Source organism: Cyprinus carpio, chromosome A15 (genome assembly GCF_018340385.1).
Source record: "Cyprinus carpio isolate SPL01 chromosome A15, ASM1834038v1, whole genome shotgun sequence".
In the NCBI taxonomy this organism is placed as follows: Eukaryota; Metazoa; Chordata; class Actinopteri; order Cypriniformes; family Cyprinidae; genus Cyprinus; species Cyprinus carpio.
The window spans coordinates 7,934,558-8,078,736 of record NC_056586.1 but is presented as its reverse complement, the minus strand read 5'-3'; the positions used below and the strand labels follow the sequence as shown (position 1 = coordinate 8,078,736).

General features: G+C 38.8%; 6 protein-coding genes across 23 annotated transcripts in view; 2 read left to right on the top strand and 4 right to left on the bottom strand.

Moving 5' to 3' along the window:
- LOC109103453 (calmodulin regulator protein PCP4-like) overlaps positions 1-21,207 on the bottom strand; it is a 32,770-nt gene extending 11,563 nt beyond the window's left edge. Inside the window, exon 1 of the mRNA XM_042770905.1 lies at positions 20,962-21,207. Within this exon, the coding sequence (XP_042626839.1) occupies positions 20,962-20,970 (9 nt within the window). The 5' untranslated portion in view covers positions 20,971-21,207. The remainder of the gene's footprint in view (positions 1-20,961) is intronic.
- A 9,809-nt stretch (positions 21,208-31,016) lies between these two features.
- LOC109056631 (immunoglobulin superfamily member 5-like) lies at positions 31,017-74,178 on the bottom strand. Of its 2 annotated transcripts, none has more exons than XM_042770882.1 (9): positions 73,893-74,178; positions 71,287-71,352; positions 70,525-70,845; positions 39,460-39,759; positions 38,106-38,222; positions 37,464-37,488; positions 36,426-36,526; positions 32,286-32,350; positions 31,017-31,691 (listed from the first exon to the last, which is right to left on the bottom strand). In XM_042770882.1, the coding sequence occupies exons 2-9, from the start codon at positions 71,321-71,323 to the stop codon at positions 31,587-31,589; spliced, it is 1,071 nt and encodes a 356-aa protein (XP_042626816.1). In that variant the 5' UTR covers positions 71,324-71,352; positions 73,893-74,178; the 3' UTR covers positions 31,017-31,586. The 2 variants fall into 2 exon arrangements, with proteins under 2 accessions (XP_042626816.1, XP_042626817.1); XM_042770883.1 differs by having other exon boundaries at positions 39,466-39,759.
- A 132-nt stretch (positions 74,179-74,310) lies between these two features.
- Positions 74,311-90,437, bottom strand: LOC109089655 (SH3 domain-binding glutamic acid-rich protein-like). Of its 17 annotated transcripts, XM_042770886.1 has the most exons (13): positions 90,262-90,435; positions 87,272-87,457; positions 86,060-86,140; positions 85,343-85,420; positions 83,894-84,037; positions 83,515-83,541; positions 83,117-83,137; positions 82,481-82,505; positions 80,435-80,460; positions 80,148-80,177; positions 78,976-78,999; positions 76,683-76,734; positions 74,311-75,064 (listed from the first exon to the last, which is right to left on the bottom strand). In XM_042770886.1, the coding sequence occupies exons 1-12, from the start codon at positions 90,304-90,306 to the stop codon at positions 76,726-76,728; spliced, it is 696 nt and encodes a 231-aa protein (XP_042626820.1). In that variant the 5' UTR covers positions 90,307-90,435; the 3' UTR covers positions 74,311-75,064; positions 76,683-76,725. The 17 variants fall into 17 exon arrangements, with proteins under 17 accessions (XP_042626820.1, XP_042626826.1, XP_042626824.1 ...); XM_042770892.1 differs by lacking the exon at positions 85,343-85,420 and having other exon boundaries at positions 90,262-90,437; XM_042770890.1 differs by lacking the exon at positions 80,148-80,177.
- A 3,029-nt stretch (positions 90,438-93,466) lies between these two features.
- On the bottom strand, positions 93,467-103,264 carry LOC109097775 (guided entry of tail-anchored proteins factor 1-like). Its single transcript, XM_019111398.2, has 5 exons — positions 102,854-103,264; positions 102,016-102,181; positions 94,252-94,319; positions 94,025-94,139; positions 93,467-93,845 (listed from the first exon to the last, which is right to left on the bottom strand). Exons 1-5 carry the CDS (start codon positions 102,941-102,943, stop codon positions 93,772-93,774), a joined length of 513 nt encoding a protein of 170 aa, XP_018966943.1. The 5' UTR covers positions 102,944-103,264; the 3' UTR covers positions 93,467-93,771.
- A 111-nt stretch (positions 103,265-103,375) lies between these two features.
- LOC109097779 (non-histone chromosomal protein HMG-17-like) lies at positions 103,376-106,597 on the top strand. The gene is made up of 6 exons (XM_019111405.2): positions 103,376-103,575; positions 104,834-104,860; positions 104,980-105,009; positions 105,100-105,141; positions 105,229-105,354; positions 105,548-106,597. The coding sequence occupies exons 1-6, from the start codon at positions 103,558-103,560 to the stop codon at positions 105,611-105,613; spliced, it is 309 nt and encodes a 102-aa protein (XP_018966950.1). The 5' UTR covers positions 103,376-103,557; the 3' UTR covers positions 105,614-106,597.
- A 1,381-nt stretch (positions 106,598-107,978) lies between these two features.
- Positions 107,979-140,045, top strand: LOC122147672 (bromodomain and WD repeat-containing protein 3-like). Its single transcript, XM_042770870.1, has 42 exons — positions 107,979-108,362; positions 108,466-108,524; positions 108,628-108,657; positions 108,880-108,939; positions 109,620-109,770; positions 109,860-109,955; positions 110,460-110,620; positions 110,712-110,933; positions 118,101-118,201; positions 118,299-118,369; positions 118,469-118,569; positions 118,672-118,712; positions 119,333-119,434; positions 119,523-119,676; positions 119,923-120,057; positions 120,183-120,311; positions 120,435-120,660; positions 125,699-125,884; positions 126,000-126,183; positions 127,395-127,485; positions 127,563-127,703; positions 127,788-127,861; positions 128,090-128,312; positions 128,475-128,591; positions 128,696-128,803; positions 129,181-129,305; positions 129,417-129,499; positions 129,641-129,752; positions 129,833-129,894; positions 130,120-130,275; positions 132,078-132,198; positions 132,957-133,082; positions 133,178-133,247; positions 133,325-133,378; positions 133,585-133,710; positions 133,952-134,104; positions 134,218-134,387; positions 134,503-134,645; positions 134,926-135,063; positions 135,569-135,883; positions 135,995-136,129; positions 137,509-140,045. Exons 1-42 carry the CDS (start codon positions 108,314-108,316, stop codon positions 138,939-138,941), a joined length of 6,534 nt encoding a protein of 2,177 aa, XP_042626804.1. The 5' UTR covers positions 107,979-108,313; the 3' UTR covers positions 138,942-140,045.
- The last annotated feature ends 4,134 nt before the right edge of the window (positions 140,046-144,179 follow it).

Genomic DNA, 144,179 nt, shown 5'->3' with positions numbered 1-144,179 from the left:
GATATTCTGTCATGATTCCAGTTCGAAGTGAACGTATATGTTCCATTCATAGTGCATTGACTTGCGCAGCTGGGGTCTGTTGCATCAGCAGCCAATGAGCTTGCTGCTCAGCATTTAAATATTTGACCATTGTTTTGTGAAAGCATGGATTGCGTTTTGAAATAATAATCATGTTTTAAACTAAGTTTAATTTTTGAGTTTTGTGTTTGATTGAGTGTTTAATGTTTTTTACACAACTGGGTTTATACAGCTGCAGCAACAATCAATCTATTGTTTTTCCAGAATATGTAATTGTTGTAACAATTTGCCGACTAAGCTATGGATATGAGAACAGGCTAAAGTGAAATAAGCATTCACTCTGGATATACCTGTATATATATATATAGTGAAATAAGCATTCACTCTGAAGTTGGGTTTGCCATACAACTGGGTGTGGACTCAAATATATATATATATATATATATATATTATATTATATATATATATATATATATATATATATACTTGTCTTGGTGGTAGATCTGCTTGTTTGGGGGTGTTTTGTCCTATCCCGTCATGATTACATTCATTGGCTTGTTTTGTCCATTTCTTTTGTCTCCTGCTTTATTGGGGGTTATTTCATATGTTATATTTGCAGCAGCTAGGGATGCAAGATGTTGAATTTTTGCCGATATCCGATATGCTGATATTTTTTCCCATCATTTTGGCCGATAGCCGATGTCGATACCGATATATATTTCCATTTGTTTTGAAACAACAACAAATCTCTCCTTTGCAGAAATTATTAACAAATCATTTATAATTTTGGATAGTTTTAGCAAAAACCTATTTGTTAGAACTAATAAATATTCTTAAAGTTATTTTTTAAAGAGAGTACATTGCATTTTGAAATGTCTCTCTTATTGGCTTATAATAATGTTCTATTCATAACGTAAGTGCCCTGCTGTTGGACATCACAGGATATTCTGTCATGATCATGTATTCATTCCAAATGGAAAAGTTCATCCACATTTTTGAAAATTCACGAGAAAGTAAACTATACAAACTTAAATTATTATAATTTATGAATCCTTTTGAATACAGACCTAAGGTTGGTCTCTTTTTAAAGAAAAAAATTAGCATTTCAGAATATTACAGAAGTGAAATCATTTAATAAATTGAAAGTATGCGCAATGCTGACCCCATACGTCTTGCTCCCAGAACTGCTTCTGTGTAAAAATGTTGGTGCAAGCTAGATTCAAGTGATAATTACGTTTTGAATATGGAATATATATATTTTTTTTTTAACAAAAATGTATCGATGCGCTATTAAAGGCCTATGCTGCAATAGCCATGTGAGACACTTTTTTACTTTTTTTTTTTTTTATGAAAGGGTGCTTTTTATTTCACGTCTTTTGGACTGAAGCAATGCAACTCCTGCTGACTGCAACGATAGAGCTTGAAAGATCAAAGATTATTTTTACTATAACTCCGACTGGATTTGTCTGAAAGAAGAAAGTCATATACACCTAGGATGTCTCGGGGGTAAAACGCACCCAAAAATAATGCAGTTAGATTTGTATTAAAGAAGAGTATCATTATTACCATGTTAAACTCTCTGAGAGCTGTCATGACAGAAATACAAAGTTCTGTCATAAAACTCTAGATGGTGCAGACTGATAGGTCCTTTAGTCAATTAAGTAATCACATTGTTATCTACATGGTGCAGCTGAATGGTTTCTGTTGTATCAGCAACCAATGAGCTTGCTGCTCAACATTTAAATACTTGTCCAATGTTCAACATAGCAGTTTGCAGCACACTTCATAAACCCTCCACCTTCCCCAGCTCCACCTACATAGATCTGCTGCAGGTAATTTCATGTGTGTTATATGTGCAAATACTTGTCCAATGTTCAACATTGCAGTTTGGAACCGTTTCGGTACGGGTCTTTCGGTCGGTACGTATCCGTACCAAATTACATTCATTGGCTTTTTTTGTATTATTTTTTTTTTCTCATGAAATTCAAATTCATTGGGGGTTATTTGACAGTCTTGATGTGGCATGACAGCTCGCTGGATGCAAGCCTTGGAGAGCCACTTCTGGGACGGTTCGGAAATGTGCTGATATTTTTCCCAACACAAGCATTTTGACTAGAGGGGCCGCGATCAGCTCCCGGTTCCCGTGTCTGAGCCGTGACACCCCGCTGATTTGTGCAGAGCGGAGCCGCGAGTGAACGCGAAAATAATGCTGCGCTCAACCCCCGGAAACACGAATAGAGTAACTTTTTTTCCCCCTAATATAAAGGTACTTTTCGCTAACAAGATAATGTGTTTATTCAGAGGAAGTGTGCAGGAAAAAGTGGAAAACCCCTGAATGCTCGATCAACATCAGCCATCATGGAAACAGACAAACCGCAAAGCACTTGCCCCTCCTATAAGAAGCGATGATTTCGCCTCGGAAAGAAGAATTTCATTTCAAACTCTTGCTTTCAAACTCTTGCTTTCTATTTCACTCTAGATGTGCAAATGCATTCAAAATGTTCAAGCGGCAAACTAGACCCGGTAGACGCGAAATTTCGTTCCCATGTAAACTCTCTGTTTGTCATGACACACAATTTAAAGTTTTGTCATGAAAAACCTAGATGTTGAGACTGTCCCATAGACTGCCAAATAAATAACAGTGTCAAGAATACTGAAACTACTACTATTGAAACTATAACTGAAGGCATTTCAAGAAATAGCAACTTGTTCAGTAAACCATAAAAAAAAAAAAAAAAAATTAGTTTTCCCCTGCTGTACCGAAATCATACCGAACCGTGACGTTAAAACCGAGGTACATACCGAACCGTCATATTTGTATACCGTTACACCCCTATGTGCAACAGCAGTATGTCTGTGGATGTACTGGCAGTAGCAAGTCTTGGTACTTGCTCAGTGTAGCAGCGTAGCAGACCAAATACATTAACATTGCCATGTATATTACCATACCAATCTTTCTGAGAGTTGTCATGACAGAACTGACACTAACAAAGATTAATAAGTTAAGTATGGTAACAAATGTATTGATCATTGTTAGTTAACTAATGTTAATAATAGAATCTTCTTGTGAAGTGTAGCTTTTTGTAGGAATTAGTATTAATTTTAGTGTTATGTTTTATATTTGTTTTTCACCTCTCAGGGCGGTCTACTGTTGTTAATTTATTTATGTTTTAATGTCATATCAGCAACAATGGCTATATTCATTGCAACATTAACAACATCATTTCAATAGCCTACATAATTTACAATTATATTACATTTTCTTAAGAAACAATCATAACACAAAAATACACAAGAAACAGCAATAGTACTGATACAAATCATATACAATCTTTCAGTTAAATCTGTGATAAAAATTCTAAAATTCTTCAAGGAGAGATTTTTATAAAAAAAAAAAAAAAAGTATTTTAGTATATTTTCTGAATAATATCATTGTCTAATATCATTTCAAATTGGACATTCTATTAAAATATGTAATAATAATTACATTTATTATTAATGTACAGATTATTTTTAGTTTTAAGATCATATATTGGGGTTTATTATATTCTGTTGTTTGAATATTATGTTGTGTTTTTTTAGACTGAAGAGCTTTCTTAGCCACTTTATCTGCTTTTTCATTGCCGACCAATCCGTCTACAGTTGTCTATCAGTGTTTTCATGATTTATTCAGTTGGACTGTAAAAAGTTTCCAACTTTATGATAATTAACAATAATAATTTAGTTTAATTTAATTTATTTTATTTTATTTTATTTTTTTTGTATTTTTAATGATGCTAATAATAATATTCTAGCAATGATCTACTGTAGCAAGTCACTCGAAATCGCTTTGTACTTCATTTGGCAGAGATAAAACTCTAGAGGTAATCCTTTTAATAAAGCTGCATTTGTTTCGAGTAAAGTGAAAAATGTGTGTCCTCTCTGAAATCCCAAATGTGCACTTAAATAATTGTGATCTGCAACCTGATACAGTTGGATGCAGCAGGCAAGTGAGAACAGTAGTGACCACCAATACAGCGATTCAGTTACTGTCGGTGTAATGTACCTTTTGAGTTTCACAACCTCCAAAATCCCAAATTAACACCTTTTTACTATTCACAATCACACCCACATTCATACAACGCAGAGGTGTTTGCACTGAAGTGATAAAGTGTGGAGAAAAACACATTACAGTAACTGCAGAGAAATTCTAATTATGTTGCTTTGACAAGAAGAAGAAACGTACATGCACACAGACACACTCCCCGTGGGCTGCAGCCTCAATCAAATTGCAGTGCTGGCAGTTACAGAAGACTTCTTTAGAGAATGTCAGAAGCACATGCAATCTTGTTTCAACTCAGCACAGAGTCGGAAAAGACAATGTTCAAGGTAAACATGCTTCTTTTGTTGATTTCTCCTTGCACAAGCACAGGACACGAGCAGAGAGTGAGGCTTCTTCAGCAAAAACACAGGGCCACTGCTCAGAAAACCATTTTGCTATGGTCTGTACATTTTAGAGAAAAAATGCTTTCGTTAGTGTTTAAAACTCCAAATCAATGTTGCTGCAAAGTCTAGTTTTGCATAGTAATTAAAAAAAGCTTTTACAGTTACCTCTCTATTATATTATATTATATATTTATAAATATGTATGCATATTTTTTTTTGACTTGACATGATTAGCTAAAGCAACTTAATTTTATTACATTTAAACCACTTAAAATGAAAACTGAAAATTTTAAATGAAAATCCTTGTTTGTTGTGACTACATAAATCATATTTGTTCACTGAAAATGGACAGTGGATTTGTAGTTTCCAGCATGCTTAGCAAGAACCTGAATTGAGAGAGTTAGATTATAGTTTTAGAGTAAAGGCATTTACTTGTTACTTGTTAGAGTTTAATGATCATTTATATTGTAGAATTTCTGTTGAAGTCAGATTTTATTGTGCTTAACTTATTTATATTAATTAAATTTGTTCAATAAAACATTTATTGAGAATGGACTTATTCTAGTCTTGTTTTATGGACTTTATTTGTGTGGAAAATTTCATTTATTGTTATAATAACGTTCTGTTATAAGTCATTTATAATTATTAGTAATGATGAGCTAATCATTTACAAAACATGGCTATACATTCATAAATGATTAATAAATAACAAGTTAACATTTTAGTAATGTTTTATTAATCAGTTATAAGTCACTTATAAGTTATTGGTTAATGATGAACAAATCATTTTACAAAACATGACTTTATGTTAATAAATGATTATGCTGACGATTTACAAATGTGTTGTAAGTTATCTTAAAAAAAGTTTAAGTCATGAAATAAATCAAAGATCAATAGTAGATGGTTTATAAGTTTTTAGTTGATACAGTATATTTATCACTTATAAATTCAATGAAGTATTTATGGTCAAAATTGTTTTGGTATAATATCTCAATAAACAATTGTTAATTTACATGTTTTTAACATGAACAAATGATGAATAAACCATTAGGAAATGATCAGTATATGATTTATTGACAAATTTGTTTAGCTGGTCCGTGTTCAAAAGCGCAAACATGCAAGGTATGTTAAAGCACTATTTTTAAGAGGAGTAATTCATTTGTATTTTGAAGTTGATAAACATTTATAAATGCCTTTAGTCAGGTGATTCCAGTGGGTTTGTTAAATCCCTTCACTCATCAGCACAGACTTGTGTTCTGTTGGGTGGAGTGTGTGGATCTAGTGATGAAGTGAACCCCTTCCACTGAAGCTCACATCAGTGCACGGAGTTAAAGACTCCATGTGTGTCAGAGAAGGACAGCTGTCTACACCCTCACCAGTCAGTACTTAGTACACACTACAAAGTGTCTAAACACCTGTTATAGATGATGTGTAAACGCATGAATAAAGCATTTACAAAGCTTTCTGCATCCCCTAATCTAAAGTGTAAACTATTCATCACTTGTAAAATGTTTACAAATCATTTGTAGACCTTTCTTACCTGTTACACATTATTTGTTTATGTACACAAGTCATTTATAACACTTTCTGCATCCCCTAATCTAAAGTGTAAACTATTCATCACTTTAAAGGTTACATATCATTTGTAGACCTTTCTTACCTGTTACACATTATTTGTATATGTACCACAAGTCATTTATAACACTTTCTGCATCCCCTAATCTAAAGTGTAAACTATTCATTCACTTGTAAATGTGTTACATATCGCTTGCAGATCTTCCTGTTACATGATCCATCTCATTCCATCACTTTACCCAAGCTTGAACTTAATTTTTTTAAAATAAATAAATGAACACTCTGTCACCATTTAATCAGCACTTAATTGTTTATTTTTTATTTGTTTCCCTTGGGACAGCTGCTCACCATAACATGAAAACGCAATTTTATTCCAAGTCTTCAGAAGTCGTACGATACCACCGTGTGAGAAAAAGATTTGTTTTCCGTAATATAATCTTTATACATTAATAACAGTACATAGCTGCCGTCTCATCTGTTAAAACTTTCAAAATTGGCGCTTCTACAGAACGACACTGGTTTGCGGCATTGACTTCAAACCTCGCTCCTTATTGGGCTGTCACTTGTGATTTTGCGACCACCATATATTGTTTGCGACATGCCGAATTGTGTTGAGTGAGAGCTGCTGCGACGACGCTTTGAAGGATGGAAATTTGGTTCAGGAGAATGTTTGTAGCGGTTTAAACCTTTAATTTCATTCTTAACTCACACAAAATTGTTTTTGCTTTCGCATCACTGGTAATGTAGCACACGCGTCGTTTTATCTGTTCTGAATACTGCTTTTTGTAATGTTTAAATAAATATTGTGACAAACGTACATTTATCTGCCTGTTACACTTTGTATATTGTCAAAATGGTTATGTTTAAGATTATAGGGTGGAGTAGGGAGCTTAAAATGATATTTTTTATACAATATATATACTAAGATCAATAGTCACTGTCAATATATCTATATTGCTTTTTTATTTTTTGTGAAGTGGCTAAAACATCGTGTATAAGGGATGTGTTAGGGGCTCAAATATTATATAATATTAAAATATATTATTGCATAAAAATATTTATAATTTAAACTCAGATAAGGGGGCACTGAGAGATTTGTATATCCTGTGGACTAAAACGACATACACAACCAGTGCATATGGCAAATACATTCTAATTACAAACTGCAGTTTGTACATAATTTATAAAAGACTCTGCAAATGATATGTAACACATTTACAAGTTGATGAATAGTTTCCACTTTAGATTAGGGCTGCAGAAAGAGTGTTATAAATGACTTGTGTCATATACAAATAATGTGTAACAGGTAAGAAAGGTCTACAAGTTGATTATGTAACACATTTACAGTGATGAATGTTTTTCACTTTAGATTAGGGGATGCTGAAAGGGGTTGTAAATGATTCAATTCATGCATTTACACATCATCTATAAAGGTGTTTGAACACTTTGTAGTGTGTACTAGGTACTGACTGGCTTCTTTTATAGATTACCCGCTGTCTTCTCTGACACACATGGAGTCTATAACCACTGTGCACCTGATGTGAGCTTCAGTGGAGAGGTAAAACCGGTTCCACATCACTAGATCCCACACAGAACACAGTCTGCACTGATGAGTGAAAGGACTTAACGCTTGCATTCCCCGGACTTTAAGTCCTTTTAAAATGCTTATTCATTTGACAACTATTAATTTATTATTCTTAAAAAAAAATAGCTGTAGCATAAGTGCATTTTGCGTGGTTTTAACCAACCAACTTACAACCTTAACCTGCATCTGATATACTTATCGTTTACTAATGTTTTGATCATCATTTGTTCATGATTAACAATTGTTTACTTGAGATAATGGTACATGACATTCAGTGATTAATAAATATTAACTAGTAACTTCATAACCATTTACTAAGGATCTGTTTGATCCTTTTAAATACGCTATTTTTTTTAAATTTTAACTTAAGACAGATTTGTAAATTGTTGCAGGCTTATAACTTAATAATCATTTATAAACGTGATAGTCATGTTTTGTAAATTATTAGGATCATTATCTAATCACTTGTAAATAATTTATAACTGAATCACAAAACATTCAAAAAAGTAAAATTTATTGAACATTGATGGAGTTACGTATAGTAGATTTTTTTGTAAAGATTAGTTAATCATTATCTTATTACTCGTAAATTACGTATAAATGAATCTACAAAACATTAATAAATAATTTACATATCACTTAGGAATTCATTTATGAACACATAGTCATGTTTCATAAATGATTAGTTCATATTTACTCAGCACTTGTAAATGACTTGTAACGGCATTTACAAAATATATAAAATGTTAGCATGTCACTTAAAACATCTATATTGGTTTGTAAATGATTAGTTCATCATTAACTACCACTTATTAGGACTTACAACTGAACGTTTATTATAAAGTGATACTATTTGTGTGGAAAATTTTTCCTAAATCTAATTACATTCACTGAACAAATAATTTGAGTAAAAATAATGATTTGAACCTTATTATGCAATATGTATAAAGTTAGTTAATGCATTAGGTATCATTAACAAACAATGAAAAACATTTTACAACATTTATTAATCTAGGTTAATGGAAGTTCATAAAAAACATCAAGTTCAACTACTGTTGTTTGTTGTTGGCTCATCCAACTTGAAATGTTAAAATGTATATTTAGAAACATTAACCTATACAGAAGATTTGATTTCAGAAAGTATTGTTCATTGATAGTGCAATAACTAGGATTAACAAATTTGTTATAATAAATTGAATGCAATTATTTATTATTATTTCATATTAATACATTGAACGCAAGTGCTAATAGGATTTAAGAGTTATGGAAGAGGGCAAGATTTTTAGAAAACAACTTCCTCACACAAAGCTGTTGTATCAATTGACTCTAAAAGACTTCAAATATAGTGAACAAGTCATGTGAACTACATTTGGTACTTTAAAAGTTCATGTTTGTTTGTTTATTGTTTGTTTTAGCTCGAAATGCATCACACACGTACTATGGAAAAGGGCAGCTCAGACATCTTGCAAAACATCCTTTGGAGTTCCACAAAGGATTCAATGGCAAGGTTTTAAATAAAATATTTTAAAGTATCACCCCAACACACTCAGCATTTCTCATCTCCAATGTATTCAGTAAACACACTTCCTTCGTTCTCTGTGTTTGGTGGTGTGTTGCAGTTGTTTTGTGACCATTATCTGAGAATCAGTGTTGAAGCATCTGCGGGAACAGCAGGACCCCAGAGACAGCTTCCTCAGGCTGGCTGCTCACTCAGAACCATGGAAGACAGGCAGATTTTCCTGCCATAAATATTAAATGCTTGACATTGATGCCTGATGGTCTCTCCTAGATAGCTGACTTGACACAACAAGGTTGTGCAATTCACACGCATGATGGGTTTGTTTTGAAAGTTAGCAGCACTTTCAGTCTTGACCTCCTGTATCTTCAGAGACAAAGCAAACCTGCATCATGCAAAAGTAAAACTAGAAAAATATATTGTATAGAACCCAAAATAGGCAGTGTAAAAATAATATATCTTTACCTTAAAGCAACTTATATCAACAAGGAAATTCTACTGTGTCCAGCTTGTCTTCGGGATGCTATTAAAGAGTCTCAAATCCAGTATTGATGCTATTTTTCATGCATTATCTCTATAGACTTTAGGGTCATGACAACATTTATTCTACTTCCTTAAAGCTGAAATTTGCATTTTTGTTCAGTGTTACAATATTGTACATTCTCCTATCCTAGCTTCATGTGCAAAGACTGCTATAAGTAAACAATCTGAAACCTGATTCCCCTAAACATTTAAACACCGTGGCTCTCAAAACTACTGTTTGCACATCAAACCAGTCGACAAAGCAAAAAAACAGTAAAAACAATTGGGTGCTAGTAAATTATATGTCCTTTCTCTTTCAAGCTCTGTATGAAGTCAACTTTTATGTTGTCAGTTTAAATTCTGCTACAACTAATTATCAGAATCTATTATAAAATTTGTGATCTATGTTTCATAAAGATGAACTACCCAATCTGTGTATTTTTTCAGTTGGAAAAGATGGAAAACAAAATATGGAATTATGAGCTGAATAAATAAGTGATTCCCCACCACCACTGTAGTGCTATTTCAGGAGCTTGTAGATTGCAGACTACAGAACATCTGCATGACTTTCACTATGAATTAAAAATGCAAGGAAGACGCATGGAATTAGGCCGCAAACTCTAACTGTATTCAGATTACTCATGTTCCTTTTTATGCAAGAAGAAATTATCTTGAACTAAAGCTTCTTAAAAACAAAAAAAATATTTTTAAGAAGCATTTTTATAAGGCTTCTTAAAAAAAAATCACATTTTGAAGGTGAGAAGCTACACCTGATTGAGTTTGCAAGTCATTTTTAGGAGGGGGGTGATCCTTTTTCCAACTCAGTGATTCTGTTTTTTATTATTATTATTATTTTATGACATGTTGGTGTTATACCTTTCACTTGGATGTTATAAGTTTCACTGAGCAAATACAGATGGATAAAACAATGTCCGTCTTCATTTCAGGCTGCAAACAAAGCAACAAAATTATTTAAAAGGGGGTGATTCTTTTCGATACACACTGTAGATAAAGATGTGATCCCTTAGGAATTCTCCTCCAGTTGCATTTTGTGAATACTAAGGCTACAAAATTATTTAAAAGGGGGGTGATTCTTTTTGATACACACTGTTTTGTGAATGCACGTATAAGGACAACAGTGGGTTTCAACGATTTACGACTTACACATACAGTATCTGTGAAAATGGACGTATACACAACAAAGTTTTGAAAACTATTCGTATTTACACATATCCATTGTTAGTAAACAGCAGTACCTGTAGGGAAGTCATATGATGCTTCTCCACTTTCTCTGCCGTTGGTTGGAATATTGGTGAAGTAAATCCACACTTTGCTGAATAAGCATTAGCAAACTCTTGAGCAGCAACAACAGTACCATGTTTTTTGTATTTGTTTTTTATTTTTTTTCTTTATTGTCTTTATGCATTGCACATGTCTACATACTTAACACGTACTACGCACACGCATGACGTCAGCATTTTCAAAGATTCCCATATTGGGTGTTTACACGGAAATGATAGCGGTTTCACTTTGAAAAATACGCATTTTCAGTCCCCAAAATGCTGTTGTTGTGTAAATGAACAGGCAAAATGCACAAAAAGTTTTCCCATTTTTGGCTGAAAACGTTGTCGTGCAAATGGCCCCTAAAAGTGCAAATCACATGTTCTTTGAAGAGGACACTATTAGGAAGCTATTGATATTTACTATTACCTGGCATAAAATTAAGATTAAGGTCACCTTTATCACTGTTCTTGTCTTTCACTATTTTAAACAACAATTATAATCAATCAGCAATAACAATAAATCAATCTTACCTTTTTTTTACTCAGTGCACTATTTTTAAACTTTATAGTGCTGTCAAATGATTAATCGCATCCAAAATAAAAGTTTTAGTTTACATATGTGTGTGCTGTAAATATTTGTTATGTATATATGAATACACACACATGCATGTAAATATTTAAGAAAAAAGTTTTATTTATATATAAAATATTTATTTGTATATATATATATATATATAATATAAATTATATATGAATATAAATATGTGTAAATATTTTTAAATATATACATGTTTTTTATTTATATATACATAATAAAGATTATACACAGCACACTTTTAATTTAGATGCAATTAATCGCAAGTAATCGTTTGACAGCACTAAAAATGCATTAATGTATTTTAATTACCAGTAAAGTAATGTTTTACCAAGTTCAAGATTAAGAATGATTCCTACAAACCTTTATTTTATTCATAAGAGATAAATTCAAATTGTTAAAGGGGGTCATTTATGAGCAACTGCACCATTTGTTAAAGGGGTCATATGACGTTGCTAAAAATAACTTTGTTTTTTGTGTTTTGTGTTGTGTTTTTTGTTTTTGAGGTTTAAATTATAAATTATTTTTTATTTTCTGTGTATTATTGTTTCTCCTCTATGCCCCGCCTTTCTGAAATGTGTTGATTTTTACAAAGCTCATCGTTCTGAAAAGCGAGGTGTATGCTGATTGGCCAGCTGTCCAATGTGTTGTGATTGGCCGAATGCCTCAAGCATGTGACGGAAATGTTATGACCCCTTTCCATACTGTAATGCAGTGTCCTGGCATGACGAGACAAAACCAATAAAACCCATTGCAAATGAGGCATTTGTTGCATCCAGTGGGGGCATAATTACTGATTATAATGACTTATACTGTCTTTTTACATGTTGCTTTGTGTATCGCGCTGCGTAAACATAAAACCATGTCTGCATTTGTGATCGGAGAAACAACAAACAACAAGAACTACTCTACACTGCTCAAAACTCGTGCTTGAATCATCAGTACCAAATTCTTTAAATATGTAAACGTACTTACAGACTGTGTGTCAGAAGCACCAGATTGACCTTGCAAAGTTGGAACTGCCCCACTTTATAGAAACAGCCTTTGAGCACAGAAGCATTGTAGGCTACTGTTCCAGGAAATAGTCCTCATCCTCCGTAGAATGCGCTGCACACATCTGAATATTTGGGTTTGAACTGTTCTGGAACAGTGTTGTAAATACAACTTAACCACTGATTTCTAGTTGTGTCCTCTTTTGGAAGGCCAAACAAAGTAGTTTCGCTTTCACAATGAAACACACAGCATGAAACAAACAGTGTCTAAAACCACAACATGGTGGCTGCAGCAACAGTAAGAATAAAACTACGCCGTGTTTCTTTCTCTGCATGAACTTTTTTGGCCAGTATATGACTTTAAAATCTTCCCACATTACAGATCTGTCTTAATGCACCAAGAGGGTGTTAGCACCCTAAGGGGTGTGTTAGAATGCAGCCAAGTTGCAATACCAAACAGGACCACACGGAGATGCACAACAGACCACTTTAGGTCACACTTAACCTTGTACAGTATATTGATCAATTACCAGTCACCTTAACCTGACTGTATATATTTGTATGTGGTTAAATTATTGTATTTTTTTTCAGTTTGGAAGGTGGATAGAAAGGAAATTGTGTAGTGATTTGTTTGTCTGTGAGTTGGTTGATGCCCGTATGTATATAAACACCACTGACTGCAGCAAACTCTATAAAAAATTGCTTCTTCAGCGAGTGTTCATTATAAAACTGTAATGTGCTTGTGCAAAGAGCTATCAGAGACATACACGGTTTGTTTGTTTGACTCGTGCGTCTAATAGTGTATGATTGCTGTATGCCACTATAATCATTTTTACCTCCATTACAATCGTCATCCATCTAAACTTTACTGGTGAGATACTAGTTTGCTTTATTCAGCCCACATAGACTAGTCCTGACTTCATATTTCTTATTAATAGTGATATGTTTGTTCCCACCAATCGCAGCACAAGTTAAGGTTACGTATGATGGTGAAAGCACATTGGTGCTAGCTCTCCCGAAACTCATAGAGATTGCATTGAAGTGCCTGCAGTTTGATAAAAAGTCTTTGTATGGAAGTCTATAAGAACATTCGGAGCGATTCTCGACCAGAGTGAAATTGCCCAAAAAGGGGCGGTACTCCACAGAACGTGACTTGACTCTGATTGAAGTATATATCCAGAGGCAGAACAAACAATCTAGAACAGTGACTGCTGTGGTTGAATGTGATTGAAAAAAAAAATCCCTCCCTTTCGCATTCGCCCTAATGAAGAAACCTGTTTGATATATCAGGTTTTTATGATATAGTGAAAATATGGAGTTCACACATAAGAAGGAAAAACACCATAGTTTTATTCAGAGGCCCAAACTGAAAATATGCAGTGGGCATTGAATGAAATTCTGATTTCTTATAATGTAAATCAATGAGATATTTATAACAGTATAACGTACTACTTACATAAAATTCACAGTAAACATCACCACTGATCTACATAAATTACTAGATTGCTCATAGAATTCTAAACTGCCATCAGGCGGTGAAGCCACCAGAAGTGTTTGAGCGGCCATATTGTTATTCAACACTGACAGAGGGCATAACTGACTGACAGCCAAAACTTTAAGTCAAAATTGCCCAATTTACATCGTATCAGTGGCACAGGATATGTAAATTAATGGTTACTTCAGATGTTATCTGAAATGTTTATGGTCTTTGGAGTTTGTTACAGTGGTTTGAAACTTTCTGGAAAACTTCACAACGGCTGTTAAACGCCTTTAAACTACCACTATCAAGATGATTTCACAATAGGTGGGTGTGCTCTGTAGACAACAGGCCAAATCATCAAGGTTTTGCAACATTGCTAGACTGTTCTACAAGTACTTTAGTGATCAAAACAACAGATTGAGAGAGAAATCATCCATTGAGCTCTTGTGTTCTCAGAGCACTGAAGCAATGTTAAAGTTAAAGATGAACGAGACTGCTTGACAGATGAAGAGACAGATATCAGCTGTCACAGGTGAGGTGATATATGAGCAGTCTGTCAGGTAAGCCATAGCTGAAACCACAAGGGAACGTTTCACTTCCTCAATGCCTCATTCCTGCTGTCACCAGATCCCCTGTCTTACATTTCGGAAACTTCTTCTTTGAATAGTCAACTAACTTTAAACAGAATCGCCTCTTTTTGATTTAGTCAGTTTAACAAAAGGTAACTAATTATCAGCATTATCACATAATAGATTGACCAGGTGTCCATGTTTTCTGAGGAGAGTCCCAGTTTATGTTGTACTGTTCCCACCTGGAGTTGTCCCAATAAATGTCCCCATAAATGTGTGTGTGTGTGTAGGTGTCCATGTTTTCTGAGGAGAGTCTATATATATATATATACACACACACTAACACTCTTAGGCAGAAATGGGCTACAAATACATCACAAGGTATTTAAAATGTACATATAAAAAATAATGTGTGGAAAAATGTATTTAAATACAAATACAAAATACTTTGTGGGAATACGGTATTTGTATTTAAATACACAGAGATCTACAGTTTTCATTATTTTACTCCTAACATTACTTCACTGTCAAAAACAGCTATTACTATGTTGTTTAGACATTTATAATGGTAATATGCTGTTGTACCTTGGAGTACCATGTACAGTAAATATCTTGGTATATAATAAGTACATATATTCACTGATCAGCCATAACATTAATACCACTGACAGGTGAAGTGAATAATATTGATTATATTGTTACATTGACAGCTGTCAAGGGTGGAATATATTAGATAGCAAGTGAAGAGTCAGTTCTTAAATTTCATGTGTTGGAAGCAGGGAAAATTGAGAAGCAAAAAAAAATTGTAAACTTTGATAAGGGCCAAATAGTGATGTCTAGACCATGGCTGGCCAACGTCGGTCCTGGAGAGCCACAGTCCTGGAGAGTTCAGCTCCAACCCAAATCAAGTTAATTAAGATCTAAGGAAGTGTTAACGAGTTAGTTGGGTTGTAAGGAATTGTTAGGTGGTGGTTTTTTGTTTTTTGTTAAAGGCAGGTTTTTTTTTATTGTGTGTTTTTGTGATATATGTGTTGTGTGTGTGAGTTTTTCTCAATATCTTTTTGTTTTTTGTTTTTTAAATATAAATATGTGAACTTTTTTGCAGCAATGTTTTTTCTGATATTTTAGCTTAAAATGTGTTGTGTTGCTGAGTTTCAGAATTGATGGAGTACAGGCTCCAAATTGAAATTTTATCACATACCTGCTGCCACTGCCAGACAAAAAAAACTGACGACATCTGTGGTTAAAGGCAATAAAATGAGGGGACTGGACAGAAGCGATAATTAAAAATGCTCGTGTTTGCAGCGCACACTTCATATCAGTTAAGGTTATGTAAACTATTGTCTTTTGTTGGTATGGATTATGGTTTGGTTACAAATCTAAAGATTTCTCATGCATGCCCACCTTATCAGAAATTTGGGAACAAGTTAACTAACGACCATCGGCTAAACATAAAGGAAACTGTTTGTGTTATCTCGCTTTCTACAATTGCTGTAAGTGCCCATGTTATGTGTCAGGTGTGTGTTCAAGTAGTTGCATTTGCTTACAATTGCCACTGTTAGTACAGAGTTATAGGCATCTAAAGATTTATATGACCTCAGTTTCTATTTACTATACACGCTTGGTTTCTCTGTCTGGTAGTTGTGTCAGGCTTCTGTTCAAGTTAATATTTTCAAATAACAATCAAAATCCCGGACAGTGTGTGACATTACATAATAAGATGAAATCTAATTTTTATCCAGTTTTTGTTCAAAACAAGCAAACAAAACCTGCTAGCTAGCGTTAGTGAAGCAGTCAGGGGAATATTTCTGTCTCCACCTAAGCTCCGCCTAAAAAAGGTCACAATGTTTACTAACTGAAAAGGTTTCTATAATATACTGTTTTTTGGTGCAAATATACAGTAGGGGGAAAACAATCACACAAATTATTTATATAACTTATTTTATAATGTAGGGCACAGAGCATACCAGCAGAATAATAGCCTAAATCAATCAAGCTAGCACCAGGTCCCTGGCGAGGAGAGATTTATTTAAAATGGTTCTACCCAGTTTATTGTTCAATTGACTAAATGTTCTGCTATCACCTTTCAATTCACTCCTCACCATTAAGGGGCTTAATAAAGTTGTCAGTTTGTTTTATCGATTTAATTTACACATTTACATTGCATGTGCAAGATGCTGTACAGTCGGCTGGGAATCTTATAAACCCAGAGCCATGAGCTTATGCAATTGATGTATACTGTCTCATTAGTCAAACCAAAACTAACACATTACAGGGACAGTTTATTCGCATAACAGTACTTAGTCTGTCAGTCTGTAATGCACTCTGTAGATTGTAAAATGTGATTTATGACCAATTTATTGAAGTAAATGACCATTCAAATATTATTATTATTATTTTTTTTTAATGTACTTCCTTTCACCATGCTGTAATATGGAACAAAGCAGCATCTAATAAGCATAGCAAATATTATAGAACCAGATCTGTAAATATGCTTTGGTCCTTATTCTTTAGGCCTTCTTTTGGTTATGCAGCTATTACAGTGACAATTTGCACTTTAACTTAAAATCATATTCAAGCTAAAAATTCACAGTGAGTTCAAGTAACCTTTGTTGTACATTTGCTTGTTGTTGGTGTTAGCCTGGGTGCTGCTATATTCGGTCACTAAGGTTTTTTGAGTTGTTATTAGTATGTTGCTATGTGGTTACAATAAAGTCATAGCAAATATTTCCTCAACAAGCCACATGATTTGAAGCGTCATTCATGTGCATAGTCCAGATGGTCCAGGAATTTTAATACTTGGGGTTGAGGGTTTGCACAAATCCCTAACCCTCAGTATGGGCGATAGCTATAGTGACGCTTGCCTTCGCAAGCACCCCCAAACATGCAGAGCTATAAGAATGATACTGCAAGGTTCACATAATCCAGCTTGGATAACAAAACTGTTTGCTTAAGCTTATTAATATGCTGATGTGTTGATGCCTTCGGCCAAACTAAAAATGTACTGCGGCTTTGCCTGGCAGTTGGATTACTTCATTTGCAACTGTTCAAAGACACAGATTATGCTTTGGAGATTTACGAAGAGAGGAAATAAACTAATTAACAGTGATTTCTTAACTTGTAATTGGCAAAAAGTAAATCCTTCATGAGGTGTGACATGAGGTGAACTTCTGAAACAAAAAAAGAAAAGTCTCCTGTCTGTATTAGTCTTTTTTTAAATGTTTATTGTCATTCTCATGTTTCATTCTATTATTATTCTCATTCTTTTATTCAAGCAAGTTAAATCACAGTCATATATTTTCTTTATATAAATATAAACATTTCGATTTTCTTTTATATTGTACAAGTATACGATAATAACTAATGGATTTTTTCCAGTTATTATTTTATCTCCTTTTAGTACCATTAGTCAAACATTAGTAAACATCACAATTGTTGTGAAGTGCACAAATGCTTGTCAAATGTATTATGAAAGCTGGCTTCCATATTCACTAAAAACAGGCAGAACAGCACCTTCCATTTATGAAAATATCACAAAGAAAGTTGGTGGAAAATGCGGGGAGATTGGATGCAGCAGCACATTCTTGCTTATGGCAGCACGTCCAATCAGATTTCTGACATCCCGTTGTGCTTCTTCAAGAAATGTAGTAGGCCTTTTGAGTGTCATAAAGCAATCCAGTGTGAGAGAATTGATGTGTGGAGAGGTCAGTGATGAATTAGATGAGAGACAAGGAGACCATTTTGAAATGAGCAATGTGGGCAGTTTTTCAAGAGTTGTCAAAATCAGATTAAATGTGCTGTGCAGCTCTCGATCTATCCCCAATCTGTGCTCTCCAGCTTGGCTCATGTGATGACTAAATTCACAGGGCCCTATGATTTCCATTTTATTCTCGTATTTAAGACTAACTTATATATGTGTGCTGATAACCTGACATAATATATATAGTATCAAAAATTATATACATTATTTAAAAATGTTAAATTTTACTGTAAAAAAAAAAGTATTGTAGTAACACTGGTAGCATCATAACATACGACAATAAAATAATGCAATTTATAATATTTAACAACATAAAATGTAACATAAAACCATAATCTAGTAAGTTTGACAAAACTGTACTTAATTAAAAATGGGAATGTCAATTTATTTATAGTTATATTATTATTTTTATTTTTCATTATTATATTATTGTTTACAGTAAATTATAAGATTATTTGTTCTTTTTCACTTCCAAAACTGTGCATTACCATTATGTCTATTACAGGTTTTCATATTGTCACATTGCTGTCATTGTTGTGGTTTTTATTATATTAACATTACCTGTATTAAATACATCTGTTAACTATCGTTAAGTATTAAATAGTTATTTTAGAAAGGCAACATTAAAACAATGCCTAAAAAGCTGTGTGCTTATAGGGAACATATTTTCCTTCTTTCAACTGCTATTAAATGTTGAAAATTTTTTATAATGTTCTATTGAGAGAGTAAAAAGATTGTGTTTAGTGTTTTTATCTTCCTTTTAGAGGCAGAGGCGTTCCGTACAGTTTCGGAGAGAAATGCTATTACAAAAATATTTGGAAAATAAATAAATAAACAAACAGCTTTCTGCTACTAAATTTTCTACAAGAAAAGGCAGAATGAAAGCTAATGAGAAGAAGCCGGAGAGATGTGGCATATGGTGTTTGATCACAGCTCTCACAGTAATTGGACCTTTTCTTTAGATATTAAACGCTCTAATACTTTGAAGCAAACCGAACGCATCGTAATGATCTGACTGCTTAAATCAGGGCTGAGTTTATGCTAATTTCCTCTATCATAATTAGCATCCCTCTCTGTTACATTTGGCACATCAAGTTCAAAAGCACTGCAGGTTACAGAAAATAACATCAAGAAAACACACACACCTAGCTGATGTTGCTGGAGAAAGATGTCACAACTGCACCACTTCTAGATGGCTTTCAAGTTAATTAGCACTTCCTCTCTAGAAATGTATTAACTGTTTAGTGAGAGAGAATCATTGAGATTATTCTGTACCCAACACAATACACACACAAACTACTGCTTTCAGCCCTCTTGATGGATACAGATCTAAATAACCAAAGGCAAAAGTCTGGAAAAGGGTAACTGGACACTTTGCTCATGTCCAGCAGGTATTCTGAAATGGATGAGACATTTCCTAATGAAACAGATCAGGGTATGCCAACTAAAATTCATATATATGAAATAAAAGCTATGTATTCTGTGTAGCAATGAACTGTATCCCAACATATGGACAATTTTATTATTTGCTTTTAGCTTTATTTTTCCATGCTGTCTGCAACACAGCACAGACCAGCAATCCGCAAATTGAGATAGACTGCAATATGTAGCAAGAGAATGTAGTTCATCATCAAATTAAATCTGCTAATAGGCTATTAGTTCATGAAGACTAGTTTCAAATGTAAACATTAAAAAAAATGCAACTAAAATACCAAAATATTTATATTAAAAAACATTTACAGTATAGTCATGTTAAAAACCACACTGGCATACATTAAGGCAAAGTTTAGCAAGATTTTAACAAAAGGCTGAGTTGTGTTCTCCGGGTATTTTTATAAATGGCACATCGGGGCAAGTTGTCACATGTTTGTAAAAGTTGTGATTTTATAAATGAATCACTTGATTAATTGTGACATCTGTTGGTCAAAAAAAATGTTTTGATGTTTTTGCATGTTCCATTTTTGCTGCTGATGAATTAATTTGTGCTTCAATATTTAGGTTACTGTCCAGATTTTACAAAACTGCCAATAAAAAGCCTATAAAATATGCCATCTAAGGGAATGTTCCAATAGCTATAACTAGCCCTGCTACTCAGTGATGGTGTTGCACAAGGTCACTGTGTGTTTAATGAACTGTATCACTTTCTCCAGGGCAATAACAGTGGAAATATTCAATGCCTTTATATAGCTAAAGCTTGTATGTTTAAACAGAAATGGAGATTCCAAAACAAAAGTATGACATCTATAGCCCCAGTTTCTCTATATTTATGATAGATAGATAGATAGATAGATAGATAGATAGATAGATAGATAGATAGATAGATAGATAGATAGTGGACATTTAAGTAGCCTATAATATGATGACGTCAATAAAAAGTATATTCAGATATGTAATCATCTTCAGAAGTCATCCTCAAATGAAGTGAAATGAAAGTTATTTTATGTAAACGCAGTTGCATCGGCAATTAAAAAGATTCGTGAGTATAGAGGCTGAGTGACTCAAACACGCTAAGCGAGGACTCACAGCAACACACTGCAGCACCCAAAAGAAATGAAGATGCCGAAAGCTATCATGCATATTATATAATCAAAGATCTGCTTTAAATCTCATCTGGATTCGGTAAAACTAGAGGTGCACTTACCTCACTCATGGTTCAGTGTTATCGGTGTTATCTCACGGGTTTTCCTCAGCGCACTTCAGCTGTCAGGAGTTCACAGTGGATTCCTCACTCTCGGGGAGCTTTATAAAGTATAAAGCCGTCTCCTCAATGCCAGCACGGTTGCACTAAACCAATAGGAGAGCCGTCGGCAAATCTCCTCCCTTATTCTGTCTGAAATATTACTGTCCTCTTTTTTTTTCTACAGTAATGACGAGAGCTGCATCTCTGTCTCTCATCTTGAGCGCAGCTTCATATCAGCCTGACTCGATAAACAATTACCAGAACTATATTTGTGTTACACTCTATTTAGTACGATTTGAAAACGCCACTTTGGACATAATTTAATTCACACGAAGCCGATTTTGAATTATAAAACCGAGACTTTCTAATTGGATGAGCTTGAATAGACATCAGACACAAAACGTTTTTACAACTTTTCACAGTGTTGTATTTTGGTTGCGATTAGGTTATGCTGCTGTACAACTTTATAAAAACATTTTTAAAAAGCACACCTAAAATTAAAACATTCTGTAAATACAAATAAAATTGTATTTAAACAGTATAAATAATAAGAAAAATGTAATAGGGACAAACGTTGTAATTCGTCTATGTAATTCATGAAGCAATTTTTTTTCTTTGTGTCATCACACAAATTCATTGCATGGTGTTAGATGCCAGGTAATTCAGTTGATGTCTGTTTTGTATTGTGTTAGATGCCAGGTAATTCAGTTGATGTCTGTTTAAAAATAATATTTTGATGCAATCCACAGATATGAATAAAGCCTTTCATGTGTACAATTCAAAATTCTCTCTTCCATCTCTGAATTCCTGTTTAATCTTTAGAATAAGCATTGCATCAGAAGAAGTCTATAGCCATCCCCTTCACATTGGTGTCTGCAACATATTTTAATCACTTGAGTGTCTCTGCTGCAGAAGATCCAGCCGGGGGTGTACACAGAGGAAATGCTGCAGAGAAACTCCCACATGAGGAGAAATCCCTCCTCAACCCCAGCAGCCTTCCACAGACCAGCTAAGATTCTGCCAGACATTACTTGATATTTGACAGCCCACTCTCATGTTGTGTAGAATCCTTAAGGTGAAAACAAAGATATCTCGGGTTAAATGTATCTTAGAAAGCACCAGGGATTCTTTAAGAAGCTGTTGATTGCAGAATTGCAGAATGAGAGAAGGATCTTCTTCACTCACATCAAATCTCCACAGTGAGGGCAGGGAGACCCTTCCTGATATGATGCTGATGAGAGGAAACCATCAGCACCAGCATGGAAATTAAAGAAAAAAATCATTCACTCATAAATGTGTGCATTATTCGCACTAACACAAAGATTCACAACAGGTGCGTACACACATGAATTTGTTCTTAACCCCGTTTTATTTTTAACTCAAACTAATTTATAATGAATGGGATTGTATGAAATGTACATATCACCCCAAAATAAAATCAACAAGAAATTGCATATTTGCATATAGAATATGAAGCATACTTTCTAAACACATTCTTAATCTTAGAAATGTATTGCTGAAAACACGTTACGTGAACTATGTAGTGTTGAATTGTGGAGTATGATTGTTAAACAGTTTTTCACCATTTTTGTGTTCAGGATTATTTGGGTGGGACTGAAATCATGTCCCGATGACGCACTGAGCATGGCTCTAACATTATAAGAGATGTGTTCGACTTGAAGCAGCGTTACGCAGACCAATTGTTATGACATTAAAGTTCCGTGGGAGCTTTTGAGCAGACGGCTCATTATGCTTTCAAATCATTCTCGCAGTACTTTAAGTTTAGGCCCATGGTTATGTGTGTATAGCCCTGTCGAGGAGTCCATCACATCTGTGCCCTTCCTTGGCTCGGACATCAGCCTGCCATCTAAGCCTTGTAGATTTACATATATCTAATTTATGACCTATGCTCTCAATGTCAAATGCAGAAACATTCATTCATGCGTTCATAACCTCAAGGTTAGATTATTGTAATGCTTTATTGAGTGGTTGTTCTGCATGCTTAATAAACATACTCCAGCTGGTCCAAAAATGCAGCAGCTAGAGTTCTTAATAGAACCAGGAAGTATGACCATATTAGCCCAGTTCTGTCAACGGCTCCCTATTAAACATTGTTTATATTTTAAAATCTTGCTTATAACTTATAAAGCCCTGAGTGATTTAGCACCTCAGTATTTGAACAAGCTTCTTATTGCATTACAGTCCTCCACGTCCGCTGCGTTCTCAAAACTCTAGCAATCTGATAATACATAGAATATCAAAATCAACTGCGGGTGGCAGATCCTTTTCCTATTTAGCACCAAAACTCTGGAATAACCTACCTAACATTGTTCGGGAGGCAGACACACTCTTGCAGTTTAAATCTAGATTAAAAACCAATCTCTTTAACCTGGCTTACACAAAACACACTAACACATTTCTAATATTCAAAGCCGTTAAAGTATTTTTAGGCTGCATTAATTAGGACAACCGAAACACTTCCAATAACACCCAATGTACTTTCTACATTATTAGAAGAATGGCATCTACCCTATGTACTTGTTACATTATTCTTATTCCGAGGTAACCGTAGCCACTAGATCCAGTCTGTATCCAGATCAGATGGTTACTGCAGACACCCGGATCCAGTATGTATCCAGCCCAGATGGTGGATCAGCACCTAGAAAGGACCTCTACAGCCCTGAATGTCAGTGAAGACCCTGTCTCCTAGATGGCCAGAGACAGATCTAGATTAAAGATCTGAACAATACCACATGAACCAGTTGAGTCCTCTGCACAATGTGACTTTTTGCTGCAGCCTGGAATTGAACTGTTAGTTTCGTGTGTGGAATTGAATTGTTATTTTTTCTTGCAAGGTTTTTTATGCTGGTTTCTTCCAAGGTTTTTTCTGCATTCTGTCACCGATTGGCTTGCTTTGTTGGGGACACTTAATATCCAGCGATATAGTCTACTTGACTGCACAGATACTATTTAAACTGAACTGAGCTGGATGATGACATCACTGAATTCAATGATGAACTGCCTTTAACTGAAAATTGAGTGTTTAATATTATCATTTTGCATTATTGACACACTATTTTCCTATTTAATACTGTAAAGTGCTTTGACAATCTGTATTGTTAAAAGCACTATATAAATAAAGGTGACTTGACTTGACTACACAAGTTCCCTCCTTGCCAATGATAGTCTATAAGAGTAAGCTTGGTGTTCTGTATCAGAGAGGTTTTGTATCACTCTTAAGAGGCTTAGTTTGTGTTGACTGTACATTGTTCTAATTATTACAGTGCATGTCTATTAACTGTACTAACTAACTATCAAACTGACTAAATAAATGGAAATTAAGATTTCAGTTTACATTGTTTTATCATGTGAAAAGAATGAATGAACATAGCACAAAACGTTGGGTTTTATTTGCCTAAGACAATGGTAAATCCAGTTTAGCACTCATTCTACAAAAATAGTGCAGAACAGACCAATCAGAATTGAGCATTTCACAGCGTCAGAGAAGTGTTGTATCATCTAGTATGTATACAGTAGTTTCTGAATTATGTAAATTCAATCTTTTTTTAACTTTGCTAATAATAATAATCATCATCTAATATTTTTTTAAGCTTATAGACATATTATTGATCATTATTATTGAAGTGATGTTTTTTTTTTCTCTACACAAAGCCATTTATTAGATCTCATGTAGCTGTTAAATAGTTAATTTGATAGCTTTTTTCTTCTTCTTCTTCACATCAAGTACTGTGATAGTAACTGTCAGGTTAATGTTTGTTGACTGCAACAAGGTCTGAAATATAAGTCTTGAAATATATGTGCTATAAAAAGGAAATTCATCCTTTGGTGATTTGTCTCACAGCTCTTCAGTTCTTCATACCTTGTGTAAGCAGCAGCGAATGTAAATGACCTATGTTCATGCAGGTGATCAGGGGCCCTGGGCATTTTTCTTCAGCAGAAAGGTCTCTTTGCTGTCCTAAGTTATTAAAACGCTGACCTTCATTGCTTCTGGCCGGGAAACTGTTAGTGTCTTAAGGACTGTTCCACAGGTACATGTGCAATAATTGTTTATGGTTCATTGAACAAGTATGAAAATAATGTTTAAACTCTCTCCAAAGATTTGTAAAGTGTATTTGGATTTTACAAAATTATCTTCAAAATGCAGTGTCCTGACTTTAAATGTAATATCTAACACATACAGATACTATGTGCATATAGGAAGTTAGTTAACACATCAAAATAAGTAATTCTTTAGAGCAGGGGTCTCCTACCCTGCTTCTGGAGATCTACTGTCCTGTAGACTTCAGTTCCAGCCCTGCTCCAGTACACCTGTCTGTAATTATTAAGTAGCCCTGAACACCTGACGGGGAAGTCGTGGCCTAATGGTTAGAGAGTACTCCCAATCGAAGGGTTGTGAGTTCGAGTCTCGGGCCGGCAGGAATTGTGGGTGGGGGGAGTGAATGTTCCACCCTCAATACCACGACTTAGGTGCCCTTGAGCAAGGCACTGAACCCCAACTGCTCCCCCGGGCGCCGCAGCATAAATGGCTGCCCAGCTCCGGGTGTGTGTTCACAGTGTGTGTGTGTTCACTGCTCTGTGTGTGTGCACTTCGGATGGGTTAAATGCAGAGCACAAATTCTGAGTATGGGTCACCATACTTGGCTGAATGTCCACGTCACTTTAACACCATGATTAGCTGGTTCAGGTGTGTTTGACTGGGGTTGGAGCTGAAATCTGTAGGACTGTAGGTCTCCAGGAGCAGGGTTGGAGACCTCTGCTTTAGATCGTGAAGGTGAGTAACTTAAAATGTTGATTATATCAATGGTGACTTGAAATGAAGAGTGTCATTCCTACAGGTGCATGGGGGATCTGCAGGCAGGATAATTCGGCCATCGGCTCAAGACTACGAAAACCAGACGAGTCCTCTGCTCAATCTGACGTGCGTTGCAGCAATTAAACCACATCATGCTGGTTTCGTCCGGCCAGAGGAGAACTGCACCAGCCCCTGCTTTAACACAATCTGTATTGTTTAAAGAGCTATATAAATGAAGGTGACTTGACTTGACATATGTAGATTGTTTCATCAAAGAAGACTATGTTTGAATTATTTAATATATATATATATATATATATATATATATATATATATATATATATATATATATATATATATTGTCATAATTGAATATGCCTGATAGAATAGTTTTCCTTTCAGTCACACAGGGGATATTTTATTGCTGACACATGCAATATGTAGTGACATTATACTCCATTATACAGACCTAAAAATGAATCAGAGATACAATCTACCCAAAATTCATCACAGAAGCTTTCGCAGCTAAATTTTATGTAGCTGCAACTTCTGCCTCTCTGCCTGCCAAAAACTAACACACTCCCATTTATCAGGACAGGGGATTTCAGGGGACGTCTAAAAGAGTTGAGAGCCTTATTTGCTGAAGTGACAGCCTGCATTTGGCCTGCCGTCTGCCTCTGTGTTTGCTATCTGAGCCAGCTCTGACAGATGGGGTGCAGCGGCACATATGGAAATGTCCCTGCTAAATTTCTCTCGGACAAGCAGGAGCCTGGCAAAGCTTTTTGGCTAAATGATCGGTCATCAGAATGGACTTTGAATTAAATTAATCTATCAGCAGTGTTGTCTATCAACAGTGTTACTTTTTTGATGACCTCACATATTTTAATGGCAATGTGAAGGTGTGGGATTGGTGGAGAGATAAAAATTTGTCCTAGATGGTAATATCATGGTACTGAATGATTACCATATTCACACACCATGGAATTTACACAGCACTGTAAGCTACTATAGAAAAAGATAGCATCACCTTTAAAGTATGTCTAAGAACTGTGGTATTATCAAAAACAGAGCAAGGAAAGTTGTTTCTCTCTTGTTTTCAGGCTTAGTTTAGTTTGGGTGTATGTTTGTCAGTTTTGCTATTATACTATACTGTTTTATATTTCTGTGAATGCTGTAACTGCTGTAACATGCTGTAAATATGAAATGGCTAGAAATCATTGCTGAGCAATTAAATCTTTTTTCTTTTTTTTTTCATGGCTGTTTATTGCCCAAAGCGATTGTATTTGAACCATTGTTCCATGATACCTCTCTTTTCCTGCATTTGTCTTGGGGGCACAATAGACTTCTCACCAGTTTAATTGTGTTTCAAAGCATTTTGCCAAAGGTGAGACATTTTACTTTAAAGTGGATTCCAGCTTCTGCTCACTCGATGGTTTTCTTGTACCGCATGTTCCGGCTGACTGCTGCATAATTGCAAGTTATTTTGCCGTTCAGAAGGTATATATTCTAGGAACATCCCAGTGGCACCCAAGAAATGAGATGTGAGTTTTGTGATGAGAGATATTAAAGTATCACAGCTGTGAAATAGCGATTTTCGATTAAGAGACGTTTGCAGCAACATTGACTCTGCAGGGAAACACAGACACACTTACGTTTACACATGCACAAATTAATAACATGTAATGTCATAATTGTGTTTTTTGTGTAATTAAATGTGCTTTTTATTTTTGCTATACAACAATCAAAACCCTTTTTTCCAATAGCAGGCAAATCAGGAAAAAATATACATATTTATTTATTTAATAGTAATTAACATTACGGACAAATTAATTGATCAAAAGTGACAGTATTGACATTTATAATGTTCAAAAGATTTCTACTTAAATAAACATTGTTTCTTTTGAACTTTCTATTTTTTCAAAGCATACTGAAAAACATGTACTGTATGAAACTATTTACTGGAGTAATGACCACTGAAAATTCAGCTTTGACAGCACAGATGTACATTTTAAAATATAGTTGAAAGAAGTTATTTTAAGATGTAATGATATTTCACAATACTACTGTTTTCACTGTATTTTTATCTAATAAATGTAGGTGAACATAAGATAATCCTTTCAAAAACATTAAAAACATCTTACCAACATCAAATTTTTGAACGGTATTTTTGATGCGTTAAAAATGTCAGAAAATCTGTCATAAAAGTGTTGAGAATTTTTGAACGGTATTTTTGATGCGTTAAAAATTTTATTTATTTCTTTCTTTCTTTCTTTCTTTCTTTCTTTCCTTTTTTTATTTTTTATATGGATGCCATAGCATGAAGTTACAACAATGAAGAGAAAAGACTGTTTGAATCTATTTTATTTGATGGTTGTTTGAGAATCCCAACCAGCCCAATTTTTAAACCCTCTATGTCACAATTATTGAAAGTGGTGAATAAATTCTACTCCTGAAGGGCCACTATTCTGGATAGATTCTGCTGCATTCACACCATTTCATAATTACTAGATGACAGTTTGGGATGATGATCTGTTCACAGACTCAGAAAAAAAATTAAAAGGGTTTTATGCCCACACTGTTAACAGCAAAATGAAATGCAATAGACAAATAAAACTTATAGTTAACTTTGCTAGTTTATTTAGCAGGGCACTAGATAATAATTCAGCTCTGTGCTTACTACATTAAACTAAATTATTCTATAACTATATTAATTATAATTAATTAGATAATTAAACAGTAGTTAATTATAGGAATTATTAAACAAACAAAAAAAATCGTAACCATATTTTACTGCTGAAGGCGCTGACATTTTGAGTGTTTCTCTGTGACGTTGCAGTGGTCAGGTTGAAAAAAAAAAAAAAAATTAAATAAATAGTTCCAGGTTTACTTTTTGTAATTACAAGTTCTATGGTGACATTAACAATTATTTTGCATTTACAGTAGTTGCCAAAACGTATTTTATTTGTTGCATGCTGACTGTACGTTTTGGAGCCTGCATGAGTAATTGGAGCAAATGTGTTGAGTTTGATACCTCAAGCTTCGAGGAAGATTTTTTTTGTCCTTTAGCAAAGTGGGTTTGGTTTTGTCAGTACACATTCTCTGTGATGAAACTCTGGGTAACTTGAAGTGTATTTAGTCAGACAGGGCTGTTCGCTTTGGGAAGCGAAACAAGGCTTCAAGGGTTCTGCTGTTAGCCTGAATTCACACGGTGGCCATTCTCTGAGTTTCTCCCATTCCTGCTGAGTTTGCACATAAAAGAAACACTAGATCTCAAATGTAAAGCTTTTATGCATTACTCACTCACTTCATCAGTTTTTAAGAGGCATTAATCTGCTAATTACTTGGGTCTTAATTATGCTAACAGCACCATGTGAAGGACTCCTGTCTCCAATTTCCTTTAATAGCCAGTCACTTAATACAGTGGCACCTAGCTGACTTTGAAAGCACTTAAATGCCCTGTTGTAAGGATGCACTATAGAAAGGATTGCATTTCAATCACAGAGAAGACATGTTAAGTTATTCATCAGTGTTGCAGTGAATCGCGCTGTGTAAAGTAGACTGCAATTGTTTCAAAGTACCGTGACTGATTCCAAAAGGGTTCATTCAGCTGAGGTCAATTACATAAAGACTGAATCATTGTTTGGAGGCGGAAACCTTTATGTGTTGGCTGGGTTCTAATATGCATGAATAAATATTTATGCTGATGATTAGATGTTTTCATTCACATGATTACAGCTAGTGCCTGCATCTCATATGTGCCTGATATAACACAAATGCATTACTGAGTTACACTAAACCAATCATTGTACAGTAGTATTTGGAATAATTGTATGCAGTTGTGATATAGAGTGTTTAGGACAAAAAAAGAATATTAAATGTCTTCAAAGATTTAAACATTAATTTTTTTCTGTTTTTATTTATTTATTTATTTATTTTGTAAGCAGGATTACTGTTATTAGCTAAAACTACATTAAACATATTGTAACATTTTTTATAACAAAAAATGTATTCAATTAAAATGAAATTGAAAATAAAAAATAAAATCTAATTCAAACTATTAATGAAACTAGATTTTTTTTCCACGCATTAAGCTGTGACACAATAAAAAAAAATACACAACATCATTAATTGCAAAAATAACAATTACAGACAAAAATGAAAATTTGTATAAGAATACCAAATTTATTATCTAACAGGTCTCAAATACTGCACTGCAATATTTCTGCAGAACAGACAGACATCCTGTGAGATGCAGAAGTCTTTGAAAGGCATGCAGTGGCCTCTTTTTTTTGCGGCATAGAGAGACTTCTTTTGTCACTGCAATCAATCCACCACTTGTGAATGGCAAATGAAAACCTCAGTAACACAAGCAGGTCTAGGAAAGATAACACTGGTCTGGAGAACCAAACAAAAACAAAAGGGTTATGTTATCGCCCTCTCATATCATGACAGCTTCGTGTGATCTACTGAGGGTGACCCTAATTTATTCAGCAGTTGCCATCCATGACTGACGAGCAACAGTGGGAAAACATGAAGGCACATTTCCCTTACTTGAACCCTCTGAGGAAAATATTGTTTTTTTTGGAATTATCATTCAACACACCAAGCAATACCTTACAGTACAATAGTCTATGGAAAAGATGCACTATAACACTAATTTTCTTTTTGTAAAAAAAAAAAAAAAAAAAAAAAAAAAAAAAGAACTTGCAAAGCTAAAAAAGTAATGTGGAACTGACATATTTTTGTAGGTCAAAACCCATAAATCAGCTAGTTTAGCACTTCAGGTCCCATCAACTTAAAGACAATGGGTTTTTTAAAAGTTTTAAAAACTTTGGTGAAAACAAGCTCAAGATATCCACATTGGATTCTACAACATAAAATACATTCGTATACGCATAATAACAACTTGTGAATTTTTTTTAAGTTTTTACTTGCTTGTAAAACGCGGTTTCTAATAAGTGGCTAAATGGAACTTACAGAGGTTATCAGGGTCATTAAAGTTCATCATACCAAAAAGAGTAAACTCAACCACTTACTAGGTCGCTTTCACAGGATGTTGTGTTTATTTGTTGTATAATGGCTCTCTTTTTCAGGGATAATGTTTTTTATATATATATATATATATTGGCTCTCTTTTTTATATATATAATTTGTTGTATAATGGCTCTCTTTTTCAGGGATAATGTTATATATATATGAGTCATGTGACCGTGGTGTAGTTTGTTTCTTGCCTATGTTCAGCTGCGTCTGCCGATTGTATTTAGGTTCAAGTTGTATTCATTTGTGAATATTATTATGATGAACAAGACATGTAAGAATCAAACTCTTTGTTGGTCACAGAGTTTATTTTCTGTAATAATCCAAAAGCCAATGGAAAGACCCTAGGGAGACAGGGTGATGCTGACTTCCAGGTTAGCCTACAAAAATATGTCATCACCGCAGCTCTCTATACCAATACAGATACGAATACTGTAAATAACTTAAACATTTTTCCACTTGAATAAGATGGAACACCATTACAAAATAGTGCAAAAATATTACATAACATTTTTTGAAGTAACAAAAAAAAAAACAAAAAAAAACATGCATATACAATGTTGACGTGACTGATATAACAGCAGTCATGACTGTGAATGCTGCATGTAGTTGACATTACTGAAGGTCTCATGTGATGATCCCCATCCTCTAGATATGCAAGCCATTGCATCTTCATTTTCAGCATATATGACCTTCTTTCTTACAGTGGGAGGTTTATGTGAGGTCGACCCTGAGGTCAAACAGTGGTGACCCGGCGGACTGTCTTTGCTCCCTTGCAGTAGAGGTTAGAAAAATCTTCCTCTTTCTGATTTTGAGTGCTGAAAATGACAATATCAGGAACCTGTTGAGAACAACAGAACAATATACTTTTACAATGTACTTTTAAATGCTTGGGTTTCACTGGAATATCAATTTGTGCATTTCCTTTTGAGAATTTTATTTATTTATTTATAGCTAAATTTTGCATCTATTGAAATTTTATCACCCTGTGGTGGTGATTTCCCCAGTGTCAATGATGGTTATGGCCCTGGTAGTTTAGGCATGAGGTGAGAAAATATGATTTCTTTTAAGTTCAACAGTTTCAAATGAAATACTTAAAATGAAAAGGTTGTTTCATGAAGATAACCAAGCATACGATTATCATTAATGCGAAACATTTGCATTATGAATTATTTAAACACAATATATGATCGTTTGTTATCACAGCATGATTACAGAAAGTAAACAGCATTTTCAAAAATAAAAAGGATTACATCAAAGTATCATTGTGCATCATTTACATAATGTTTAATTGTTTGACTGAATATTGTTTCACACAGTAATCAAGAGATCACCATTTTCCCCAGGTGTGAGGCAGAAGACTTTAGACTGAGGTGTCAGATATCCCACCACTAGTTTTGAATAATGCAGAGGCTGTAATTCTCTCTCCCCTTACCCGTGGAGGGCTGATGATGTTTATCGTGCTGTCAGCTCTATTCCTGAGGTCATGGTGTCCTGAACCTGTGGGGTAAAGATCAGTTGTGTGTGACTTCATGTTTCCTAAAATCCTACAAATATAACTAACACTGCAAAATGTGTTCTTCCTGCTGTACTAAGATACAAAAATCATATTTTGTATGTTTGTCTAGTTTCCCAGTTGATAAATAATAAAGCAACATTGTCTTTACTTAAGACAGTAAGCCTTGTATCTTATTTTATGATCTCTTATAAGACATCTTTTAAGAAAAATAAATATCTTTCACTTATTTCTCACAGGAGACACAGAATCAAAGAGCAACATTTCATTTTGAAAATCGTAAATAAAACAGATTACTGTGGTATGTTTTACTAGAAAATAAGATTTTAGTCTTTCTACTGTACTTCAAAAATTCACATTTAATTCAAATTTAATAGCTATTTGTGTAAGAAAAATGTTATACCCATTATTAAAAGTCAGCCTCGTGGCAAAATCTTTTTTTTACAAATACTTAACTTTTTTGTTGGTAGTGTATATTTGATTTCCCAAAAACGTGTTCCCTTTAGAACGTTCTCTCACATTGTGTATGGGGAATGTTCACGTTTGTGTAGCTACACAAGAATGGGCGGAGCCGACCTCTATATAAGTCAGCTCGGAGCGCCATTTAAACAGAATATTCTCCTCCAGCGACAAAGATCATCTCTTCACTGACACTGGACTACGAAGCTCTAGAAAAAGGAAGAAGCTCAGCCTGCAACTTGCCGCCATTGAAGAGCCCCAGCAAAGGAAAAAGCCAGAAGCCTTCCCCTGCGGCTATCCAGCGCACTAAAATAGCAAATTTCTGAGCAAATGTCCTAGCAATGTTGTTTCAAATGACACACCGCAGTGTGGCTCGTGCAGGGAAGCCCTTCACAATGCAGAAGGGCGCAGTGAAATGGAATGATCTCACTGAGAGCATGAGTCACGCTCTTTTCCACGCGCTGACTGACTACATGGAGGAAGTTTGCCCCGCCCTCATTTCTCCTCTCTCAGCGAGCTTGGAGAAAGAAACAGTGAGTCGCGGAGCTGAGCAACTGGGTTGTGTGATCTCACTCTGGCATAGAGCCCGCGTGTTCACTCTCCCCCACCACTTTGATCCTCCGGTGTGTTTTACATGTAAGGATCAGCGCCTCTCATTACATCAAGGGGCTCAATCCTTCTAGGCGGATTGGAGTAGAATGCTGTCACCAATGATTCTTTATTGCTGACAGCTTAATATTTGTGGTGCCCCACTGAGGCTATGCTCACTGTGACAGGCTGCTTTCACTGTGAAAGCATAAGTCTGTCCCCGCTTCGATCACGGACTGCTTTCTTCAATGAAGGCGACCCCGCCCCTCCTGTTTCTCCCCTCTCAGTTGCCTCAGAGGAATAAGTGGCAAACTCACAGGTTGAGCGATCTGGATTAAGTGATTCATGCCGGCACAGGTCCCACCTGCTTCACTCTCCTTGCAGCTCTTTGATCTGCTAGTGTGTTTTACAAGTAAAGATCAGCGCCCCTTGTATGCTTCGAACGGTTTGTTCTTTTTAGATGGATCAAAGGAGAATGCTATCATCAATGATTCTATATCGCTCATGCCCACGCTGGGGCTGTGCTTACTGAGACAGCTTGCTCTCACGATGAGCGGAGCTGTGGACCCTTCATGTCTGGAGCCTCGAGGGGAGTCTAAACAACTCCCAGCGAGAGTGAGCGACACCATTTTAGAGGCTAGAGCACCATCTACGAGATGCCTTAACGCCCTTAAATGGCCAGTCTTCTGTGACTGGTGTGCAGCATGAAGTCTAGACCCATTTTCTTGTAACTTGTCTCACGTGCTGACTTTTTCCGCAAAAGTTGCTGGGCAACGGGTGCACACCTTCCAAGCTCAAAGTTATGTTACAGCTATCGTAGCAAATCTTTCCCTTGAAGCTGGCCATTCAGTCAGCAGAATTGACTTGGTTATTAAGTATTTTAAGGGTGTCCGGAGAATGAATCCCCCTCGTCCTCAGACCGTTCCAACCTGGGACTTGTCCATAGTCCTGAGGGACATACAGGGCCCTTCCCTTTGAGCTTCGTGGATTTTGTCTATTTAGTCTGCCTATTTCTCCCCAAGGGTGGAAATGGTTATATCTGCAGTCCTCGGCTGCGCTTGGGACTAAGTTTGGCTCATGTACTTTAGGGGTCCTTAAGGCCGAGACACACCAAGCTGATTACAAAGAACTCGCGGCGACGAAAGCCAACTGTGTTGTCGCCTCACGTCGACAACATCGGACCAAAAAGCTGCTCTCAAACACACCGCACAGACTACAGCCGATGGCAAACTAACATGTGCATTTTGCTCATATGTGAGAGGAATTAATGGTCTATATCAACAGCTATCAATAGTATATATTCGTCATTCAAATGGAGAAACCAAAACAAAGATATACGAGATAAATGCAGATATATGCAACGTAAATACAGCAGTGCTTGCTTACCATTTTGAATATCAGTAATGTTGATAACTAATCATTTTAAGCACTCATGTTGTTATGCAAAAAACATTTAAACAGCCTTCTGTCTATACTGCTTTCATTTACGTGCTTGTTTTCATCACTTTCACTTTAATTCTCAGGCACTGACTCATTCGTTAAACTGAACATCTAATCAGAGCTCTCACTTGAGCTGACGGTCAACGGCCAACCGTCAACTTGGTGTGTCCCGGCCTTTAACCTAGTGCTCCGAGACTGGACTCTCTCCATTCGGCTGACCTGTGGCCCATGTTGCTTAAGACATCCATCCTTATGACATTAGCATCGGTCAAGTGAGTATGTGACTTGCAGGGACTGTCAATCAGTGCTCCCTGTCTTGAATTTGGGCTTAATGAGTGTAAGTTTGTCCTCAAGCCAAGGCAAGGTTATGTACCTACAGTGAAATGCTCTCAACTCCGATTAGAGGCCAGGTTATTACCCTTCTAGTACTCCCCGCTGTGGACAGTAAGGAGGTCCCTGATTCACTTTGCCTGGTTAGGGCTCTTAGAGTGTACATTGAGCGCTCTGGTCTTTTTCAGACAAAGAGAGCAGCTCTTTTTCTGCTTCGGAGGCCGCAGTAAAGGGCTGCCGGTTATGAAGCAGAGACTTTCCTATTGGATAGTAGATGCTATAGCCTAGGCTTATGCCTCAGAAGGCTTGCAATGCCTTATCAGGGTGTGGGCCCACTCCACCAGAGGAATGGCCTCCTCCTGAGTGTGGTCCAGCGGAATTTCTATAAGTGAGATTTGTGCAGTCACTGGCTGCACGTCGCTGTCCACATTTGCCAGATTCTATAATTTTGAAAGGAACAGATTTTGTCTATTAAATCTGCCTATTTCTCCCCTAGGGTGGAAATGGTTATATCTGTAGTCCTTAGCTGGGCTTGGGACTCTGTTTGACTCATGATTGTGCGGCCGCCAGCTGGTTGTTGCCGTCCTCTTTGATAGATTCTATATTTAGACGTCCCTGCCCTGCAGGCATGGATTTCTTTTTTATCTACCTATTCCTTCCTTAGGGTGGAAATAGCTATATCTGCAGTGCTTGGGATTCAGTTTGGCTCATGTTCTTTAGGAGTCCTTAACTTAAATGCTCCGAGACTCGGCTCGCAGAGCAGGTCGTTCTGCATCAGTTCATATCACGGTGTGATTGGGTTTATTTAAGATGATAAACGTGAGTGTATGTTTGAATGTTTAAATTCTGGTTTTTTAAGTAACCTCGGTTCCCTGAGATAAGGGAACTAGCATTGTGTCACTTGCCATGCTATAAGCTGCACACATATCGATGACTGTCGCTTTAGTCTAATGATTCTGATGAAATGGCGCTCTGAGCCGACTTATATAAATGTCTGCACTGCCCATTCTGTTCAACAAATTCAATTCAACGTGAACAAATCAGGCTTCAGTACCAGTGTAAACAGGAGTTTCCCCATACACAACGCTCGTTCCCTTATCTCAGGGAACCTGGGTTACGTCAGTTTTTGTTTCATTTCTGTGAAAATATTTTACATAAAGTAGGCATAATGCACCATTTATTTTTGTTTAGCACATCATTACACTGGGTGTTCTGTTCCGCAATGTATTTTGATGTTATTACTTGTTACGTCTTCGGCATGGTATCCTGGGTTAACTTTTCCTCTGGTTTCATCAGCAACAGACCTCCTCCGTCTGCTTAAATTGACAGTCCACGAGGAGGAACTGGAAAGACAAATGCAATACATTAAACTTTTTCTCAAACCACACTGCAGAAAGTGGTAACCTGTGATTATTTCCTTAAAGAGCTATTTCTACCTGATTGTTTTGTTGGTATGATCTGATGTATAGAGGTTGGTTTAGTGATGTTAAATAATATTTTTTACTAATATTCTAAGAGTCAGTGGCTATGTTCAAAATGGAACACTAGAGTACTCTTTACTGCATACTGTACAGCATACATCATATAATGATTACAACACAAAATAGTATATAAAATAATATTCACTATGCAACAATAAACAATATGGTTATTTTGCATTTTGGAACCTATTTTATATAAAAAATAAAATATTGGAAAAAATGAAAGGTGAACTCAAACGCATTGTATAGCATACAGTATGTTCTGTTGCATACTCCACATTTTGGCAAATGAAGATGGATATCAGGTTATCTTTTGCATAAATGAACTAGAAATAGCAGTAGTATGGTAGTATGCTGAACTGAGCAAAATGTAATGCAAGATTTTGTAGCAGTGTTTGGAATTTGTGAAATGCTGTATTTCTCTCCAATATTTCCATGATTTTTTCAAGGCTGCTGTTTCGGTTGCTTGAAAATGTGTAATGGTTCTGTTTTGGTACAGAAGATGTTGTAGTCATTCACTCTGTGTGTGTGCAATTGCTGTCAAAAACAAGCATTCAAACACAAAGTTATCTGTTCATAGTACAATGGTAGTGTGATTTGATTAGTGTCTCTTGTCTTTGTATGCCTGTCAGTGTTAGTGGTTTAGAACTGGGAAAACAGATAATGTGCAATGTTCAGAGAGATTAAGACTTCTGTCACATAATTTTCCTTCTTCTGGATGTTTTATGTTTAACATAGGTCCAGTTGGTGCATTCAGGAAAGCCTCAAAACAGGTATGGTATAAACAAAAATGTCTTACCTGACTTTATTTCCAGAGCTTGATTCTGTAAATGAAAAGAGAAAAACATACGTGTAACTTAAAATGTCTGGTTCTTGCCTCAGGCAGCGGTAGTCATCTGGTAGCAAGCTTAACTAATGACATCTTATTAGATGGTGCAAAAAGAGGGTATGAGACAGTAACAAATTCCAGAGCTGCACTGAGAGTGTGTGTGTGTGTGTGTGTGTGTGTGTGTGTGTGTGTGTGTTTGTGTGTGTGTGTGTGTGTGTGTGTGTGTGTGTGTGTGTGTGTGTGTGTGTTTTGTAAGGTCCCTTAGGAGCCCCTAAGGGGACATATTGATGGGAAAAAAATAAAAGATGGGAGGACAAATTATATTTCAATGCTTTTGTGTTTGCTTGGAAACAAAGACATTGTTAACAGGTTTTCTGTCTGAAACGGATTATCCATTTACCTAAATGCTGTGCAAGCCCTTTGGAAGACAGGTGAATGATGCAGTAAAATCTTTAAACTGCCTCGTTGCTGACAGCTCAACCTACAGCGTGTCCTTGCTGTTGGTATAATTTATGGCAAGCACTGCTTTAACTTCCCCCTTCATTGGTTTAATAACTTGCAGGTGAGTTTTAAAGGGAACTTTTAAGAGAAATGTAAAATGGATTTACTTACTTGACAGTTTTTTTCTATAGTACAAGATCAGGATGAGGACTGCCAGCAGAATGATCGTACACACAGACACTATCACAGCGATCACAACTGTGTAGTCCTGTGAAGCTTTCGGTGCCACTGCAAAACACATTTGTACATTTATGGCCACATTTATATGCACAAAATTGACCCAATACATATAATCAGTATTTTTATAGCTATGAAGAGGATAAATCATGTACAGCCTACTGTCAATACTGATATTTATATCACATAAACTGTTTTGTATATAATCTAACAGTAGCTCTAAATTAAAATTGAATTGAATCAAGCAACACCAAAAAAAAAGAAAATCTTTCAAACTTTTTTTTAGCTTTTTGTGAAATTAATATTGACATATTATGCATCTTTTTAATGTTTTAGAATTTAATATGATGTAAAGCTAAAAAGCTGTAATCTTGTTAGTACACATTTCTAAATACTAGTCATGCAGTTTTCCTTACAGCTTGGTACAGCAGTAATTTCACATTCAAAATGCACCAAAACTAATCAAATTAAGTCATTCTTCCATGACACTAGCAAATGTTTCACCCAGCAAGCACACTTTGTCATTCATAAAACAATCACCCAAAAAACACTGACAACAGATAAATAGCAGGTAAAGTTATACATATTTTCTTTGATCTAATATCTTTACAAAACTAGCTTTCAAAAAATTTACTTCAGTACATGTTTTCAGGGTTCTCCAAACTCGGTCCTGCAGAGTTTAGCTCCAACTTGCCTCAACACACCTGCCTGGACATTTCTAGCATGCCTGGTAAAACCTGATTAGCTGGTTCAAGTGTGTTTAATTGGGTTTGGAGCTAAACTCTGCAGGACATTGGCCCTCCAGGACCGAGTTTGAACCCCCCGTGTTACATGGTCAGTATATGTTTACATTACGGTACAAAATTATTCCTATTGTATAGTCGTTCTCTTTCGTACACCTTCTATATGTGTGTGTTCAGCTACATTTTTTTTTTTTACATTTGTAATATATTTCAATATGTAGAAATGTTGCAAATTGCTGTCTTATTCAGTTCCGTGTTATGTTTATGTTATGTTTTTTTTTTTTTAAGTGTTATGTTATGTTATGTTAAACACAACATAGTTTGTAGTAGTTAGAATTTTATTGGTGGTTGTGTCTAAGAGAGAAAAGATTGAATGTTTATGAAAGATGAAGTCATTGAAAGTATTTTTTTACCAAAGCAATGAAAATGATCTACAGTTCATTCAGAAATGGGTCCTAGCGATTGAAAAAAAAAAATAATAATAAATAAAAATCTGTCATGCTTATTATTTTATTTGCATGAGGAGCTTATTAATATCCACTCACTCTTACCTACAGTCAGCTTGACACTGCTGCTTTGGTGGGCTACAGCGGCAGACACAGATGCCCAACACTCCACTGAGCTGCTTGTCTCTGCTTTTATCTGAAGCACACTGGTGGAGTTGAAAAGGCCATTGGGGTCCTGGAGACTGCTGGTGTTGTAGTCGCCTCTGTCCACAGTGGTGCCACTGACCACCCAGGACACTGAAGGGTCCGGATACCAGCCACTCGCTTGGCAATGGAAGGTGACAAGCATCCCCTCTTGAACGGACAGATCACTCTCCAAAATCCTGACATTTCCTTTTTCTACATTTTAAATACAAAACATGAAGACTTTGTGTTATATTTTCTCAAAAAGTTAACATATTTCGAATATTATTATCTTATTATAAATTTGTATCTTATCGTAAATGTTTGTGTGTACTCTGATGGAAAATTATATGAGATGGGAAGAAGAATTACATTTAAATTCTTTCACAAAACATTTTCGTTGTCTTGCAAAACTATTGCACAAAAGCAAATTTAGTATTATTGTAATATATTACTTCAATCACAAAAGTTTTGCAAGAAACACAAAGTTTGCAACAAAAAAAAATAAAAAATCACGGGGTGCACAACTTTTGTGAGAACTTTTGCACTATGTCCCCAAAATGTGTATGGAAACTCATGCCACACTTAAAAATATATTTATATTATTGCATTAAATAACATTAACACACACACACAAAAAGCCACAGAGCACAATGTTGATATGAAAGAATTTTCAATATTGTTTTTTCCCTTTTTTTTATTAGATCTTGCATTGTGTTGTGTATTTTAAGGTTAAAGGAAATATCCAGTAGCAGAAAATTAGCAATACATTTTCCTTTTTTTCCTAAGTTGTGCCACGGTTTGACTAAAATTATGACGAAAAAGGGTCCAAAAAGGATTCAAATAACAAAAAGATATTTTTTAAACAAAACTAACTTCCACAAATGATAAGAAGGCCATGCAACAGCTTGTACTACACAACATACAAACAATATTAGAACCAGAACTGAACAAACTGAGTACAAACAATATTAGAACCCAGGTAGATCCAAAAGCAGTGTGCTTATTGTGGTGATCCAAAATCAGAAAACATCCAGGCAAAGGTCAAAATCCAGGTAATCCGTCCAAAACAAGAAACATAGACAACATCCAGAAACACGAGAAACCAGGGAACCCAGGAAAACACAGGGTGACATTCAACAAGGACTCCGTGACAATGACAGAACAACCGGGGTATTTATACACAGGGAAATGACAATGCTAACGGGGAATTGGCTGAGTGCAATGATTGATAATCACGGACAGCTGAGTGCAATGAGCAGTGATGAAACAGACAAGACTATGGGAAATGCAGTTCTAAAGTGGGGTGACGATAAGGGGAAGTGAGACCTCTAGTGGCCACCCAGGGAGACACAGAACAGACACCGTGACACTACCCCCCCTCTAAGGAGCAGCTTCCAGATGCTCCTCAGAACAAAATAACCAAAAAACAAAGAGACCAGGAGGGAGGTGGACTGGTGGAGGCAGAACAGGGGGAGGGATGGCGGGCCAGGCCCGTGTAGGGGAACTGGGACCGGCAGCGATGGCTCCACTGGTAGCCCAGGTGGCTCGGTCAGATCAGGGGGCCATGGTGGGCCCGAAAGTTCAGGGGACCACGAGGGACCAGGCAGTTCAGGTGGCCACGGTGGACCCGAAAGTTCAGGGGACCACGAGGGGCCAGGCAGTTCAGGTGGCCACGGTGGATCGGTCCATTCTCGTTGTGCAGACGGCCAGGGAGGAATTCGCCATTTGAGTGACCCGAACGGAACCAGCCAATCGGGGAGCCAGTAAGGAGCAGGCTGTGGCGATGGCCCGGTCACGGCCTTGGGAACGGCATCGGGAATGGCCTCAGACAAGGGCACCGCCTCGGGAACGGCCTTGGACACGGGTATCGCCTCCGGAACCATCTCGGGCCCCGCATCGGCCTCCGGAACAGCATCGGGCACCGCCTCGGGAATGGCCTCAGGAACGGCATCGGACAAGGACACCCGCCTCGGGAACGACCTCGGCATCGGGCACCGCCTCGGGAACGGTCTCAGGAACGGCCTCAGGAATGGCAAGGACAAGGACACCGCCTCGGGAACGACCTCGCGGCATCGGGCACCGCCTCGGGAACGGTCTCAGGAACGGCCTCGGACAAGGACACCGCCTCGGGAACGACCTCGGCATCGGGCACCGCCTCGGGAACGGTCTCAGGAACGGCCTCGGGAATGGCATCGGACAAGGACACCGCCTCGGGAACGACCTCGGCAACGACCTCGGGCTCCGCCTCGGGAACGGCATCGGGCACCGCCTCGGGAACGGCCTCGGGCTCGGCATCGGGCACCGCCTCGGGAACGGCCTCGGGCTCGGCATCGGGCACCGCCTCGGGAACGGCCTCGGGCTCGGCATCGGGCCCCGCCTCGGGAACGGCCTCGGCATCGGGCACCGCCTCGGGAACGGCCTCGGGAACGGCATTGGACAAGGACACCACCTCGGGAACGGCCTCGGGCACGACCTCGGGCTCCGCCTCGGGAACGGCCTCGGGCTCGGCATCGGGCACCGCCTCAGGAACGGCATCGGACAAGGACACCGCCTCGGGAACGACCTCGGCATCGGGCACCGCCTCGGGAACGGTCTCAGGAACGGTCTCAGGAACGGCCTCAGGAACGGCCTCAGGAACGGCATCGGTCACCGCCTCGGCATCGGGAACAACATCGGGCACCGCCTCGACCCCCGGAACAGCCCCGGTCTCGGGCACCACATCGGGAACCGTCTCTGGCACCGTCCCTGGCACGGCATCGGGCACCGCCCCGGCCTCGGGCACCGCCTCGGCCTCGGGCACCGCCTCGGCCTCGGGAAACCGCCTCGACCACCCTTCTCGGGCACCGCCTCGGTCATTGCATCGGGGACCGCCTCGGGAACCGCATCGGGCACCGCCTCGGCATCGGGCACCGCCTCGGGCATCGGGCACCGCCTTGGCATCGGCCACCGCCTCGGCATCGGGCACCGCCTCGGTCATTGCATCGGAGACCGCCTCGGGAACCGCATCGGGCACCGCCCGGCCTCGGGCACCGCCTCGGCCTCGGGCACAGCCTCGGCCTCGGGCACCGCCTCGGCATCGGGCACCGCCTCGGTCATTGCATCGGAGACCGCCTCGGGAACCGCATCGGGCACCGCCTCGGCCTCGGGCACAGCCTCGGCCTCGGGAACGGCCTCGGCATCGGGCACCGCCTCGGCAACGGGCACCGCCTCGGCAACGGGCACCGCCTCGGCTCGGGCACCGCCTCGGCATCGGGCATCGGGAACCGCCTCGGCATCGGACTTGCATCGGGAACCGCCTCGGCCACCGCATCGGGCACCGCCTCGGCATCGGGCACCGCCTCGGCATCGGGCACCGCCGCCTCGGCATCGGCACCGCCTCGGCATCGGGACATTGCATCGGAGACCGCCTCGGGAACCGCATCGGGCACCGCCTCGGCCTCGGGAACCGCCTCGGCCTCGGGCACCGCCTCGGCCACAGGCACCGCCTCGGTCATTGCATCGGGCACCGCCTCGGGCACCGCCTCGGCATCGGGCACCGCCTCGGCCACCGCCTCGGCCTCGGGCATCGGCCTCGGGCACCGCCTCGGCATCGGGCACCGCCTCGGCATCGGGCACATTGCATCGGGAACCGCCTCGGCATCGGACATTGCCTCGGGAACCGCCTCGGCCACCGCATCGGGCACCGCCTCGGCATCGGGCACCGCCTCGGCATCGGGCACCGCCTCGGCATCGGGCATTGCATCGGGAACTGCCTCGACCACCGCATCGGGCAGGCACCGCCTCGACCACCGCATCGGGCACCGCCTCGGCATCGGGCACCGCCTCGGCATCATCGGCACCGCATCGGCATGCATCGGGAACCGCCTCGGCCACCGCATCAGGCACCGCTTCGGGCACCGCCTCGGCATCAGGCACCGCCTCGGGAACCTCGGGCACGTCCACCTGGACGACAGCGGCCTGCTCGGGAACGTCCTCCTGGACGGCAGCGGCCTGCTCGGGAACCTCCTCCTGGGCGGCAGCGGCCCGCTCTGGAACGTCCTCCTGGACGGCAGCGGCCCGCTCTGGAACGTCCTCCTGGACGGCAGCGGCCCCGCTCTGGAACGTCCTCCTGGACGGCAGCGGCCCGCTCTGGAACGTCCTCCTGGACGGCAGCGGCCCGCTCTGGAACGTCCTCCTGGACGGCAGCGGCCCGCTCTGGAACGTCCTCCTGGACGGCAGCGGCCCGCTCTGGAACGTCCTCCTGGACGGCAGCGGCCTGCTCGAGACCCCCCTCCGGGCTTTGAGGAACGGCTGACGCCTGTCTCCTCCTCCTCCGCCCTCTATGATGGCGAGCCGGTGGCTCCTTGACGGAAGACTCAGGCGTTGAGTCAACCATCCTGTGCTGTGGCGCTGGGCTGGCGGCCATCTTGTGCTGTGGCGCTGGGCTGGCGGCCATCTTGTGCTGTGGCGCTGGGCTGGCGGCCATCTTGTGCTGTGGCGCTGGGCTGGCGGCCATCTTGTGCTGTGGCGCTGTGCTGGCGGCCATCTTGTGCTGTGGCGCTGGCTCAGCAGACGTGACGTGAACACTCCTGGGAACCTCTGGGATCTTGTTCAACCTGGAGAAGTAATTCAAAAATGTCTCCGTGGCCATCTTGGACAGTGGCGCTGGGCTGGCGGCCGGCTCTGGCCTCGTGGCGTGGGACTGGTGACCACCTTGTGCTGTGGCGCTGAGCTGGCGTCCATCTTGCCTCGTGGCGCTGGCCCTGGCAGTGGCATCATGGGCAGTGGCGCCACCATGGCGGACCTGCGCTTCCTCTCCCCTCTCCGTCCGCCATGGTGAGACAGTGGCTCTGATCCATCCCACACGAGCCCCGGATCGAAGGGGGGCCATGGTTGAGAGCGATGCTGAGCCTCCTCACGACCACCACTCACTCCTCTGCGACCTCCCCGGGTCCCACGAAAAATGACCAGGCGGGTTCCCTCAAACTCCATCCTTCTCTCCCGCTCGATGGCTGGGGGAGAAACCCCCAAAAAACATACCGCTGGATCTAGGCATGACGGAGTCCTTCTGTCACGACACGCACACAGACAGGTAGATCCAAAAGCAGTGTGTTTATTGGGGTGATCCAAAATCAGAAAACATCCAGGCAAAGGTCAAAATCCAGGTAATCCGTCCAAAACAAGAAACATAGACAACATCCAGAAACACGAGAAACCAGGGAACCAGGAAAACACAGGGTGACATTCAACAAGGACTCCGTGACAATGACAGAACAACCGGGGTATTTATACACAGGGAAATGACAATGCTAACGGGGAATTGGCTGAGTGCAATGATTGATAACCACGGACAGCTGAGTGCAATGAGCAGTGATGAAACAGACAAGACTATGGGAAATGCAGTTCTCAAGAAGTTAATTAAGTCCAGTAATGTTCATCTTCAAATACTCCTAATAATTTAAAAGTTTACTTTATAAAAATTAATAAAGATTTCATAGCAAAAAGCCACATGTACCAAAACCTGAAGAATTATTTTTTTTTTTTATTTTTTTTTTGTTTTTTTTTTACATTTTGTTTGTGATTTTGTTTTTAAGTGCAGCTTAGGTGTTTGAATACTTTTTTGGAGCCACTGTATGTGTGCGTTTCTTTCCACTAAAAGCAGACGTGATTGTGCTCTTTTTAAATTATTGACGGTTCATAATTGACTGGTTGATGTGTGACTGGTAAATGTGTGACAGCTAAATTGTCTCTTTTAAAAGCCTACATTATGGGCATTTTATTCACCATGAAAAAAGGCAAACAAAAGGTAAAGCAGTGGACTGTTATAGACAGCTGCATAATTAGTCAAAATTTTTGCTTTCTCTTTTTGCATGGCCACAGCAATTCATTTGTAAAGGCTTTACTGTGGGTTACTGATTGTCTTATATTGTATAGGCTACCTCATAAGTCATGTCATAGACCTTAGAGTCTTAGTTTAATTCAGACAATGCACAATGTGATAATGGTTAAAAAAGAAAGAAAGAAAGAAAGAAAAGAAAACCTGTGCAATTGCTCCTATAATGGAGAAAACGTTTGTAATTGTATTTAAACACTTGATTTTTACATATTTAAGGATGCACATTTAAAACTCACACTTAGGATGTTATGAATGCTTTATAGAGCATTGTCAAGGTTATGTAGGGCATTTACCACAATGGTAGGGTGTTTTGGGTAGTTACTACGTGGTCCAAAAAAAAAAAAAAATCCCACCTACATAGTTAAAATCTTCATTTATTTTAAAAAAAAAAGAATAGTTAAATTTTGCAGTATATGGAAATGAATTAATTAATTTATTTATTTATTTTATCCATCATGCAATAATAATAATAAAAGAATGATAATTTATACTAATAGCATCTAGTGGTGGGCAGAACGAGGCTTCATGAAACACTGAAACTGAATAGACGAATTGACGAATTATAACGTATATGTTGTGCTCATCATTCAACTATGTGGGTTGGGGGAGTAGTTAATGTCACCTTAGGTTTGAATCACAAGTCCCACCTAGGAAATTTTCGTGTTCTGGAAATGTTTTCAGCGGCAAGTTTTATTTTAGTTCCCAGAATGTTCTGCTAAAAGGTAGGATAACATTCTCTAAAAACATTCTAAAAATGTGTATTGATAACATTGTTCGAACGTTATTCTCTAACATTCTAATAAAGCTTCCCATCACACTAGATGTAGACTTACAGTGGGTACGGAAAGTATTCAGACCCCCTTAAATTTTTCACTCTTTGTTATATTGCAGGCAATTTGCTAAAAATCAGTTAAGTTGCCATTTTTTCCCTCATGTAATGTACATACACAGCACCCCCAATATTGACACGAAAAAAACACAGGAATTGTTGACATTTTTGCAGATTTATTAAAAAAGAAAAACTGAAATATCACATGATTCCTAAGTATTCAGACCCTTTCCTGTGACACTCATATATTTAACATCAGGTGCTGTCCATTTCTTCTGATCATCCTTGTGATGGTTCTACACCGGTCATTTGAGTCCGCTCGTGTTTGATTATACTGATTGGACTTGATAGGAAAGCCACACACTGTCTATATAAGACCTTACAGCTCACAGTGCATGTCAGAGCAAATGAGAATCATGAGGTCAAAGGAACTGCCTGAAGAGCTCAGAGACAGAGAAGTGTGGCAAGACACAGATCTGGCTAAGGTTACAAAAAAAATCTGCTGCACTTAAGTTTCCTAAGAGCACAGTGGCCTCAATAATCCTTAAATGGAAGACGTTTGGGACGACCAGAACCCTTCCTAGAGCAAGCCGTCCAGCCAAACTGAGCTATCGGAGGAGAAGAGCCTTGGTGAGAGAGGTAAAGAAGAACCCAAAGATCACTGTGACTGAGCTCCAGAGATGCAGTCGGGAGATGGGAGAAAGTTGTAGAAAGTCAACCATCACTGCAGCCCTCCACCAGTCGGTGGATTTATTAGGCAGAGTGGCCCGACGGAAGCCTCTCCTTCATGTGCAAGACACATGAAAGCCCGCATGGAGTTTTGCTAAAAAAAAAAACAGAGAAATAGAATTCTCTGGTCTGATGAAGACCCAAGATAGAACTTTTTGGCCTTAATTCTAAGTGGTATGTGTTGGAGAAAACCAGGCACTGGCTCATATCACCTGTCCAAATACAGTCCCCAACAGTGAAGCATGGTGGTGGCAGCATCATGTGGGTGTGGGTGTTTTCAGCTGCAGGGACAGGACGACTGGTTGTAATCGAGGGAAGATGAATGCGGCCAAGTACAGGGATATCCGGGGACGAAAACATTCTCCTCCAGAGTGCTCAGGACCTCAGACTGGGCCGAAGGGTTCACCTTCCAACAAGACAATGACCCTAAGCACACAGCTAAAATAATAAAGGAGTGGCTTCACATCAACTCCATGACTGTTCTTGAATGGCCCAGCCAGAGCCCTGACTTAAACCCAATTGAGCATCTCTGGAGAGACCTGGAAATGGCCATCCACCAACGTTTACCATCCAAACCTGACAGAACTGGAGAGGATCTGCAAGGAAGAATGGCAGAGGATCCCCAAAATGCCAGGTGTGAAAAACTTGTTGCATCTTTCCTTCCCAAAAAGACTCATGGCTGTATTAGATCAAAGGGTGCTTCTAATAATAGCTGAGCAAAGAATACTTAGGATTCATGTGATATTTCAGTTTTTGATAAATCTGCAAAAATGATCAACAATTCTGTGGTTTTTCTGTCATATGGGGGTGTTGTGTGTACATTAATGAGGAAAAAATATGAACTTAAAATGATTTTACGTAGCAAATGGCTGCATTATAACAAAGAGTGAAAAAATGTAAGGGGGTCTGAATATCTTTTCCGTCATGGTAGACCCACTGTATATTGCTCAGAAGTCAAATGTTGGTTGAAAGTGAAACCCAACCTGTCGTGTTTGCATGTCAAACCGCCAGATGTCGTAAATAACTCCAAAAACAGCATTACCAACTTCACACTTATTATAAATTACAAGATGATAGCGACTTTATTTCGCTGTCCCATAAATTTAAAAAAGTGTCTTGAGATTAAGCCATAGGTGGGTTGAGGGCTTATTGACAATAATAGTTTGGTTGATAAACGTCGGGCCTACCATGTATGGTCGAACAGTTCCTAGTTAGTTTTAACGTCACCATTATGGTGATCAGTAGTTAGGCAGTATGACTCTTTTTAATGTTAGTTTTTATTTGAGTTGTGTAGTTTAGCGTGTAAATTTTGTTGAGCAGATTCTTGTTGTGATTTCTTGATGTTTGTGTTGATGTTTGTGTTAATTTTTTGAGTTATTTGAAATTATCTGATTAAAATTCTGCTGGGTCTCAGTCTGTTGACCCATTGATTCGCTTTAATAAATAATATGCAAATAACACCATAGATCATATTGGGTGAAACTAGATAATCAGACCTCTATGTGATGATATCTTAATCATCAGCAAGCAACCAGCATCATCTAACCACATGTTCTCTTGCTGTTTTTGCCATAACAGACATCGCTACAGTAGCTAAAGAACAACATTGACAATTTAAGTGTCAAATTGCACAACTAAAGCCAACACTGACCACCATTATGATGACATCAAACCAAACTATTACTTTTAAACAGACATCAACATCAACATCAACATCTAAACCTCTGTTAATCTCAATAAGAACTTTTGTAAATGTATGACAGAAATAAAGTCAATCTGGTTTATAAGTTAAGTTGGAAATACTGTTTTGGGGGTTATTTAATGAAGTTGGCAAAGGTTGGGTTATTACTTTCAACCAAAATTTGACATCTGAGCAACATTTGAGTCCACATCCAATGTCCAGTGGAAAGTTTCCCACTTAAATCTTAATTAGAATGTTAGGGGATAATGTTCTAATAATGTTATTAATAAACATTTTTAGAATGTTTTTAGAGAATGTTATCCTATCTTTTGAGAAAACGTTCTGGGAACAAAAATAAAACTACCCGCTAAAAACATTGTTAGAACAATGCATGGTAATGTTCTTAGAAAATTTTTTGAACAAAATATTCTAGCTGGGGTGAAGCATGTATATAATAATAATAAATATTTGAAAGTTGTGTTTTTATTGTTCTGTTCTTCTAATATGTTGTAGCTGAAAACCGAATGAACTCTTTGTAATGTTATTTTGGTCATGAAAAATTAACATTAAGAAAAGACATCAAGCCACAACTCCTGGCATTTTTATTTTTATTTTTTTACATATAAAGAATTTTATTTAAATATATTAACTGTTCTGCTGCATTAACTCCACTTTTATTCTTTGCGGGAGTTAGGTTAAGACAGATGTGCGATTGTGTGGTTTGTTCGGGTCTCAAAACATTTGTGAAACGCCCCAATGCTTTGAATTGCCTTAGTCATGTGACATGGGGTTTTTGAATCACACTTCGACGCAGGGTTTCGAAATATCTGCTTTTTGGGATCTTGACGCCGTGTCGAAATGTCAGTTTTGCGTCAGCCATCCCTAATAGATTCAATAAACTATATGATTTGAGGTGTTAGTCCAACTACTTTAAAACTACACTTTATTTAAACAAATAAAATGTCTGTGATAATTTAATCATTACCCTTTTTCTTCTTCTTTTTTTGCCATAGGACACAGCAGTTATCTGAATATGATGTGAATAAAAATTAACCATAAAACAATATAAAATGATTAAAAAAATAGGCAATTTTATTCTTGCACTCTTGTGTTGTGTATGGGAACAGAATCGTTCAGAACAGAAAAGTCTCTTTAATTTATTCAGTGATCTTTGTAAACAACCTTGGTAGATACAATAACTGAAATTCCCTTAAAATCTAAAATCTGCTGAAAGAAGTATACAACAAAGGTTTCATGTCAAATATCAAATACAGCTACAGTACATCATTTTGCACTACTCTGGTACTGTTTTTTTTCCATTTATTGGGAATAAACTTGTCTGTGTGTTTTTCTTTTTAATGTGTATGTATGTTTACTATATATAATAGTATTATTTTCATTGTTTTGTATTGGTTTATGATATTTATTTTATTAAAACATTTATCAAAATATTTAAGTAGTAATTACATTTTAATATTTATTTAGAATATTTTTTTTATATTTATTTTAATATACTTTATCACTTATTTTAATATGTATTTATTTATTTATTTTTTCTGTCTGTTTTGTTTTATTTATATTGTTGATTTTGGCTTATTGTCACACTCTGTGTCGGAAGGAACGATGGAGACTTGGATCAGAGAAACAGACTTTAAAAAATCCAAAACAGGGTGGTAATCCACACTAGGAATGGCTGTAACACACGAACATTACGTTTGAGACCCGACAAACATAGACTGCACAGACTAGGGCTTAAATACATGGGGAAACGAGGCCAATTAACATGACACATCTGAACCACATGAGCACAATCAAACAACGGAGAAACTGGGTCACGGGGAGCACATGGGGAGAAAAACACACACAAACACTCCAGAGGCGTGACATATAACCCCCCTCCTGGAAGGCGTGTCTTCACGCCATAGAAACAACATAGGGAGGAACGGGTGTGAACATGGGAGGAGGCTCAGAAGGAGGACGGGCACCCCGTTGGGGACAGCAGACAGAGTCCATGGTGGAGACGACAGATGGAGGAGACAGGAGGAAACATGAGGAGTTAGGTTGGGAGTGATAGTAGACAGGAGGGGCTTGGAGCAGGTGGAGCCAGGTGGGAACCAGGCCAAAGCCATGAAGGCAACCTACGGAGGGAAGAGCCATGGTGGAGGAAGGGCTGATGACTCCAGGGGGGTGACCAATGGCAGCCGAGCAGGTGTTGGAGGAGCCCAAGGCGGAGATGGAGAACCGATGAGCCAGGGCGAGGGGGAGGCTCTAGAGGGCCACGGTGGAGCAGATGGCTCAGGCGACTGAGGCATAGGTGGGGAGCCGGAAGGCCGCAGTGGAGATGGAAGGCCACGGTGGAGCCAGAGCGATAGAGTACCGAGGAGGAGCCGAAGAGAAGGAGGAGCCTGACAGAGCCAGAGGGACAAGGTGCAGCTAGAGGAGTGGAGCACCAAGGTGGCGGATATTTGATGACAGACCAAGGCAGAGCCGGAGGAATGAGGGAGCTGATGGAGCTGGTAGACTGACGGGCCACAGTGGAGAGGAAGGAGCTAGGATCCATGGTGGAGCCGCTGGGTCGAAGGGCCGAGACAGAGTCCGAGACTCAGAGGCTGGAGGCAGAGACAAGTGATCCTCCAGCCATGACACAGATGGAGACTGGCAGACCCGCGGCGATCCCACCACACAGATGGAGGGCTGGGCAGAGAGGCTGCCAGGAGACAGCGGTGGCAATGGTGAGGACTGGTGCAGAGGTGGTGGGAGAGGGAGGCTGGGCCGGAGTTCAGGATGCTCAAGGGGCTCAGGAATGTTGTGTGCTACCCACATACAGCACAAGGCCACTCCCAGCACCGGGAGCGCCAGTGACAGGTAAAAAACCTCTGTGGTCGTTGTCCCACAGGCAGATAGTTCAGGGCAGATGGACAGTTGAAGGCAGACAGATAATTCAGGGTAGGCAGATAAATCAGACGAAGGCAGGAGAAGAGGGGGCATGTCTGCATATATATAGATAAATCAGACGAAGGCAGGTGGTGAGGTGGGTTGTGTTTATATATGTGCTATTTATGTACATTGTTGTCTACTAAGTTGTGCGGTCACTGTACTTTAGTTTGTTGTAGCTGGTGTTATGTCATTTGTTGCTGCTGCTGTTTTGTGGTAATCATCAGTGTTGTTGTTTTGTGTGGTGGCCCGTGGGCTCGGGCTCTCCATCATGGGTGGGCTCAGGTTTGAGCTCCGCACAGTAGGGTGATGGTGGGCTGAGCTCTGGCTCTGGGTGTGCTCTGGATTGGGAATAGACACTTTCCAGATGGGGCAGTGGTAGTTTGCCCTGATCCAGAACAGTGAGAACAGAACAGTCAACCGCATGCTCCACAAGGGGCAGGTCCTTACCGGCTAGGGAGATGAACAAAGCAGCGAGGGGATCCATGGGGAAAACATGGGAAACAAAATCACTGTACAAAAAAACTGAAATCAAACGGAGGGAAAACATGCAGTCAAATTATAATTTTTTGTTTGTTTGTTTGGTTGGGTCTCTGTGTCGGAAGTAACAACGGAGATGTGGATCAGATAAAAAGACTTTAATAAATCCAAAACAAGGGGGTAATCCACACTAGGAATGGCTGTAACACACGAACATGACGTTTGAGACCCGACAAGCATAGGCTGCATCTGAAAACTCTAAAATGCTGCCTTCGGAGGTAGCATTCCAAGGCAGCAAGGCATCAAGAAATCTTCAAATCCAAATCCTGCTTTACTTCCTGTCTCCAGAGGTACCTTCTTCTGATCAAATTTTGAAAGCAGCATAGATGTATCCTTCGCTGCCTTTGATATCCCACAATCCTGTGCATTCCATTCCATGATGGTTGAGCTAAAAATAAAGATGGCATCTGAAAGTTGCGTTTGGTTGTCAGTTTGTGTGTAAATGTATATTTCTGGCTAACTTTTGATGTTAGTTCTAGCGAGAAATCAGTATTATAGTAATTAAATATTCATTTAGTTATCACAAAAACTCATTCTACTTTGCTGTAAATCATTAAACCGTTACGGTGCCTCAGAAGTCTGTCCAAAATCATGAGGTGCCTTCATGCAAAAACGCTGCCTGCAAAGTCTATTCAGAAAGTCAAGTTTTTGGATGCAGCCTTAGACTGCACAGACTAGGGCTTAAATACATTGGGAAAGTGAAAAAGTGAAAGTGACGTGACATACAGCCAAGTATAGTGACCCATACTCGGAATTCGTGCTCTGCATTTAACCCATCCAAAGTGCAAACACACAGCAGTGAACACACACCCAGAGCAGTGGGCAGCCATATTTATACTGCGGCACCCGGGGAGCAGTCAGGGGTTCGGTGCCTTGTTCAAGGGCACCTCAGTCGTGGTATTGCCGGCCTGAGACTCGAACCCACAACCTTAGGGTTAGGAGTCAAACTCATCAACCACTAGGCCACAACTTCCCCACAAAACGGGGCCAATTAACACAACACACCTGAAACAAATGAACACAATCAAACAAAGGAGAAACTGGGTCACAGGTAGCACATGGTGAGAAAAACACAAACAAACAGTCCAGAGGTGTGTCACTTAAGTTTAGGTTTGGGGGTAGAGTTAAAGGATTTAAAATATATCTACAAAATACAAAATGAGATACAGGATTTGTAAATATTTCAGGATTCTAGTAGTAAATACCTAATAATACTTTTGTTTTAGATGTTGCAGTACATATTATATGTTTAAACATCTACCCAAACATTCATAAAAGTATGTTTTTGTACCATACATGTAAATACATATCAACAATGACGACAGACTGATCAGTCACCTCCCCAGAACAAACAGTATGTGAGTTTTGTGTCAAAGTAAGTTATACTCATATACAAAAACATCCTCAAGTTCAAAAAATAATACGGATTGAGTATTTTAATACTGTATTTTTGGTGATAACAATAAGAGCTACATAAATATCATCCACTAAGCCTGTGCCTAAGCAGGGCCGCTCTTCCCTTGTCAACTGGGTGATTTTTTTTTTTTTTTTTTTTTTTTTTTTTTTTCAGCTGGAGGGCCAGGCAGGGAAAATTACTGTGTTTAATCTGGAAGAAGTATGGCCGCCCATGACCCTAATGAAAAGCTTTGTGAGCAGTCCTGTGTCCGAAAGGCTGACACACGTTTAGCCCTTTCTGATTTACATCCTAATTCTGATACTCTTGCCAAGCTAATCTATTGAGGAAAGCCATACAGAAAGCGAATATGGATAAGAGACAGGCTACATCTTAGTTCACATACTATCCATCCTAAACAGTATTTACAATTACTATTCAATATTATGGACTTGCCTGGTGGGTGATAAAAACACCAAAAATATATAATATGAGAATACTACAGAGATTTGGTTGGGGTGGGGTCTTTTGATTTACCGCGGAACACCGTAGCAACATGTCAAAAACCTCACAGAACTCCTTAGCAACACTCTGGCTACCACCCAAATGTAGTATTGTAGCTATGAGTTTAGCATGAGCAAACACTGCTTACATTTTCTTCTTATTGAAACAAAAATCCACGAAAAACATGCCTGTGGCAACATGACCAGTGAGTGGAGGTAAAGGTTTAATGCTCTCAGTTTGAAAATAACAAACCACATACTGATGGTGCTAACAAAAGAAAACAGTTTAGTTTGCTTCTACATGCCCTACTATATAGCTCTAATTAAAGTTGGTGTTTTACTAGTGTTCAATACAGCTGGAAACTGCCAACTCAGTCTCATTAGAAAATGTTACTATTTTATGGTGATTTCTTATGAATAAATCATCAATTGGCCAAGATGTAAAAAAGTTACAAACTGTCATGTGAATGTGTTGATAGTGCAGTGAACTGCATATAGGTCAGTTTTTGGATTCTTGCAATGTTGATAGAGGCCAAACAGATCTTGTGTAAAAGCTAACTATTTATCAGGGGGCAGTTTTATATTAAATCACATGATGTGTATAGAGTCAATTCAGTGACACATATACTTGCAAAATAAAAAAAATATATATATATAAAAATAAAACTGAGAAAAAATAAATGTGCTTTTTTGCAAACAAAAATTAAGAACCTTTCATTTACATGCCTCCTGACATAAATTAAGAAATTACTGCCACTGTAAGGTTCAAAAAATGAAGCTTGAGTCTTAGACCTTTTTAATGATGTGTAGTTTATCAAGTTAATTTCATTGTTTTACATTAAAACTAGTGGTACCTTTGAACTAATGTAAACAAAGAATGCTTCTGTGCACAGGTGTCCTTCTACAGGTTAACAGATTTTAAGCAAACAATGTTAATACATATATGTGACCCATGCTGGCAAATTGAGTCAGAATGAGCATGGGCTAATTTTGAGCTACACGCAAAAAAGTGAAAAATGTAGATTTTAGTCAAATTTGAGGTTTTCAAAAAATTAGTTCATTAAGCCCTCGTCTAGCAATTCCAATGCTCCAAATAATAATTAAACATCTAAAATCATCTTTATTTGTACATTTTCTGAGAGGAGTACCTTTTCTCCGCTAGTTTCTCGCGCTGACTGTTAATCCGAAGCGCCCGCATAAAGGCGCTTCCGACAGCACGCGATCCCGATACATATACACAGAATTACAGTATTTAAGTATTCACGTAAACATAATCTGTTATGTCTTAAGTGAACGTTTAGGGAACTGTAGGGGAAAAACATCTAATGTGTAATATTATAATAGATCCATGCGGTACAGTAGGTTTTAATATGTACGTAGGCCATCTGTCTCATTAATGTTAAAAGAAAAGAGGGAATCACTCGCTGCTTGAACTGCTTTTGTAGTTTTAATAATCAATTTATTTGTAAATTTAAAATAAAAACATAATTTTAAAGGTCTTCTTTTTTTCTGAACAATTATTTTTATTGAGTAGTCAGTTCAAAATAGAGAAGATATAACACATTAGATTGTAGTCGACCCCCCCCCCCCCCCAAATCCACCAGGTAGACTTGCATTGTGCTGAGCAATTAAAAGACATTGCAGTGTAATTTTGAAGGTCTTTTAGTGGAGAATGTGAAAATGAAAATAACAAATTTTTGAAAAATTGCTCATTGTGACTCATTTTGCCAGCTCAGGTCACATATAGCTTACAAAACTAAACAAGACACATTTTAATGCTAAAAATGAAACCATGCATGTTTTAACGCTAGTGAACAAAAGAAAATTATCCACCCACATGCCACTGCTCAACGACGGTGCCTTGATCAGTTGTGATCTGTCTCAGACCACTGATGTTAATTCCGGGGAGGCATATTCAGGCCTGTTGTACATGCCCCAGTCCTTTGACTCCACCCCCATTTCAAAATAATGCCAGAAAATGAAATGCCCAGAAACATGAAGCGCAAAGGAAAAAAACAGCATTGAGAGCTTATCACTTGACTGAAAAGCAAAATAAAAGCATTGTTGCAAATAAATTAGTAGCCATGGCTATTGAAAATATGTGTTGCTAAATATTTCCTTTTGCTCTTTCTCACAATACTTAATTTTCTTTTGTAATTCTTTAATTTCTTTTGCAATACTTTTATTTTTATAATTATTTTGCAAATATATGGGGCATTGAATTGACTCCATAGGATGTGAATTATTAAAAAACTTCAGATTTTTAGGAAAAAAGATTTTTAGGAAAAAATTAATAAATAAATAAATAAATAAGCATAAAGGTCCATCCCTAAACATAACTTTAAGTGGGATGTAGGCAGATTGTACATAAACATGCAAATGAGATCATACAAATTCTTACAAATTAGTTACCAATTCACTAAAACACAAAAGATTTACAAATTGCCATGAGATTGTGTTGGTAGAGGCACGTTTTAATTCACACAGAAGTAATGGTCTAGTGTCCTAGTCGTCACATGGTGCTATAAAAATGTTTTGACCTTTTTCCACTTTTTTTCTTAGTGTCCCCATCAATATACAGGCCAATAAAGTAATGTAAGGCAAAAACAATAATAATGTGAAAATCTCCACACATGCCCACTCACTTGTGGGCCGGTCTGTTTGTCTTGGTGAGAAACAGCTATTGTGTTTAGTCCTGCACATGCAAATGAATAGGAGTCTTTTGTGATGAGAGGAGAGAGGATGATTTGTAGTTCCCTGAAGATTTGTGGGCGCCTTCCAACTGTAAGTCTGACCCAGTGTGCCACAAATCACTGCGAGAGATGCTGACTGCTAACTGAAAACGCCAAGACGCCCAATTAATTCCAAACCTCTGTTAGTCACATACTTGCCCCACATCCACAGGGAACAGCTCTATTAAACATGCACGACTGTTAATAGGGACATATACCAATTCAAATTTGTGATCTTGGTAAAGAATAAGCTTACACCATAAAATATGGTGTCTCAGGTCATTTCTTTAGTTTTTAGCTGAGCTGTGGTTTAGTTGCACACAGAATAGTTGCACACACAGAATAGTTGCACACACAGAATAGAATTCATGAGTAATTCAAACTGGGTCTTGAAAACTGATTGATTTGGTGATTTATCTTTAGACTGATATGTTTTCTCTATGGAATACTGAGAAAGATGGAACATTTAACAGTTTTGAAAAGATTAGATATGCCAGATTATTATAGACAGGTTTATGAAAATTGAATCCTGAAATTCTGCAAGATCTTAATTTTTCCTACTGGATGTTTGCTTGTACAGTCAGGTGAAAAAATCAGGACACCCCATGAAAGCGTTTTTTTTTTTTTTTTTACATAGTTAAACGTGGACATTTGATCTTCATTTTAGAATTATTGGGAGATTCAAGTAATATAACTAAAGTAAAACCAAAGAAAAGTATTTTTCAAATGATCTGTAAATGATGGTTTGCTCTTAACTGTTGAAGTGAGAGGTTTCACCAAGGTGAGATCCAAAAAGCTCTCCGAGGCCTTCACAAAGAAGACACAAGGTGCTTATGAGTCTGGTAAGGGATATAAAAAGATATCAAAAGAATTTGTAATCAGCCATTACACTGTCCAGGAAATGATTTACAAGTAAGGAACATTTAATACAACTGCCAATATGGCCAGGTCAGGCTGTCCAAGCAAATTTCCCCCAAGAGCAGACTGCAAGATGATAAAAGAAGTCTCCAAAAACCCTTAAATGTAATCACGGGACCTACAGCAAGCTCTTGTGACAGTCAATGTCAAAGTGCATGCATCTACAATCAGAAAGAGACTGCACAACTTTCATTATCATGGGAGCTGTGCAAGGAGGAAACCTTTGCTGTCTAAGAAAAACGTCTCAGGTTACAAATGTAACCTTTGTTCCCTGAGAACAGGGAATGAGACAATACGTCATCAACGTTATGGGGAACGCCTCAGGTGTGACAGGTGTCTGAAATCAAATATCAACTCACAGCAATCATGCTGACCGGCGACAGCCGTGAATCATCAGCTTGAGTGATGAGCATGTGACCTGGATATACAGGTCCTTCTCAAAAAATTAGCATATTGTGAAAAAGTTCATTATTTTCCATAATGTAATGATAAAAATTAAACTTTCATATATTTTAGATTCATTGCACACCAACTGAAATATTTCAGGTCTTTTATTGTTTTAATACTGATGATTTTGGCATACAGCTCATGAAAACCCAAAATTCCTATCTCAAAAAATTAGCATATTTCATCCGACCAATAAAAGAAAAGTGTTTTTAATACAAAAAAGTCAACCTTCAAATAATTATGTTCAGTTATGCACTCAATACTTGGTCGGGAATCCTTTTGCAGAAATGACTGCTTCACTGCGGCGTGGCATGGAGGCAATCAGCCTGTGGCACTGCTGAGGTGTTTATGGAGGCCCAGGATGCTTCGATAGCGGCCTTGAGCTCATCCAGAGTGTTGGGTCTTGCGTCTCTCAACTTTCTCTTCACAATATCCCAGAGATTCTCTATGGGGTTCAGGTCAGGAGAGTTGGCAGGGCCAATTGAGCACAGTAATACCATGGTCTGTAAACCATTTACCAGTGGTTTTGGCACTGTGAGCAGGTGCCAGGTCGTGCTGAAAAACGAAATCTTCATCTCCATAAAGCTTTTCAGCAGATGGAAAGCATGAAGTGCTCCAAAAATCTCCTGATAGCTAGCTGCATTGACCCTGCCCTTGATAAAACACAGTGGACCAACACCAGCAGCTGACATGGCACCCCAGACCATCACTGACTGTGGGTACTTGACACTGGACTTCAGGCATTTTGGCATTTCCTTCTCCCCAGTCTTCCTCCAGACTCTGGCACCTTGATTTCCGAATGACATGCAAAATTTGCTTTCATCCGAAAAAAAGTACTTTCCTTCTGGACCACTAAAACAGTCCAGTGCTGCTTCTCTGTAGCCCAGGTCAGGCGCTTCTGCCGCTGTTTCTGGTTCAAAAGCACACGCCTGTGCACGGTGGCTCTGGATGTTTCTACTCCAGACTCATTCCCCCAAGGTCTGGAATCGGTCCTTCTCCACAATCCTCCTCAGGGCCCGGTAACCTCTTCTCGTTGTGCAGCGTTTTTTTGCCACACTTTTTCCTTCCCACAGACTTCCCACTGAGGTGCCTTGATACAGCACTCTGGGAACAGCCTATTCGTTCAGAAATTTCTTTCTCTGTCTTACCCTCTCGCTTGAGGGTGTCAATGATGGCCTTCTGGGTTAACCTCTTACCCATGATTGCAGTTTTTTGAGTAATGAACCAGGCTGGGAGTTTTTAAAAGCCTCAGGAATCTTTTGCAGGTGTTTAGAGTTAATTAGTTGATTCAGATGATTAGGTTAATAGCTCGTTTAGAGAACCTTTTCATGATATGCTAATTTTTTGAGATAGGAATTTTGGGTTTTCATGAGCTGTATGCCAAAATCATCAGTATTAAAACAATAAAAGACCTGAAATATTTCAGTTGGTGTGCAATGAATCTAAAATATATGAAAGTTTAATTTTTATCATTACATTATGGAAAATAATGAACTTTTTCACAATATGCTAATTTTTTGAGAAGGACCTGTATAAAAAGGGCGCCTTGAAACCATGACAATATCCTTTCGTCTGAAGGGACTGTTTGGCAGGCAGACCCCGAGGCATGGCTGGGAGACGTATTGTCTCGTTCCCTGTTCTCAGGGAACAAAGGTTACATTTGTAACCTGAGACGTTCCCTTTCGAAGGGAACTTCGACAATACGTCATCGACGTTATGGGGAACGAAATACCCACGCCGCCATGCTAAAGGGAGTACATGCCCAATGGCAGTGACAACTGTCAGAACCAGCAATTCAGTGAATGCTAGAACCACTCACCCTCAGGTCACACTGGGCTGTCAGTGACAGCACTCCCTACGGTCATAGCCCAAGCTATATGATACCACAGAAAACCTCCATAAACATAGTTTAGTGAAAGGTCTACCTGGGCCTGCTCAAGGGCCTAGGACCACAACTTCAACTTCTTAGAAGGGGTCCCTTGTAGGGAATGTGGCTAGGGAACCCGAGGGAACCCCAGCCAGTCACTATTCAAGGAACGTGCCACCTGAAATGCCACCAGGCAGGCCTGACCTGGTGTCACTACATAAGACACTACAGACTGGCCACTTCCTGTCTGTCCAAAGACAGAGCCTCTGGACACTTGCCTTTAGGAAGGCATCCAACCCGAAGAACTGCGGAGCAGGCAGTGAACCACTCGGGCCGGATCTCAGAGACGGGATATCCTGGAGAGTATGACTCAGCATAGTGCTTTACAACCCTTGCCAGCGAGGGGAGTTTCTCTACTCGATCCACGGATCTACCCCTGTTTGTGTTTCAAAACACTGAGGAGGCCTGTGAGGGCCTAAGGACTGATCTAACTGGGAGGCCTCATGAGAGGCCTACGACTGACTGACCAGACTCAGGAGACCACATACTCATATTGACCCTCAGTGAGGGGAGCATAAGATCTACCTGGTAGGCAACCAGGCTGTAGCAGGATAAAGAGGGTCCAGGAGGGAACCAGTAGCAGAGAATAAAAACTTGAGCCGAGCCAGGGCCCATGCTCACCTTCGGTAGCTGCCTGAAAAGGACTGCTAAACTGAAAGTAAGCGGCCACTAGCTTACAAAACCCAGCACCACTGTGAAACTACTCTCAGGGAGACCTGGAGAGGCCTACTACCTGACAACCACAGTATGTGGGAGTTCAACTCCAGGGAGGCCTGGTTAGGCCTACTACCTGACAACCAAAAAACATGGGAGCTCGCTTACAGAGAGGCCTGGTGAAGCCTACTTAAGTCCCTCTTCTTGCGGGAGGCTCGCCTCCTCTGCGTCCTACTCCTCCATGGGGGGGGGGGGGCGCACGAGAGGTGACACTAGACCTCTGGTCCTGTCTACAGTCCTCAGACCAAGACGGACCAGGTCCTCCCGCCTGCCTGGGTTGGGGCCCGGATCTCAGCGGTATACAGGTCTTAAATGCGGCTGAGCGCACCTTTGCCTCCCTAAACTTTCCAACCACCGCCTCAACGGAGGTGCCAAAAAGTTTAGCAGGCGAAACTGGTGAATCAAGGAGAAGGGATTTTTCTTTCTCCCCGATATCAGCCAGGTTGAGCCACAGATGCCTCTCCGTGGCCACCATCGCCGCCATCGATTGGCCGATCGCGGCAGCAGTCTGTTTAGTGGCCCGGAGAGACAAATCTGTGGTCCGGCGCAACTCAGCGACTGCCTCAGGGGACAGCCCTGCCCCCTGGTCGAGATCCTGCAGCAGGTCAGCTTGGTAGGCTTGGAGCACTGCCATTGTATGAAGGGCAGCACCAGCCTGACCTGCTGCCGTGTACGCTCTGCCATTCAAGCGAGCCATGGTTTTAAGGGGCTTGGATGGCAGAGTCGGAGCTTTTAGTGTCGACACCCGCCCAGATACGAGTTCGCAAACGTCTCGTCAATGGGCGGCATCGACACATAACCATACTCCCCGATCCCCTCAACATCAGCGAAATTACCCCACTGATGTCGATGAATACGGTCAGAGTATGGTTTCTTCCATGCCCTCTCGATCTCTGAATGGAGACCAGGAAGGAATGGAAGGCTCTGCTGAGCTGGTGGTCTATGTTCAGGGAGAAACCGATCGTCCAAACGACCGCGAACGATCTCTCCCTGAGCGCGCCGCCATGGCAACTGAAGTTTGTCAGTGGCGCGCTCCATAACTTCCACCAACTCTGCGTACACGGGGCAGGATGGCTGACGAGGTTGAGGGTCTAAATCATCCTCCTCAGCCATTTCTTGCCCAGCCCAAAGAGCACTCTCTGCAGTATCAGTAGGAGAATCGTCTCCGTCATCCACCTGCAGCTCACTCTCGTCAGCCGATGACGCGTCCGAGAGGTTAACGCCCCTCTCGAGACTGTCAGCGAGCTCCATCTGGGAGCCCCATGAAGCACGTCGCCGCTCTGCCTCGGCACGAGCGGGACTCGATCCGCGAGGACCAGATGCTGAACTCCCTTCCCTCGAGAAGAGAGCTCGACGAGAGCGGAGCGTTCTCATAGGAAAACGCTCACAACTTGCACAGGATGCTCCCTCAAGAGCATCCTGTGAGTGCTCTTCACCCAAACAGTACAAACACATCTCGTGAGTGTCACCCGGCGACAAATATCTTGGGCACGGGTCAGCACATTTCACAAAATTTTTAGGACTTGCCTTAAATGTGCGTTTCATTTTCGCTGTAAGCAGACGTTTAAATCAGACAAAACAGTCCCTGAAGACGAAAAGGATATTGTCATGGTTTCAAGGCGCCCTTTTTATATATCCAGGTTGCACGCTCATCACTCAAGCTGATGATTCACGGCTGTCGTCGGTCAGCATGATTGCTGTGAGTTGATATTTGATTTCAGACACCTGTCACGCCTGAGGTGTTCCCCATAACGTCGATGACGTATTGTCGAAGTTCCCTTCGAAAGGGAACATGAGGGCAAGATTTGAAGTTTGCCTAAGAACACATAGAAAAAGGCCAGGACATCTGGAATAATGTGCTTTGGACAGGTGAGTCCAAAATCTAATTATTATGACTACGTAACAATGGGCATGTTTGGCACAAACCAAGTAAAGCATTTCTGCAAAAAAAAAAAAAAACTCATACCAACTATGAAGAATGGAGGTGGGTGTGTCATGGTTTGGGGACGCTTTGCTGCAGCAGGACCTGGCAAGCTCACCATTATAGAATCCACTATGAATTCGTTGGACCGGAAGGTGCTTGAGGAACATTGTCAAAAAACTGAAGCTGAAGAGGAACTGGACTTTGCAACATGACAATGACCCAAAACATACCAATAAATCCACCAAGGATTGAGTGGATTTCTCCCAAGGTTTTTACCCCCAACTGAGCCTGGTTTCTCCAAAGGTCTTTTCTCCATTTCTGTCACCCATGGAGTTTTGGTTCCTTGACACTGTCGCCTTTGGCTTGCGTAGTTGTAAAATGACTCTGTTATTGTCTTCTTGCATTATTGACAAACTATTTTCCTGTTTAACACTGTAAAGCTGCTTTGACACAACCAGTATTGTACAAAGTGCTATACAAATAAAGGTGACTTGACTTGACTAGAAAAGTTGGTCATAATACCAGCATAAAATTCCTGCTTGTCCTGAAAAGGTTTTGTAATTTTGGGTGTACAAAAAGTTTAGACATTTAGGGGTCCAAGCATCATACCAGATATGATCAGCCAGATACTGTACATTTCAATGAAATTTTGAGGCATCGTCCAGATCTAATATAATTTAAGCAAGGTTATATCCGTGGAATGAGTCGTGGAAATGGAGCGAGACACCTGCATGCCAAACTGGTCTTAAGTTCCACAGAGGATATTAATATAATATAATATAATATAATATAATATAATATAATATAATATAATATAATATAATATAATATAATATAATATAATATAATATAATATAATATAATATAATTGTCAAAAACAATGAGGGAAAGTCACAGAGACAACAGGATCTGGGTCCAAACACACTTGGAGGAAGTGCTAGTGGGCTCCGCCATTTCTGGAATATTGAGAGTGGGCCCTGCCGCCTCGGGGGAACTGTGAGTGGACACCGGTGTGAGTGGGCTCCTCGATTTATTGTTTTTTGAGTTTGTTCATTTAGCAGTACTTTTAAATGAAAAAAAGTGCACAATACACTACTTTTGAATTCAATATTTAATTTTGTGCATAACAATGTGATTAATCGTGATTAATCGCAGAAGATCATGCGCTTAATCGCGATTTTAAATGCCTCGGGGGAACTGTGAGTGGACACCGCAGTTGTCCACTTAATGTATCGTTGCCCAGCACATAATATAATATAATATAATATAATATAATATAATATAATATAATACAATACATTTGTGTGAACACTTAAAACATATTGGCTTATTTTATAAAAAGAACTTACGAACTGAGAGTAGAAGTCAGTTCCAATAGCAGTAAAGCACAATATGGTTGTCATTTTTAGTTTCCATAAGAGTGACAAGTTAGAGTGAGAAATGAGTGGACCAGATGGACGCTGATGGCCACTGAATACAAGATTAGAGTCGAGCTGTGCTTTCTCTCGGTTTACCACCCAGTAGAGTGGCTCTGCAGTAGGTATTTTTAATGACTGCCAATCGATTCCCATCCCAAGAGCCCTTGCTCTGACATCGACAATGTCATATGCTCCATCAAAACTGCCAGAGCAGCAGTCTTCACTCCGGCCAGCAGCAAATGAATTCCCCTCCATGAAAAACATCTTAGTCGATGCTTACCCCTTAATCAGCTATCTCGTATAAAAACCGACAGCTCCTCTGCATGTAGAAAGATCTGGCCTTTATATCAACACATAACCAATATGTGAACAAGATTATCTTCATTTCATTATTATTATGGGGCAAATTATTAATTGAATGGTTGGTGGACACAGGTTTTTGCTCAATTTTAGATTTTAAGATTTTATTATTTTTTTTTTGTTGGTAATTTTGTGATTTTGGTGTAATTGTTGTCATGATTAATAAGAAATTGATTTTTTTTTCTTCATAAATTTAACTTTGCTTACTGCACAATGTACAAATAAAACATTTTTTTTAAGTCAGTTTTATAGAAATGTCAACCAACTTGCATAGCGTTCAACACCACAAAAAAAAATTAAACACACTAATCTTAGGTTTACTAATTATTTCTTTAAAATTGTAAGTAAAATCAATGTGGTCCCAAATGCATAAGCTGCACTAATAACTTATTAGTCAAAATTGTATCACATTTCAAAGCAAAAATCCAATTAAGAACTGATAAAAAAAAATTATAATAATAATAATAAAAAGACTGTATAGGGGGAAAATTAGTGATATTACCCGAATTTACTATTGAAATATAGTGCTTTTGGATTTGTATTATATTTATGATTTGGGGTAATATATGGTTGACCCCCATTGTCTATGGCAGTTACAGCGCAGGTACTTTAGGCCTAAGGTGGGAAAAATGTTATGTTATATAAATACTTATTGAAGAAAAAAAAAAAAGTTATCTAATACATACTGATAGTTACTAATTCCCAAATCTAGGAAACTGCCCCATTCATAATGGGGTTCAACTGGACTCAACCAGGCCTGATTACTGCCAAACCTGTTCAATTAAATCAACACTTAAACAGAACTTTTTCAAAAGAAAGAAGTTGGTTTACTCAGTAACACACTATTTAAGAAATTCCAGAAATTATGAGGAACAAGGTGACTTAAATACATCAGTCTGGAAACGGTTACAAAGCTATTTCAAAGTCTCTTGGACTCCTAAGAACCACAGAGCCATTATCTCCAAATGGAGCAACAGTAGCAAACCTTTGCTGACCTTTCAAAATTGGCCAACCTTTTCAAAATTCCTTCAAGAGAAAATCGTCAACTCATCCAGGAAGTCACAAACGACCCCAGGATAGCACAGAAGGAACTGCAGGCCTCTTGAAGGTCTCTGTTTATGACTCCCCTAACACTAGGGATGTCACAATTCACCCCATGCCGTTTGAAGATCAATTAACATATGTGACAATTCTAGTGAGTTGAGATTTTAAGGGGGGTCTAATGCTATTTCATGCATTCAGGGTTATTTACACTGTTAAAGAGTTGGATTCCCATGCTAAACATTGCTAAAGTTTCATGGACGTATGACGGAGTATTTCTGTGCCAAATACACTCCTTCTGGGTTTGAATAAGTTTCTGAAAGTTTTTTTCGAGCATGGCTTTTCATGACGTCACGAATAGCGGAATTCCTTGCATGGACACTTCTCTCGGAAGAGCGCGTGTACACAGCAAATAGAGCAAGAGCAAAAGCGCGCACCCACCAATGTGCTTCATTCAGGTTACGTAAGTCATCAGCAGCGCTGCACAGGACATGCTCCAGAAAAATGTCACCAAAGAAGTGTGTTTTTGGATGTGAAGGATAGAGAACCTTGTTCAACTTTCCAAAGAACCCAGCGTTACGTGAACAGTGGATGCAGTTTACTTTTCCGGGAAAGCAACGTTTCGCACTGAGCAGTCCCAGCGATAAAATATCCCAGTAATGAGCTGGAATCGCAGGCAGAGAGTAAAACTGCATCAAATTTCTGTGTTTTGTTGGCAATCGGCGCATAAATGCTCGGGACTCTTTAGCCCCACCCACGGCACGCCTCCAGGAGCTCGGCTGTTTTTGGAGAGAATTGTAAAGCTGTATTTTTCTTTCATAAATCTGATAAAACTAAAGACTCTTCTGAGATATGAAGGATGCATGAAGGAACATAGATACCAGTTCAGTCTAGGCAGCACCACCGTAGAACACATGATGCAGTACACTTACCTCGGCCTGATCCTCACTGCATCGGGGAGTTTGAGTTTGGCAGTGAATGCTCTCAAGATAAAGCTCGAAGAGCTCTATACACAATCAAGAAAAAATTCAAAAATATTGAAATACCGCTTCCAATCTTTGATAGTGTGATTCAGCCCATAGCGCTTGTATGGAAGTGAGGTTTGGGGTCCACTCAGTGATCAGAGCTACACTAGATGGGAAAGACATCCAACAGAAGCCCGACACACAGAATTCTGCAAAATGGTTCTAAAACTACAAAGAACACCCAATAACGCATGTAGGGCCAATTCCCATATGCATAAAAGATCTCTCAAATTTTGGATGCATCTTAAATCAAGTCCAACAGAATCGCTACATCTTAAAGCGCTACAAACCCAAGAACTGAACCCCGAAAAGAGTCCACTCAGTCAGCTAGTTCTGAGACTTACTTACCTGACTAACTCTACTAACACTATCCAGTCTCAAACCAGCACTGCTTCTCACCTGAACATCAAAATCAATCAAACTATCAAACAATCTAAAAATACATATCTGGAACATTGGGATCAAGAAACTAAAACACAAGTAAATTACAATTCTATCGAACTCTAAAACCAAATTATGAATGGGAAGATTATCTCCAGAGCGTCAGAGACACAAAGCAGAGATGGATCCTGACCAAGTACAGGCTCAGTGAGCACAGTCTAGCCGTCGAGACCAGCAGACACAGAAAGAGCTGGTTACCCAGAGAGAAAAGGGTGTGTGCTCACTGTCAGACAGGAGAGATCGAGACAGAGACACACTTCCTCCTTCACTGTCATAAATACATGTCCATAAGAAACCTTTACTTCAACAAATTCACCAACTTAATAAAGAACTTTACAGCCATTAGTAAAACAGAACAAATAAAAATAATATTAGGTGAGGGACAGACAGCAGCACTTGCTGCGAGATACGTGTAGATGTTCCACAGCCCTAAGGGAGACAACAGTTGAATGTGTGTGTTGTGTCTGACGTCAGTGTGTTACCCTACTGTCCACCACAGTGATCCTTAGTATGTATGTGTGTTTTTTATGTAAGTTAAAGACTGTGGTATCACATGTTCACACATTATAATTTGTTACAGTTTAATACTTCTAAGATGTTATAATATTCAATTCTATTACTGTGATGTTCATTTAATTATTGTTATTGTTATTGTATTATTATTTTTATCTTTTTCTACATGTATACTAAGCTTTGGCAATATTGTATCATTTACAGTCATGCCAATAAAGCAATTCTGAATTTGAATTTGAATGCAATATTTCTATATAGGTACACAAGATTAACATGAGATTGGTGAAAATGTGTGTGTTATGTCCCCTTTTTTAATAAATCATTACAACTGGGAATGTGGGTTTATACGAATAATCTCTGAGGGGAACTGACTGTCTTCAGAAAAGTGTAGATGGTGTTTCTTTTATTTTTATTTTTTTTATCTTGCCTCTGTATAATGTATATTAAAGTAGTATTTATCCACCTTTTTCCTGAATGATGCTTTATGAGGCTTTCAAAACCGATGCAGGAAAAATGGATTATGCAGCAAGACACAGGAGTAAGTCCACCTCTGAAAACTTAATTTTTGAAGTGGCCTAGTCAATGTAATGACTCAATTCAATTAAGATGCTGTGAAAGGACCTTAAATGGGTAGTCCATGCTCATACCCTCCAACAGTTGTTAAGCAGTTCTGCAAAGAAAAGTAGGTCAAAATTCCACCACTGCACTGTGAAATACTGATCCCCAGTTGTCTGAAGAGTTTGGTTGCAGTTATTGCTGCTGAATGTCAGTAGCGTGTTTAGGTGCCTAAGCACACTACTGACATTCAGCATACCTAAACACGCTACTGTGTGGAGCCTCACAGTCAAGGTGGGCCCCCGCGGAACGTGATTTCTACCGAGGGTTACCCCCCAGGAACTGCTTGCTTAGGGCCCCCAAAACTCTAAACATGCCTCTGCTAAAGGTGGCACATCCAAATATTACATTTAAGGGGGAAATTAGGGTCATAAGTGACAGATGCCTTTAAGGAGCGGATTCCAGAGGCTACACAATCAGAAACATGAAACAAAAATTCAGGAGGGTGGTGGAGAAGTGGCGGAACAGGGGAGGGTTGGTGGGCCAGGCCAGTGGAGTAGAGGAGGGCCTGGGGACTATGGCAGAGCAAGCGACCAGGCTGGAGCCACCAGAGCAGCGAGCCAGGGAAGAGAGGGAGGAGGGGTGAGAGGGTGGAGCAGTGGGGGCGGGGGGGCAGGGTGGTGGGGGAGGAGCAGGGACCTGGGAGAGGGAGGAGCTGAAGACCACCACTGTGAACCAGGCGGAGCTGTAACAGCACGGAGAGGTTAAAAACTGTCTCTGCAGCCACAACATTACAGGCAGACAGGTCAGAGTTCAAGAATTGTATATTTGACAGGACAGGCAAAGAGCTCAGAGATGGCCTCTTTGGCAGTGACAGGGCAGGCTAGGGGTTCAGCAATGGCCTCTTTGGTTGAGATAGGACAGGCAGGAAACTCACAGGCTGGAGCCAACACAGAACTGAGCTCTGGGGCTTAAGTGAACTCTGGCACAGAATCACAGACTGGAACAGGCTCTAGAGCAGATTCATTGGTTGCAGCCGGCTTAACTGGAAACCAGTCTCAAAACGCCTTGGGCCCACCTTAATGACTTCATGCAGCACGTTCATGATACCCAGGAACACTGAAGTGGTATCCATGTCGGCTGAAGACTCTGGTGTGGCAGCCATGATGGCTGGAGACTCTGGACTGGTGACCATCCTATGAATAGGCTCTGGACTGGCACCCATCTTGTGAAGAGGCTCTGAACTGGCGGCCATGTTGGGACTCTAGACTCTAGAATGTTGGCAATGACGGGCCGAGACTATGGATGGCAGCCATGTTGTGAAAAGGCACCACATGAGAAGGTATCTCTTGCTCTGGAACTGACTATCTCTCCCTGTGGGATAGAAAGTCCACAACAGCCCCAAAAGACAGGTGCTTTGTGCCGAACCTCCTCCAAGTGCTGATGGGCTTATCAAGGGCATAGTTGAACAGGGTCTTGAGAGCTGCATCATTGTACTCCAGCCCCTCCGCAGGACTCCTGAAATCCATAGTAAATTCACTCAATTTAGGAACTTCCCGAAGCATGGGTTGGTAGAGGGGACTTCAGGTAGCGGAGGCTGGTAGCTGGACTGAGCCCATTCTCTGCTGAGTACTCATGTGGCTGGCTCGTTCTGTCACGGTAGTTTAAAGGGATAGGGATGCATGATAAAGATCGGCCAATCATTAATGCACATCTTGTCAGTAAAGCCGGTTCTCTAATCAGCGGTAAATTCCTTCAGGTGTGTGATTTCACATAGATCAGCTGTTACTACACAGAGCCGTGATTCACAGACAAGCTGTGCAAATCCACATTCATTGTCAGCGTTTATTTGCGCAGCTTGTCTGTGATCAACAGCTCTGTGTAGTAACAGCTGCTCTATGTGAAATCACGAACCTGATGGAATTTACCGCTGATTAGAGAACCGGCTTTACTGACGAGATGCGCATTAATTATCGGCCAATCTTTATCGGTGCACCCCTATAAAGGGATGAGGCGAGGACTCAAAGGTGCAGGAAGAATGGCCTTTTATTAAAAATAAAACAAAATAAAAACTAACAAAAACTACCCCAAGGGGGGAAAAAGGCAGGCAGGCAGTCAGGCACGACATGTCATGGCAAGGCAGAACAAGCCAGGAAACAACCAGGGTACATGCCTTGCACATATATACAAACAATGAACCAGCACAAGACAAGGAGAATAAATAGGGAGCAAACAAGGAGGGTAACGAAGGAGACACAGGTGGAGCAAATGAACCAATAACCAGATAACAAGAAGGGTGGGGTCAAGACAATAGACAAAAGAGCACATGGCATAAACAAACACATGACAAGTCATGTGCTCAAACAAGGACATATGAATGCTAAAGAGTTAAGTAATAATTAGTAAAAATATTACAGTGTCTTGCATGACACAGTTTTGCAAATATTTAAATAAATGTGATCTGCAAAAGCTCACATACCTTGTACAAACAGGGCTGATGATGATCTGCCAAGTCTTGTAGGCAGCAGTTCACATATGACTTCCTGTACAATGGCGCTGAAGGAAGCGTTCATCAGCACTAACTCCCACATGGAGAGAGATGAGGTGGAGTGATTGACTGTGGACACATGCTCATCTCTGCCTAGAGGACCATGTTCCACTGAGATGGTGAGGACTGTTCTTCCACCCAACAGCCAAGTCATGACATCCCAGGATTCATCAGTGCTGCAGTTAAAGTGAACCTCACTGCCTCGTAACACAGTAGCATTCTTGGGTTCTAGATGGATAAAAGAGGCTACAGCTGTGAAGAAGAGAGACACATTTGAATAAACTGTAGACAATGTCTACAATGTCCAATTCTCACTATTAACTAGTTGCCTAATAGTATGCCTATTATTAATATATCGGCTGTTTATTAGTACTCATAAACCGCATATACTGCATGACCATGTTCTACATCCCTAATCCTACCCAACATCACAAAATTAATAATTGCAAATTAGGAGTTTATTGAGGCAACATTGTAGGGCCTTAAAATTGGACCTTAAAATAAAGAAATTTGGCGTAAGTACAGTAAAAAAAAAAAAAAAAATTCAGCAGCAATTATTGCAGTATTCAAGTAAACCAGTGATATTCTGTATTAATGTACATTCCACTTTAATCCTACAGCAATTTTTCTTGGATGCAAATTCATGTACTTGGATAAACACACAAGCCTTTACTTAGCAGATGACACACTGACCTTGGATTACACACAGCTGAAGGATGTGGCCATGCATATTGCCAGAGAAACAGTCAGGCCATTGTTCTGTGCAGCAAGGAAACAGTAGAGAAAATATTTGCAAATTGACACAAAATATAAAATTGTAGTGACAATTAAACTTGTTTACAACACTGAGAATGGTGCAGTCAAACTTGCATTAAAGTGTTGTGAAATATAATCCAGATGGGTATGTTTATCATACTATTTAAATAACCAAATAATTTTGTTGAATTGTGTATTCTTTTGGAATTACATTTATATAAATTTTCTACATGTTTAATATATATTTTAATATATTTCATATTAGGTCCAGGTAAAAATTAAAAATTAAAAAAATGCAAAGGCAATACCGATACAGGTGCATCTCAATAAATTAGAATGTCATGGAAAAGTTCATTTATTTCATTAATTCAGCTCAAATTGTGAAACTCGTGTATTTAATAAATTCAATGCACACAGACTGAAGTAGTTTAAGTCTTTGGTTCTTTAATTGTGATGATTTTGGCTCACATTTAACAAAAACCCACCAATTCACCTTCTCAACAAATTAGAATATGGTGACATGCCAATCAGCTAATCAACTCAAAACACCTGCAAAGGTTTCCTGAGCCTTCAAAATGGTCTCTCAGTTTGGTTCACTAGGCTACACAATCATGGGGAAGACTGCTGATCTGACAGTTGTCCAGAAGACAAGTCATTGACACTCTTAACAAGGAGGGTAAGCCACAAACATTCATTGCCAAAGAAGCTGGCTGTTTACAGAGTGCTGTATACAACGCATGTTAAACAGAAAGTTGAGTGGAAGGAAAAAAAGTGTGGAAGAAAAAGATGCACAACCAACCGAGAGAAGTTCACAGTTATGAGAATTGTCAAGCAAAATCGATTCAAGAATTTGAGTAAACTTCACAAGGAATGTACTGAGGCTGGGGTCAAGGCATACAGATGTGTTGAGGAATTTGGCTACAGTAGTCGTATTCCTCTTGTTAAGCCACTCTTGAACCACTGACAACATCAGAGGCGTCTTACCTGGGCTAAGGAGAAGAAGAACTGGACTGTTGCCCAGTGGTCCAAAGTCCTCTTTTCAGATGAGAGCAAGTTTTATATTTCATTTGGAAAAACAACGTCAGAGGTGTCTCACCTGGGCTAAGGAGAAGTAGCCCAAGTTGCTTGAAGTCCAGTGTTAAGTTTCCACAGTCTGTGATGATTTGGGGTGCAATGTCATCTGCTGGGCTTTGGTCCATTGTGTTTTTTGAAAACCAAAGGTTACTGCACCCATTTACCAAGTAATTTTGAAGCACTTCATGCTTCCTTCTGCTGACCAGTTTTTTGAAGATGCTGATTTCATTTTCCAGCAGGATTTGGCACCTGCCCACACTGCCAAAAGCACCAAAAGTTGGTTAAATGACCATGGTGTTGGTTTGCTTTTATGGTGAGTGGACTGAAAAGTCATGAGACCTGAACCTCATAGAGAATCTATGGTCAAGAGGAAAATGAGAAACAAAGATCAAACAATGCAGATGAGCTGAAAGCCACTGTCAAAGAAACCTGGGCTTCCATACCACCCTCAGCAGTGCCACAAACTGATCACCTCCATGCCACGCCAAATTGAGGCAGTAATTAAAGCTAAAGGAGCCCCTATAAAGTATTGAGTACATGTACAGTAAATGAACATACTTTCCAGAAGGTCAAAAAAAATTTTTTTGGTCTTATGAAGTATTCTAATTTGTTGAGATGGTGAATTGGTGGGTTTTTGATAAATGTGAGCCAAAATCATCAAAATTAAAAGAACAAAAGACTTAAACTACTTCAGTCTGTGTGCATTGAATTTATTTAATACACGAGTTTCACAATTTGAGTTGAATTACTGAAATGAACTTTTCCACAACATTCTAATTTATTGAGAAGCACTTGTATATGTATGTTACACGTTACATAATTCACATTACATTATCATTCCTGTAATACACTAATGGAAGTTATCCTCTCTGGACATAATGAAAAATTAAATCCAGTATAATAATACTGCCTGATGTACTGTATAAGTGGTAGATTACATGAAATACCTCTGAAAAGTATACATGTTGATACTGATGCTCCATCCAAAACTTTCAAATTATTATTTTATAAATGTACACTTTTATGAGCTCAACTGAGAAACTATGTGAGAAACTAAGAAAGCATAATAAAAATAATTTCACAAATTTTGCATTACAGTATGAAGTACGGTTGAAATTTGCATAATAGTCATTAAAATAAAATACAATTATTAGTATTATTATTATTGTTATTATCATTTTCTTTGTGCTAAAAAAATCAATCCCTGTTTTTTTCTCTTTTGAGTTTAGGGTGAAAAATAAATAAATAAATAAACAACTACACATGGGATTTTTCCCACATTGTAGCCAACGAGTCTATTGCTACCTCTTTTAAATATATATAGATAAATAAATAACCACATTGTAGCCAACGAGTCTATTGCTACCTTAACGAGTCTATTGCTACCTTATAAGCTCATGACAACATATGAACAAGATACTGTTTGACATTTGTATTTTGAATTACAGATCTTTCTGCTGTATTCTTACCTTGAATATTCCAGGATGGGCTATACAGTATTCCAAAGAGGCTGAACAGAAATCATGTTTCCCACAGTCAATACAGTAGCAGTTTCTTGGGCACTGTGGGATGTGGCCAAAACTAGCCAGTTAAATATTACTGAAAGCAAAACAGCCTTTTTAGCCTTGAACTGACCACTGCAAATATCCAACAGTGACTCACAGGCTGCAGTGAATATTTTAGTGACGGCCTAAAATAATGTCTGAAATCTGCTGCTATTGTTAAGTCACATGTGAGGCCCACTTCTTATCTTCCATTCACTATCTCTAGGGAATCTCTTTAAGGTCACATCCTGTTTATTGAATTTGTACCACCCTGGTTGAACATTTCTGCTATTTAAATACACACAATGTGTCAAGAATAGAACATAATGAAGCAGACAGCGCCTTTAAAACTCACTCTTTATTGGTAAATAAGGGTATTTCCAACCATTCATTTCTGTCTACATACAAAGTGCATTAGAACAGCCAACCAACTAAAGAGAATGGCTTCCAGCAGGTACTGACGTCACACATTCAGACTAAAATCAGACACAATAGACTGAAAAAGGAGGGAATTGTGACTGATGTCCTTTCACAGTGTTAATTTTAACTTCAACTTCACTGCGGTTGTATAACTACAAACAACTACAATTCTACATTTTAGAACCATATTATGTTGTCTGACTGAAGTATGTAATAGATGAGTTCAGTTTATTTTTAGCATTGTAGCAAAGTGTGTCCATAATATGACTGGTAGTGTACTTCACAATATAAGACACACACAGAGGTATTTGTAATTATTAGTTTGGCACATTTGAGTGGTTTGGCACAACTATTTGGGATTCTACAGAACAAAGTCACAAAGTGATGTTAGTTTAAAAGTAGTAGAATAAGCTATTTTCTATATGTACATTAAGGAAAAAAGACATCCCTTTAAATTCACTTGAAACTCGCCACTTAAGCTTAAGCAACTCTAGCGTAAAAAGGCATTGTGGAACCTCAAAAAGGCACATTTATCAGGGTCGGGGTGGTTTGAAGCTGGAGTCCTGAGTGCATATTGTCCAGTGCAGTGGTGTCACATTTGGCTTTGGCAAAGCTGCAAAGAAGGTATTTGTGGGTGATTTTCGGTGACTCCAGGGCAAGTGGGGTGTCACTTCAGGCTGAAATGTAAAGCACATTGTTAGTGTGTGTGCGCGAGGTTCAGCGTTCATTTATGAATGCATCAAAGTTGTTCAGTAACATCAGGATATTCCCTCACTTATGCTGTTGATTGCCACAAAAAATGAAAAATAACAGAAATAAAAAAGTGTTTATAGAGATATGTTTATAACAGAAAACCTAGTTAAAATCATAGGCATCATTTATAGTGCAGCTCACAACCACAGCCTATTTTGTCCTCAGCACTTTATGAAAAGCTTGTAGCAGGTTGTATCTAATACATAGAAATCATCTCCAACTGTAGAGAAGATTTTCATGTCATTTCTTATGTTTTGCTGAGTGAAAGTTACACTTGTTACGAGCATCCGAAAGTGACAGCCGCAATCTGTTTCTATGAAATCACAAAACAAAATCCAAACAAATGCGTCACCTCCCTTGACATTCACTGACGTAAATCTTTGGTTTATTAAAAAAAAAAAAAGTTATTTTATACTGAATCAGAACCCAGAACCCTCCATGCAAAAAGATGTCATGCCTGACATTCACATGCTGATCCATGCATTTATTCATTGACCTATAAAATAACATAAAATTACCTATAAAACCCTAAGACGGACTGCGGCAGAAATATGGATCAAATGAAATATTTCACAAGTTCACAAGAATCATTTCCTGCTCAGATCACAGTGTAATGAGAAATTATACGAAATTAACATCCCCTTGTACTGTTAAAATTGTTATTTACATGCTTTTTGAACTTTGCTAATCATCTTTATGTTATTCATTTAATCAATCACATGGACTATTCATCAAAACAGTAAAAGCTCATGGTAAATTATTTGTGTGTAATTAATATTTATGAGTTAAACCTCTGTCATTTTTTAAAATCACAACCAGCATGTCTGTGCATTTATTTGTGCTACAGCCCGCTTGCCTGCTAGGTTTTAAGGGCATTACTGTAAATATATTTTTGCCCATTTATACAAATATCTATTTTTGCACTTGTACAAATTTTAAACCTCTCCTATGTCACTATTTCCTTAGAATTAAACAGCCTTTTTTTTTTTTTTTTTTTTTTTTTTTTTGCTGTTGTGCCTTTAAACACCTTCTTTCTGTGTTAAATGAACAGCAGTACTTTGAGAAACTTTGAAGTTACTCAACAGAGTATCAATAGAGCTTCTTGTTTATAAATTCTATCATCTATCCTGCTTATGTTATTCACTGTGACTGGAAGGGCCACATTTCTGAACACTGAATTTGAGTATCAATAAAGATTTAAACTATTAAAGTTACAGTAGCTTTTCATAGTAGGCTACTCAATGAACTTCTATCTTAAACGATAAATATAAATCTGTGAAATTGTGAGATAAAAATACATGATATCTTAATGCTACAAACACAACCAGTTCATTTAAGCCAGTATGATTTAGGAAGCGTAAGCATGTCATTTCTGACAGGATCTTTCTTTCAAACAATCAGCTGTCTTTGATTCACCAGACTGACCAATATCACAAGTCATACCTAGACACTTGTGTTTTATACTCTAGCAAATGGTATCCTTCAACGCCACCAAGTGGCAGAGAAGACAGAAAAAAAAAAAAAAAAAAAAAAAACTATTACCTGTGTGGGAAAATCCAGGTCCAAAATCCTCTGCTTCAGAACACTAGTCTTCCTGTGAAAGACAGCAATCACTCATTTAACGGCATACCGTGCCTAGATGTGCCATAAGTGCTTCCTGTATAATGTGTTTGGCTATAATTCCAATTCATTATTCATTGTTTTGGTGTAACCTCTAACATCTCTTTAACACTGACTCTCACTCGCTGAAAATACACTCAAACCCAATGCTAAGATAACTGAAAAATACATTACAGCATTTCCTTTTTACTCCAAATCAAAACACCATTCGCTGCATTGCTTTCCCATCTGGACGTCAACCATGCGATCCTGAAAGAGCAGAGCCCATGTCCTGCTTATCTCAATTCTACATTTTCGAACTAACGTGTTTTGAAAGCTGATGGTCTTGCTCAACATCTGACAGATGCTCTTAATGCAAGAACATTACACTGGTTCAACAAACTATTTGATGCACACTCAACAATGCATTTTCTCCATCCTGGGACTTCAAACAAAACAGTCATGCGTATATTCCATAAAAAAAAAGCAGGAAGACCATAAAAATTATAAAACTGAAGCCCTAAACCCCAACAGTTTTTGGGGCCATCCAGATGTATGATGACACTGCAATGTTAAATTATAAGTTGATTTTTTAATTGTTCTTGAATATGTAACTGTCATACTGCCCAGAGAAAAAAAAAAATCAATAAATCAATCAATTAAATAAAGTACGACACAAAAAGACAAACCATGCAAGGTTCATAAACTTCTTAGGTTTTATCTACTAATAATCAAAGTCTGATTAAATAAAACACCTAGAATAAATACTTTTTTATGTCTTAATTGAACACACTGACCCAGAAGCTACCATGGCAAACATTTTAAACTGTTAAAGTGTTCAATAAAAATACTTTAAAAGTATCTTATTTTTGTGGTATATGTTTCATAGTTAAAGCTGTTGTAAGTGATGTTAGCCGTCCTGCTGCTTTCTGCCAGTTGTAAGTGAATTAGATCACCATTATCTCTTAAATAACATATTCTGTTTCCAAAAGCAACCCCCCAATTACTTGTCTGCAAATCTAAGCTTTAAACACTGTAACAGAAAGTTTAAATTGCTTGATTTTTTTCCCCCAAGCAATTCAGTGACACAAATATGAAGGCAACACTTATTCAGATGCAAGTAGTCCAGTGGTTCTCAACCTCCCTGACTTACAGAAGGTATTAGACAATATAAAACATAGACTACATACATCTCTGGGATTTCTGAACATTTTTAGGTTTTACGAAGATAAATTCAAGACTTTTTAAGACCATGTAAAGAAAATTAAGGAATAAATTGAAGTGAACACAATATGTCAATATGTTCTCTAAATGTAAATGGAGCAGAAAATGAGTTTTGAAAATTGTTGAAAATTAGCAACAATTCAAAAGATTATTTTTCCATTATTTAAATAATCTTACAAAACAAAAAGTTTAAGGCTTGAATACCTGTGCTCCCAACCACCAGATGGAAATAACTTCTACTGTACTTTCTGATCACACCGCAAAAAAAAAAAAAAAAAAGTGATGTTCTTTCTCAGAATTTTTTGTGTTGTTTTCCAGTGCAACTGTTTAAAGACTCTTGAATCAAAATACATTTATTTGAGACACAAAAAATGACATAAGTTAAGCAGTCTTGTTTTCTGTGAAATTGATCAAAATTAAGTTTAGAGTTTATGATTAAAACAAAAACAAATATCTGCCAATAGGCTTATTTTAAAAGGGAAAACATACTTCATTATATGTTTTTTTTGTTGTTTTAATGTTTTATTAGATTTGTTTTTTTTAAATTTTCAAGACTTCATTATACATTTGCATCTCAAGTAAAAATATCTTGATTTAAAAAGGTTTAGATATTTTTATTGAAAAAAAAACTAAAGGAAGACAGGAAGGAAGTTTTTTTTTTTTTTGCATCAAGGCATTCTCTCCGATTTAAGATTTTTTAATGGAAGGGCAGATTAAGGCTTTTAAAGACTTTTTCAACCCTGAAATTAAACTACAAAATTTGATTTCAGCTTACATCTTGATTTGAGCAATTTTAGCATATTTTAAAACTTTGTTTTGTTTAATTTTAAACAATTTTAAGCCAAATTGGGGTCCCCATGGAAGTGTGCTGAGGCCCCTAGTGGGCCCCCTGGTTGAAAACCACTGACACAGTCAATCTGAAAGATTTGGAACACAGTTGATGTGATGATTTTTTGGTTTTGAGATGGTAAGTTCAAGACTTTCTGAAACAAGCTAAGATGTGCTAGAGTACCTCTGAGGCTTGCTCCTCTTCCTCCTGCAATGAAGGAATTCAGCATTAAAACAAAAGATAATGCATCAATGTATGTCTGAGTGACACAAACAGCTACAGAGGGAGGAGAAGGTTACGCTACACCCAGATTGAAGTTCTCTGAGCTAAAGCTACATGAGGAAGGGCAGTGGAAGAGAGTTTGAAGGGACGTGTGTATGTTTTCACAATAAAGAAAGATCCTAAAAGTGACAGCCAATGGAAAGAACTTCCATGATTTCTGCTCCTGAAACATAAGTGAGTGGTGGAATGACTTGATGGGGGAAAAGAAAGAGAGAATTCTGAGAAATGAGAGAGAGGTGGCGAGCTAAGCAGCATGTGTGGATGAAAGGGAGAGCAGGTGATGATCGTGGAGATCGTCTGCAAGGTTCACTGCAACTGAATGCATAGGCAATAAAAAGATAATGTGTTGTTGAAGTGTCTGTAAGCTTGTCACAAAAAAGTCACGTAGCTGGTTAGTGCACATACTTCAACACACTGAGTAGTGCTCATATGGGTGATGTGATTAAATCTGGCCCACAACATTTCCTGATCATGTGCCATCTTTGTACAACAATAGTATTCAAGAGATTTATATGTCCAGGCAGGATTATTTGTCTTTGTACTTAGTAGCATTTATTTTTATTTTTATTTTTAGAAACTGTTAATGTGTGTGTCAGTGTATAACCAAATGTAGTTAAGAATACAAATCATGCACATTATGTATACCTATGAAAATTAAAATAAAAACAGAAGAGTAAAATGTTTATGACCTTCTAATTAGTTAGTGTTTCTCACTAGGGAAAGAATAAAACTAAAAACATAAAAATTGCTGTCATATTGACTAAAACAATTCTCAGGTTATGACTGGAAATGCAATAATAATAAATCATAACTTATGGAATATAGGCCTAGGTGTTATTTTAATTACATCAAGTAGTGCAGATTGTTAGGATTAGAGTTTTCCTCAGGGTTAGCTGCATGTAATTATGCATAATTTACCTTTTTAGATCCGTTTCCTTTTTTAATAAGGTAAATTTATGTCATGTTATATAGGCCTACATTATTCACTGATGGGTTTGAGTGAATCACTTATGTCTCCGAAAACAGTGTCAAAAACTTAAAGAAAAGGGGAAAAAAAACATGTATGAATCTACCTCGAGCTCTCTGAGTTCTTCTTCTTCCTCCTAGAGGAGAGAACAGACTGAATCAAATGAGAGGAATGTGAGCGCTGAAGCTGAATAGAGGAACATGAGAGACACATGCAATTGGAGAAAAAGATGGAGAGAGAAGAAAGAGACTGGCAGCAGGCAGCTAGAGGAGAGAAGTCAAACAGGAGGTGAAAAGGAAGAATGAAGGAGGAAAATCAGTGGCCAAATGGGGGGGGGTGCAAATCAGAAGCACAAAAAAGAGACAGAGAGACTTCTCATCAAACCCAAGTTACCTCAGACACCAACTCATCTTCTGCCTAGAACAAACAGGTGAGGAGAGAGAAGAAGGGATAGAAAGAAGCTTTTAACTAGCTGAATTTGGACAAAAGAAATAGAACTGATAAACTGAATTCAGTACTGTCATTGAACAGCAGGTGTGCTATCTAATTTCATTCCATACTTATATGTACGTATGTACTATACAGCAAATTTCAACTGCTTGATTGTTATATCATTGAAAAATGTTTATTATATCACCCAACTATCCACCTTTTTCAGGACGTAAAAATGGGCGCCACCATTTGTCAATTCTATGGGTGAAACTTACGGTCTCATTTGCGTCCAGCTATTTTTAGATGTACAAAACAGTTCGTTTTACTGCTTGATATTGACAATTGATGTGTCCTATCATATTATTTTGACCTGTTATCTTAATTAAGAACACACTGGTTTGTACTGCAAACAGTTTTACCGTTTACTACACGTTATTCTCCTCGTTATTTACCTATATCGGCTAATGAAACAGAAGTCTCACCCATAGGCTTACTTCCGCGTTGAGGAAAAAGGTGGATATTTTAAAAGCTGAATATAGAGTACATCCTAACTGCTGTATCCACATTCATACATGTTCTCTATGTATTTTATGCTTATTAAAGCTGGATATTCAATAAAAATAACAATATAGTGAAGGATTTTTGTCTATGTTTGGATTTTGACAGGTGGCCATTAAATATCAGAATGAAGTCTGATTTTTAATATCAAGATAAAGCAAAAGAATGCCCGTAAGTAGTAGTAAATTGAAACTGTATTTCACACTGACATGATGATTAGAGTGACCACTTGGTTATTGCTCTCTTGCAGGACTGCAGAAGTTATTTTGCAGGGATAATGGTATTTAAATATTGATGATGATTGCATGATAAAATCATTTGAATTGCTAATAAGTTTTATTAATGGTGACCGGTTCTGTGACTGGCATGCAATTTGCCTGCATGGGTTTGAGTGATACAAATGTAATACAAATATACAATACATTTTGTTTTTTGTTATACAATTGTGTTTTAAGTATATTAATTATATTGATGTGATTTACTGGTTATTGGGTTTACAGTCTATTAATCATAATGTAATTATTATTAGGTTTTCTTATTTCTCAATTCCAGTCCTCGCGCCCCCCAGCTCTGCATATTTTATGTCTCTCTTTGTTAACACACCTGATTCAGATAATCGCCCATTAAAAGTGAGCTCTGTTCATGAACTGTGTTCCCATTGACATGCTCCCTACACAGTGTTCATTGCTCCCTACTCCCTGAGCAGGGGAAATCTGTTTGAAGTTTACTTCACTTCAGAACATTCATTCACGGATTTGTGCTGTGCGACGTCTTCACACATGGACAAATATGACATCATATGTTCACTTCTGACTAATCATTTTTAAATTTTTGTCTCGCACACTTCAATGCACTTTGAATGGAACATACACATTCGCTTCGAACTGGAATCATGGCGGAATATCCTGTGATGTCCACTTCACAGCGCACTTATGTTTGAATAAAACAAATGTCTGAAGCAATAAGAGAAACATACAAAATGTGCAGAGCAGGGGGGCAAGAGGACTGGAATTGAGAACCACTGCCTTGACTAGTGAACTAATGACGATTCATAATTTTCCTGCACGTTGTTTTAGTACCTACAAGTTGTTGAATTTTTTTGTTTGTTTTTTAGGTGGGGGGGGTGTTGTGATGGAAAACATTTCAAGCAAAATGCTTTTAAAAACAGAAAATGCATCCATGACACCTGTAAGGCAAAGGCAGAAGGAAAATAAAAAACATGGAAAATTCTTTCTGAGTTAATGACTGACTAAAAAAAGGCTTTTAAAAACAGAAAATGCCAACAACAACTGACTAAAAGAACCAAAAAAAAAAACACTTGGATGCAAAGGAAATAATAACAATAATGGAAATGTTGTCAGCGGGATGAGAAGGAATGGACGGGAGAGAATAGTAGAGTTACAATCACACTCCAGATCTACAATCTGTTCATTCTAGAATAAGAATCATCTGAGACCAGATGGTTGTCCTCAACCTGAAACAATGAGTAGCAAACATTAGCTTTAGCTTATAATCTTTCTGACTGAAGGGTTTCATGTATTTTTAGCTGCGAATAAAAAATAAAGAGGGATTAATCAACCTGTCAGTTTTTGATGAGAAATAATAAAAAAATAAAACAATACATAAAAAATTAAATAATAATAATAAACAGGGTTCTCACACTTTCCCATGGTATTTGAAATGTTTTCATGATTTAGAAATGTTTATATATATTTATATTTGTATATATATATTATTAATAAGTACACAAATGTCTTCAATAAGACAGACAGGAAACCATAATTGTTCTCTTTTTTGGGGGGGTTGTGGGGGGGGATTAATGACTTCCACTGTTTGGCAGAGAAAAGACAGTACTCTACAGACAACTGTCATTGCACCTTGTGATACACACATTCGTTTCTATTTCCCCTCTTTGGGCAACAGTAACATTTTCATTTTGATTGCCAAAGGAAACATGCTGCAGTCCAATAAACCAGAAGCAGTCATTTAACTGCTATGAGTGATGTCACAGACTAGTGTAAACACTAGGGCCATCATTGTGAGAATTGCTTCTTGAGAGAGAGAAAAAACAGATTTCAGTCTTACCCTGTCCTCTTCTCCTTCCTCCTGTGAGTCACAGAAGAAAAGAAATGGTCCAGTTAGAATAGTAATGTACATAAAAGAATAAGGTTTAAACATTGCTTTCAAACTCGTAGTAATAGTAATACAGTAGTAATTGTAAATAGTAATAGTTTCATTACTTTTACAATAGCTTTTAATAGTACTGTAATAGTGTAATAGGTATAAGGTAAAAAGTGAACACAATAAAATCACACTGGAAAACTTTTATATAATTGTATAACAATATAAATAAGGAATAGGTGCTTTGAATGTTATAAATGTATTAATTACAATATTCATTATCCAAAACATATCTATCTATCTATCTATCTTGTGTAAGTTATATAGTAATCAACAGAATTGTTTAAGCACTTTTTTCTTACCTGCTCTTCCTCCTCAGCTGGTTTTCTCTAACAAAAAGAAAGTTAAATTAAAATGAGCAAATTTACATCAGGCAGAAAAAAACACATTTACTCAACAAACACTATAAAAACTACAACACTCTTGCAAGTCAAAATGTCAACAGGAAACACAAATTAGCAGGAATCACTACAAACTACAAGAGAGGAGATGGTAAAGCAGGGCATTAGATGTTAATTTCAGGTGAGATTACAGGTGAACCTGCAAAAAAAAAAAAAAACCTGGAGGTTAATAGATGAAGCAAAGGATGAGATTATTTGGAAGAAGAATGAGCTGCTATGGGAAAACAGATGATGTTTGAGGAGGAATGAGGGTGAAGTAGAAATTCTGATGGTCAGTTACACTCTCTTCGTCGTCTTCTGCTGGTTCCTCCTCTTCTGCGATATCATCTTGAGCGTCTGTCTCTGCCTTCTTGTCTGGATCATCTTCTTCCAGCTCAGCTATGTGTGCATCTCCATTCTGCTCAGCCTCTACGATTTCTTTTTTCTAGAAGAACAAGCAGTGCATACCAGGAAAAGAGAAATTAAAACTGTTTCAAATGCACAGCATCTGCTAAGGCACAACCACCACGAGTTCCATAGGAAAGTTTTCAAACAGGTCCCTCAGGATGAAAACAGGCGTGAGTTAATGAACTGGAGGAACATTCACCAGTGGAATAGCACTTAGAAAGAAAAGGGGTTTGTTATACTGTATTAGACAATGGGAATGTTGACATGGAAAATGGAAATTATCAATCAGTTTGCAATGTTGAAAAATCCACTAAAGCATATTTCGATCTTTCAAGAAATTTTTTTCCCTCAAACAAGAATTAGGATAGTAATAAGTAATAGGGTTGTAATTGCAAAGCTGTAAATGCAAAATAAAGTTGTAAGTACATGTAATTACAGAATTGTAACTGCATAGTCATTTTTATATGACTTTGAAACTATTGCAAATATAAACATTAGTCAGGACAAAATAAACAATATTTCTACATTTTAAGTAATTAAAAATTGCAATCCTTTCAACTTAAGTATTTGTGAGAAAGCTTGCCTGATTAAATGTGATTAATAACACTATGCAAATGCAGTGGATTAACAGGAACAGCATGCTCCACGTTGAAAGGTTTATGTGTGGCTATGTTTGGAACAGAATATCAGCAATGCACATTGTACTACAAGGTTTCTTTTGTTAAAGGGATAGTTCACACAAAAATGAAAATCCTGTCAAGATTTACTCACAAACTCACATTGTTCCAAACCTGTATGAGTTTCTTTCTTCTGTTGACCACAAAAGAAGAGATTTTGAAGAATGTTGGACAAGTCAATGGCTACCAGCAACTGTTTGGTTACCATCGTTCCTCAAAATATCTTCTTTTGTGAACAACATGAGGGTGAGTAAATGATGACAAAATGTTCATTTTTGGGTGAACTTTCACTTTAATATTAGTTAACTACTTAGCATGCACTAATGAACAGCAATAATACAGCATTAATTAATCTTAGTTAATGTTAATTTCTACATTTACTAATACATTTATTAAATCAAAATATCTGTTAACACTGATTAATACAATGTGAACTGGACAAATGATAAACAACTGTTTTTATTAATTAACACTGACAAAGGCTAAATGATGTGCATCCTAATCCAAACATAGCCTAAGTGTTAAGTAAGGTTGTGATAGGCAGGTGAACAAAAACCAAGCTGAGTCAAAAAGCAGACAAGAGGCAAACAGTACGGACGTGTCTGGAAATGCACTGAAAGTGAATGGTAAAAAATGAGAGTAAAAAAAGTTCAATCAAATATTACTGTTGTGTCATCATCAAGATGTTCCTCTGTGCCAGATCCATTATGAAGCTTTTGTGTATTTTCAGCTTGTTGTGCCTCCTGCACCAAGAGAGGTTTTTATTAATACAATGACGATCAATTTCATTGCTTTCAACACGGGAAAGTTTCACCAAAAGTGCTACAAAGAAGAGAGGAAGAAAACAGTTGTACAGGATTCTACATTTCCTCTCACAAGGAAATGTCACTCTAGTGGTGTTTATCCATTCATTGCCAAAGACTCTTCTGGTAATGTTTTACCTTGTTTTAGAGGATACCATAAAGCTTGGGAAGCTTTACTGTCTTTTGCATTTCAAGTAATTTACTATGTTTTTTATGAGATTCTCCATGTTATGAGAAACATTAAGGTGGAAAAAGACTTTTAAAAAAAATAGAGAAAAAGAAGAAAAATAACTTTCTCATTTTACGTTACTTCTGTATTCTGCATTACTTCAGCATTTGACAAAGTCATTCCAACATCTGAATTTAGCTGAGGCCTAAAGTGGTACCAAAAGCAATATTTTGGTGGATTACTGAACATGAAAAAAACACACACCAGTGGCAGCATTTGACTCAGTTGTTATTTGGCCCAGTTGTTATGACACTGGTATCACTTTAAGATACTGCAGTCTAACATTTTGACTAACTTTCATGTCAAACAAGAAAAGGAAACACACAAAAAGAAAAAAGAAAAAATACAACCTTAGATCCTGGTGGAGGTGTCAGACCCAAAAATTCATAGACTGTGTTGTCCTCTTTGGCTTCAAAGAATGTTTCATAGTCCTGCAATTTAGGATAGGAAACAATCATTTAATATAATATAGCAATTAATATAGCAACACAACAACATAATTTCTGTGGAATTCAAAAGAAGCTATCAAATAGAGTGTCCAGGCTGCTTTTTCTATAAAACATGGATATGGACTTATATGTACTATATTAAAAATCTTAAAGGGATGCTCCACCCCAAAATGAAAGTTTTGTCATTAATCACTTACCCCCATGTCGTTCCAAACCCATAAAAGCTTAATTCGTCTTCAGAACACAATTTAAGATATTTTGGATGAAAACCGGGATGGCTGTGACTGTCCCATAGACTGCCAAATAAATAACAGTGTCAAGGTCCATAAAAGGTATGAAAGTCGTCGTCATAATAATCCATCTGCCATCAGACGTGCAATCTGGGTTATATGAAGCGACGGTAAGTGAAGAAAACTAAAATAACAACCTTTTTCAATAATTCCTTTGTTAACGGTCTCCTATGTGTCTTTCCATATCACCGTATGCTGATTGTTTTCTTCACTTACAAAAAGTGTTCCCGTTGCTTTATATAACCCAGATTGCACGTCTGATGGCAGATAGAGTATTCTGACGACGACTTTCATACCTTTTATGTACCTTGACACTGTTATTTATTTGGCAGTCTATGGGACAGTCTCAAGCCTCCCGGTTTTCATCCAAAATATCTTAAATTGTGTTCCAAAGATGAATGAAGCTTTTACGGGTTTGGAATGACATGGTAAACATAGACTGCAATCAATTACATATCCAAAAAAAAAAAACAGAATCAAAAAATACAACAGAATCGATTTGAGAGTTTAATTTATAATGTAAAACAAAATATGTAAGTCTCTTCAAGTAATGTTAACTGCAGATGATATTTTAGTCTTAAAACTAAAAACCTCTATTTTAAAACCCCATAGGATTTCCCAAAGGAACCTGGCTTGAAAATTATAATTCTCTTCAGCTCTTTCGAATAGGTTTTCGTGTTATACTGCTGACAGTCTTTTATGTATTTTACATCTCTTAACCTGGATAAACAACATATAACAACCTTTACTCATTCAGTCCTGTCCCACATTATGATTTTTATTTAACATTTAGATGGGAACCTCTGTTGTAGCAGGTTCTTACCCCACAATACATCTCCTCATTGAAAATCTGTGGAGGAAGAGGAATTCCATTGGTGGGCTTCTTTTCTCCAGGGACATTTTCCCTCATCCACCTCCGGTTGTCCTCGTTTGAAGCAATGTCAAGTTGTGCGTAATCGATTTTAAGTGCCTCAAGAAACCCGACAACATCTTGCTGTTTCTTTTTGATCTGTGGTATTGGAAATAATAGATTACTAATATGAATCCTCAAAATTTCTCCACATTCAAAATTTCTCATTGCAGATTAGAAGTCCATGTATAGTAAACATCTTAGAAAGAATGATGTCAGACGATAATAACATGTTTCTTTTACACTTCAGATTACCACATAGAAAATACCTGACTCACCAGCCAGGGTTACAACACTTTCCAATGTACCTCCACTGGACCCATAAACATTGCACAAAATGGGATTGTGTGTCATTTCCCACAGTTGTAAGACTAACACACGCACACAATGTTTTCAGAGTAGTTATGTTTTATACATTTATTCTATTTGTTTACTCAATAAAAATGCACATCGGAAGCACTGTTAAATAAATAAATAAATAAATACAAAATCTGACTTGCAAATTTGTAAAAAAATAAAAAATAAAATAAATAAAAAATAAAAAATTCCAAACTTTCCAAATTGAGTTAGAACAAAGAATTTTATCTTTAAATATTGTGTCAAGTTCCCAGCATGCATTTGCTATAGATTTAAAAGGGTCATAGGATGCCTATTTTCCACAAGTTGATATGATCTTTAGGGTCTTAATGAAAAGTCTGTAACATAGTTTGGTTAAAATTTCTCAATGGTAGCATAAAGAACACCTTTTTTACCTTGTCAAAACAGCTCTTTTCAGAGCAAGCAGTTTTGTAGCATTTTCCTTTAAATGTTAATGAGCTCTGCTGACCCCGCCCCTCTCTTCTGAGCTGCTCTCTGAGGGACTGTCTACTTTAGCTGCATTCATCGTGAAACTGGCTAATTAGCACATTATCAAGAAAGGCGATTTGCAAAGATTCATTAAAAAAAAAACCTTACACACTTCTTCTGTTGGTGAAGCTGGATCACGAATGATTTGTGCGAACATAGACGTATTTATGTAGATCGGGGGTGCATTCTCTTCAAAAACAGACGTAATCCACTACGTCTTCAGTGGCTCAGATGTCGGGCGTAAATGTCGATTGCTATGTTCATTATTACATCCAACAACAAAACACCTCAGTCGCTTAGGAGTCATTCTCGTCTACATCTGCTCCGGCGGTGAAACAATGGCAGACTGATGACAGTCACTCAGGTAAGACACCAGTCCAGTCTGTGCTGAAGCACTACTGTCAATCAAACTATCGTGGGATGGGCCTGTTTTTGTGACATCACACAGACAGGCACCTGAGATTGGCTCAATTTGAGAAAGGGGTAAAGATTTGAGCAGATTAAATAAAAAAAAAAAAAAACTGGGTGGATTTTTATCATTTTAGCGTGGTTGTGTACACACACTGTCAACATACATTTCAGTTCAAACTACTTGTAAAAGTGCATGTAGCATCATATGACCCCTTTAAGATTTTAAGAGGAAAATAATGCACATATCATGGAGATGGAGCAGGCTTTGAAAGTCAAATGTGAAGGTGAAATAACAAGGTTAGCTCTTTGCAGTTCTAAATGTTTAACTATCCTTAGTTGCCATGACAAGAATTTTGGTCACACTTTATTTTAAGGTCCAGTTCTCGCTATTAACAAACCATTAATTAAAACTTTTGCCTCAAACTAGTAATTTGCTGCTTATCGATATAGTTAGTAAGGTAGTTGTTAAGTTTATGTATTGGGTAAGATCTAGGGAGGTAGAATATGGTCTTGCAGTATATGTGCTTTATAAGTATTAATAAATAGGTCCCTACTAAAGTGTTACCAGAATTTTAAAATTCAGTAGACTTCCTGTTACTCATTAGATGAACTAAAATATAAGTTATTTTTAAAATGAGTTAATTTACCAAATTATTGCAGATTGGTTGCCTTGTTTATTTATTTAGGTACATTTTTTGAAGTGTATCCACTGTAAGGGAACGGGTGTTACACATCATGATTTAAGAAATGTAACTCAGTGTTGTGTGTTTTTTTTTTTTTTTTTTTTTTGCTTTGAACCACTTATCCCTTTCTTGTAGTATAACAAGTGCATTAATAATTAATGCAAAATCTGAATTTAACATGACATTTATAATGTCTGTACAGAGTGAATGACACCTCATCTGTTCTATACATGTGCAAAAATGTCAATATCCAGTCAATATTTGTCCAAAAAGCAAAAATTGATATAACCGTACTCGGTCTACCCCAATTATGTTAAATGATGACCACAATAAATTGAAAATCCAAAAATTAACCTGAGGTCTTGCAACCCTGTATTAGGGCAGGTTGCAACAACACTCACTCATTGGACTTGGAGGCTAATTTACATGGTACAGGAACAGATTGTACATTTCTAAAGTAGGTCTACTTTAAATTTGAATACTCGCTTAAAACATGCTGGCTTAATTTTTAAGACTCTAACATGTTAAACATGATCAAAATATTAAAGCAGCCAACATTGTTGTTCGTGATAAAATTAAAAGATTAAATGATTAGCACTGTTAGTTATCTCTAAAAACAAAAACCAATAAATAAACATGCTACATTCGTCCTGATAAGCCACTGAAAACAATTCTGGCAGTTTCATGTCTAGAGGAATAGCTGCTGCAGCAGTCAGGAATGTGATCTCAGAGATATTTAAGGAAACTGGCGGAGCTGCAACTGTTACTAGGTCACTCAGGATTATTTACATTGACTTGAGTTAGAACCGTTTTTAAGAGTTTAAAATACATCCACCGCTAGTTACTGCTAATATGATCGGAACTATCGATCCGTTCCGCAATCTGTATAAAACATAATCACAATCAAGCGAAGCGACCTGTTGAATGCTGAAACAATATCACACTTGTTATCCGGTTTCTTACCGCCGTCGATCCCGATAAGGATGCGAGGAATACTTTAATGACCATTTTGTGGAAGTGCAAAATAAAATGAGCAGGAAAACGTGTTTAAAGCCACAGTGATCCACACCCCTTTGGCTGGAAAGCACACAGCGCTCGAGCCTCTCGGAGTCTATTTCTGTCCGCAGCACATCATCGCGTGGCGGGATTGGTGCGCGTGTCCCTCTGCTGTCTGAGTGATTGGCAATTTCAGCTGTCTGTCCACATCAGGAGCTGCTAAACTTAGTGGAACGACTTGCATATATGGACAGAGATGCTGTTTTTTAAGAAACGTGTAATTGTAATTGTGTAAATAAAAAAAATAAAGTTTGTAAACTTTGATGACTGGCCAGTCTGCCTTAATAAATTGGAAAGTTCCCACACTCTCATATACAGGGACAGAGTTGTTGTCGAGGAAAACAACAGAATTTTGTCCCAGCTCTCTTCTAAAATATGACCTAACTGACCTGGGAAAAGAGGGCCATCCCTTGGATGCAACTGGTGCAGCCGCACCGGGCCCCACGCTTGAGAGGGCCCTGCTCCCTACCTCTCACCTCAGCTGAGGACGGTCCTTAGCCTGTCATGGGATCAGAACATCAAAGAGGCTTGAGGGGAGCTTTTGGGCAACAAGAAAGAAACCATCTAGCAATGCTCTTGCAGTGACCAAAAAAAATCATAGTGGCATTCCAGGAAACACCCCAAACATCTAAGCAATAGTTAAGCACATATCTGATGGGAAAGGTAGGAATATCATGGCAGCAAGTTTTGCACAGACAAGAACTGCTCTCAGAAAGTTTGAAGATTTGCATTATCTTGCAAGATTGGTTAAATAAAGATCTTAGAAGAAAATTTTAAATAAGCATGCATCATAAATTACAGTAACATTAATGTATGAAAATACTAGAAAATGTTCTTTATCAACTATTAAACTTAGCTACTAATATTATAGTTAATTGTTACATTTATTAAACGTCAATTAAATAGCTGAAAGGCTATAGTGTAAATGTACATTGATGTGTCATCAACACACTACAGTTAACTCAATCACTGAAATTAACGTCATGGAGTAATGTTACAGATTTTGTGTAGTTTTTCTTATAAATTTTGAGATTATTTTTATAGTTTTTACGAGTTTAAAATTTGTTTGGTCTGGTGTTTTTTTTTCTTTTTTTCATGAATTCCATTTTTTTACATTGTCTTGTAAAATATTTGACTATAAATCAAATTCTGCAGTGAATTTACTTTGACACTGAACTTTTGTCTTATTCTGGAATTGTTGGATTTTTACTAGAGAGACCATTGAAGGGTAACAGGACAACTGAAGATATGGACAGTGGGATACGGTAATGTAACAACACTAAAAACTATTTAATACATTTTTCTTTTGCGAGTTTTTGCACACATATTATAAATAAAATTTAAATGTGGAATTAAGTAAAATCTATTAACTAAGTTATAAAATTAGCAAAGGAAATGAGTAAATTTAACATGGCCTGTTAAGAGTTTTATTAGTAATTTCTACTTATTTTTTTAAGATTACTCTGCAATACTCAAGTACATTTTCCCTTAGTCACAGTTTCTAAACTTTAATCAATGTAGCACTGAAAAAAAGAAACATGCTATTATAGCATGGTTTATTTACAAATAAACAATTTTCTAATGTTTACTCAACATAGGTATTACCGAAATAAACACAGAGACCCAAATACTTGGTACACGGAACACAATGACAGTAACAATCAGTGGATAGTGATCGAGTATGAATGGGTAATTTTGAGTAGAAAATTATCTCCAGATCTCAAGATTTCAAAAAACAGCATGATGCTACCAACAAAAGCAGCCATAAAACAGTGTAAATAAAACACAAACACAGTAAAAAAAAAAAAAAAAAAAAACTCTACAGTAAACAAACGAAGAATTCCAAGTAAACTATACTTATAAGTTCAAACTTTAATTTCTATAAGCTTAAATTGAATACTAATATAGAATTTTCTTTTTTTAATTTCCTGCCTGCAAATGTAGAAACTATATACACACATTTCGTTCTTGGTAACTGTTTCAAAATTTTGAGATTAAATTTGTGAGACACACTTACAAGTGCAACCCATGTTTTTTTTGTTTGTTTGTTTTTTACTTCAGGCTTTAGCGGTTTAGCAACCATTACAACAACACATTTAACACATTGCATTATACAAATAAATACAGCGGAAAGAATATGTTTATGAAACCTCTCAAAATATCTAGATTTCTGTGATGATAATTACACATACATCATGGCAGTTATACTTCTCAAAATGTTATTTAGGACACTGAGTAAGTGATCCTCTGGGGTACGACATCTCCAAAAGCAAACCGGAATCAATTAAAGAAATAAGATTTGAAGTGTGGGTTGAACATGTGACCTGCCCTTTACATGAAGGCACACAAAGCCTGGTTACTGACAGATTCTTCTCAATAAAAAGATTGATGCGAACTATGCCTTGATCCCATTCTCTTAAAACACATTACAGCAATGCACCAAGCCGAAAAACACTGAAAAACCATTGCTAAAGATCTGGTGTTCATAAATCCACAGTCAGACACCCTGTCTACAAATGTTGCTGTACTCTTCTTAGGAGCGAGAATCCAGCAAAGATCACCATCAGAACAGGCAATCCTGAAAAAGGTGAAAAAGAACCCAAGTACTGCGGCAAAAGACCTTTAGAAAAACACTGAACACAGTTCATGAACGGACAATCATAAATGAAACCATTGCTGCTAAAATAAAATATGGATACGTCTCATCTTTGTCCAAGACCATGTTCCACAGCACTTCTGTGAAAATATTCTGAGAAAAGTTGAAACTTTTAGCAAAAACGCAAAAAAAGGCACTGCAAACCAACACTAAAACCTCTTCCCAACTGTGAAGAATGGTCGAAGGACCATCATGGTTTAACACGGTTTTGCAAAAATTCAGACATTTTAAAAGGGTTCACAAACTTATTCTTACTACTTTAAAGGCAAATAAAACACTGTACACACCTTTTCATTTGCACATTTATATTTATTTCATTGAAAAACAAAAATCAGTAAATACGTTTATAACACTGACAAACATAATATACAATTTTGGTACAAGCAATAAATAGAGAAAATCTTTTGTTTTGCTTGAGATTACAACATAAACCTTGTAACATAAAAAAAAAAAAAAAAAAAAAAAGAGTTTTGCAATTTTTGGAATGTTTACATGTCAGCATCTACTAACTAAATGAAAATAAAAACCTTTAAATGTCATTCAACAAGAATTTGTAAACAATGAAGGCTAAAACCAATTTACTACACACTTAGACCACTTAACGGAACGGTGAATGGCATTAAAAAACAAACAGACCAATCAGTTTGGACCATTCATCACAAAATGTACAATATAGACTGTTTTTTTAGCAAGAGGATTGAAACAAACCTGTACAGAAAAATTCAGTGACTGCGTAATCATGCTGATAAACCACTGTTAGATTAACTGACAGCATGTAGACTGATGGCCACAACCTTGTTGCAGACAACTAGCCAGCATGTGATTCCAACACCACCTGAGATAAAGCAGCAAAAAGCACTTGATAAGACTTTAAACTTCATGTAATTATATTTATTTCATCCAGACAGCATTTCAATAATGTATTTAAGATGCCAAGTTATTCACATTTTAAATCAATTTATCCTACTATCCTTCCAAAATGGCAATCAAAGACCACAGGAGACTTGGACATACCTGCAATTCCAGAAGGAAAGGCTACTAGTCTCTCCAGTGGAGCAATCCATTTACTAGGCACAACTGTGACCGGGTCGGCATAATACTTCAATATGAGCGAGATCATGAGGGCCGCCTAACAACACACAGCAAAAAACTGAATAAAATGCCATCGTGAGAGAAAATGAACAACTGATTCACACATGAATCATATCAAAGCACATATTAAAACATTAATCCTCACCCACCTGAAGAATGTAAAACACAATATTTACAATCCATTTCATTTTTGCCTGCTGTGAAGTTCTTGATTTGACTGTAAAAAAAAGAAAAAAAGAAAGACAGACAATGAATATAACCAAAATTTCTGTCTACTCATGGTTTCCTTTTTAACAGGCTTCTTCAAATCCAGCCCTGGAAAGCCAGTGCCTTGCAGAGTTTAGCTCAAAACCTGCACTACCTGTCATTTTCTAGTAGCTCTACAGAACTTCATTAGCTTGCTCAGGTGTTTGATTAGTGTTGGAGCTAAACTCTGCAGGGCAGTGACCCTCCAGGGCCAGATTTGAGAAACCCTGCTTTAAAACAAATCATTTAATCCGGTCCCAATCCTGTTGCTGTAGAGCTATCTTTCAGCAGATTTCAGTTCCAACCCTTCTCCAACAAAGTGATCTGTTATAATGCGCTCCTGAAGATCTTCATCAGCTGCTTCAGGTGTGTTTGATCCGGGCTGGAGCTGAACTTTGCAGAAAGGTAGCTCTCCAGAAACCAAGACTGGACACCCCTGATGTGCAAGAATGAGATCAGAGATAAAGTCAAGGGGATCATTTTCAGATTTTCATTATTTAATTAATGTAAATTCCCTTCTGTTCCGTAGCGCACAAGAGAAGTGTAAACTACATTTCAGGTACATGTTCATTCTTTTGGAAGTCAACAGTGTCAACCACTCCATGTTAACTATGTTAAACAGTGTTTCTACTGACAGATCACTCACGAATAAAAATCATTCTAGACCATGGATGCCATATCTAATATAAAACTTTTTAAAGGAACACTCCACTTTTTTGAAAATAGGCTCATTTTCCAACTCCCCTAGAGTTAAACAGTTGAGTTTTACCGTTTTCGAATCCATATGGTGGTAGCACTTTTAGCTTAGCTTAGCATAAATCATTGAATCTGATTAGACCCTTAGCATCTCGCTCAAAAATGACCAAAGGGTTTCTATATTTTCCTATTTAAAACTTGACTCTTCTGTAGTTACATTGTGTATTAAGACCAACGGAAAATGAAAAGTTGCGATTTTCTATGCTGATATGGCTAGGAACTATACTCTCAATCTGGCGTAATAATCAAGGAACTTTGCTGCCGTAACATGGTTGCAGCAGGCGCAATGATATTACGCAACGCCTGAAAATAGGCTTATAGGACGTTACCTAGCTGGGACTATTTTCAGGCGCTGCGTAATATCATTGTGGAATGAGAGTATAGTTCCTAGCCATATCGGCCTAGAAAATCACAACTTTTAATTTTTCGTCAGTCTTAGTACACGATGTAAATACAGAAGAGTCAAGTTTTACATTTTCAAAAAAAGTGGAGTGTTCCTTTAAGGTTTGGATCATGTCCCTTCAGAAGACTGCCCATAATTATCTTTTGTTTGAATTCTTATGAACTGCAGCTACGCTAATTATTCTCCATTTGCTTTTGTGTTTCTACCTCAGGATGCCCATCCCATCATAACTAGAGTTTATGCTAGATTCAGTTTGGATCCAGCCTCTTACAAAGATTTTAGATTACCCCAATTGTGTTTCTACCTCAGGATGCACATACGCGAGGACCTCAGTTAACGTCAACTTGGAATCATCATAAAAACTGCCAAATTTTACGTGAAGCTGCCTTGAAACCATATGTATTGTGAAAAGTGCTATGCAAATAAATGTGAAATGGATTGAACTGAAACCGCTCAATTATCGATATGGAATATTTTTTTTAGAGTTTTAATGGTGTGACGTGTGTCCCGAGCGCTCGTCAGCGTCGCCCTGGCAACACAGTGGAATCACCGGCACTAGCTCGTCACGGGCTGAGCGGCCGCACCTGCAGCTCGTTAAGCGGCATCTACTTAAGCCGGGAAGGAAAGCAGTATGGGGAGCAATGTCTCCCGACGCAGACACTAACTCTTTCCACCTCTGTTGTAGAGAGCAGCGTGTGACCGTCAGCCCCAACCAGGAGAGCACAGCACGGGATCCACCACTCAAGGCACAGAGAGCACGAGGGAGTTGGAGCACTACGGAGAGCACCGTCTTCACTCAGAGCACAAAGTTTTCAATAAATCCACCCTTCGGGGATTTTCTCTGTCTATCGGTTGTCGTGTAGTTCCTCACCTCGCCACACTGGTGGAGAATGTGGGCATAGTGTGAGGTGGACACCGACAACCGACCCCCGAAGAGATCGTTAAAGTCACCGTCACCCATTTTTTGTTTTTTTTTATTTATTGGTTTTCTTTTCCCTCTGCTCTGTTTCCACAGGCGGCCGCTCCTCCCCCGGCATGGAAGAGCTGCTTAAACACCTCACCGAGGTGAGCATCCGCCAGCAGCAAATAATGGAGCACATGGCCTCACGTCAAGGAGACGGCGAACGCGAGCTCGCCGCCCTCCGCACCGCCGCCCACCGCTGCCTGACCCCCGTGTCCCAAGCCGTACAGCTGATGCCGCGAATGACGGTGCACGACGATGTGGAGATGTATATTCAAATGTTTGAGGCCACCGCGATCCGGGAGGCGTGGCCAGAGGACGAGTGGGCCAGACTTCTCGCGCCGCTGCTGACCGGGGAAGCGCAGCGGGCGTATTTCACCATGACGGCTGAGAGAAGCCGGGACTATGGAGAGGTGAAAAAGGAAATCCTGAGCCGAGTAGGCCCTCTCCCCAATCTGTGCGGCGCAGCAGTTCCATGACTGGGAATATCGAGCTCGACAGCCCGCTCGCGCCCAAGCGGCAGAACTAAACCCGGTTGGCCCAACATTGGCTATTGACAGGGGGGTCCCTCCGCACACAAGGTAGCTGAGCGTGTGGTGATCGACCGACTCCTCCGCGCCCTCCCCCGCGCGTTGAGGCAGGCGGCTGGCATGAGGAATCCCACCGATCTCGACGAGCTCGTGGAGGCCATTGAGCTGGCGGAGGCCGCCCAACACCGGGAGGTAGGGGAGCGAGCGCCGCCTTTTCCCCGAAGGGTGGTCCAGGAGCGACGCTCGCCGGAGGGCACCCAGCGACCCGTGAGCAGGCCTGCGGTTCCCGGCCCCCAGGACGAACCGATGCCCACCGAGCCGCCGAGCTCCCCAGGACGGACGTGGCTAGCAGGCTGTTCAGTTCACAATCCGCCGCCGGAGGCACCGCGAGCCAAGGTGCACATCAATGGCCGGCCGTTCATCGCCCTCCTCGACTCGGGCAGCGGGGGTAAGCCTGATACAACCAACTGTCCTTCCGCCCCGAACAGGTTCCAGAGCCCGGCTGACGATAACGTGTGTGCACGGGGATACCAGACATGTACCGGCACGGCGAGAGTGACCATTACCGCGCCACCTGGTTTCCTGGCCCGTCGAAGTGGGAATCTTAAAGGACCTACCGGTACCCGTTCTCCTCGGCCGGGATTGGCCGGGGTTCGATCAGCTCCTCACCTCCAGCACACAGCCTGCTAGCCTGGCCGGGGACCGCTGACGCCGGAGATCAGCAAGGCGCCCTCGACGACGCCCCGCGCTGCTGACGTCGGACAGCCCTCGAGGAGGTGAGTCCCCCTCCCAAAACTCTAACCTGTTCTTTGATGTCTTCCAGAGAATAGCGGGAGGGGGAACGCTCGCCAAAGAGCAGCGGGGGGACGAACGCCTCAAGCATTGCTGGTCTCAAGTGCGAGTGGCGGAAGGAGAGGATCTACAACTGGCTCTCCCCACCCCACCCCCCATTTCGTCATCCAAAACGGCCTGCTTTACTGTGTCGCGCAGCGAAGGGGGGAGGAAAAGACGTTGCTGGTGGTACCGCGAAGCAAAATCCAGATGGTGTTGGAACTCGCCCATGCCCACCCGATGGCTGGCCACCTCGGCGCTCAAAAACACCGCGCAACGGATCCGGGATCGCTTCCACTGGCCAGGACTGGAGGGGGGATGTCAAGCGGTACTGCCAAGCTTGCCCGACGTGCCAACGGACATCGCCACATACTCCTCCCCCCAGCCCGCTGATCCCGCTGCCTATCATAGAGGTGCCCTTCGAGCGCATCGGGATGGACCTGGTGGGGCCGCTGCCGAAGTCCGCCCGGGGGCATGAACACATCCTAGTTATCGTGGATTATGCCACCCGCTACCCAGAGGCCATTCCCCTCCGCAAGGCCACCGCCAAGAACATCGCCCAGGAGCTCTTCCTCCTGAGTAGTCGGGTTGGCCTACCAGCGGAGATCTTGACCGACCAGGGCACCCCTTTCATGTCCCGGATCATGGCTGACCTCTGCAAGCTCCTCAAAGTCCGGCAGATCCGGACCAGCGTGTACCATCCACAAACTGATGGGCTCGTGGAACGTTTTAACAAGACCCTTAAGCAGATGCTGCGACGAGTCGTGGCAGAGGACCAACGCGACTGGGACCAAATGATCCCGTATGTGCTGTTCGGGATCCGGGAGGTGCCCCAGGCTTCCACCAGCTTCACGCCCTTCGAGCTCCTCTTCGGCCGCCAACCCCGAGGGCTTCTAGATGTCGCCCGGGAAGCCTGGGAGCAACAGCCTGCGGTATGTCGGACCACCCTCGAGCACATCGAGGCCATGAGAGAGCGGATCGACAGGGTCATGCCATTGGTCCGGGAGCACCTTTCCAAGGCCCAGCAAGACCAGCAGCGCCTCTTCAATCGGGCCGCCCAACAACGGGAGTTCCAGCCGGGAGACTACGTCATGGTTCTGGTCCCCATAAAATTCCTGGCACGCTGGCAGGGCCCATACACGGTCACCGAACGGGTAGGACCCGTCACCTATAAAGTGCGCCAACCAGGTCGCCGAAAAGAGAGGAGCAGCTCTATCATATAAATCTGTTGAAGCGCTGGGTGGGGACCGGACCCCAGCTCTCGGCCCTCGCCACCACCTCTCCCGTGGTGGTAGATATGGATCCCAATCTCTCCGCGGCCCAGAAGACGGAACTGCAGCGCCTGGTCGGTCAGTTCTTGGATGTGTTCTCCCCCCTGCCAGGGCGGACGACCGTCATCCAGCACGAAGTCCGAACACCACCAGGAGTTATCGTCCGGCAGCTGCCCTATCGTGTCCCGGAGGCTCGGCGACACGCAATCGAGACAGAGGTACAGGAGATGTTGAAGTTGGGGGTAAATGAGCCCTCGCGGAGTCCCTGGTCCAGCCCCATCGTAATGGTCCCGAAGCCCGACGGCACCCTCCGGTTCTGCAACGACTTCCGCCGCCTAAATGAGGTCTCTGAATTTGATGGCTACCCCATGCCCCGGGTCAATGAGCTCCTGGATCGACTGGGAAGGGCCCGGTTCATATCGACTCTCGACCTCACCAAAGGTTATTGGCAAGTCCCTCTGTCTAAGGATGCCAAGCCCAAGACAGCCTTCTCAACCCCCAGTGGCCACTGGCAATACCGGGTCCTTCCCTTCGGCCTGCACGGGGCACCCGCCACCTTCCAGAGGCTCATGGATGTCCTGCTGAGGCCCCATATGGCATACGCCGCGGCCTACATCGACGACGTGGTCATCCATTCCGAGACCTGGGGGGAGCATTTAGAGCGGCTCCCGGAGGGTGCTGCTGGAACTCCGCCGGGCGGGGCTCACCGCCAACCCCCGGAAATGTCACCTGGCTCTCTCCGAAGCCAAGTACCTGGGCTTCTGCGTGGGTCGCGGATTCATCCACCCCCAGGAAAAGAAGGTGACAGCTATCCTCTCGGCACCGCGGCCCACTACCAAGACCCAGGTACGAGCCTTTTTGGGGTTGGCGGGATACTACCGTTGTTTTATCCCTAACTTCTCCTCCTTAGCCTCTTCCCTGACAGATCTGACCAGGAAGGGGCAACCCGAGAAGGTAGCCTGGAGTCCGGAAGCGGAAGAGGCATTCCAGCAGGTGAAGTCAGCCCTCACCACGGAGCCAGTCCTGCGAGCCCCCGATTTCAACTGCCCCTTCCTGGTGCAAACCGACGCCTCAGACACCGGGTTGGGAGCCGTTCTCTCCCAGGTCCAGGACGGCGAGGAACACCCGGTGATCTGTTTTGGAGGGGTTCTGTCCCAGACCGAACAACGGTATGCCGCCGTGGAGAAGGAAGCGTTGGCTGTCAAGTGGGCAGTCCTGGAGCTTCGCTATTACCTCCTCGGCCGCCGGTTCACCCTGCTGACAGATCATGCGCCACTGCAGTGGATGGCCGCGCAAAGGACACCAATCCCAGGGTGACCCGGTGGTTCCTTGCGCTCCAGGACTTCCACTTCACCGTACAACACCGGGCGGGGACAGCCAACGCCAACGCGGACGGGCCTCTCCAGGATAGGGGCAGCTTTCGCAGGTCTGTCAGGCTCCACTCCCCACCCTCCCCATATCTCCCCATTGTTCCGCAGGCGCAGGTCGACGCTTAGGGGGGGGGAGTGTGACGTGTGTCCCGAGCGCTCGTCAGCGTCGCCCTGGCAACACAGTGGAATCAACGGCACTAGCTCGTCACGGGCTGAGCGGCCGCACCTGCAGCTCGTTAAGCGGCATCTACTTAAGCCGGAAGGAAAGCAGTATGGTGAGCAATGTCTCCCGACGCAGACACTAACTCTTGCCACCTCTGTTATAGAGAGCAGCGTGTGACCGTCAGCCCCAACCAGGAAAGCACAGCACGGGATCCACCACTCAAGGCACAGAGAGCACGAGGGAGTTGGAGCACTACGGAGAGCACCGTCTTCACTCAGAGCACAAAGTTTTCAATAAATCCACCCTTCGGGGATTTTCTCTGTCTATCGGTTGTCGTGTAGTTCCTCACCTCGCCACAATGGATGGACAGAAATCTCTCAGGTTTAAAGTATCTTCATTTTGTGTTTCAAAGAGGAACCAGAGTCCTGTGTGTTTGGAACGACATGAGATTGAGTAAATGATGACAGAATTTTCATTTTTGCGTGAACTATGCCTTTAACAAGTTATATCTATGCTATTCTCCAATAACTTGAAGGACAGCAACAGACAGCAGCCAAGCCATTTGTCTTCCGTTATGAATGCTGAAGCCGTTATCTGAAACCCACCTGCCATTTTCCACACTTGGCCTGAGAATCTGAATTCTCTACTGCAAAGTGAAGAAACTTTTGGTTTCTCGGTTCTTCTCGCCCCACTATAAAGTGGAGAAAGGCAGTTTACATGCTTCTAGTGAGGTGTGCTGGGGACTGTAAATATCTTAACACTTGCCCATTGCCCATTGTTTTCAACAGAGCAATACTACACACGTCATTTGCTATATAAATTGCCTGTTTTGTGGGCTTCTTTCTGTGATGTGCTGGTTAGAAAGCAATCATTAGCTGAGTTTTCATCCAAAGTTGTGAATTTAACTTTTGCGCAAAATTGGAAAATCAGATAAAGCATTTGCGAATAAGCACCGTTTCCATTCAACGAGTCAAAGAGAACAAAATGATCACTTCCTGATAAACCGGCACTAAATATCACTAGGAAAGGTTAAAGCCACTGAATACAATAATTTTCATATATAATAAGTTAATGACAGTAAATATGGTCATTGCTTTAGGTTATGTCTTCCCATAGCGCAGTCACATGACTTTTTGATGCACATGGAGGAATTTTTTTGATTCTGTAATTATTGGTCGGTCTGCTGGTTAGTCAGGTGATGCCATCCCTAAGTGTCCCTTGTAAAAACTTTTTTGCGAATTAATGTATTTTTTCTTCTTCTAAATTTGCAGTTTCCATTACTCGTTTCTGATGCATTGTGTAATTGTCACTTCATGAACCATTTTGCTGCACATGCTTGTAATGCACACACCCCTTTAAGAAAGGCACAAAATTATTTTTACCAAGAGTCTTCAGCTGATCGGTCATCTTATTGATCTTGCGTTCCAGTCTAGCATATCTGGCAAACTCGTCCATCATACTGATGGTGGACAGCTCCATCTTCATGTTTTGGATCTCCGTCCTCATCTCCATCTCTTGATCAGCATCTTTCTGGAAGATCTTTGTCAGCTATGAGAACAAACACACTGCTCATTCATTTTAAATCGCAATGAAATTTACTCAAAGCTTTTACCTTGACTATAACCAAAAACCGAATCAAAAGGGTGATTTATTAACAAAGACCTATAAGGCAAAACATTATATATTTTTTTTAAATAAAATCTGGGTTACAATTGCGGACATTTCTCAAAATTTTCCATAGTAAGAATACTCTGAATGTCTTAATTACAATTTCTAATAATAACTCTAATCTAGATATGCAACTAACCAGACATTAGCAAGCTTTTGGCACTATGGTAAAACTATGCCATGTGTTTTTTGGCGTATAAAATGGTACAAGTATGTGAAATGGTGTATTATATGAATAAATAATCATTCAGTGCCATTACATCACAGTACCATGCTACTGTCAATCATCTGATACCATGAAAGAAGTGCAGTGTTTTATTGGTTTGTAAAATATCATTAGCCCACATCAAACGTTTGTTTGGCACTATTAAATGTCCTCTAGTTGGTGTTTATGAATGATTCTGACTCTGCTAAATCTATAGAGATGGTGAACAGAGCTGCTGTTTGCTGTGACTGTGTTACAGAGCATTTATGGCGTCACTATACGACTAATGCACGTTTAATATATATATGTGCTTACGCGTCCCAAACCTCTTTTGAATCAGTACTTACAAATGAAGAAATGGACGGCAGCAGTGTCTTCACGAGGTTGACCAGAAACACCGAGCTCAGTACAAGGAACCAGTTAAACCCGTCAGCCATTTTCTCTTCATCAGCCTGATCCTCCCCCAAAAATACAAACCCACTAGCGCTGTTTTTAACTGGTTCCTTTCATTAAATGTCACAATATGCTTACATTATCTAAAAATATGCAACGACAGATATCAAATATCCGAAAAGGTAATGTTTATAAGACATCAAAGTTTTTTTTCTTTCTTAAGCGGCGTGTTTCTTTAAATGCATTCAACATATCTGAATATATAACCAATGCAATCAATACTAAATATACATTTGCAAGCTTACAGTAACAATAAATGCATAAAGTGGCGCCTAAAGTATATAGACGCAAAACTGTGATTGACATCTCAGACTATCCACACAGGTACTTTGCTTTGGTTTGAAATGTGGTTGCCAAGATGTTTCAGCCAATCACCGACGAGAAGGGGCGGAGCTTAGCTCGCATCAGGTTAGTGCTATAATGAAAAGAATATAGAAAGGGGAGATCCAATCCGGTTTCAGCTAGTTTCTGTTCCGATAGAACATTAATGCTTGCCTCAGTGTTTCCTAGACCCGGTTCTTACACTTTACTTATCAGCGCGTAAGCTGCTTTAATTGATTTCTTTTTTTTTCTGAAAGCACACAAGCTTTACGCAACCATGCCTAAAAGGAGCAAAGTAAGTTCAAAAATATTGTTTTTATTCCCCTCTTTTATAGTATGGTTTTAATAGCATGCGATAATTAAATACGCGCGTCTCTAGGAAGCTTTATATGAAGTTATGTGACTGTTGACTGCATTTCTGGATGTGTTAATTCGTAATCTAGGACATGTGAGTCGGTGGCATGAATCTGGCGCCTTTTTACTTGGAGCTGTGGTATATTCCGTCGACTGCGTGTAACGTTAGATATTTAAAGAATAGAGCATTCTCAGCTTTACTTTTACATTAGAATCGTGTATAGAGTGCGCAAAGTAGTGATCAGACAAAGGGGTGTAACCTCGTAACATTTGGTCACGTTATTCCTCACGGAGAAGAGCTTGTTCTGCAAATGTTTTGCTTTTAACCGCGGTGTTTTAATACCTTTATAACATACACATACAGAGCAGTCGAAGTTGTAAAATTGAGGACACTGTGGGCTTGTATTTTCTTAGACCCTCGTGTAACTGTAAATACATATGTAGTTGTGTACGACTCCATATGGTTCTAGAGCAGGACACACAACACTGAAGTCTCGAGACGAGTGTCATGGCTGCCTTGGCACTAAAACACATTTGAAGCCTTACGTTATATCCAAACGAGTTTAATCCCAGCGGGTTTATTTCATAATTCGGTTTTTTTTCTTGCGCATCCCCGCCTGAATTTCTCACTTGACCTTTGAAACGGACTTTGTAAAGTGGTTTAAGAAAGTTCTCACCGACTTTATTCGCGTATTTGTGTACTAAAGATATTAACCTCCTGTTTTCACTTTTCTGTTTTAATCTCGATGCAAATCTGGTTTATGTAAACAATGTTGGGTTACGATATTTAATGTGTTTTCTCGTCGAAAGTGAATGAATTCTGTCTGTAGAGGCGGAGCTAGCGTTACTATTCCCCTCCTCCATTGTAACAAACGTTACTGCAGCACAGAAATTTTTCAGTAACATCGTTACCCGCAATAATAAGTTAGCTACGCTTGACAGAGCTAATGCAAATAAATGCACGATCATCAGTTGTTTTATTTTTGTTTATTTTCCTAAGTTTGTATTTTGTTTCGCCATGTTTTTGCGACAAATTTAACTTGAATAATAAATGAACTTAGTACAGGACCCATGGTCTACTCCTCCCCCACGTGCACTTTTAAATGACATAATTGCCCATCATTGGTGGGGGTGTAGGGGTACAACACCTCCCCCCTCACATATACACATACTAACACCTTCTGTTTCCTCTGGTGCAGGCTAACAATGGTACCGAAGCAGCTGAGGTAAGTCTGTGTCTGTTACACATACTGACAAATAACAGGTTTTTGCTTGTTACTGTGATACTTATTGCCAGTTTCTTTTGTTGCCTTCTTATTCCGGCCCTCATCAAATGAACAAACAGCCCAAGAGGCGGTCCGAGAGACTTCAGGGTGTAAGTTGGTTTTGTCAGTCCCTCTGAAGACGTATTTACACGTTTATCTTTGTATGAGGCATATAGCTTACGCTGAATTGTGTTTCGCAGAAACCCCAAACAACAAAGTCTGAGCCCAAGCCAAAAGTGAAGGTAAATCAGTTATCGAAATAAGATTTATTGCTATTTATAAATGTTACCGGAAGTGGCTTAACCGTGTGTTTTTCTGAAACGTTACAGAAGGCACCTGCAAAGGGCAAGAAGGCCAAGGAGGTAGAAAAGGCCAAACCAGAGGAGAAGAAAGTGGATGCAAAGCCAGAGACTGAGGAGAAAACTCCCGCGGAGAACGGAGAGACCAAAGATGAGGTACTAAGTCATCTTATAATTAAGTTAGAATAATCTAACATGGTCCTATATGGTATTGCTTACGTATTTGGCCCTTTATCTATCAGTAGTTCAGAGTGATGGGAAATAAATGTCAGTTAGGGATGCATCCGTGGCTATGTCTGTTGAAAACATTTATTGATTTAATGTATTTATTGGTTTTGCTTTGTTATAGGTGGACAATGATGAAGCAGGAGGCGAGGAGGAAGAGGCCGACCAGAAAGATGGAGCTGCTAAATAACATTAATAACATTTCAGCAGAGCTCCCATACCTCTTTTCTTGTACAATACAGAGGAATATTTTTATTGACTATTTTCTAAAAAGCAGGTTTTTTAGTAGTTCAATATTAGAAGCTCATTTTATAGACAACGTTCAAGAAAAAACCTTAGAAGAGGGATTCCATCTTTTCCCACCCCCAGTTTTTCCTGAAGGAGAATTGCAGTCATGAAACAACTTCCTCTTATTATTATTATTATTATTGTTGTTTTTTTTTTTTTATAACTCTTTCGTTTTTACAAAAAGGGAGGGGTATGTAACAGGTTGAGATGGATAATGTGATCGTGCCATTTTTAAAGATTAAAAAAATGAAATTTCTTAAGTCTTTCAATTGAAGCTGGGAGAGTTTGCCTGAGACACTAACATTCCGTGGGCACTATGAGGGACACTGTATGTAGCCTGTATTTTATGGGAAGGGGGTTCTGTAAGAAAAGCTTTGTTTTATTGTTTCTGGGGGTTGGGATTGATTGTAAGGCTGTATTCTATGAATTAAAACCTCTTTATTCAAACTTTTATGAATCAACAGCTTTGATTAACGATCCTGCTCACTAGTACCAGAACACTCATCGGATGTGAGATTTACATTGACTTTTGTCTTTGTGTGGTGAAAGCATTGCAATAATGTTGTATAGCTGCTGTGAAAAGGTTTTCATAATTTCTATATGCAGTTTGTGATGGTACTTTAAAAGGATGAAAAATGGAATTGTGTGTGTGTGTTAGCAAAGCTAATAACAGCTGTGTTACAGTGTTAAACATGCAGGTTATGCGAATAATTACTGTAATTTCATTCATGTGAACATGCCAGAAGTAGCTGTATCACTCAAGGTTTTAGGTTAAAAGTACACGTGTACAGTTTCTTTTTTTTTATTATTATTAACTTTTTTTATGTAGCTGTATCTGTAATGATTGGAATGGCATACAAATAAAATGGTTGTAATTTCACCTTTATATTTTGCCCTTCTGTTTTCCTTTCTGTGATTAAAAAGAACACTAGATAAGATATAAAACATAAAAATTCCATGTGGAAGCGATAGCTAGAAAATTAATGGTTCATTGACAATGTCAATATGTGAAAAACATTAAATAAAATCAATTTGCTTGACAATGTCAGTATTGATATTGTAATATCTTCCCATATTCATCAAGTTTTGGTGTAACATTGGTCAGAAAGTTTACATACACTGCTGTTAAAAAGTTTGGGAACAGTCAGATTTTTAAAGAAGCAAGGCTGCATTTATTTGATCAAAAATTCTGAAAACAGTAATGTGAAATAAAATAATGGTTTTCTATATTAATATACTTAAAAATATAATGTAATGTATGTAATGCACAGCTGAATTTTCAGCAGTTATTACTTCAGTCTTCAGTGTCACATGATCCTTCAGAAATTCTAATATGCTGATTTATTATCAATGTTGGATATACACTACTGTTCAAAAGTTTGGGGTATATATATATATTAATATGCTGATTTATTATTTTTGTTGGGTATGGATTTGTGTTAAGTGGTTTGGGGTTATTGTATATATAATTTATATTTTAAATACACAAGTATGTGGAATCAGTTTGTATTGTTTGTGAACCATATCATAGTTTCTCTAATAATGTTTTTTTATTATTTATTTTTTTATAAGGAGATAAAACATTCATGCATTTTAATGTGGTTTCAGGGTCTGCATTTTTGGAAGCTTTTATTTTATTGCAGTTGAGATTTTCTATACAATATATTTTGTTTTACATATACTGTATGTATGCAGATAAAGCTGGACATACTTTTATACTCAACTTTCTACAAAAAGCTGTGTGATAATATAGTTATAATTAGAATGAACTGTATGTTTTAGAATTTGGAACTACCTTATTTTGTAACATGTTTTGCAAGAAATGTATGCTTGCTGGTGCTAACTCTTAAAAAGCACTTATTATTAATAAGGTATACATTTTAAGTGTTTTGATACTTTTTGGGGCCACTGTAACTGCTTTAGTATTTAAAGGGGAGAAAAAGAGAAAAACAACAAGACTTTAATTTACAAGTAAATTTAGTGATTTTGTTCCCACAGTATTTGCGCTTTCTCTGTCAGTGGACATATTTGTGTAAATCCAGTTAATTTAGCACCTTTTGCATAATATTCATAACGTAATCCCACACGCATGTGATAATAAGTAGCGGTGGCTAATATTAGTTGTGTGCATATATTTAAATATTCAAACCGTCGCGTTCTCGCAGACTGTTTTATAGACAAAAGAAGAACGGTTCTACTGTCGCCATGCGACGTGACGTCATGAGCCAGCCGTTCGAACAGGAACGCGAGTTTTCATTGTTATTCGAAGATTGTTTCGCTTGGGACGAAACGGCAAGAAACGTTTCGATTTACATCGACGACTTGCACAGATCGCACGCTGAATTTCCAGACTTTTAAATATCCGCGTGGCTTCTGTTTTGCTGAAGAAGACGAGGAGTTCTACCCCCTCCCCCTGTTTCCGGGGTTCTAGCGGAAGTAGCTATGAGCTCAGGCCTCATACTTCCAATGGCGACCGAAAACTGGCCGAACAGAAAGCGGGAGCAATCGTGGAGGGGTACGAAGCGAGCAGTCGACATTAAATAATTATATAATTTACCAACTACACATAAAGTTCGTCTCCAAACACCGTATTCTTTGAGCTATGGCCGATACTACAGCCAGAAATGGGAGTATTTCACCCCTTGAATCGGGTAAGGCTCAAAAAGTGACATTTAGGAATATTATCAAGAGGTACTTTTCTAGTTTCTTCATCTTTAATCAAATAATAAACGGTCTCGCGGTGTCCTTTCGCAGAGTTATATTACTTGATATCGCGCTATTTGAGCACGGGGCCGTGTCGGAAAGCGGCCGAGGTGAGTTGACTTCAGTCCTCGAGACTTTAATACGAGTATTGTGTTTAAAATGATGCTCATCTGGATGAGAGCACTGAACAGAGCTCTTTCTCATCTGTTGCAGGCTCTTGTGTGTGAGCTGGAGGAAAACCAGGTGTGTTTCTCGATTACTTCATTATTTATTCTTCATTCCGTGGTGTGTACGCTTCCTCTCGGATTGAAACATGGATTTGGCAGTATACTACTTTTTATTATCGCTTGCCTTGAACTTGTTTACCTTTTCCGCTGTTGTTTTTATTAAGATAACTTGGCTTGCATCGAATTCCTTTCGACCTTATTAACCCGGCTTATTTTTTATTTATTTATTTTTTGATAGCTCCTTCCACGTCGATTGGATTGGGAAGGAAATGAGCACCCGCGATCTTATGAAGATTTGGTAAGTGTTTTGATTTTGTTTCTGGAGCATGTTTAATTCTCACACGTGTTCTGATTTGAGATCGGCTTTAAATTATAGGCATTTTTTTCCCCTTCCATTTGTGATATAGGCGTATCATATTTAACTGCTTAGTTTACATTGTATAGCGTTATTTTTAGGAGCAGGTCTTTGGGGGTTCTTCTGTGTTTTGACTGCTTCCCTATTATTTAGTGCTGTATTGCAGTTAGGGTGGGGCCTCGTCGGGTTGCGGCTACGTCAGGATGTTAAACCGTCCAATCAGACTTCGGGACTCGCCGTCGGCTTTTTAGTTTGCATGTCACCAGCGCTCTGATTGGCTGATAAAAGGACCCAATTTACATAAACTCATTGCACTCTGCCACATGAGACAGGCTTTTATTTTTGTTTTCCTCCATGGTCAGTTGTCTTTTGGGTGTTTTAAGTGCTTAAATGTTCCAGATTAAACAATACAACAACTTAAAGCCTGCATTTAGGGAAAGCTAGACGTCTGAGACATCCACTTGGGGGGAAAAAAACAACAGCAAAATGGTATTACTGTAGTGTGCAGTAAAAACATTATACCTTAATAGCAGTAAGGTATTGCTTATACATTTATTCTTATTATTAAAATTTTTGGTAATGCATGACATAAAGAAATGAAAGGATCCCTTATTCTTTGTTAGGTTGCTGCCAACAGACATGTTGCACCAGACCACCTGTTGCAGATATGCAAGCAGATCGGTCCAATTCTGGACCGCGAGGTTCCGTCAGGTGTGCCAGGAGTCCACTCTCTACTCGGGGCCGGGAAGCACTCTTTACTGCGAACGACGAAAGGTGAGCTTTCAACCCCTTTTACCTTGGTGTGTTTGTAAGTTTTCCAAGTCTAAATGTCATCACTGTCTGCCTTCTCTCGACTTCTCTAGACTGCTGCAATAGCAGATGGAAAGCCTCCACGTTCGCGGCCCTTCATAGAGGCAGACCGCCAGAGAGGCCTTTAAACTGCAGTGATAACAGTATTGGTAAGTACCTTCAGTTATGTCGATATATTTGTTTTAATTTAATTGTTTTTTGTAATGAAACATGTTTGATTGATTTGATTTTTGAAATAACTACAGATGTTTTGTCATTATTTTTTCTGTTTGAATGAAAGGCCTGCTTTTTGAATTGTTTTTATTTTACTAATTAATTTTCATGCCTAATAAGCAAGAAAATCACTAGTTAAAATTGCGGATTAATATTTGAGGATCAGAGGGAAGTGGGAAGGAAACATTAGCATGGGAAATTGTGTGTGCCCCGTGTCACACCCCATGAATGTTAATGGAAGATGATTAAACGTGACACAGCACTGAACAGTACACAAACTGAACACAGAACTGAATTAATGGCGTAAATGTAGCATTGGCCCATGGACTGTTTACTCTCACTTTAGCTCCTAGCCATCCCTGATCCCTTTTGAATGTATTTGACTCTCAGAGAAATGTAATGTTGAGCGCTCTGAGTGGATTTCCTCTCTGTCATTGTAGTGGAGATGTGCCGAGGCAGAGAGCTCACAGGAGCTCAGCGCTTCAGCTCTATCAACCCTGTCAGCAATTATCAGCACATGAAGATGCACAGGAGGATCCTGGGGCATCTCTCTGCCGTGTACTGTATCGCCTTTGATCGAACAGGATCCAGGATTTTTACGGTGAGCATCAAAGTTCTTTTGGAGTACCCTCAGGCTCATCTCTTGGTCTTTGCTGTCTGACACTTGGCCCTGTTCATTTCCTGGCCCTCAGGGTTCCGACGATGCCTTGGTGAAGATCTGGTCCTCTTTTGACGGAAGGCTTCACTCCACTCTCAGAGGACATTATGCTGAGATATCCGACCTTGCCGTTAACTTTGAGAATACTCTTATAGCGGCCGGGAGCTGCGACAAAACCATTAGAGTCTGGTGCCTTCGTACGTGTGCCCCAGTGGCAGTTCTGCAGGGCCACAGTGGATCTATTACCTCTTTACAGGTGAGAGTGCTCTATGACTTTAGCGTCCTTTTCGTGCTTTGTTTTTATTAACGCTAAATCTGTGTAGGAGCTTGGGAAGTGAATTTACCTGCATTATGTCTAATCAACGCCACATGATCCTTCAGAAAGTATTCTAATATGCTGATCTGCTGCTCAAGATATCTTTCTTATTATCAGTGTTAAAATGTTTTTTGACATATAGATTTGTTGAGAAATACGTAAAGTTGCAATATATTTTTACTGGGAAAAATATCAAGCAGCAAAAACTGTTTTCAGCATTAAAAAATATAAATAAATTTATCTCCACTTGGACTTCACAACTTTCATTCTGTGTAAAGACCATAAATGCCACATCAGAATTAAACTTTGTCTTTGTTAAAATGCATCTGTGCTGCATTGAATTGTGTTCATGATGCAGGATCTTGATTGTTGTTTGTTTCCTTTAGATGTTGCTTTTTGCTGTTGCAATATATCTGAAGGCTCAATGCATGAAATACAACAATTTTTTTTTTTTTTTTTTTTTTTTTTGTGTATATAATATATGCTTTAAAGATGCTTTTCAGCGTGGTGCACTTCATGCTGCTCTTCTGGATCTGTAGTGTTTTGGAAGTTTGCAGTGATTATTAAGCTTTCTGTATCTCATCTGGTAGATGGTAATGCTTAGGACATTAGTTTGACTCCCAGGGAAATAATTAATAAAATGTGACCACAAGTTGTGGGAACAAATTCTTTACTTGAGACCCCAATATTAACGGCATGTCATGTGTCGGGTTGGGTATTGGAAGGTTTTATTTATTTATTTATTTTATTATAACAATGAAGTTATTTATAAAATTTTAAAACAAGTTGTGGGAAAAAATTATTTATTTTTTTGTGTGTGTTTGTGTGTGTGTGTGCAGTGCTTTGTTTATGTTTGGTGTTTTTTTTGTGGTGTTTGAAGTGTGGTTGTTGTTGTTGTTGGGTGTGGAATATTTATGGTTTACTACATGTGACAAATAACATATAATGTGCAATTTTTAACAATATTTTAATTTATTGAAATTCATTTTAGTTACATAAGCTACTATTACATTTAATTAAATACTAATATTATGCATTATTATATGCATTCTAAATTATGCTAAATCACAGCATTTAAATTGTAGAGTTCTCCTTACGTTGTCATATAGTGTCTCTCTCAGTGAATGGGACACAGATTTTACTGATCCTAGTTATATATATTGTTATATATTGAATAATATATGCCAAATAATGTTCTTAGTCTTTTCTTCCTGTGGGGAAGCATCTCAGCCAGAAACTACAAGTTTACTATGAATGAAATGGAAATTAAATTAAATACAATTAATTGTGTAACCAAAATACCAATAATGGCCAGGAAAAAAAAAAGTGTGACTTTTTTTAATCATAAACAAGCCTGAAATACACCGGGAATCTTATTTTGAAATGTCTATACTATTGCGGGCTGATCCTTGGGATGAGAGAGAAAATATGCATTCTTACAACCATCTAAAACATATTATATAAATGTCCTAAAGTAGACATTGTCAAAATTCATCTACTCGAGTTCATAAGCAATCCCTTGGCATAAATGTGCACTATTCATTGATGAGAATCACTTTGAAGCAGTCTGAAGCGCATGAAATCATTAATGAAATCATTTTGAAGTTTAATAATCGAAAGCCTGTATCGTGATTTGTTTTTCCATCCCCAAAATATAAGACGACTTAAAATGATCATTAAGACGTTTGTTTTACCATTTCATGTACTGAAGACTTTTCATGACAGTAAATTTACGAAAACTCATCCGGAGGGATTTTGCTTTATTCGCACACGTGCTCTTTAAATACATTTTACAGTTCGCGCACATCTATTTTTATTTGCTACTCAAGCACCCGCGCTGTCAAGCCCTCTCTTTATCTGTGAAATATCCGCCGCGTCTCTGCAGCGGGAGTAAACAGTTCTCGCACACTCATTAATAAAAATCATTTTGAAGTTTAGTTGTGGGTTTATTTTTTTCTATTTAATAGATATTGGTTAATAAAAATAAATTATTTTTGTATTATAATAAATATATTATAAGAGTGTGATGTTTATAATAATAAAAGCAGAAATGTTTCTCCATTACTTGGGCGGCAGTAACAAAGTCACAATAAAACCTAAGCCACTTAATCCAACTACAATAATTTAACACTAATTGTTACAGTACTAATAACAGCAAAGTAGTTGGTATTCTTGGTAGGAATGCAACAATACAGTCAGCCCAATGTTCAATATATACCTCCATTTTTTTTTAACCACGGTTTTTGATTCGGTTCGGTTCGGTTCTGGTGGCTTGGCACATCAGAGTGTGTCTTTTTGCAATATTCAAATTAAAATGTGATTTCTAAATCAAAACAAAATACCTCATGAATACTGCAGAAAAAAATTGATTATAAGTCTACTTCGAAATTCTTTTGAGAGAAGTATAGGTTGTTTTTTATTTGTTTGTTTTTAGGGATGTGCATTTTAATAATGAGTAATATTATTTTTTATCTGGGTATTATTCGATTAGTAGTCGAAAATCGCACCCCTCCCACGCACGCACTCACGCATGCACAAACAAACACCCATAAAAAGAGAGAGAGGGAGAGACTATTCAGGCTTTCATTCTGTATGATAACAAACTGTTTAATTCATTAGAGAATAGTCTATCCTAACCCAAGCCAATTGATGGTTGTATGATTGCTGAAACATATTAATATAACATAACCGAATGATGGCACTTATTAACATAACATGATTGCTGAAACATATTGATATAAAGTATGTAGGAGCCTAGGATATTTCTATTTTAAAAATGGGAATTTACTTTTTTTGAATTTTTCATAAAGTTTAAAGATATTTTAAAAAAAAAATAGATTATTTATTAAGTTTATATTAGGTTTATTAAGCATTGAGTCTGCCCGAGTCCGACCCGAGCCTGTGTCGCTGTCCTCATTACACAGCTGCTGTTGCAGCCATTATAATAGTTTAATTTTAGTTTTTAATGGCAAAGTGGTCATATTTCGTTTCGATTCTTTATTAATTTAATTCAGAAATATGATTGGAACATTTGATGTTTGTAAAATTCAATTAAATGGCCTACAAAGCGCCCAGTGCAAGACAGTGAGTTGAGCATTTTTGATCAGTTTATCCTTCTCAAATAAATAAGATTAGCATCATAATATTTTAGGAATAGTCAAAATTACGGTAATAAAATCATGTTACATTGAGTGAAGTAAAAGTGAATATATAACACCTTTATACTAGGAAAATATAATTGTTTCACATGCCGCTTGAAAGGAGGCGAATATCTCACTACAAATTAAAGCGCGTAAAAAACATTTATTGTTTGTATTTTATCTTAAAATTGACAGAAGGCTGAGGCTTTTTGTTATAATAAAAAGTAACAAAGCCCAAAGCTTATTGCATTTAAAACGTTACATATTATTTCCAAGCATTTATACGTAATTAAAAGCTTGTGAATAGTCACATAACGTTATTTACTTCAGAAAAATCAACATAACAGTCAATTTTTTTTGTATATATGGGCGGTAAATGTTTATGGTTATCAACCAATTGAATATTACATTTTATTCTTTCAACAAATAACATCATTTTAATGCAGCTAACTCATAATCACGACTTAATAGGTGGGAAACAGGAAGTTTCTCGCTCAGCACAGTGGAGCGCATCGTTTTGTTAACTTTGTGGTTCATTATTTTGAGTCGTTTGGGATGCGGTGACACAGAAGACCCTCTCCAACATATTGCTTTATAGATCTATTGCGTTTGCCGCTCACAAATGTTCATGTAATCATGCTGCACGTATCAGTAGTTCCCTGCTCCAGCGCATTACCGCTCACACTGCATGTGTACTGCACCCTAATTAAACCGAACCGTGCTCTGGCCCACCTCTTCCAACCAACCGCGTCCGAGTGCGGCACGGAGCGATCACATTAGTCAACCGAACCGGGCTTTGGGGGTCAGACGCTCGGGCATGGTTCACATCCTTAGAAAATAATCGCACAGCCTAATCGATAATCGGTCTTTAAATCGACTAATCGAATATTCGAAAATCGTGACCCATCCCTACTATAAACCCATGTAATGTCTGTTTCTTCTCCACATGCATCAGGAAATCCTTAAAGGGATAGTTCACCCAAAAATGAAAATTGTTTATCTGCTTACCCCCAGGGCATCCAAGATGTAGGTGACTGTTTCTTCAGTAGAACATTTTTAGAAGATTTTTAACACAAACCGTTGCAGTCTGTCAGGCTTATAATGTAAGTGGATGGGAATCATGGCTAAAACATACAATAAAACTAAAAACATACACAAACTAAACCAAATTAAACCCAGCGGCTCGTGACGATACATTGATGTGTAAAGACACAAAACAATCTGTCTGTGCAAGAAACTGAACAGTATTTATATCGTTTTTTTAATCTCTGATTCACACAATGTCCAAACTGTTAGAACTCTCCTGAGTGCGTTCTCAGCAGCAGGCGCGTGAGGCGTCGTCTTCTTGCTTTACGGCGGATCGCAGACTTATAAGTGCATTACCGCCACCTATCTCTCAAATGGCCCATTGACACTATCTACAATCTCAATTAGGAGTGTCAGTGTTCCTCTTGATAGAGAGCAGGGTGGCTGATGGCCGATACAAAGCCGATATAATTTTAATGTCACTGAAAAAAAAGATACAATTTTTTTTTTTTTTAAAGGTAAGTGGTTGCAACCAATTTATTTTAGCTACATTTAATAATAAAAAAAATTTGCAAGTTAGTCAACTAAATTTATTTAAATGTAGCTAAAATAAATCGATTGCAGCTACTTACCTTAAAAAATTAGTAAATTCAATGAATAATTTTTATTGATTGTATTTAAGGAATTTGAAGTCATTTGAAATGGGTAAAAAAATAAATGTGTAAAATAACTCTCCTCCTGTCAGCATTCAATTCACATGGACCGACCGTCACACAGAGAACACGCGATCGTGCAGGACACAAATGTACACTTCACAAGATGTCACAACTGGATTTGACTAAGTTTGCAAGGTTTTTGAAAGTAGATGTTCAGTAGTTATTCAAAGATTTGTTTAAATGACTATTTGCTGAATGCTGACGGCAAACGAGAAAGTATTATAATGTTTGCCTTTCTATTCCTAACAATATAAAAGCAATCGTTATTATACTTTTTTTGTATACATTTTAATTCCTATGTTTAACCATTCTATCTGATTATTAGACAGATGTCTATCCGTATAAGACAGAACTGTTAACAACGACAGTGAACAAGATGGAGAATGTGAGCACTGTGCATTCAGGCGCTGCGGTTTTAACGCTGTCAAAATAAAAGTTCCGCCACAAAAAAACTTATCGGCCGATAAGTGAAAAATACCAAATATCGGCCCATATATCGGCCTTGGCGATATATCGGTCGACCACTAGAACTAATCTTTTAAGTATATTTGGCTCCAATTATCTTGACACTGACTGTGAGATGTCACAAGCATCAAGTTCAAATCACAATCTGTTGTTGTTGTTGTTGTTTTTAATAAAATTTAACAAATTGTGCAACCATAATTTATGGAGCGCCGTGCATGACAAGCAGTTGGATATTGTGTCCACAAATTAAGAATTTGCTCCAACAACTTAATTCATATATGCATATTCATTTGTTCCCTTGTTTTAGTTAAAGCTTGACCACGATGTGCTAGTTTGTCATGCCATTTTAATTTAGTTAAGTTGTGGCCATGGTGATCTAATTTATTCCCATGTTTGTTCTATACTAATTTGTGGCCATAATTTAACTAAAACGAAAAAAAAAAGTAAATAAAAATTGAGTCATACAATAGTTTTTAACATGTGCCCATGTTAAAAAATCTTTTTTATCATTCCCAATAGGCTCCATGATTAATCGAACGTGATTAATCACGATTGTCATGCACATTTTGTCCGTAAAGCCGGTTCTGTGATTAGTAGTAAATCTCCATCATCTGCTTTCAGGTGGGGCAGCATTTACTACACAGAGCCGTAATTCTCTGACAAGCTATGCAAAATTGCTTTTATAATCGCAGGCGTTATAATCATAGGATTATGAAATCGACGTAATCGTTTGCGATAATAACAGCTGTTTGCATGTCTTCTCAGTGAACTACTGTTCTGTGTAGTAAATGCCGCTCCATCTGAGAGCACGTGAAAATACCACATTTAATAACATGTTTTTACTCCAAACTCGCTTCGTAAAGCCAGTCGAGTGTATGAAATAAATCCTTCTGTGAGATGATGTGGCTTCTAACAGAATAATTAAGGCTCACAATATTTCATTGTAATTTAAGGAGTAAAAATGGCTATGTCGATTAGCATTTCATTATAGATGTACTTTTATTATGATGATCATAACTCAGATAAAGCATATGTTGCCATAGTCGTGTGTTTATTAGTCAAGTTGAATCAATGAAAGCAGTTAAATATTCTGTTTATTCAGCTGCAGTGATTTCTGGATTTCTTGGGGGCATATTTGGATTTTCAGTGCGAGAGCGCCCTCTGGCCTTTGGATAGAGATTTACTACTGATCACAGAACTGTGCTTCACTGAAAGATACACGAAAGAAAATCGCAGCTTCTGCCTAATCCTAAAAAATTAATTTCGATTAATTGTGCAGCCCTAATTCCCAATATGTAGAAGTGCAATAAATTGCTACACTGTGTCATTACGAAATTTAATGTAACAAGGTAATTTAATCTAACTCATCTGCTAAAGTTTTTGGGTCTATCCAAATGTCAAAATGAAGTGGGCTGCTTTGTGTTGTTCCATCTCCAGTTACTGAACAGTATGACGGTGGAAAGCTTAAGGGTTTTTTTTTTTTTTTTTTGGCTGATGGATTTGTTGGGGGCAAAACATGGACCATTTATCTCTTTGCTGAGAGCTACTTGCTTGCTTTTTTACTTCATCTTTTCGTTGTTCTGACCCCTTGACATCACAAGTGTTGGTACTGTCCAAAAATAACTGTTCATTTTCCCACTCACCTTGATCATGTGAGGTCACAACAGAACAATTATACAACAGCTTTTCATGTGTTTCTATGCTGCTTATACAGGCATGTTGTTCTAACAAGTCTTTCTACTTCCTCTTTCTCTTTGTAGTTCTCTCCATTTGTTAAGGGCTCCAAAAGGTACATGGTGTCCACAGGAACTGATGCAACGGTGTGTTTCTGGCAGTGGGATGTGAATAATAATGGTTTCAGGTGAGGGCTCTACAACACGTTAGAATGAAAAGATGAGGAATGGGTCTAGTGTGTCAGAGATTGAGGTTCATTCTTTCTTTCTCTTTTTGCTCATCAGTGATCGTCCACATAAATTCACAGAGAAGCCGAGGCCTGGTGTTCAGACTGTCTGCTCTTCCTTCAGCCCTGGTGAGATGGACTGAATGTTTGAACTACAGCTGAAGGGTTTTTCCCTCTTTTGGCATGTGTATGTTTATGTAAGGTGCACATTTCTTTCTCTTTATACAGGTGGGATGTTCCTTGCAACAGGAAGCACAGATGATGTCATCAGGATATACTTCCTGGGTTTTGGCAGTCCAGAAAAACTAGCAGAGCTTGACTCTCACACAGTAAGAGCACTCAGCTTTTAGGAATAGTTAAATAATCAACAGATTTTGAGAGAATATCTCACATGGTGTGCCATGATTTAAAATGTTTGGTTTTATTTGTAGGACAAGGTGGACAGCATCCAGTTCTGTCATTCAGGAGAGAGGTAATATTGCTGGTTTACCACAAACCAATTTTTTTTTTTTTTAGTGATGCACCAAGACTTTGGCATCCGAAAATATTTAGCTGGAAATAAATATTTGTTTTTCGGGCAAAAATAGTTTTGGAGGGCTGGAATCAATAACCAAAACAGTGAAACTGAATTAGGGCTTCTCCGATGGCACGTTTCGACTGTGTCATTGTCTATTTCATGCACACACAAAGATTGGCTACAAAAGGTAAACATGCCAGCTGTGTGGACGCTTCTTATTTCTTATTTTTCATCACAAGATCTTTTAGTCCATGCTGTTTTCAGTTTGTTCAATCAGTGTTTCAGCTGCAGAATTTAAAGATGTTAAAAGCTTGTGATTATTTTTCATCACAAGATCTTTTAGTCCATGCTGTTTTCAGTTTGTTCAATCAATTCATATAAAAATCATTAAAAATTCATATAAATGTATTAATTATTAAATAAACTTTATTTTCAGTTTTCAGCAAAATGAAAAACTTGAATTTTGTTTTGGATGAATTCAGTTTGGTGCATCACTATCAGTTTTCTTCTTGTTCTTTGTGTGTGTGTGTATGTATATATTTCCCAAAATCATTCTTTTAATGTTTCTTCTTTAGATTTGTGAGTGGCAGTCGAGACGGCACTGCTCGTATCTGGCAACTGCATCAGAGAAATCAGTGGAAGAGTATTTTATTGGACATGTCTGCCACTCTTCCAGGGTATGAAAAGCCTCTGGAAAACTCAAGCAGATGCTTTGACTGTGACTGTGATATCCTAATGAAGTTGCTCCTCCTTTGTTTACCATAGGTCTGCACCTTTGACAGAGGCTGAAAATTTCTTCAAACCCAAAGTCACTATGGTGTCCTGGGATCGCCATGACAACACTGTCATCACTGCTGTCAACAATCATCTGCTCAAAGTGTGGAATTCCTATACTGGACAGTTGCTACATATCCTTAAAGTAAGACAGTTTCCACCGCTCAGATTCTCAGATGTAGTTCAAAGAATATTTCACACAATAATGAACCTTTGTGAAGTTCAGAATATTTCACCTGACCAAACCAAACAAAACCTGTGTAACGAAATCCTGAAAATTAAGTCGTCTTTAATATTTTATTTAAAGTTTTTTAACATTAGCAACAAACAGGTTAAAACATAAAGAATTGTATGTTATATAGAGATTAATGCATGTCTCTTCACCTCACAGGGTCATGAGGCCGAGGTGTTTGTTTTGGAGCCGCATCCCTATGACCCTCGCATCATGCTGTCTGCAGGCCATGATGGGAATGTCTTCATATGGGACCTCATCAGAGGCACCAAAACCATGCATTACTTTAATATGGTAGGGTATCCCAATCATCTTTCAGTTCTGTTTACAGAACTTGAACATCCACTACTTTATCCACTGTATCAATCATTAGACATGCCAAAACTTATCTTGTGATTTCAACTGTTTTTGTGATAAAGATCGAAGGTCAAGGACACGGTGCTGTGTTTGACTGTAAGTTCACCAGTGATGGGCATCGCTTTGCAATGACAGACTCTCATGGACATCTGGTTATTTTTGGCTTTGGTAGCTCTAAGCCTTATGAGAAGGTATGTAAAATTTGTAATTGAGAAATCTGAAGTTGATGATTTGATGTCTTTTCATATTTCTGCATTGCACCAAGACGACAACTCACAAGTTCAATTCATTTATTTCTCCAAATAAATCCACAGCTTCCAGACCAGGTGTTTTTCCACACTGACTATCGACCGCTGATCCGGGACTCAAATGGGTTTGTTCTGGATGAGCAGACCCAGCAGGCCCCACACCTGATGCCTCCTCCCTTCCTGGTGGATGTGGATGGTAACCCTCATCCTCCCAGATTCCAAAGACTGGTCCCAGGAAGAGAAAACATTGCAGATGAGCATCTAGTCCCTCAACTGGGCTATGTGGCTACAAGTAAGTTCCCTACTGTTGTCATTAAATTTTTGTTAAAAAAATCCCTAGAGTCCCTAGTTCAGTGTAGTGTTAATTTCATTAATTTAAATTATGTTGTAATTGCATTTTGTCATAACTAGTCCCTGGAATGCTGTACACGCCTCTACTACACAAGCTTTCATTTATGCGGTTGCCAGATATCAAGAGTTCAAATCTGCAAATCCGAGCTTCCCTGTTAAAAGAATACATTTACTGGTGTATGAAGTTGTTAAAATGTTAAATTTTGATTTTTTTTTTTGAAGTTTGGCTGCAATGGTTAAACGCTCACTGTTTATTTTTTGAGATCTTGCGATGTTTTGTATTTGCTCATTTTTCATTGAGGAAGAGACGACGATTTTTTAATTTTCATCAAGAAAAATGAGACAAAATATTGTGGACTGCTGTACACACCTCTACTTCACAAGCCTGAAAAAATGCACTTATTCGACAGCTGTTGTTTTAAGAGGGAAACATTATTGCAATTTGGAATTTTTGAAATTACTATTAGGAATTTTACTGTTAAAATATTTTGTTTGTTTTTACCAGTTTTCATATTGTAAACAGAGAGAGTGCATATCGAAGTCTCTGATATTAATTTAAATATTGCATAGCCTATAATAAATCAGTACACTAGATGAGGTAAAATAAACCGTGTTTGAGTCCACATTCTATTAATTCATGCTTATTGGTGAAGTTCAATTCCTGAAATATAAAAATAGATTTTTCAAATGACATCTTTTTGATTATAATTGAGCAAAAATTTATTTATTTTTTATCAGTTTAAATTTAATTTTAATAGAGTGTGGAGAATTTGATTTTTTATTTTATATAGATTTTAGATTTATAAGTTATTAGACATTAGTCCAGTAAAACTTGACTAAACAAAAACAGGAAATGGGTGACTAAATATGATAAAAACTAAAAAGTACATTTGACACTTGGACTAAAGCTCCTGGCACACTGAATCCAAAATTGTGTTTTTTTTCTTATTCAACATCCTTTCCTATCATAATGCATGCTACGGATGCGAAAACGCAGAAAATCGAACCCGATCCGAATTTTTTTTTATGACAGATAAAAGTTTCGGAGGCAGTGTGTAAACGTGATTGACGTAGCGTGAGGTCATATTTATTTTTCAACATGTGCAGTGGGCGTTAAAGTTTGGTTGGCGTTGTGTGAGGTTGTTTTTATTTTTGTGAGGTCATATTTATTTTTCGATATTGTTATCGTGGGCACTTCCAAATACCGAGAATAATTATATATTACAAATTATTCAGAATTTGAAATGCACTTTAAGAATACTTTTCCCATCAACTGGTCAAAATGCACAACACCGTTGTATGCTGCTTTAAAGACGCATGTGAACCCTGATGTAAACAGGCACGCACGAGAAGCACATGGAGGAACACGTGAGAGATGCGCTGAATGAAAGCACATTCACTCTCTGACAGCAGATGGCGCTAAACTGCAGGAAATGCAGCCCTTACCCTGGAAACCCCATAAATAAAACACGCTGCTACTTTCTAAACATTTAAATAATATAAAATAATATTTATATATTTCCATAATTTTTTTTTTTCAATTTAATCTGGACTTAAACATAGATATTGTTTGAAAGTGTTTTGATTCTTTATTGTTTATTCACCCTTTACATTAGGGCTTCATTAGTTACAAACTGCCAAATGAAAAATTCTTCTGAACATTCATTAATCTTAGGTATTCCAATATTTAATAACACATTGTTAAAATCAAAAGTTGCAACTTTGTTATTTAATGAGCTAACATGAGCTAAGACTTGTATTTTTTAACAAAGATTAGTAACTTCTGTAGCTATTGCTCATTGTGAATGTTAATGCATTAACTAAGGTTAAATAATGAGGTCTTATTGTAAAGTGATACCTATTCTTTAAAGTTCTTTTGCACTTTAATCGGTGTAAAATTTTTTTTTAACTTTAAATATATTTTTGTATTACTTTATTGTATTTAAATGTTCAGTTATTTTTGTTATAAGAAAAAAGTTATTTAACCTGTTTATACTGTTTTAAAACTTAATTTCAATACCGTGATAATACCGCATACCGTGACAAAACATTATCAATTAATCGCAACAGGAAAATTTGATACCGGCATATCCCTAGCTTAAAGGGATAGTTCACCCAAAAATGAAAATTTGATGTTTATCTGCTTACCCCCAGGGCATCCAAGATGTAGGTGACTTTGTTTCTTCTGTAGAACACAAATTATGCTTTTTAACTCCAGCCGTTGCAGTCTCTCAGCCGTATAATGCATGGCAATGGTAACAAAATCTATGAGAGTAAAAAAAACATGTACAGAAAAATCAAAAATTAAACTTTGCGGCTCGTGACGATACATTGACATGTAAAGACAAAACGATCGGTCTGTGCAAGAAACTGAAAAGTATTTATATAGTTTTTTACCTCTGATTCACACAATGTCCAAACTGTTAGAACTCTTGTGAACATGCTTCACAGCAGCGGGCGCTTGAGACATCATCATCATCTTCTTCTTGCTTTATGGCGGATCGCAGACTTATAAGTGCATTACCGCCACCTATCTCTCAAATGGACCATTGACACTCCTAATTGAGATTGTAGATAGTATCAGTGGTCCATTCGAGAGATTGGTCGCAATAAAATATTTCACAATAAAAACAGCATCTCCATGACATGGCACAGGTGGCAACAGGGAGAATAAAAGTTACTCCGCCTTTCTTTGCATGAACATTTTGGTGCCGTTTTGCAAATCTTCCCACACAGTGACGTAGACGTGGGGGCGTGTTTAAACAAGGCGTTTTAAGAGGGCGTGAACAAGTCTTAACTTTTAGAAAGAATATATTTTTGAGACTTTAGTCTTTGCAACTTTAGGGATCTTATCTATTCACGAACCGCTTGTAACACTCCAAAGAGAAAGGAAAACTTGAAATCGCATCATATGACCCCTTTAAGTGACTTAAATTTTAGACACAACAGGTCTTGTTTTTGCTGTATTTCGAGAACGTAAATAGTTCTAAAGCAGAACTTTTTTGCGTCTCTGAGCAACACACGATGGTGTTACATTACTGATCAATCAGCTGTTTGAACGAATCGGTTGATTGAATGACTCAATGTTTTGTTGCCACCTACTTTATTATTATTATTATTATTATTATTATTGCATCAAAACATTATTTATGCATTTGTAACTGCAGGTTAACTGCATTCATGTCCTGCATTAAACAGTTTGTGTAAATGCATCTAAATGCCTCTTCAAATGCAGATTCTGTGCCATCTCTGCATTACAAACACAAATTTTGTAGATTACTGAATTCATTTGATTAGTAACAGCCCAGTGTTTTACTATTGGGGTTTATAGATTAAATTTAAGAATTTGACACATGATGATGCATACATTTAACCCTTAAGTGCAAAAAAATTTCGACAGCACGTCATGCTTAATAAAATAGACCGTAGTTCCTAATATGGTGTAATATCTCATTTGTATTCTCTACCTATAGATGGCAGACATGTAGTACTTCGATTCTAGACCAACATTATGTCCTGTTCCTATTCAAAGTGTTAGAGGAAATAGCAGAGCAAGTGAGCTATTGTGTCATTGATGCGGAAGCAGTTCAGTTCATAGCGTGTGAGTAAATGGGGAGATTTGTGAGAGCAAATCGCTAAATGGCTAATAAAAAGTTGTACCGTGAGGATGTGTTGCAAATGTTATTTGCCGATTCTGGCTCTGAAGGGGAATATTTGCCTTTTGGAAATGACGAACGGTCGTCTAATAGTCGCGCTACTCCCGGTACATCTTTGCAGCACAATGGTGCCGCTGTGCAAGGCGAGAGTGTTCACGAAGCACAAACAAGTGATCATTTCGACCCTTTGCCCAACGGGGATGGGGGTGGCAGGGGTGAACGTGGTCGTAGTGTCCAAAGGAGAGCTGTTGCTGATCGCACACGCTCTAAGGGCCTCCAGCAGACAGTACAGGTGCAGTCAGTGAGTAGGTGGTGTTTGTGGTTTGCTTAGTAGTGATATGTTGGTACCATACTCTCAGAACTATAAACTGTGTCGCCTAGATACCTGATTGGGCAGATAGCTTGTCAACTGATAAAAAAAATAGGCACATGCATTTTACTATGGCACAGTAATATAGTAATAATTTACTACTTTTTCCTGGATTCCTGTTTTTTTTCCTGATCATTTGGAATGACAATAAAAAGACAAACAAACAAAAAACCCTGCAAATAAGTTCAAACATCCATTCAATATCTACTACTGTAATATATAATATCTAGCTACTGTTCACATGCATTTTTACTACTATATAGTGTAGTAATATAGTAATAATTTGGTACTTTCTCCTGTTTTATTGTTGGCTTCCACTTTTCTGATCACTTGGAATGAGGATAAATAGACACACACAAAAAAAAACCCACATGCAAATAAGTTCAAACATCAATTTCCTGAATATTATGAAATTCAAGATGGCAAATACAAATACATGAGTATATTTACAAATACACATAAACTTTAGGTCATGCCCAACATTTTTCTAATTCACAGTAGATCTCTGTCTTTAAGCCCTTTCAAGCCACAAGCTTTTGAAATCTTTGTCAAAATACAGCATTTTTTCCAAAAAACCCTGGTGCCTAAAGGGTTAATTAGATTAGAAAAAAATTCGATTTATAAAGGTAAAAATGCCCATAAAATTAAAAATCCATTTTATCTGATTGGTAAAGTTAATTTGTTTCTTCTGCAAACTAATCAACGCACAGAATATGAAGAATATCAAAAGTAAACTTGTCAAAGTACTTGCACAATAACACGCTCAGCAAAATATCGTCTAATTATTATCAACAATATTTCAGAAAATACTGAGATATAATTTATTGTCATTATCGCAGACCCTTATGTTTTCAGTTGCCAGAAATTTGGTGCATCGCTGAGAAAAAAAAAAAAAAAAAAACCTAGTAAGATCATACTCAGTGTTCCTAATTGGCACCAATGAAAATGTGCAGGTGATGGTGAGGTCGTGGAGCAGGTGATCAGTCAGCAGTCTGCAGAGGGCGTGGAGGTTCGTCACAGCGCCTTGGATTTTGCCATCCGCCAGCTTCAGCAGCACCAGGAAAGACCGGTTACTGCTCAGGCAGAGGGTGGCATTCCTGCTCCTGCTCGTGTGCCAGAGCCAGGAACTCCCCGCAGAGGTGCCTGTACATTGAACTCCTTTAGCATGTAGTCTTAGAGTGACATCCATTTCTGGACATTTGCAGTTGAAGCTCCACAACTTTTCATCTAATATAGCTCTGTTTGATTGCACAGTGTCGCTGAACGAGCGCATGGAGGTTCAGTCTCCACCAAATGTGGGTTTACGGCGCAGTGGACAGGTAGAGGGAGTCCGGCAGATGCACCAGAATGCTCCACGCAGTCAGATGGCCACAGAGAGGGACCTTCAGGCCTGGAGACGCAGGGTGGTGGTGCCTGAGCTTACAACAAGTGGCTACAGGTAAATGTTATTATTTAATGCTTTTATATATTTTTTTTTCTGTATTTACACATTGCACATGCTGGTCTTCGGAAATTATATATTGTGGTAATGAACATTTAACAGTATTGTTATCACGGCCATAGAATACTATCAGTAGTTCTAGATACCATACAAATGTAGATATGTAGAATTCAATGATTTTTTTTCCATTAACCTTTTCAATTTAATAACACGTTGTATGCTGCGTGAAAGAGGCATGCGCTCTGATGTAAACGACCCCAACATGAGAATGTTAATTTACTTCACGACAGTAGGTGGCGCTTAGAGAAAGGCTGAAATAATATGGTTACCCCATAAATAAAACGGGCTTCACGCCTTTGTTTCTGACCCGCATGTCAGAGAGAAGGACGTTAAGCAGTATTTACATGGGCGACACATATATTTGTGTCATTTAATTCAGGACTGTGATAATATGGTAATGTGCTGTAAAGAAAAGAAAACAATTAGAATCAAAAATCTTGAACCACTGATCTAACGTTATATACAAGGTTTAGAATAAATTAAGTACAGCTTAGACATCTTTAATAAACAATATGAAGTTGTTTATGTGCAGATGTACTAACAATAGTAGCTTTCATTAATAACAAGAACAAACATTATGACATTAAGCTTCAATGTTAGTTAAAATTCATTAAAATGGTTATGATGGTCATGAAATTTGAATTAATGTGTTTTTACATGTAGCTAAATGTTCTTGAGCTACTTAAAGTGTTGCTGCTTAAGAAACATTTATTATCAATGTTGAAAACAGATATGTAGATTTTTTTTTTTTTGGATTCTTTAAATAGAAAGTTCAAAAGAACAAAATTTAGCTGAAATGGAAAGTTTTTGTAACATTAGAAATGTCTACTGTCACTGAGCTACTTAAAGTGTTAATGGATATATTTGTGTAGATGTTCATACATTTGTCACTTTACTGATAATATTTAAATGGAAAAGCTGTATGTCTTTCTTAATGTCTACGTGTACATGTTTGTTGTATTGTGACAGTAATGTTTTTATAAAAAAATCTTACATTTTCAGTTTGCTTAATAGTTGGTTATCAGAAAGCAATCATGACCGTTATCGGTTGGTCTTAAGGTGGTATAGATGAGGTTCCTTGAGTCAAAAACCCCCTGCACTCCGGATCTAGAGAACAGATTTATTTACTGGATGGCTTGTTCATTTAGGGCGCAGGAGTCATTCAGAATATCTAAGGGTGAGGAGGAGGTTACCCTTTACAACACCAAGAGAAGGAGAGTGACCCACGCCAGCTTCAGGGTAGGGTTCTACCGACTTATGAACTACATTATGGGTATTGATGCCAGCACTGTATAAACATCCTGTTATGCCCATAGGATGATTCTGATGATGAAGAGCTGTGCCTCAAACGTACACAGTCACGCAAACGGCAGAAGAATCAGGAGCATAGAGACGGTCTAGCTGAAGAGTACATCGAGTTCTCATGTGAGGAGGGGGAGGAAACGGCATCTTCTGAGGTTCAGTGTTTGTTCATTTCCTTTTTAAAATACTGTTATGCCATATCATACCTGTTAATACTTATATGTGTGTTTATGGTGTAGGGCAGTGAAATTGAGGGCAGTGATGTTGATTCGTCTGTTGAGGATGAAGAGGAATGGAGGAGTGATAGCTCAAGGTACTTGTTCAGCCACCATAATAATTTTAAAAAGGAAGTGTGTAATATCCGCTGTGTGTGCAACATCTGCTAGCTGCACCAAGTTGAACTGCAATTTGTTTTCAAAAATACTGCACAGTAAATCTGATTAAAATTTACTACATATATATGGATATAAAATTTCTTTTTCATGTTGTCATCTCTAATTCATGAGGAAAGATTTACATGTGTCTTTGTTCATACCTGAAGCCACTCCTCCAGTGATTATTCCGACTGGATGGCAGATGCCGGAATAAGTTTGAGACCACCTGCCTCACCGTCTTCTCGACGACGTGCAAGACGCAGGATCAGCAGCTCTGAGGAAGAGGATGAGGAGGATGAAGACATAGCGGATGAGGAGCAAACCATAGATGAAGAGGAGCAGATGTCTTCCCCCCAAAAGCACAAGAAAGCCAAAAGCAAAACACCAAAGGTGTACAGCACAGACATTACTGTCACTATTACAAATTCTTAAATGCTCCTTTTAAATTGCCTTGGTAATGTAGAGAGAGTTTTATTATTGGCTAGCACTTAATTTTGATCTTTGTTCATGGAAATTTTAACACCCTATTTTTTTTTTTTTTTTTGTCCTTAGCCACCAAAACCGAGACCTTCCATTAACAGAGAGATCTCAAATGAGTTCCGTCCCTCAGCATGGATTACTGACGTCATTCCCCGGAAGTCCCCCTTCGTCCCTCAAATGGGAGACGAGGTACAGAATAAGTTTTCACTCATCTAATCTGTATTTACTTATCCATGTCTAAATCTAGTAAAAAGTAGTTATTTACATATTAATTTATTTTTATCTGTGCACAGGTCATCTATTTTCGTCAGGGTCATGAGGCATATGTGGATGCAGTTTGTAGGACTAACCTGTATCCCATTAACCTCGACAGACAGCCATGGAAGAAGATGGAGTTAAGAGTAAGATCAAAACAATCCTGTGATTTTACCGACACTCAGATTTGTTCTTATCAGATGCATCCCTTCATAATTGCTTTGTAAAACTTAGCATTGATTTAATCTTAACAGTATGCATACATGCAGACGTCACATGTCAGTAGCTATGTTTTGATCCATCCTTTTAGTTAAATTTTGTTGTATTGCAAAATAATTAGATAAAAAAAACCTTTTATCATCAAGAAGACCTCCCAGAACTGTTTCTCACGATTAAATTCCCAAACACTTGTATTTTTTGTATTTAACTTTGAACATTCTTTTAAACAATACATGCAACTCACTTAACTTTTAATGTTTTAAGCATGTTTGGCCTTAAATCATAAATCATGTGTTTCTACCAGGACCAAGAGTTTGTTAAAATAACAGGGATTAAGTATGAAGTGTCCCCTCCAACCCTGTGCTGTCTGAAACTGACCCAGATTGACCCTGGAACAGGCAAGATTACAGACCGATCCTTTTCAATAAAGTAAGTTAGCGAGATATGACTTGAAATTTAAATAAATTTAAGATTGGCAATGATGCTGCTTCTTGTAGATTTCTAAGCAAATGTTTTTTTTTGTTTGTTTTTTTTGTATAGATATCATGATATGCCAGATGTAATTGATTTTCTTGTGCTGCGTCAAAGCTACGACGATGCACGGAACAGAGCATGGAGATCGAGTAAGTTTGCAGCCATAACCTGAGAGTAGACTCAGGAGAGTTTATTTTGGTACCCTGCATCAAAATAAAATCATTCAGTCTTCTACAGAAGTAAAGCATTGAGTCATATCTATCCTGGTTTTTGTGCTTTGATTTCTGTAGATGATCGGTTTCGCTCTGTGATCGATGACGCCTGGTGGTTTGGGACCATAGTTTGTCAGGAACCATATCAGTCAGAATATCCCGACAGCCTTTTTCAGTGCTTCAAAGTCAAGTAAGCCTAAACTGAATTATTGGATGGTCTGCTCCATTTCTTTCGGCATGGGCTATGTTTTTAACTTCATGTTTTTGCAGGTGGGATAATGGTGAGATAGAAAAGCTGAGTCCATGGGATGTGGAGGCTATTCCTGAAAACGGTACTGCTGACCACTAAAGCATTGTCTTAAACCTGATACACAATGCATGAATCTTGCTGTGTTTTATTTTTTTCCCCCAGTTGATATGACATTTGCATATAAGTGGTCTTTGCACTACATATTCCGAGTTTGTTTGTTTACTCCATTTCTAACAGAAAGGTAATTTGTCATTGTGTTTTTAATAAAGCAAGTGGTGTATTTATTGGGTCATTTGGGTTTCTGCAGCTGAGCAGCCGGAGTCGGAGAGTGCAGGAGTGCCAGTGACAGATGAGGAGATGATCGATATCCTGTATAAATCTCAGGAGGGTGAATGGGGGAAAAAGGGTCGAGACCAAGAGAGTGCGCGAATCATTACAGGCATAGAACAGCTTGTGACTGTGGGTATGTTATCCTATTTTACCCCCACCTCCCCTTTTTTTTTTTTTTTTTTTTTTTTCAGCCACTTGGACTTAAAGGGATAGTTCAGCCAAAAATAAAAATCTTTTACTTACCTTAATGCCATTCCAATCCCGTGAGTTTTATACATCTTAAAAACTTTTTCTTCTAAGACTTCAAAAATTTTGTAAAAATATTTTTAAAAAGTAATCCGTATTTATTTGTTTATTTAAGATTGTTCTCCTGGTGGAAAACAAAGACTTTTAAGATGAAAATGTCATGAAATTACCACTATAACCAGAAGATGGCAGCAGAGGATGACTCATTATCACAATTGCCATTTCAACTCCCTAGTTTTTCCACGTTTTGCTTTTGGATTTATTATAAAATGGCTATTGTAACACATTTTAGTACTTTCAGTGTACTGAAGTATAAAACATAGCAAGTGCAGGAAGTCACAAAGTCTCATGTAATTTACAAAACAAATAAATAATTAAGCCCAGACACCGACAGCCTAGAAGAGTTAATTATTTAAATACTTAACTAGTTAACTACAAATTAAATAAGTTAATTATTAATGGTATAAAAATTAAATAATTTAATTTTATGATTTAATTTAAAAACTATATATTTTTAAGTTTTAGCTTTAATTGTAGAAGCTGCTAAATACATTGTCAATACAGACTTGCTGCTGTAGTTTTGTTCCTCTGAATTTTGTCTGAATCACTTAATGTACAGGTTTATTTTTGACATCGGCTTGTCATAGTTCATTCCGTCCATTGCTAGAGTTATCACTGTCAATCATAACAATGACTCGCAGAACAATTTAGTTTTTTACACTCTTGTGAACTCTTGTTTACACTCTTGACAAACAAAAAACTTCTTCAGTTTGAGAATGGATTATGTAGAGAGAGTGATTTTCTTTTAGCACAGCTGATTTTGACAGTAGTCCATTGTGTCCAAAGATTAATGATGGATATGAGGGTGAATAAATAATAACAGAAATTAACACTTTTCTGTGAAATAACCCGTTAAATGTGAACCTCTGACATATGAAGTCCTTTTCAACAGATATCTGGTGGCACCTTTCTCTCGGTCCGGTACGCGTCGACCTCATTCAGTATCCTACATATTGTGCCTATCATTGCATATCCCACCGACCTTAACACCATCAAACTGCGGCTCAAGCACAACTTCTACAGGTTTGTAGCTTAATAGATGTAGTCCACCTAAAAATCAAAATGCTCACCATTCACTCATCCCCATAACTTTTCTAAGCCTGTATGAAAGTCTTTGTTTCATGGCACACAAAAGTAGAAAATTTGAAGAATGTTCTAAAAACTAATATATGTTAGGTTTAGCTTTAATTGTAGAAGAAGCTGCTAAATACATTGTCAATACAGACTTGCTGCTGTAGTTTTTCGTTCCTCTGAATTTTGTATCTGAATCACTTAATGTACAGGTTTATTTTTGACATCGCGGCTTGTCATAGTTCATTCCGTCCATTGCTAGAGTTTCACTACTGTCAATCATAACAATGACTCGCAGAACAATTTAGTTTTACATGTACACTCTTGTGAACTCTTGTTTAACACTTGACAAACAAAAAAACTTCTTCCTTTGAGAATGGATTATGTAGAGAGAGAGGAGTTTTCTTTTAGCACAGCTGATTTTGACAGTAGTCCATTGTCTATGTCCAAAGATTAATGATGGATATGAGGGTGAATAAATAATAACAGAAATTAACACTTTTCTGTGAAATAACCCGTTAAATGTGAACCTCTGACATATGAAGTCCTTTTCAACAGATATCGTGGCACCTTTCTCTGGTCCGGTCGACCTCATTCAGTATCCTACATATTGTGCTATCATTGCATATCCCACCGACCTTAACACCATCAAACTGCGGCTCAAGCACAACTTCTACAGGTTTGTAGCTTAATAGATGTAGTCCACCTAAAAATCAAAAATGCTCACCATTCACTCTCATCCCCATAACTTTTCTAAGCCTGTATGAAAGTCTTTGTTTCATGGCACACAAAAGTAGAAATTTTGAAGAATGTTCATGTTGCTCTTTTCCACATAACCCATAAGACATTCATGAAATTTTGAAGAATGTTCATGTTGCTCTTTTCCACATATATATATAATCTATATATAATTATATTTATTTATTTATTTTTTTATGTAACCTGAGTGATTCCTGTCTCTCAATTGAAAGTCTATACCACCAAGATTTTGACTCAAAGTTCAGTTGTCAGCATTTTAAATGAATTGAGTGGTTTAATTCAGATCTGCTAAAGAGACACTTCATATGAACAGATTTAATTTAGGCTTTTATGCATATAAAAAGGTTTTTATTCATATAAACCTTGATCAATCATCAAATATTGTCACTGGCAGCTCGTCTGTACTTGCTTGACATGCAAGAAGAAACTTTGTTGGTTTTTGCAGAAGCTTGAACATGCATGCATGTTAACCCGATTGGACTCACTACGGTTAGGAAAAAAATTTTGTACGGAAAAGAGCAGGTCGATCATTCTTCAAAATAGCTTATGTTCCACAGAAAGAAAATGGAATAAGTGAATGAGCGTTTGAATGCTTTATTTTTATTATTATTTCATGTTTTAAGTCATTAGTCTATGTGCCTATTTTTGGTGTGTTTTAACATGTCCTGGGGTTTTTAGGAGATTGTCTGCACTGATCTGGGATGTTAAACACATTGAACAAAATGCCAAGACTTTTAATGAGCCCCGCAGCAAGATTGCAGAGTCTGCAAAAATCATAACGAATGTTCTTCTGAAGTTCATAAGGTTGGTCTTTAGTGAAGATCCCTTTGTCATATTTATGTTTTGCTCTGTAATTTAAAGAACTTTCTTTGCTCTTGTTTTTTTCTCCCCGGCCACAGTAAACCTCACTGTACAGATATCATGGAGATCTACAATGCTATTGAAAACATGGAGTACTCTGAAGATGAGGTGAGTGAATTTGTTCCACCTGTATTTTCTTTGCCTTCTCTGGAAAACATGAGATTGATTCAGATGTGGCTTTTCAGGACATGGATGACATTGATGCACCTGGAACCTCTGCAGCACAAAGACTTCGCCAGGTAGTGTAAGATAAGATACTGTAATAGCGATTTCTGGGTGGAAAAATGTCACACTGGTAAAAATGTAAATAGAGATCAAGTTACATTGTTGATTATTCTAGTATATCTGCTCTTTGTTTTTAAATATTCCAACCCCAGCAGTAAACAAATAGTTTGTTCAGATGAAAAAAATGAATGTGTTAAAGACGCTGTTTTGATTTTGTCAGCCATCACAGGATGTTGTGCTGGATAGGGACGCATGGAAGGACCACTGCAAACGTTTATTGGACTACATGTTTGAGTGTGAGGATTCAGAGCCTTTCCGGGATCCTGTAGATCAGAGAGAATATCCAGTGAGTATCCAAAAAACAATCAATGGAATAATGTTAGGGAAGTGGTTATCTGTCTTAATCTGGAGGTGTTGGGCAGATTCAAATGTGGGATCAATCATTGTTAGTAGAAGCGGGAAGTGTATATGTTTTGTAGATTTGGTATTTTTTTTTTTTTTTTTTTTTTTTTTTTTTTTTTTAATGCATGTTCAGCAGTAGTTAACAATGATTTGGTATTGGTAATATGTCATCTTTGTATCTCCAGGATTACTGTAATATTATCGACACCCCTATGGACCTTGGATCTGTGCGGCAGACTCTTGAAGAAGACCGCTATGAAAACCCCATAGATTTCTGCAAGGACACCAGGCAAATTTTTACCAATGCTAAATCCTACACGCCAAACAAACGATCAAAGGTAATGCATTCATGTCTTGGATAATCTTGTTTCTTTCTGCCTTTTCTTTTTTCTTGCATTTGTGCTTAATTCTTGAACACACATTGATGTTCTTCTGCTGTTTGATTTGACAGATTTACAGCATGACTTTGCGACTGTCTGCATTTTTCGAGGAGAGTATAAGCAAAATCATTTCTGACTATAAGACTGCTGTCAAAAGTAGCTTGAAGCTGCGACGCAGTCAGAGATTCCGGAAGAAGTTGCAGCATCAGGAGTCGGCTCCTTCAAGACAAGGATCCACACGGTATGCCGGATCTCCCTGCTTCTGTTGTTGCTGTCTTCTCTTATTCTATATATATTTTTATTGCATTAATAGTGTGCATTCTAATAAAAAAGTAATTTTTTCCTCCTGACCATAGTCAAAAGAGGGCTTCTATAAAAACTCAGGAAAATACAGAACAGTCTACAGCCAAACCTACCTCAGCCAAAGTGTCTGGACCAGAGCGCCGCAGAGTCAATGGAGCCAAGGATATCTTCAGACGGAGTGGCTCATCTTCATCCGGTAAGACAGACAGCTCATGAAAATGATTTGTTTCTGCTGCACATTGTGCAACTGCTCATTCATGTGAAGATGTTTTTAAACTGTTTGATCTCATTTGTTCCGTGGAACACAAAATAAGAAATTTATGAAGCTTTTAATCTTATAAAATCTTGTAAAATTGTAAATACTGGTAAAACTGATTATAGGTCAGTCTCTGATTATAGTGTAAACTATTCCTTTTATTACATGGGAAACTGCAGTGACTGCTAGGTGCTAAAGACAGTTTGTGCTGTTGATATAGGGTCTGATCATGATAGCAAGCGATCTCTGAGTCAGTCGGAAGAGGATGAGGAGCCTTCATCCTCGTCTCGTGTCTTCAGACGAGAGACTAGAGCCACAAGAAGAGCTGCACAGAATAATGGATCAAAAAGGAGACATGGTGGGACCCTTTAGAAAAAAAGTTCAATCCTTCTGTGTATGATTGTTTGTGGTGTATGATTTCAAGCACTTTCAGCCAGTGTAAAATGACATTACAACTTCTGAACCATTACATAAATGTGACCCTGGAGCACAGAACCAGTCATAAGGGTCCATTTTTTTTAAATTGCGATTTATACATCATCTGAAAGCTGAATAAATAAGCTTCCCACTGATGTATGGTTTATTTGAATAGGAGAATATTTGAACGAGATGCAACTATTTGAAAATCTGGAATCTGAGGGTGCAAAAGAATTATTGAGAAAATCACCTTTAAAGTTGTCCAAATGAAGTCCTTAGCAATGTGTACATACAATGTATTTTTGGCTATTGCTACAAATTTACCCGTGCTACTTATGATTGGTTTTGTGCTCCAGGGTCACAAATTACCTTTTACCTTATGGATCTTTGCCCTATGTGTCCTTGCCTTATGGATCCTTATGTACCATTTGCGTTATGTATCTTAGATGGCCTTGCCAAGATAAATGGGCACAGCAGGTCACACGAGCGCCAGAGACCACGACCCTGCAACGATTCTGACCCAGAGCTATCGAGAGGCTCTGACGCCTCAGAAAACGAGTCATCATCATCTGTCAGTCGCCGGCCGATGACCCGCAAGACCGCCATGGCAGCAGTCAGTAAGATGAAACTCATGGATACCCTGGAAGAAGATGAAGGCTCTGATGAGGAGGGTCATGGAGGCAGCACCCGACCTGCAACCCGTGCTAGCAAACGCTCTGCTGTCATTCAGAGCAGTTCTGATTCAGAAGAAGAGGAAGAAGGTAAAAACATCTACACAGCTTACATTAAAATTGTGTAAAAAGGAGAAAAAAAAAATCTAATGTAACTTAAATGTACATTCCCTCCTTTTATTGTTATTGTTCTTCTCACAGTGTCAAATGAAAGTGATGTTTCAGCCAGTGAAGAAGAGAAAAGTGATGGCAGCGCTGACAGTGATTCATCTCAAAGCAAAGTGGAGAATAGAACTTCTGGGCGCAGACCATCTAGACGATCAGCAGAGAAAAAGGGTGTGTTTGGTAGAATCCCAACCATCGTTGAACTGTTGAGCTCTACAATCAGCATGAAATCCAGATTTTATTGATCTACACATTCCTGGTTTTGCACAATTTGTTATCATTAAGTAGTGTTACCCACAAGATTTTGTCAGGCTGTGGTGGGTGGCATGCCCCCCCCGGAAGAAAATTTTGTGCATTTTCAAGTTAAATTCCTTCGTCTGGTCCACTTTGAGAGTTCAGAATTAACAGCTCCAACACATGTTCAGTGTACAAACTTAAAGAGAAAAGTCGGTGAATTGACTACCTGAACTTTAAAGGGGACTCAACCCTCTTTTTAATTGTGGTATAGTGTCTCAGTCTAAATTACATCCACACTGGAATTATAAGAAGCCAAACAAATTAGAATGTCGCAATAATAATGTAATTTTATATTATTATTATTATTCCTGTTACAGTGATAGCCATATATTTTAAAACAGTTGCTCTGCAAAATAAATTAAAACAAAAATTTCATAGGTATATTATTTTACTTTATGTTATTTTGTTTTATAATTCTTATGTCTTTTTTTTTACTTTTGAGTGCAGGGCCAATGGCCAGTGACTTAAGAAAAAATTACTGGTATTTTATTTTAATTTGCCAGTGACTTAAGAAAAATTACTGGCCATAAATATTCTTTACCAGCCATGAAACAGGCTGAAAAAGGCTGTTGTTCTAAATCTAGGAACAACTTTTTCAGGGTTGGAGCTAAACTCAGGCAGGGACATGGAGCACTCCAGGACCGATGTTGCCTACCACCGGGTCTAGTTAATGAATGTTAAACACTGATTAAGGATTCTACTCCAAAGAAGAAAGTTAAGTTTGTCGTCATAAAGGGTTAGTTAACCTAAAAATGAAAATTAGGCTGTGTTTTACTCACCCCCGAGGCATCCCAGGTGTATATGACTTTAATCTTTCAGATGAATCCAGTTGGAGTTATATAAAAAAATTGTCTTTGATCTTTCAAGCTCTATCATTTCAGTCAGCGGGTGTTGCATTGCTTCAGTCCAAAAGATTTTAAATAAAAAGCGCCCATCCATAAAAAAAGTGTATCACACTCTCCGAGGGGTGAACAACAGCCTCCTGTAGCGAATCAATGTGTTTTTGTAAGAAAAATATCCATATTCAAAACGTTATAATCACTTGAATCTAGCTTGTACAGGTTCAAATAAAAATGGCCTGATTACTAGGATAAAAGTTTAAACTCCTTTGCACAATCCAGTCAATTACTCTATAAAATTAAGTATAGGCCATTAACATAAATGAGTCACTGACACTAAAGAAAGGTGCATTTCAATATTGTAAAGAGGAAGATGTAGACTGTACTTTCTTATTTCTGTATTTCCACTTTTAGAAACGTCTCCTGTCATTAATGGACACAGCACCAAACGGCAACGAGTGGAAAGTGAGGACAACACAGATGATGGGGAGAGTCAGAATGAAAGTGTGAATGGGGAGTCGGACGAGGATCTCATTGTCAGGCGGAAGTCCACCAGGAAGACCGCAAAAGCTGCTGTCAGTAAAATAAAAAAATTGAATGACACGGATGCTGAAGAAGAAAATTGCTCCAGAGACCGACGTCAGAAAAATCGGCCAAGCAAGCAGGATTCTGAAAAGAGTTCTGAGGAGTATGATGAGGTGCCCAGAACTCAAAAGCACCCATATCAAAACGGGAGGAAGGTGGATCCAAAAGAGCTGAAGAGGAGTAAAGCACCATCAGAAAGCCAAGAACACGCTCCTGCCACAAAACAGCAAGTTACCCTCAAAAAAACCTCAGTCACAGATGCATTAACGTCAACCACCCAGGATTCAGAGGAGCCCAGTGATGTTTCAGAAAAACCTGTTGCTCACAGGAAGAGAATTAAATCAGAAGACAAAGAGAATCAAAGTGATGGCGAAGAAAGAAGGTCGCTCAGAAACCGAAAGTGTGTGTCCAATGCTCGCAAAAAGAAGCTTGAGGTAAGGTCAGATGCCTCCAGTTCGGAAAGTGAAGACGGAGACCGAAGACGGAGGAAAAAGGAAGATACTTCCTCTGATGAATGGCAAAAGAGCGACGCATCAGAGGAAGACAAGAAGGCACATCTGAGGAGGAAGCCTTGCCTTGCAGTTGCATCCAAAGGAATCTCTCTTAGAATTCTTCCCAAGAAGAGCTACATTATGGAGGACTCGGATGAAGAATTCAGTCCTGAGAAGGAGATGCAATCAAAGAATGGTAAGAGCAAGGACCGGGCCAACTGCCGGGCAAGAAAACCATCAGGAGGTAACTCCAAAAGAAAACGTGGTGGCTCCTCAGAGTCTGAAGACACAGACAACAAAAGTAGTAGGACAAGTGATGGAAACGAGTGCATGAAACCTCAAAGAAAGAATGCAAAACTCTACAAGCGCTTGAGAGGCTCGATGGACTCTGAGAGTGACTCTGAAACTAGGTGCAAACCGGTGAATGGTCGGGAGCAGTGGTCTCAGGAGAAGCTTCCTAAAGCGACCCGGCAACAACGGAAGCAAAGTGAAAGCGAGGAAGGAAGCAATGACGGTGCCAGCGATGATGACGGAAGCCACTCTGAAAGCGAAGAGTCTGGGGAGTCTGAATCAGAAGCCAGCTCAGGTTCACAGAGCAGTCCAAAGAGAAGGCTAAGAAATCGTGAAAGAGGAACGGCATGCTCCAGGAAACATCAGAGGGGTGTTTCCGATGAGGATAGCGACGTGTCATATGGGAAACCTCGAAGAGCCACGCGCATCCGGACCAGAAATGGAGGAAAGCGGACTGTGAATTACCAAGACAGCGAATGAAGGACTTGGACAGTTGAGCCATGCAAGAGACACTAACTGGAGACCTTGAAGACACACTTGATTGTCCCAACATAAAAACGATGGTAGTAGCACTGGAGTCCTCGATATACTGTGAATCAGTTTCATTCAGGGATATTTATATTTTCTATGAAAAAAATACAAAAGGAAAAACAGAAGTGAATTATAAATGAGATGTATTTGAGCTACTGGTTTGGCTGTTCAAACCAGCCCCACTCTGTGATTCGGCCAACAGGAAAGACTGCTTGGAGAAGCATTGTTTGTTTGGGTGCTATCTTAATATACCTCCTGTTTAATTGAGCATATTTGCTGGCTTGCACTAAAAGACACACTGTAATGAGGTATTTTATACACTAGTTCTGCATTAGAAACTCAGGGGTCAACTACGTTTACCATATTCTGAGACTTGCATTTATTTTTTGTTTAAATTTTTAGCTCTAGGATTCTAGTGTCATATTTTCGACATAAGCATTTAAGTCCAAACACACTTTATGAAAACGATCAAGTCATCTTTGACTCTGACACACAAGTTCTGTATTGTCACTGTTAAAGGGATCATTGAGCCAAAATGTACAAATGTTTTTCTTCCTGTCACCTTTTGGTTCCTCATTGTTTGGGTTTCTTTGACCATATTTCCAGGTTTCTGAGAATCAGTTTGTAGCAAAGCGTTGTATATTTAAATTTCTCTGTCAAGCATTAATTTTCTTTTTGTCTTCGAATGAAATGCATTGCCATGCCATGAACTGAATTGGTACCTATTTGCTAAGTACAGTAAATCAAATGAGTACTTCCAGCGAAGTACTGTGATTTCTCATATTGGGAAGATGTTTTAGTGATTTGTGTTGCATACTTTCAGTATTAATTCCTTTTCAGACTTAACTTATGAACAGCAATTAACTTTTGTACACAGTCTTTGAATTGTGCATCGCAGTTTATGTAATGCAGTTGTCAATTGGCATTTTGCTTAATGTCTTTTTCGTAAGAGCTTCTTTAATACAAGATTCACTGAGGATGTTAAGCCTGTTGGCCGCTCAAGTGAGAGAGGGATGACTTCCTATGAATAAAGTACTGTTTCAGGTTGTAATTGGAATTTTTCTTAACTAATTTGCTTGAGAAATAAGCTAATACAGGACAAATGAAAGGCAAATCTCACATTTCTCTTACTATTTATAATTGATCATGAGTACATGTACAGTTTATTTCTACTACTTGCATGTTCCCAGCATGGAGACCTAATTAAAAAAATATATAAAAAAAAATCTAAAAAAATTAAATGTAAATTGATTTGCAGTTTTTCCAGGTGCAAGCATGTTGTAGATGCAGGTAAATCAGTGACCTTTCAAATATTAGTTTTTAAAGATTCTAAAAGTGTACTTTGCAAAAATACTTTTGTGGTAGCTGTTTTATACACATGCAGACAAGCCAACCTGTATGCATTTTGCATAGTGGCTATGCATTTTGACCTCAAAGTATGCTGGTGCATTTTGTCACTCTAAACTATGCAAAAACCTGGTGACACCTCTCTCCACGCACAGTACTCAAATCATACAACAGCAAAAGAAGAGTTTCACCAAGCAGACTACTTGGTTCATTCCCCAAATAGCAAGCAGGGAGGATTGACAGCAACACAAAATCCTGCTTGATTCCCCTTCTACTCCTGCCATCTGATTTCTTAAGTGAGGACAGCACATAAGTCATTATTTAGTTTTTGCCGGTTTTGTGTTTTATTTATCTCTGAATTGGCTGTTTGTGTGCCTGTGAGTCTACACGCTGAGATAAGGAAACGTCTCTCCGCTTATAACATGCATTTGAAAGAGTAACATGTGCCATACATCTTCCCTTGTAATCTAAACCTTTTGTCCAACACAAGAGAACATTATCACATGTTTTTACACTCTGCAGCATCAGTCGAGTGTCATTAATCACTTACCCACATGTCGTTCCAAACCTGTAAAAGCTTTGTTCGTCTTCGGAACGCAATTTAAGATATTTTGGATGAAAACTGGAAAGCTTGTGACTCCCATTGACTGCCAAGTAAAATACACGGTCAAGGTCCAGAAAAATATGGAAGACATTGTCAGAAAAGTCCATCTGCCATCAGTGGTTCAACCGTAATGTCATGAAGTGACGAGAATACTTTTTTAATGCGAAGAAAACAAAAATAATGACTTTATTCAACAATTTGTCTCCTCTGTGTCTCTCCGCATCACTGTAGCGCCATTTTGGAGAACATCTGCTGAACGCAAGCAGCTTACGCTCTTCTGTGTCAGCTGTCTTGCACAGATGTGCTTTTTTTCATTCAAATCAAAGTGTAAATACACCTAGAAAACATATCCTTGTGTTGCGGTTGACACAGAAGAGCATAAGCTGCTTGCGTTCAGCGGATGTTCTCCAAAATGGTGATGCAGAGAGACACAGAGGAGACGAATTGTTGAATAAAGTCGTTATTTTTGTTTTCTTCACACATAAAAAGTATTCTCGTCGCTTCATAATGTTACGGTTGAACCACTGATGGCAGATGGACTATTCTGACGATGCTTTTCATACTCTTCTGGACCATGACAGTGTATTTTACTTGGCAGTCTATGGGACAGTCACAAGCCTTCCGGTTTTCATCCGAAATATCTTAAATTGTGTTCCGAAGGCAAACAAAGCTTTTACGGGTTTGGAACTATGTGAGAGTAAGTGATCAATGACAAAATTTTCATTTTGGGGTGGAGTATCCCTTTAAATCACAAAAACCTTTGGAAAATATTTAACATTAAATCCTGCATTTTGCACATTGTACAGTGACAATTTTGACATTAGCTATAAAGGAGCTTCAGGTAAAAATGTAGTTAGTGCACAAGGGATGAACTGAGAGTGTGTGCAAATCACTGACATGTTGGTCAGTGTCACCACATGGCTGACCAAAAACCAGGAGTAGAGCTGTCTTAAAAGACAGAAGCTTAAGGGAGACATCTCCCAGGAGCTGGAGAGTAGAGGTCCCATTCTTTAACTGCTCTTCTAGTGACTGGAAGGGAGCAGTGGGCGCCCCTCATAAATCTATGAATAAGGAGGTTTTGCCCCACCGTAGTGGCATTAACATGATATGCAGCGATAAATAGACCTTAATAATGGAAAAAGATTTTCCACAATGGTTAAGGTCTTGCAAAAAAAACAAAATGTCAGCCAGTGAGCACTGATATGATATCAGCTTGTTCCCCTCCCAATACTCCAATACACATCACTTCCAATAATAAAAGAAGTGTTTAGAAGAAGCTCTAGCATTCTGAACAGTAGCAGCAATATGTGAGGGGAGTCCCAATGTGTTTAAGTTTGCCCTCTCACTGGCTAGGCCCAGGGGCCACCCTGTCCAGGTAAGGATGATAGATTTACCCTTTTGCTTGGGACAGGAGGTCTGTGCATATTGGGAGGGGCCATGGCTGGGCATACAGAAGGGGATTTGTTAATGTTAAAAATTAACCCAACAGTTGGGTTAGTCCATATTTGACCCAAAGTTGGGTTGAAACAACCCAGCATTTTTAGGGTGTATTAGATTCTCTAATATATAAAATAAGCTTGACCAGAATTCTTGTTAGGAGAAGAATTTATTGAAGGTACTAGTGTAGCATAATTCTAATGTTAGTATGTCAGCCTTCAAGAATCTTAACCCTTGTAAGAATCTCAGCTGAGAGCGAGCCCAAATGGGGAATACTCTGAATTCGTAGCATGCATCTTGGTAGGCAAAAAGAATTTCCTGTACAGAGATTAATGCTTATGTAGATTAAATGCTTATGTAGGATAGATCATTTTTAAGATATATTTGTGTTTTACTGTCATTCTGATTTACTGAACGTAAGAGAGAACCGTGTTAACATTTTGAAATAGTATTTCCTCAAGTTTGTTTAACACTCTGAGATCCAGAATAGGATAGAGAGAACTGTCCTTTGGAACTAGGAAATAACAGGAGTAAAATGTCTTTCAGAATGTGAGCCAAGTTCATTTCCATATGAGAAGGGATAACTCTGTTGTGATACAATGATGCCATCTAGTGACAAGCAGAGGTTTAGAGAGAAGTTCTCTCTCTGAAATTAATTTGATTTGTTAGGGGCCAAGCCCGAAGGGATGTAGCCCCTATTGTATCTGTATGTTTTATTTGTTTTGTGTCTTGTGTTTTGTGTATGTGTGTGTGTGTTTTGTGTTGGGGAACACAGCAGCCGAAGTCTTTATTATTTGGGTGCGGGGTGCTTTTGCAATTTTCGTCACAACAGACACCCTGAATGTGGGGGGAACACACAGCGTCCTCTGAACACATGGGCTGGGCAGCCTTGGGAGGGGGGCTGACTCCTCCATAAGTAACTCTCTGTCTTTTGGACAGGGGATCTGGGGCAGGAAAAATTCTGATTTGCTTTTGACCTGTGATTGGAGACTTTGTCCCTATCGGCTGAACATCACTGCTTGCATTTGGAGTCAGTGGGGTTAGGATTTGAGGGTTTTCTGGCTGTGACAGGAGTCATTTTCCGCCAGGGCTTTGAAAAGGGTCTGCCGTGGAGGGGGTCTGTTGCGGGGCATATCCTTGCCCTGTTGGAATTGTCATCCCGTAACAGGGGATTAGGCAAACACAGGGGGCACTTGGTGTGGAGCTTCCTTCCTGGGAAGGCATAACTTGAAAGCCTCATTCTACTTCTTGTCATTGCATCGTTGCTGCATCAATGTGATGGTGGGGCCAAAGAGAGCCTGGCCGGGCTCTACCAGGGTGCCCGTGATGCACCTCTTCTCACTGTTAGTGAGGCCCGACAGGTCAAGCCAGAGCACACGCTCTCCCACCACAGAAAGCACCATGGAGTGTCCCCTGGCTTGGATGACCTGACGGGCATTATGGAGGACGAGTTCATTCCCTGTGAGGATCTCTTTCCACAGGTTTGGCGAAGGCATGCCTTACCCAGCTGTTGTCTGAAGTTGGCCAAAAGCTCCGCCTCATAAGCAGAGAGGAGGGAGGAGACGTTGAGTGCTCTGACAGTCAAGGCCGAGTACTTGTAAGCAACCTGGTGAACTGAGGAGAAAAATTATCCATTTTGTTATTCAAGATAAGCTTCAGGAGGGCGAGCAGCACGCCCTGGACGGGGCTAAGGTGCCTGGTGATCGATAGCTGCCATATGCTTAACCTCGAGGTCCTCGAGACCGTGTTTGAGGTTGAGCAGATCGCCCTAGTAATGTTTCATGTGCTTGGCGTAAGCT

What these genes read in the sequence shown, in the direction of transcription:
- LOC109097779 (XM_019111405.2), top strand. An exon ending in GGTCCGAGAGACTTCAGGGT is followed by an intron (nt 105,010 to 105,099) that starts GTAAGTTGGTTT and finishes TGTGTTTCGCAG; the next exon opens with AAACCCCAAACAACAAAGTC. An exon ending in AGCCCAAGCCAAAAGTGAAG is followed by an intron (nt 105,142 to 105,228) that starts GTAAATCAGTTA and finishes GAAACGTTACAG; the next exon opens with AAGGCACCTGCAAAGGGCAA.
- LOC122147672 (XM_042770870.1), top strand. Translation starts at nt 108,314, where the DNA reads ATGGCCGATACTACAGCCAGAAATGGGAGTATTTCACCCCTTGAATCG. An exon ending in CTGCAGTGATAACAGTATTG is followed by an intron (nt 109,956 to 110,459) that starts GTAAGTACCTTC and finishes CTGTCATTGTAG; the next exon opens with TGGAGATGTGCCGAGGCAGA. An exon ending in TGGAGTACTCTGAAGATGAG is followed by an intron (nt 133,248 to 133,324) that starts GTGAGTGAATTT and finishes GTGGCTTTTCAG; the next exon opens with GACATGGATGACATTGATGC.
- LOC109056631 (XM_042770882.1), bottom strand. Translation starts at nt 71,323, where the DNA reads ATGCATGGCCACATCCTTCAGCTGTGTGTAATCCAAG. An exon ending in ATCAGCCCTGTTTGTACAAG is followed by an intron (nt 39,760 to 70,524) that starts GTATGTGAGCTT and finishes TTTAAAATGTAG; the next exon opens with AAAAAGGAAATGTCAGGATT. An exon ending in CAAGCTGACTGTAGGTAAGA is followed by an intron (nt 38,223 to 39,459) that starts GTGAGTGGATAT and finishes TGTGTTTTGCAG; the next exon opens with TGGCACCGAAAGCTTCACAG.
- LOC109097775 (XM_019111398.2), bottom strand. Translation starts at nt 102,943, where the DNA reads ATGGCTGACGGGTTTAACTGGTTCCTTGTACTGAGCTCGGTGTTTCTG. An exon ending in TGCCGTCCATTTCTTCATTT is followed by an intron (nt 102,182 to 102,853) that starts GTAAGTACTGAT and finishes TTGTTCTCATAG; the next exon opens with CTGACAAAGATCTTCCAGAA. An exon ending in CGATCAGCTGAAGACTCTTG is followed by an intron (nt 94,320 to 102,015) that starts GTAAAAATAATT and finishes TTTTTTTTACAG; the next exon opens with TCAAATCAAGAACTTCACAG.
- LOC109089655 (XM_042770886.1), bottom strand. Translation starts at nt 90,306, where the DNA reads ATGGTCATTAAAGTATTCCTCGCATCCTTATCGGGATCGACGGCG. An exon ending in ATGAGGAGATGTATTGTGGG is followed by an intron (nt 86,141 to 87,271) that starts GTAAGAACCTGC and finishes CCTAAATTGCAG; the next exon opens with GACTATGAAACATTCTTTGA. An exon ending in AGGAAGGAGAAGAGGACAGG is followed by an intron (nt 82,506 to 83,116) that starts GTAAGACTGAAA and finishes TCATTGTTTCAG; the next exon opens with GTTGAGGACAACCATCTGGT.